This window comes from Cherax quadricarinatus, unplaced genomic scaffold, assembly GCF_038502225.1.
Source record: "Cherax quadricarinatus isolate ZL_2023a unplaced genomic scaffold, ASM3850222v1 Contig385, whole genome shotgun sequence".
Lineage (NCBI taxonomy): Eukaryota > Metazoa > Arthropoda > Malacostraca > Decapoda > Parastacidae > Cherax > Cherax quadricarinatus.
In genome coordinates, this window is record NW_027195411.1 from 73,641 (window position 1) to 195,624 (window position 121,984).

The following is a 121,984-nucleotide window of genomic DNA, read 5'->3' on the forward strand; positions in this document are numbered from 1 at the left end:
ATTTACTGTTTCCAACCTTAGTATTGCAACCTGCTTGTTTCCCACACACACCCATACCTCTATCTTCCATCAGTTTAAAATCATAGGCATTTCACCAATGGCCTTCTCAATCGAGTCTGCAAGTGCTACCACCCCTGCCCCAGAGAGATGTACCCCATCCCTTGCATACATATCATGTTTGCCATAAAAGTTGTTCCAGTTGTCAATGAATGGGATTGCAAGTTCCTTGCAGTATCTGTCTAGCCAGCAATTTACACCAATTGCCCTAGACAACCATTCATTTCCTACTTCCCTTCTAGGCAAGATGCTACATATGATTGGGATCCCTCCCTTAGACTTAATGAAATCTATAGCTGACCTGTACTTATCTAGCAGCTCTTCTCTCCTACCCTTCCCAATATCATTTCCACCAGCACTGAGACAGATAATGGGCTTGTTCCCATTACCTGACATGATATTATCCAGCCTGTTGACAATGTCCCCAACACCAGCTCCAGGGAAGCACACTCTATCTCTCATCTTCTTATTCCTATTACAAAAAGCACGGTCAATATATCTTACCTGAGAGTCACCAACCACAAGAATGCGCTTACCTCCATTAGCAGGGGCAGTAGTACCCTCACCTTCACTGGCCACTGAAGTACATTCATCCTGAAGAACAGAGAAGCGATTTCCTACCTTCAGATCTTCACTCTTAACTTTCCTTACTCTGATACGCCTCCCATTACTGTGAACCACTCGCCACTTGTAGCAGGTGCTGGGCTGCACCTCACTGCTGGTAGCCGTTGCTACCTCCCCCACTACAGCCTCCTCACAGTGAGAGACAGACTGCACCTCACTGCTAGAAGCCTCATTCCCCACAACTCCAGCCACCTCACACTCTCTCCCAGACCTATTGAGGTGGACCTTCAGCCTCCTAATCTCCTCCTGGAGAAGCAAGACCTCCTCCTTCAACTCTCCAACCTCAATTTTTAAAACACTGGTCAGTATAAAGAATCGCATTTAGATCATATGAAGTTAGTATGTGATGATAATGATGTTCCAACCCAGACTAATGTGACAGACTCTGACAATCCTCCTGATCCTGTACTCTCTTCCTCTGATACTCAGTCAGACGATCAACCTGAATGTCGTTATTCCATACGTACACGACAGGTATTGAGAAATCCTCAAGTATCATTTGTAACTTCCAATTCAGAATTGCCTCAAATACAGCATGAGTCAGCCAATGCTACAGAGTTTGATCCTCCCAGAGATGACACCCATTCTGCATATGTCAATCTTACCCTAGCAGAGTTGGGGTTAAATGTAAATAACCTGTATAGATGAATAATTATAGTATCAACTTATCAGTATTCAAGAATTTTTTTTTGTGTTCACTTTCTCTCCTAATTCTGAGAGTTAACAGTCAAGATTTGAGTGCACCGAATCTGCCTTTCTGTTAAACACTTCTTTCTTTGTATATATTCCTTCCTCAGAATCCGTAGATCACATGAATACAGATCGATCGATCAAATTTTTTTTTATCACTTCTATTGTGTAATCTCAACTTTGATCTCGATGACATTTGATGAGTTTCATTCGATGAGTTGTGCTATATTATACCTTGTATTGCATTACAGTTTCAGTTACGTAAGCTTCCATTCCAATGTTCTACTTATGTATGTTATAATGTTCAATTGTTGTGTACTTTGACATTGTATAGAATCAGCCCAAGCCGTATACCTGCCATCTCTAGTTTGTATTAGTTGTATGTCGGGATGACATACGTTAGCGTCGCCAAGCTCTCAGTAGTAGTAACCAGTTACCAGTAACCAGTGTGCCAGTAGATGACTCACTACCAACCGTCTCTGCGTGAATCACTGTCTGTATTCATATTGTGCTGACCACAGAAGTATTTCAAAACACCCCCTCACATATGGGTACTGGGGTTAGTTAGTCTGACGAGAGTGAGCAAGGAGGCAGGCTGGCTGTTTGGGCGCTTCACACATTATCCGTAATATACGTACTACCAGCCTACGTGAGTATTACCTTACCCTATCCACGTGTTCGAACCCCCACATGATACCCATACACTACATCATCCCACCTCACTCCCATACACTACATCATCCCACCTCACTCCCATACACTACATCATCCCACCTCACTCCCATACACTACATCATCCCACCTCACTCCCATACACTACATCATCCCACCTCACTCCCATACACTACATCATCCCACCTCACTCCCATACACTACATCATCCCACCTCACTCCCATACACTACATCATCCCACCTCACTCCCATACACTACATCATCCCACCTCACTCCCACACACTACATCATCCCACCTCACTTCCATACACTACATCATCCCACCTCACTCCCATACACTACATCATCCAACCTCACTCCCATACACTACATCATCTCACCTCACTCCCATACACTACACCATCCCACCTCACTCCCATACACTACATCATCGTACCTCACTCCCATACACTACATCATCCCACCTCACTCCCATACACTACATCATCCCACCTCACTTTCATACACTACATCATCCCACCTCACTCCCATACACTACATCATCACACCTCACTTCCATACACTACATCATCACACCTCACTCCCATACACTACATCATCCCATCTCACTTCCATACACTACATCATCCTATCTCACTCCCATACACTACATCATCCCACCTCACTCCCATACACTACATCATCCCACCTCACTTCCATACACTACATCATCCCACCTCACTCCCATACACTACATCATCCCACCTCACTTCCATACACTACATCATCCCACCTCACTCCCATACACTACATCATCCCACCTCACTCCCATACACTACATCATCCGACCTCACTCCCATACACTACATCATCCCACCTCACTCCCATACACTACATCATCCCACCTCACTCCCATACACTACATCATTCCACCTCACTCCCATACACTACATCATCCCACCTCACTCCCATACACTACATCATCCCACCTCACTCCCATACACTACATCATCCCACCTCACTCCCATACACTACATCATCCCACCTCACTCCCATACACTACATCATCCCACCTCACTCCCACACACTACATCATCCCACCTCACTTCCATACACTACATCATCCCACCTCACTCCCATACATTACATCATCCCACCTCACTCCCATACACTACATCATCCCACCTCACTCCCATACACTACATCATCCCACCTCACTCCCATACACTACATCATCCCACCTCACTCCCATACACTACATCATCCCACCTCACTCCCATACACTACATCATCCCACCTCACTCCCACACACTACATCATCCCACCTCACTCCCATACACTACATCATCCCACCTCACTTCCATACACTACATCATCCCACCTCACTCCCATACACTACATCATCCCACCTCACTTCCATACACTTCATCATCCCACCTCACTCCCATACACTACATCATCCCACCTCACTCCCATATACTACATCATCCCACCTCACTCCCATACATTACATCATCCCACCTCACTCCCATACACTACATCATCCCACCTCACTCCCATACACTACATCATCCCACCTCACTCCCATACACTACATCATCCCACCTCACTCCCATACACTACATCATCACACCTCACTCCCATACACTACATCATCCCACCTCACTCCCATACACTACATCATCCCACCTCACTCCCATACACTACATCATCCCACCTCACTCCCATACACTACATCATCCCACCTTACTCCCATACACTACATCATCCCACCTCACTCCCATACACTACATCATCCCACCTCACTCCCATACACTACATCATCCCACCTCACTCCCATACACTACATCATCCCACCTCACTCCCATACACTACATCATCCCACCTCACTCCCATACACTACATTATCCCACCTCACTCCCATACACTACATCATCCCAACTCACTCCCATACACTACATCATCCCACCTCACTCCCATACACTACATCATCCCACCTAACTCCCATACTCTACATCATCCCACCTCACTCCCATACACTACATCATCCCACCTCACTCCCACCCCTGGAGAACCAAAACACCTCGGATCAAGAGACATGACCCAAACAGTGGAGGGCATCACCGCCATCCACACATTCACTAAAACATTAGGTCCAACAGTCCCTATACCAACATAAAACAGAGGCGAGGCATTCCAGCCAACACCTAAAAAAAGTAGCATGCCTTACCTAGGCATGGCACTTGATGTGACTACCCCCCAAAACACACACACACACTAGGGAATCCTGATGCCTCCAGCTCCAGCTAACCCTGCCCTTCTCCCTTGGGTAGTCTATGCTTCCATCTACTTGTCTACCGCAAATCACTGCATAATAAGAATAGATAAGTGATCTATACATGACATGATCTATACATGATCTATACATTATGTGAAGAAAACATAAAGAATTATGGTCACTATACACAGTTATAGGGTGAACTGATGATGATATATACACCTCAAAATGTTGCACTGGCAACACTAAAGCAAGAGCCTCCTTTTCTATGGTGGTATAACTTCTTTGGTGCCTGTTACTTTTTGCCGAGAAGCAGCGGAGTGGCATTACTTGCTCTGCTCTACCCTGCAACAAGACTTCCCTAACCCCTGTATCATTTTGCAAAACCCGGGGTGGGTAACTCAGGATTATACATAAAAGATTTTGAGGGTTAATGGCATACAAAAGGTTCATGTACAGAGATATTAAAGTTACAAAAATGGGTGTGTCCTTGGCACACATGGTCATGGGAATCAGATGATCCCCCCACGGTTCATTCACACAATTCGCATGTAGTTCATAAAGAGGAGACTAAACCTTATTTCTTAAATGTACCTGGCGGCAGTCAGTGCACGTTTTCAAGGTATCACCTAGTGTGAGACCAGTAAAAGACAATGTCCACCGACTCTCGCTGGATACAAACACAGTCCCTAGAAATAAACACTTTCCTTCCTTCAAGGAACCTATTTCACCCCAGCTTACATCATGCCAGGCCTGCTGACATTGCACAAATTTCAAAACCTCTACCTCATGGGGGTTAACATGGCCCCATTTTTCAGCATTCCAAAACTCTTTCACTAAGGTGCACCATGGCTGAGCCAACACTACAACCAGTTTTTCAGAAGATTCAAGTCTTCCACAATCTCTTACAATTTTCCTGATTACATTATCTTTCTCAGGGACCCTATCCACCATCATTTCGAATCCACCACACAGTTCCATCATAGCCTTCCCAGGACCCAGCTCCAATGCCAATCCCATCTCTCCAGCTTCCAGAATATGTAGCACCACCTCATGGTCCCATGTCATCCTGGGCGGACTGGCAGGCTAGTGCACTGTGCCATCGACCTCATCTTAGCCAAGCAGTTTCTGAAACTGAGAAAAAACATTGTGGGGGAAACATCACCATCCTCACGTAGCCCATGACTTAATTATTCCAGTGTGCTTCCCCACACGGTAATGAAAAGGAGGAGAATTCCCTCCTCCCAGTCCTTCTGGTATTGGGTAAAACAAACACGCATTGCCCTGAGAGGCTGGGAAAACCACTGTGCTTTTCTTTGACTCCTAGGATGATAAGCAATGGTAAATTTAACCTCAAGTAGGCCTCTCAAAACTACATGACATTTCATAAAATATGACTTCTGGGTGATTTGTGCAAAGCTTAAGAGACAAAAATGTTTCACCAGAAATCTCAAAACCACACACACAAAATTATTCAGAAAGAGTACAGACTCTGGTAACCTGTTAGAAGAAGTTATTAATAAACACTGGTTAGTCAGCCCTCCCTTCTTAACACTTAAATGTTGTTCCTTCGGAATCTGTAAAAAATATTGACAATGACACTTTAATAGTTCTGCTCTGGCCACTTTGACACAGGTCCCATTGAAAAGAGTCTTGCTCATTTGATCAACTCTGCAAAATAAACATTTGGTAAATTTAGGAACCACATCCTCTGCAATAGCTGATAAGTGAATAGAGTTCCGGAGGTCACAACCTTCCTGGGCCTCACTCAGCTGCTGCAGAGTCAGGGGATCTTTTCCCACATCAGCACCAAGACCACTTCTCCAACCGAGTTCTGGTTGAGCCGGTTCATCACTGCTCAGAGTCTCCTGCAGGTCAGACTCAATGAACAGGCTCCCCAGGCCCAAACCATCACCACAGTGTGCAGAAGGGTCATAGGGAGGCACAGCTCCTGCCCTGTTCCCCTGTTTAGTCCTAGAACCCACTGAAAAATTTTCAGGCACCGTCGCTCCAATTAGGCCATTACCGCCTTGTAAAGCAGGGTCCTGCAAAACCAAACATTCCTCACTTTTGAGGAGTCCCACAACGTTGTTGCCTAGTAGAAGGTCAACTCTTGCGAAAGGTACATCTTCTGCAATACCTACAGGTAGGTACCCAGACTGGTACACAGACTCTACCCATAACCTGTGCAATGGAGTCCTGAGAGGGACTCCAGTTATCCATTTAAAAAAAATGTCCAATCCAGTGTAGGTGTCATCTGACACTGGCAATACACCCCTGCGAAGCAAGGTGTATGTGCTACAAGTGTCCCTAAAAGACATAACACCAGTGACCCTACCTTCATTTTGGTGTAAGGCCACAGTAGATTTACTTGAATAGACCTTCATCCGAGGGTGTAAGACAGCTGGTCTTCTTTGGATACCTTGGGGCAAGACTGCAGTGCAAGCAACATCATGTGTAACCGGTGTATTTACTGGAGAAGCATCTGCTGCAGACTGGTCCCTAAGCATCTTTCGACAATATGGCTGCAGGTGGCCCTGTTTATTGCAAAATGTACAGTGATAAGGTTTAAAAGCCCCATGCACACTTGAAATAGGCTGGGGCCCATGATCTTGGGGAACTGGACTCTTTCTACCTGTCCCCATTAGTCCTGGACCTGTGACAACTAACTTAAAACCTTCTCGGGTAGGTACTGGAAAATTAGGCTTATTAAAACTCTGGTGGTTATTAGGCTGATAAATTGGTTGGTGGAGAAAACTTACCATTATTAGTATGTGGACCTGGAGGGAGACCTGGAGAGAGTTTCGGGGGTCAACGCCCCCGCGGCCCGGTCTGTGACCAGGCCTCCTGGTGGATCAGCGCCTGATCAACCAGGCTGTTGCTGCTGGCTGCACGCAAACCAACGTACGAGCCACAGCCCGGCTGATTAGGAACTGACTTTAGGTGCTTGTCCAGTGCCAGCTTGAAGACTGCCAGGGGTCTGTTGGTAATCCCCCTTATGTGTGCTGGGAGGCAGTTGAACAGTCTCGGGCCCCTGACACTTATTGTATGGTCTCTTAACGTGCTAGTGACACCCCTGCTTTTCATTGGGGGGATGGTGCATCGTCTGCCAAGTCTTTTGCTTTCGTAGTGAGTGATTTTCGTGTGCAAGTTCGGTACTAGTCCCTCTAGGATTTTCCAGGTGTAGATAATCATGTATCTCTCCCTCCTGCGTTCCAGGGAATACAGGTTTAGAAACCTCAAGCGCTCCCAGTAATTGAGGTGTTTTATCTCCGTTATGCGCGCCGTGAAAGTTCTCTGTACATTTTCTAGGTCGGCAATTTCACCTGCCTTGAAAGGTGCTGTTAGAGTGCAGCAATATTCCAGCCTAGATAGAACAAGTGACCTGAAGAGTGTCATCATGGGCTTGGCCTCCCTAGTTTTGAAGGTTCTCATTATCCATCCTGTCATGTGTCATGTGGGAGGAGGTAATTACTACCAAATTTTTGGTTAGCTAAAAATCTGTCACTCAGCTCTAAAGCATTATTAAAATCATCAAGATCCTTCTACTCAAGATATGCCTTAAGGTCAGGAGGAACATTTCCCAAAAGATCCTCTAACAAAATTAAGGTAATTACACCTTCATAATTGTCTACCACCCCCTTTGAGCGACACCACCTATTTAGAAGTGACATCTTCTCCTTACCATATTCCATCAAAGACTGCCCTGACTGAAACTTTAGTCCTCTAAATTTCTGCCGGTACCTTTCCCGCAACATTTGATAAGCCAGTAAAACTACCTCTTTCAGTTTATGATAATCAGAAAAGGCCGATCCTTCTAAGGAACTAATGGCCTGTAACACTTTACCAACTAATTGGGTTCTCACTAATTTCGCCCATTCCTTTTCCGGCTAAACTTGGGATTTGGCCGTACTTTCTAATAACAGAAAAAACTGGTCTGGGTCTTTCTCTAGGAATCTGGGCACAAATTTTATGGCTTTATCCAAATGAAAAACATCTACCCTTGTGTCTGTGTCTGGGTGAGAAGCAAGCTGCCTCTCTTTAGCTCTTTCTTGAGCCCTAAGCTCCTCTAAGGCTCTCTGTTCCTGGATCTTTGTGTGCTCAATCATTAACCGTTCCTTTTCTTCTGCAACTAGGGCTAATTTCATTGTAAAATTTCTACTTCCTTATCCAGGTCGCTAACATGGGAATTTGATTCAATGTCACCTTCCAAATACATGTCATCCTCAGAATTTTCACTAGTGTCAGCCATTTTGGGAAACAATAGCACCAAATCTTGCTATTAGCTACAGAACTTACTGATATAAAATAATAAAGCACATAGCAAAGTACATACACTGAAATAGTATATTCACAAGGAGTGATTGTCATGTGACTCACCAAAATTAAACAGGATTGCACAAAAGAAAATCCTGGCAGAAAAAATGGAGCTACTGCACCTGCAAAGGAAAATTATTCCCAGAAATTTAGGTAAACATAACCCCCTAAAAATCAGCAAGATTGTACCTGCAAGGGTAAATTATGCACAAACTATCAGGTAATAATAACACCCTAAAACCAGCAATATTGCACAAAAGGTAAATTATTCACATGGTATTAATCAATAATAACACCCTAAAAACCAGCAATATTGCAAACAAAGGTAAGTTATGCACAGGGTGTTAATCAATAATAACACCCTAAAAACCAGCAATATTGCAGACAAAGGTAAGTTATGCACAGGGTGTTAATCAATAATAACACCCTAAAAACCAGCAATATTGCAAACAAAGGTAAGTTATGCACAGGGTGTTAATCAATAATAACACCCTAAAAACCAGCAATATTGCAAACAAAGGTAAGTTATGCACAGGGTGTTAATCAATAATAACACCCTAAAAACCAGCAATATTGCAAACAAAGGTAAGTTATGCACAGGGTGTTAATCAATAATAACACCCTAAAAACCAGCAATATTGCAAACAAAGGTAAGTTATGCACAGGGTGTTAATCAATAATAACACCCTAAAAACCAGCAATATTGCAAACAAAGGTAAGTTATGCACAGGGTGTTAATCAATAATAACACCCTAAAAACCAGCAATATTGCAAACAAAGGTAAGTTATGCACAGGGTATTAATCAATAATAACACCCTAAAAACCAGCAATATTGCAAACAAAGGTAAGTTATGCACAGGGTGTTAATCAATAATAACACCCTAAAAACCAGCAATATTGTAAACAAAGGTAAGTTATGCACAGGGTGTTAATCAATAATAACACCCTAAAAACCAGCAATATTGCAAACAAAGGTAAGTTATGCACAGGGTATTAATCAATAATAACACTATAAAAAAAGAAACATTGCACACAAAGGTAAATTATTATTTTAGTGTGATTGCTGTAGTGAATGCTTCCTCTGACCATCCCAGTAAAGAATGGTTACTGATTTTCCTGGCTGCAAACTTGAATTACCACATAAAATTTAATAATTCTCCCATATACAGGCCCCGATGTTACGCAGAAAGTTTGGATACCTGGGGGCTAGAGCCTTGTCTAAGGGCAAAGGTAAAAGATACACACATCTCAAGCATAAACAGGCCACCCAGGGCTATCCCAGTCAAAACAGAAAGCGCTAAACCAGTATGTGTTACTTCAAATGGTTGGTTAACAGAGGGTTAGGCAAAAATCCCAGTTAGGAAAATATATCTATTTATTCAACATAACATTATATACACACTCTAGACACACCTTAAACCTAAACGCCCAAATGAGGGTAGACAAGAAACAGCTGGCTGGAGGTCCAGCGACCATAACCACTAGGCCTAGTCAGCACCAGGCCATCACTACTCCATTACAAACCCCAATTGTTATTTCCTCACTCATCCCACAGCACCCTGACCATGTCAGAGCCTAGATGAACATACAGGTAAGCCATAGAAGAGCTTATGGCTTGAGTTGGTTAAACAAAAGGGGTACACAACTACAAACTTAGATTAAACACACAGCATCTCCGACGCCAGCCTCCACACCATGCTGACTCCGCATGACTGCCCTCAGCCACGCTTACCCAGCGTACCCAAACATAGTTGGAAAATAAATCCCTAGCAGGATTTCTTTATAATTATAGTTTAACCTACTTTGCAGTACCCCCAAAAGCACATTATGAATTATAAAATTATTCTTTACAATTTAAACATTCTTACTATTATGCCACACTTCTCCACTATATGTACATTACAATATCATGCAGAACCATGCATAACACATGATCAGTTATCTCACTACTGCATGACCAGTTATGTCACTACTGCATGACCAGTTATGTCACTACTGCATGATCAGTTATGTCACTACTGCATGACCAGTTATGTCACTACTGCATGACCAGTTATGTCACTACTGCATGATCAGTTATGTCACTACTGCATGACCAGTTATGTCACTACTGCATGACCAGTTATGTCACTACTGCATGACCAGTTATGTCACTACTGCATGATCAGTTATGTCACTACTGCATGACCAGTTATGTCACTACTGCATGACCAGTTATGTCACTACTGCATGACCAGTTATGTCACTACTGCATGACCAGTTATGTCACTACTGCATGATCAGTTATGTCACTACTGCATGACCAGTTATGTCACTACTGCATGACCAGTTATGTCACTACTGCATGACCAGTTATGTCACTACTGCATGATCAGTTATGTCACTACTGCATGATCAGTTATCTCACTACTGCATGACCAGTTATGTCACTACTGCATGATCAGTTATGTCACTACTGCATGATCAGTTATCTCACTACTGCATGACCAGTTATGTCACTACTGCATGATCAGTTATGTCACTACTGCATGATCAGTTATGTCACTACTGCATGATCAGTTATGTCACTACTGCATGATCAGTTATGTCACTACTGCATGATCAGTTATGTCACTACTGCATGATCAGTTATGTCACTACTGCATGATCAGTTATGTCACTACTGCATGATCAGTTATGTCACTACGGCATGACCAGTTATGTCACTACTGCATGACCACTTATGTCATTACTGCATGACCAGTTATGTCACTACTGCATGACCAGTTATGTCACTACTGCAAGACCAGTTATGTCACTACTGCATGACCAGTTATGTCACTACAGCTTGACCAGTTATGTCACTACTGCATGACCAGTTATGTCACTACAGCTTGACCAGTTATGTCACTACTGCATGACCAGTTATGTCACTACAGCTTGACCAGTTATGTCACTACTGCATGACCAGTTATGTCACTACTGCATGACCAGTTATGTCACTACTGCATGACCAGTTATGTCATTACTGCATGACCAGTTACGTCACTACTGCATGACCAGTTATGTCATTACTGCATGACCAGTTATGTCACTACTGCATGACCAGTTATGTCACTACTGCATAACCAGTTATGTCACTACTGCATGACCAGTTGTCACTACTGCATGACCAGTTATGTCACTACGGCATGACCAGTTATGTCACTACTGCATGACCATTTATGTCATTACTGCATGAACAGTTACGTCACTACTGCATAACCAGTTATGTCACTACTGCATAACCAGTTATGTCACTACTGCATGACCAGTTATGTCACTACTGCATGACCAGTTATGTCACTACTGCATGACCAGTTACGTCACTACTGCATGACCACTTATGTCATTACTGCATGAACAGTTACGTCACTACTGCATAACCAGTTATGTCACTACTGCATAACCAGTTATGTCACTACTGCATGACCACTTATGTCATTACTGCATGAACAGTTACGTCACTACTGCATAACCAGTTATGTCACTACTGCATGACCAGTTATGTCACTACTGCATGAACAGTTATGTCACTACTGCATAACCAGTTATGTCACTACTGCATGACCAGTTATGTCACTACTGCATGATCAGTTGTCACTACTGCATGACCAGTTATGTCACTACTGCATGACCAGTTATGTCACTACTGCATGACCAGTTATGTCACTACTGCATGACCAGTTATGTCACTACTGCATGATCAGTTATGTCACTACTGCATAACCAGTTATGTCACTACTGCATAACCAGTTATGTCAATACTGCATGACCAGTTATGTCACTACTGCATGATCAGTTGTCACTACTGCATGACCAGTTATGTCACTACTGCATAACCAGTTATGTCACTACTGCATAACCAGTTATGTCACTACTGCATAACCAGTTATGTCACTACTGCATGACCAGTTATGTCACTACTGCATGACCAGTTATGTCACTACTGCATGATCAGTTATGTCACTACTGCATAACCAGTTATGTCACTACTGCATAACCAGTTATGTCAATACTGCATGACCAGTTATGTCACTACTGCATGATCAGTTGTCACTACTGCATGACCAGTTATGTCACTACTGCATAACCAGTTATGTCACTACTGCATAACCAGTTATGTCACTACTGCATGACCAGTTATGTCACTACTGCATGACCAGTTATGTCACTACTGCATGACCAGTTATGTCAATACTGCATGACCAGTTATGTCACTACTGCATAACCAGTTATGTCACTACTGCATAACCAGTTATGTCACTACTGCATAACCAGTTATGTCACTACTGCATAACCAGTTATGTCACTACTGCATGACCAGTTATGTCACTACTGCATGACCAGTTATGTCACTACTGCATAACCAGTTATGTCACTACTGCATGACCAGTTATGTCACTACTGCATGACCAGTTATGTCACTACTGCATAACCAGTTATGTCACTACTGCATAACCAGTTATGTCACTACTGCATAACCAGTTATGTCACTACTGCATAACCAGTTATGTCAATACTGCATGACCAGTTATGTCACTACTGCATGATCAGTTATGTCACTACTGCATAACCAGTTATGTCACTACTGCATAACCAGTTATGTCAATACTGCATGACCAGTTATGTCACTACTGCATAACCAGTTATGTCACTACTGCATGATCAGTTATGTCACTATATATATATATATATATATATATATATATATATATATATATATATATATATATATATATATGTATATATATATATATATATATATATATATTATACAGTATTGGTCTCTCATGCCCCAAATGTTAGTAGGAAAAGAAAAAAATTGGGAAACAAAAGAAAAAACTACAAAAACTGCTAAATAATGTAATGCGCGTATGTGGAATTCGTCGATGTTGCCGCCACCACGTCATTTTGGACAAACTTCTTGGCACTGTATCTCGGTAAGTACTGATCATAATTTTTTTTTTTTGGTCTTATTACCTTCACAAAAATATGCTCTTTAATTCTGTAAGAAAAAATATTTTTTTTTTTTCGAAATTTCTTGGACACTGGAGCACCACTTCAGATTTTGGCCTTGGACCCTGAAGGGGTTAAGAGATGTGAAAGATAGTAGCCAAGTGAGAGTTAAGGTTGAAGTACTGCGTGCTGCAGTAAGACACTGTGAACTTTGCACGCTACACAGAACACCAGCTGCTCACTAACCCAAGTAAGTATCTGAGCTTAATTTGCACCAGCTTGATGACTATATTAACCAGTATGGGGAGCATTGGTTACCAGATTGTTTAATCAAAGTTAACTTGCCTATTGAATCAAGGCAATCTTCTTGTTGATCCAAAGTAACCAGCTTGGTAAATCAAGATTGATTAGCTTGTTGAATCAAAGTGAACTGTCATGTTAACCAAAGTTAATCTGCTTTTTGGTCCAAGGTGATCAGCTCTGTTTGTCAAGGTTAACCAGCCTGTTAACCCAGTAAATCATAGTAGTTAGTCAAGAATAATCAGCCTGTTGAACCATGGTAACCAGCAGAGGCGTCGCTAAAGTTGGAGTAACCCAGGGCGGAATCTCTAATGTCACCCGTTGCAGCATCCAGTTATGTCACTACTGTATGACAAGTTATGTCACTACTTCATGACCAGTTATGTCACTACTGTATGACCAGTTATGTCACTACTGTATGACCAGTTATGTCACTACTTCATGACCAGTTATGTCACTACTGTATGACCAGTTATGTCACTACTGTATGACAAGTTATGTCACTACTTCATGACCAGTTATGTCACTACTGTATGACCAGTTATGTCACTACTGTATGACAAGTTATGTCACTACTTCATGACCAGTTATGTCACTACTGTATGACCAGTTATGTCACTACTGTATGACAAGTTATGTCACTACTGCATGACCAGTTATGTCACTACTGTATGACCAGTTATGTCACTACTGTATGACAAGTTATGTCACTACTGCATGACCAGTTATGTCACTACTGTATGACCAGTTATGTCACTACTGTATGACAAGTTATGTCACTACTGCATGACCAGTTATGTCACTACTGTATGACCAGTTATGTCACTACTGTATGACAAGTTATGTCACTACTGCATGACCAGTTATGTCACTACTGTATGACCAGTTATGTCACTACTGTATGACAAGTTATGTCACTACTGCATGACCAGTTATGTCACTACTGTATGACCAGTTATGTCACTACTGTATGACAAGTTATGTCACTACTGCATGACCAGTTATGTCACTACTGTATGACCAGTCATGTCACTACTGTATGACCAGTTATGTCACTACTGCATGACCAGTTATGTCACTACTGTATGACCAGTCATGTCACTACTGTATGACCAGTTATGTCACTACTGTATGACAAGTTATGTCACTACTGCATGACCAGTTATGTCACTACTGTATGACCAGTCATGTCACTACTGTATGACCTGTTATGTCACTACTGCATGAAAAGTTATGTCACTACTGCATGACCAGTTATGTCACTACTGCATGACCAGTTATGTCACAACTGTATGACCAGTTATGTCACTACTGCATGACCAGTTATGTCACTACTGTATGACCAGTTATGTCACTACTGTATGACAAGTTATGTCACTACTGCATGACCAGTTATGTCACTACTGTATGACCAGTTATGTCACTACTGTATGACAAGTTATGTCACTACTGCATGACCAGTTATGTCACTACTGTATGACCAGTCATGTCACTACTGTATGACCAGTTATGTCACTACTGCATGACCAGTTATGTCACTACTGTATGACCAGTCATGTCACTACTGTATGACCAGTTATGTCACTACTGTATGACAAGTTATGTCACTACTGCATGACCAGTTATGTCACTACTGTATGACCAGTCATGTCACTACTGTATGACCTGTTATGTCACTACTGCATGAAAAGTTATGTCACTACTGCATGACCAGTTATGTCACTACTGCATGACCAGTTATGTCACTACAGCATGACCAGTTATGTCACTACTGCATGACCAGTTATGCCACTACTGCATGACCAGTTACGTCACAACTGCATGACCAGTTATGTCACTACTGCATGACCAGTTACGCCACTACTCCATGATCAGTTATGTCATTACAGCATGACCAGTTATGTGACAACTGTATGACCAATTATGTCACTACAGCATGACCGGTTATGTCACTACTGCATGACCAGTTATGTCACTACTGCATGATGTTACGCGGAAAGGTGGGATATCTGGGGGCTAGAGCCTTGTCTAAAGGCAAAGGTTAAAGTTACACACATCTGAAGCATAAACAGGCCACCCAGGGCTATCCCAGTCAAAACAGAAAGCGCTAAACCAGTAAGTGTTACTTCAATGGGTTGGGTAACAGAGGGTTAGGCAAAAATCCCCGTTAGGAAAATATATCTATTTATTCAACATAACATTATATACACACTCTAGACACACCTTATCCTAAACGCCCAAATGAGGGTACACAAGAAACAGCTGGCTGGAGGTCCAGCCACTATAACCACTAGGCCTAGTTAGCGCCAGGCCGTCACTACTCCACTACAAACACCATTTCTTATTTCCTCTCTCATCCCAGAGAACGCTGACCATGTCAGAGCCTAGGTGAACATACAGGTAAGCCATAGAAGAGCCTATGGCTTGAGTTTGTTAAACAAAAGGAGTACATAACTACAAACTTAGCTTAAACACACAGCATCTCCGACGCCAGCCTCCACACCATGCTGACTCCGCATGACTGCCCCCAACCATGCTTACCCAGCGTACCCAAACACAGTTGGAAAATAAATCTCTAACAGGATTTCTTTATAATTATAGTTTAACCTACTTTGCAGTACAACCAAAAGCACATTTTGAATTATAAAATTATTCTTTACAATTACAACTTTCATACTATTATGGCACACTTCTCCACTATATGTATATTACAATGTCATGCAGAACCCTGCATAACACCCCCACCCCCAGACCATAGGTCTCACTCTGCTAGTGGGGTCCCTATGGACAGCGCTAGGCAAAAGGAAAGAGAAAGAAAATAAACCCCACATTAAGGTCTAAGGCAACGGACAAAATGTTAACTGGGAAATAACCACCATGCAATCACGGTCTTTTGGTACTACAAATATGCAATATTAACAAACTGAGGTACTAGATTGCAGACATGTGAAACTCGCAGAACATGAAAGTGATCAAGTTCTATGTCAAACGAGCCCACAGTCACACTCTTAGACAACTGTGTTAGGAAAAGGCACCATCACAACACAGCGCTGGCCAGGCACTGGCGTTGATGCATTTTACCTAAATTACATCAAGCAAACTTATAAACGAGCAAGTTAACTTTGTACAAAGGTGCCCCTGAGAAATACCGTTTTATGAAGTAACACCAAAGTTCAGTATGTTGCAAGGCAGACCAAACTGTATGTGCCACCAAAAAAAACTTTTAAACAGTAAGTACATTTTCGAGAAGTTCAAAGAAAAGGAAAACAAATTTCTCATGTTAAATTCTACTTAGAAAGCAACATCACATTATCTCTCCCATCTCACAGCAATGTTTAGTAAACGAAACTGGTTCCCCATGACACACCTCCGCGAGAATCAGGAGAGCACAGGAGGGGGGAAAAAATATCAGGCCCCAAAAACAACAGGTGGATAGTCACATAAATCTTGTTGGTGGGACTGTGGCCGTAAAACCCTGGAGTCATCACTGAAGACCCCCAAAAGGTGGACCTCCCATGCCGACACTTACATGTCATTCCAAGGACCCTGGAGTCACCCCAACGGTGATCCAAAAACGAAAAATTGAAAAGAGACATGACCCAAACCATGGAGGGCATCACCGCCAGCCCCACATTCACTAAAACGTTAGGTCCAACAGTCCCTATACCAACATAAAACCGGGGCGAGGTATTCCAGCAAACACATAAAAAAAATGTAGCATACCTTACCTAGGCATGGCACTTGATGTGACTACCCCCCAAAACATACACACACTGGGGAATCCTGATACCTCCAGCTCCAGCTCAACCTGCCCTTCTCCTTTGGGTAGTCCAGGGTTCCATCTACTCGTCTACTGCAAATCACTGCAAAATGAGAATAGATAAGTGATCTATACACTACATCGTGCACTTTAAACATGAGATAAGGCATCAGCAACCACATTCTCTACTCCCTTCACATAATGAATCATATGATTAAGAGGTTGGAGAAGCAAGGCTCACCTCATAAGTCTCTGATTGTGGTTCCTCATTAAGTGAAGGAAACGTAAAGGATTATGATCACTATACACAGTTATAGGGTGAGCTGATGATATATACACCTCAAAATGTTGCACTGGCAACACTAAAGCAAGAGCCTCCTTTTCTATGGTAGTATAACTTCTTTGGTGCCTGTTACTTTTTGCCAAGAAGCAGCTGAGTGGCATTACTTGCCCTGCTCTACCCTGCAACAAGACTTCCCCAACCCCTGTATCATTTGGCAAAACATGGGGTGGGTAACTCAGGATTATACATAAAAGATCTTGAGGGTTTAATGGCATACAAAAGGTTCATGTACAGAGATATTAAAGTTACAAATATGGGTGTGTCCTTGCCACACATGGTCATGGGAATCAGATGATCCCCCCACGGTTCATTCACACACTTTGCATGGAGTTCATAAAGAGGAGACAGAACCTAATTTCTTAAATGTACCTGGCGGCAGTCAGTGCACGTTTTCAAGGTATCACCTAGTGTGAGACCAGTAAAAGACAATGTCCACCGACTCTCGCTGGATACAAACACAGTCTCTAGAAATAAACACTTCACTTCCTTCAAGGAACCTATTTCACCCCAGGTTACATCATGCCAAACCTGCTGACATTGCACAAATTTCAAAACCTTTGCCTCATGGGGGTTAACATGGCCCCATTTTTCAGCATCCCAAAACTCTTTCACTAAGGTGCACCAAGGCTGAGCCAACACTACAACCAGTCTTTCAGAAGATCCAAGTCTTCCACAATCTCTTACAATTTTTCTGCTTACATTATCTTTCTCAGAGACCTTATCCACCATCATTTTGAAGCCCCCACACAGTTCCATCGTAGCCTTCCCAGGACCCAGCTCCAATGCCAATCCCATCTCTCCAGCTTCCAGAATGTGTAGCACCACCTCATGGTTCCATGCCATCCTGGGCGGACTGGCAGACTGGTGCACTAGTGCTATCGACCTCATCTTAGCCAAGCATTTTCTGAAACTGAGAAAAAACACCGCTGGGGAAACATCACCATCCGCACGTAGCCCATGACTTAATGATTCCAGAGTGCTTCCCCACACGGTAATGAAAAGGAGGGGAATTCCCTCATCCCAGTCCTTCAGGTACTGGGTAAAACAAGCATGCATTGCCCAGAGAGACTGGGAAAACCATGGTGCTTTTCTTTAACTCCAAGGATGATATACATTGGTAAATTTAACCACAAGTAGGCCTCTATAAACTACATAACATTTCATAAAATATGGCGTCTGGGTGATTTGTGCAAACCCTAAGAGACAAAAATGTTTCACCAGAAATCTCAAAACCACACACACAAAATTATTCAGAAAGGGTATAGACTCTGGCATCCTGTTAGGATAGGAATTTATTATAAACACCAATTATTTAGCTCTTCCCTCTTAACACTGAAATGCCGTTCCTTCAGAATCTGTAAAACATACTGACAAAGACACTTTAATAGTTCTGCTGCGGCCACGTAAGCACAGGTCCTCGTAAAAAGAGTCTTGCTCATTTGATCAACTCTGCAAAATAAACACTTGGTGAATTTGGGAACAACATCCTCCGCAACAGCTGATAAATGAATAGCATTCAGGTCACAATCTTCCTGGGCCTCACTCAGCTGCTGCAGAGTCAGGGGATTCTTTCTCACATCAGCACCAAGACCACATCTCCAACCGAGTTCTGGTTGAGCTGGTTCAGCACTGCTCTGAGTCTCCTGCAGGTCAGATTCAATGAACAGGCTCCCCAGGCCCAAACCATCACCACAGTGTGCAGAAGGGTCACAGGGAGGCACAGCTCCTGCCCTGTTCCCCTGTTTAGTCCTAGAACCCACTGAAAATTTTTCAGGCACCGTCACTCCAATTAGATCATTACCACCTTGTAAAGCAGGGTCCTGCAAAACCAAACATTCCTCACTTTTGAGGAGTCCCACAACGTTGTTGCCTAGTAGAAGGTCAACTCTTGCAAAAGGTGCATCTTCTGCAATACCTATAGGTAGGTACCCAGACTGGTACGTAGGCTCTACCCATAACCTGTGCACTGGAGTCTTGACAGGGGCTCCAGCTATCCCTTTAAGAAAAATGTCCAATCCGGTGTAGGTCTCATCCGACACTGGCAATATACCCCTGCGAAGCAAGGTGTATGTGCTACAAGTGTCCCTCAAAGACATAACACCCGTGATCCTACCTTCATTTTGGTGTAAGGCCACAGTAGACTTACTTGAATAGACCTTCATCCGAGGGTCTAAGACAGCTGGTCTTCTTTGGATACCTTGGGGCAAGACTGCAGTGCAAGCAACATCATATGTAACCGGTGTACTTACTGGAGAAGCATCTGCTGCAGCCTGGTCCCTAAGCATCTTTCGACAATATGGCTGCCGGTGGCCCTGTTTATTGCAATATGTACAGTGATAAGGTTTAAAAGCCCCCTGCACACTTGACATATGCTGGGGCCCATGATCTTGTGGAACTGGACTCTTTCTACCTGTCCCCGGTAGTCCTGGACCTGTAACAACTCACTTAAAACCTTCTCGGGTAGATACTGGAAAATTAGGCTTATTAAAACTCTGGTGGTTATTAGGCTGATAAATGGGTGGCTTAAACTTCTGAAATTTTTTATTTCTATTTGTGGGTGGAGAAAAGTTTATTAGTATGTGGGGTGTGGTAATTACTACCAAAATTTTTGGTTAGCTAAAAATCTCTCACCCAGCTCTAAAGCATTATTAAAATAAATCAAGATCCTTCTTAAGATATGCCTAAAGGTAAGGAGGAACATTTCTCAAAAGATCCTGTAACAAAATTTAGGTAATTACACCTTCATAATTGCCTACCACCCCCTTTGAGCGACACCACCTATTTAGAAGTGACATCTTCTCCTTACCATATTCCACCAAAGACTGCCCTGACTGAAACTTTAATCCTATGAACTTCTGCCGGTACCTTTCCGGCAACATTTGATAAGCCAGTAAAACTACCTCTTTTAGTTTATGATAATCAGAAAAGGCAGATCCTTCTAAGGAACTAATGGCCTGTAACACTTTACCAACTAATTGGGTTCTTGCTAATGTCGCCCATTCCTTTTCCGGCCAAACTTGGGATTTGGCCGTACTTTCAAATAACAGAAAAAACTGGTCTGGGTCTTTCTCTAGGAATTTGGGCACAAATTTTATGGCTTTATCCAAATGAAAAACATCTACCCTTGTGTCTGTGTCTGGGTGAGAAGCAAGCTGCCTCTCTTTAGCTCTTTCTTGAGCCCTGAGCTCCTCTAAGGCTCTCTGTTCCTGGATCTTTGTGTGCTCAATTCTTAACCGTTCCTTTTCTTCTGCAACTAGGGCTAATTTCTTTTCTAAAATTACTACTTCCTTATCCAGGTTCTTATCATGGGAATTTGATTCAATGTCACCTTCCAAATACATGTCATCCTCAGAATTTTCACTAGTGTCAGCCATTTTGGGAAACAATAGCACCAAATCTTGCTATTAGCTACAGAACTTACTGATATAAAATAATAAAGCACATAGCAAAGTACATACACTGAAATAGTATATTCACAAGGAGTGATTGTCATGTGACTCACCAAAATTAAACAGGATTGCACAAAAGAAAATCCTGGCAGAAAAAATGGAGCTACTGCACCTGCAAAGGAAAATTATTCCCAGAAATTTAGGTAAACATAACCCCCTAAAAATCAGCAAGATTGTACCTGCAAGGGTAAATTATGCACAAACTATCAGGTAATAATAACACCCTAAAACCAGCAATATTGCACAAAAGGTAAATTATTATTTTAGTGTGATTGCTGTAGTGAATGCTTCCACTGACCAAACCAGTAAAGAATGGTTACTGATTTTCCAGGTTGCAAACTTGAATTACAACATAAAATTTGATAATTCTCCCATATACAGGTCCACATGTTATGCAGAAAGTTGGGATACCTGGGGTCTAGAGCCTTGTCTAAGGGCAAAGGTAAAAGTTACACACATCTCAAGCATAAACAGGCCACCCAGGGCTATCCCAGTCAAAACAGAAAGCGCTAAACCAGTATGTGTTACTTCAATGGGTTGGTTAACAGAGGGTTAGGCAAAAATCCCCGTTAGGAAAATAAATCTATTTATTCAACATAACATTATATAAACACTCTAGACACACCTTAATCCTAAACGCCCAAATGAGGGTAGACAAGAAATAGGCGGCTGGAGGTACAGCCACCGTAACCACTAGGCCTAGTCAGCGCCAGGCCGTCACTACTCCACTACAAACCCAATTTCTTATTTCCTCACTCTTCCCAGAGCACCCTGACCATGTCAGAGCCTAGATGAACATACAGGTAAGCCATAGAAGAGCTTATGGCTTGAGTTGGTTAAACAAAAGGAGTACACAACTACAAACTTAGATTAAACACACAGCATCTCCGATGCCAGCCTCCACACCATGCTGACTCCACGTGACTGCCCTCAGCCACGCTTACCCAGCGTACCCAAATATAGTTGGAAAATAAATCACTAACACGATTTCTTTATAATTATAGTTTAACCTACTTTACAGTACCCCCAAAAGCACGTTATGAATTATAAAATTATTCTATACAATTATAACATTCTTACTATTATGCACACTTCTCCACTATATGTACATTGCAATGTCATGCAGAACCATGCATAACACATGACAAGTTATGTCACTACTGCATGAATAGTTGTCATTACTGCATGACCAGTTATGTCACTACTGCATGACAAGTTATGTCACTACTGCATGACCACTTATGTCACTACTGCATGACAAGTTATGTCACTACTGCATGACCACTTATGTCACTACTGCATGACCAGTTATGTCACTACTGCATGACAAGTTATGTCACTACTGCATGACCACTTATGTCACTACTGCATGACCAGTTATGTCACTACTGCATGTCCAGTTATGTCACTACTGCATGACCAGCTATCTTAGTACTGCATGACCAGTTATGTCACTATTGCATGAATAGTTATGTCACTACAGCATTACCAGTTACATTACTACTGCATGACAAGTTATGTCACTACTGCATGACCAGTTACGTCACTACTGCATGACCAGTTATGTCACTACTGCATGACCAGTTATGTCACTACTGCATGACCAGTTATGTCACTACAGCTTGACCAGTTATGTCACTACTGCATGACCAGTTATGTAACTACTGCATGACCAGTTATGTCACTACTGCATGACCAGTTATGTCACTACAGCTTGACCAGTTATGTCACTACTGCATGACCAGTTATGTCACTACTGCATGACCAGTTATGTCACTACTGCATGACCAGTTATGTCACTACTGCATGACCAGTTATGTCATTACTGCATGACCAGCTATGTCACTACTGCATTATCAGTTATGTCACTACTGCCTGTCCAGTTACGTCACTACTGCATGACCAGTTATGTCACTCCAGCATGACCAGTTATGTGATTACTGCATTACCAGTTATGTAACTACTGCATGACCAGTTACGTCGCTATTGCATGACCAGTTATATCACTACTGCATGACCAGTTATGTCAATACAGCGTGACCAGTTAAGTCACTACTGCATGACAAGTTATGTCGCTACTGCATGACCAGTTATGTCACTACTGCATGAACACTTATGTCACTACTGCATGACCAGTTATGTCACTACTGCATGATCAGTTATGTCATAACAGCATGACCAGTTATGTCACTACAGCATGACCAGTTATGTCACTTATGCATAAACAATTATTTCATTATTGAATTACCAGTTATGTCACTACTGCATGACCAGTTATGTCACTACTGCATGAATAGTTATGTCACTACTGCATGAATAGTTATGTCACTACAGCATTACCAGGTACATTACTACTGCATGACAAGTTATGTCATTACTGCATGACCAGTTACGTCACTACTGCGTGACAAGTTATGTCAATACTGCATGATCAGTTATGTCACTACTGCATGACCAGTTATGTCACTACTGCATAACCAGTTATGTCACTACTGCATGACCAGTTATGTCACTACTGCATGACCAGTTATGTCACTACAGCATGACCAGTTATGTCACTACTGCATGACCAGTTATGTAACTACTGCATGACCAGTTCCGTCGCTACTGCATGACCAGTTATGTCACTACTGCATGACGAGTTATGTCACTAGAGCGTGACCAGTGATGTCACTACTGCTTGACCAGTTATGTCACTACTGCATCACCAGTTATGTCGCTACTGCATGACCACTTATGTTACTACTGCATGACCAGTTATGTCACTTCTGCATGTCCAGTTATGTCACTATTGCGTGACAAGTTATGTCACTACAGCATCACCAGTTATGTCACTACAGCGTGACCAGTTATGTCGCTACTGCATGGCCAGTTATGTCACTACTGCATGACCAGTTATGTCACTACTGCATTACCAGTTATGTCAACACTGCTTCACCAATTATGTCACTACTGCATGTCCAGTTATGTCACTACTGCATGACCAGTTATGTCACTACTGCATGACCAGTTATGTCACTACTGCATGACCAGTTATGTCACTACTGGATTACCAGTTATGTCAACACTGCTTCACCAATTATGTCACTACTGCATGTCCAGTTATGTCACTACTGCATGACCAGTTATGTCACTACTGCATGACCAGTTATGTAACTACTGCATGACCAGTTACGTCGCTACGGCATGACCAGTTATATCACTACCGCATGACCAGTTATGTCACTACAGCGTGACCAGTTATGTCACTACTTCATGACAGTTATGTCACTACTGCATGACCAGTTATGTCACTACTGCATGATCAGTTATTTCATTACAGCACGACCAGTTATGAAACTACAGCATGGCCAGTTATGTCAATACTGCATAACAAGTTATGTCATTACTGAATTACCAGTTATGTCACTACTGCATGACCGGTTATGTCCCTACTGCATCACCAGTTATATCACTACTGCATGACAAGTTATGTCACTACTGCATCACCAGTTATATCACTACTGCATGACAAGTTATGTCACTACTGCATGACCGGTTATGTCCCTACTGCATCACCAGTTATATCACTACTGCATGACAAGTTATGTTACTACTGCATGACCAGCTATGTCACTACAGCATGATCAGTTATGTCACTACTGCATGACCAATTATGTCGCAGATGCATGACCAGTTATGTCACTACTGCATGACCAGTTATGTCACTACTGCAAGAGAAGTTATGTCACTACTGCATGACAAGTTATGTCAATACTGCATGACCAGTTATATCACTACTGCATGAGAAGTTACGCCACTACTGCATGACCAGTTACGTCACTACTGCATGACCAGTTATGTCACTACTGCATAACCCCTTATGTCACTACTGCATGACCAGTTACGTCATTGCTGCATCACCAGATACGTCACTACTGTATGACCAGTTATGTCACTACGGCATGACCAGTTATGTCACTACAACATGAGCAGTTATGTCACTACTGCATGACCAGTTATATCACTACTCCATGAGCAGTTACGTCACTACTGCATGATCAGTTATGTCACTACAACATGAGCAGTTATGTCACTACTGCATGACCAGTTATATCACTACTGCATGAGCAGTTACGTCACTACTGCATGATCAGTTATGTCACTACTGCATAACCAGTTCCGTCGCTACTGCATGACCAGTTATGTCGCTACTGCATGACCAGTTATGTCACTACTGCATGATCAGTTATGTCACTACTGCATGACCAGTTCCGTCGCTACTGCATGACCAGTTATGTCACTACTGCATGACCACTTATGTCACTACTGCATAACTAGTTATGTCACTACTGCATGAACAGTTATGTCACTACTGCATGACAAATTATGTCACTACTGCATCACCAGTTATGTCACTACTGCATGACCAGTTATGTCACTACTGCATAACTAGTTATGTCACTACTGCATGACCACTTATGTCACTACTGCATAACTAGTTATGTCACTACTGCATGAACAGTTATGTCACTACTGCATGAACAGTTATGTCACTACTGCATGACCAATTATGTCACTAGAGCATGGCCAGTTATGTCACTACTGCATGACCAGTTACGCCGCTACTGCATCACTAGTTATAGCACAACTGCATGACCAGTTATGTCACTACTGCATGACCAGTTATGTCACTACTGCATGACCAGTTATGTCACTACTTCATGACCAGTTATATCACTATTGCGTGACCAGATACGTCACTACTGCATGACCAGTTATGTCACTACTGTATGAGAAGTTATGTCACTACTGCATGACAAGTTATGTCAATACTACATGACCAGTTATGACACTACTGCATGACAAGTTACGTCACTACTGCATGACAAGTTATGTCAATACTGCATAACCAGTTATGTCACTACTGCATGAGCAGTTACGTCACAACTGCATCACCAGTTATATCACTACTGCATTACCAGTTATATCACTACTGCATAAACAGTTACGTCACTACTGCATGACCAGTTATGTCACTACTGCATGACCAGTTATGTCACTACTGCATGACCAGTTATATCACAACTGCATGACCAGTCATGTCACTACTGCATCACCAGTTATGTCACTAGACCATGGTCAGTTACATCACTACTGCATAACCAGTTATGTCACTACTGCATGACCAGTTATGTCACTTCTACATGACCAGTTATGTCACTACTGCATTACCAGTTATATCACTACTCCATGACCAGTTATGTCACTACTGCATGACCAGTTATGTCGCTACTGCATGACCAGTTATGTCACTACTGCATGACCAGTTATGTCACTACTGCATGACCAGTTATGTCGCTACTGCATGGTCAGTTATGTCACTCCTGCATATCCAGTTATGTCACTACAGCATGATCAGTTATGTCACTGCTGCATGACCAGTTATGTCACTTCTGCATGACCAGTTATGTCACTACTGCATGACCAGTTACGTCACTACTGCATGACCAGTTATGTCACTACTGCATGACCAGTTATGTCACTACTGCATGACCAGTTACATCACTACTGCATAACCAGTTATGTCACTACTGCATGACCAGTTATGTCACTTCTGCATGACCAGTTATGTCACTACTGCATGACCAGTTACGTCACTACTGCATGACCAGTTATGTCACTACTGCATGACCAGTTATGTCACTACTGTATGACCAGTAATGTCACTACTGCATGACCAGCTATGTCACTACTGCATGACCAGTTATGTCGCTACTGCATGGTCAGTTATGTCACTCCTGCATATCCAGTTATGTCACTACAGCATGATCAGTTATGTCATTACAGCATGACCAGTTATGTCACTATTTCATAACCAGTTATATCACTTCTGCATGACCAGTTATGTCACTACTGCATGACCAGTTATGTCAATACTGTATGACCAGTAACGTCAATACTGAATGACCAGTTATGTGACTACTGCATGACCGGTTACGTTACTACTGCATGACCAGTTATGTCAATACTGCATGACCAGTTATGTCACTACTGCATGACCAGTTATGTCAATACTGTATGACCAGTAACGTCAATACTGAATGACCAGTTATGTGACTACTGCATGACCGGTTACGTTACTACTGCATGACCAGTTATGTCAATACTGCATGACCAGTTATGTCACTACTGCATGACCAGTTATGTCACTTCTGCATGACCAGTTATGTCACTACTGCATGACCAGTTATGTGACTGCTGCATGACCAGTCATGTCACTACTGCTTGAGCAGTTATGTCACTACTGCATGACCAGTTATGTCACTATTGTATGACCAGTTATGTCACTACTGCATGACCAGTTATGTCACTAATGCATGACCAGTTATGTTACTACTGCAATACTTGTTATGTCACTACTGCATAACTAGTTATGTCACTACCGCATGATCAGTTATGTCAATACTGCATGACCAGTTACGTCACTACTGCATGACCTGTTATGTCACTAGTGCATGACCAGATATGTCACTACTGCATGACAAGTTATGTCTGTACTACATGACCAGTTATGTCACTACATCAAGACCAGTTATGTCACTACTGCATGATCACTTGTGTCACTACTGCATGGCTAGTTACGACACTGCTGCATGACCAGTTATGTCACTACTGCATGACCAGTTATGTCACTACAGCATGGCCAGTTATGTCATTACTGCATGACCAGTTATGTCACTACTGCATGACCAGTTATGTCACTACTACATGACCAGTTATGTCACTACTGCATGACCAGTTATGTCACTACAGAATGACCAGTTATGTCACTACTGCTTGACCAGTTATGTCACTACTGCTTGACCAGTTACGTCAGTACTGCATGACCAGTTATGTCACTACTGCATGACCAATTATGTCAATACTGCATGATCAGTTATGTCACTACTGCATGACCAGTTATGTCATCACAGCATGGCCAGTTATATCACTTCTGCATGACCAGTTATGTCACTACAGCATTAGCAGTTACGTCACTACTGCATGACCAGTTATGTCACTACTGCATTAGCAGTTATGTCACTACTGCATTACCAGTTACGTCACTACTGCATGACCAGTTATGTCACTACTGCATGACCAGTTATGTCACTAATGCATGACCAGTTATGTCACTACTGCATGACCAGTTATGTCACTACTGCATGACCAGTTATGTCACTACTGCATGACCAGTTATGACACTACATCATGACCAGTTATGACACTACATCATGACCAGTTATGTCACTACTGCGTGACCAGTTATGTCACTACTGTATGACCAGTTATGTTACTACTGCATGACCAGTTATGTCATTTCTGTATGGCCAGTTATGTCACTACTGTATGACCAGTTATATCACTACTGCATGACCAGTTATATCACTAATGCGTGATCAGTTATGTCATTACAGCATGACCAGCTATGTCACTACTGCATTACCAGTTATGTCACTACTGCATGACCAGTTATGTCACTACTGCATGACCAGTTATGTCACTACTGTATGACCAGGTATGTCTCTAGTGCATGACCAGTTACGTCACAACTGCATGGCCAGTTATGTCATTACAGCATGACCAGTTATGACACTACTGCATTACCAGTTATGTCACTACTGTATGATTAGTTATGTCACTACAACATAAATAGTTATGTCACTACTGCATGACCAGTTATGTGACAGCTGCATGACCAGTCATGTCACTACTGCATGAGCAGTTATGTCACTACTGCATGACCTGTTATGTCTCTACTGTATGACCAGTTATGTCACTACTGCATGACCAGTTATGTCACTAATGCATGACCAGTTATGTTACTACTGCAAGACCAGTTATGTCACTACTGCATGACCAGTTACGTCAATACTGCATGACCATTTACGTCACTAATGCATGACCAGTTATGTCACTACTGCATGACCTGTTATGTCACTACTGCATGACCAGTTATGTCAATACTGCATGACCATTTACGTCACTACTGCATGACCAGTTATGTCTGTACTACCTGACCAGTTATGTCACTACATCAAGACCAGTTATGTCACTACTGCATGATCAGTTATGTCACTACTACATGACCAGTTATGTCACTAATGCATGACCAGTTATGTTACTACTGCAAGACCAGTTATGTCACTACTGCATGACCAGTTGCGTCACTACTGCATGACCTGTTATGTCACTACTGCATGACCAGTTATGTCAATACTGCATGACCATTTACGTCACTACTGCATGACCAGTTATATCACTAATGCATGACCAGTTATGTCACTACATCAAGAACAGTTATGTCACTACTGCATGATCAGTTATGTCACTACTACATGACCAGTTATGTCACTACTGCATGACCAGTTATATCACTACTGCATGACCAGTTATGTCACTACTGCACGACCAGTTATGTCACTACTACATGACCAGTTATGTCACTACTGTATGACCAGTTATGTCACACTTGCATGACCAGTTATGTCACTACTGCATATGCAGTTATGTCACTACTGCATAACCAGTTATGTCACTTCTGCATGACCAGTTTTGTCACTAGTGCATGACCCGTTATGTCACTACTGAATGACCAGTTATGTCACTACTGCATGACCAGTTATATCACTACTGCATGACCAGTTATGTCACTACTGCATGACCAGTTATGTCACTTCTGCATGACCAGTTATGTCACTACTGCATGACCCGTTATGTCACTACTGAATGACCAGTTATGTCACTACTGCATGACCAGTTATATCACTACTGCATGACCAGTTACATCACTACTGCATGACCAGTTATGTCACTTCTGCATGACCAGTTATGTCACTACTGCATGACCCGTTATGTCGCTACTGAATGACCAGTCATATCACTACTGCATGACCAGTTATGTCACTACTGCATGACCAGTTACGTCACTACCGCATAACCAGTTATGTCACTACTATATAACCAGTTATGTCACTACTGCATGACCAGTTATATCATTACTGCATGACCAGTTATGTCACTACTGCATGACCAGTTATATCACTACTGCATGACCAGTTATGTCACTACTGCATGATCAGTTATGTCATTACAGCATGAGGAGCTATGTCACTACTGCATGACCAGTTATGTCACTACTGCATAACCAGTTATGTCACTACTGCATGACCAGTTATGTCACTACTGCATGATCAGTTATGTCAATTCAGCATAATCAGTTATGTCACTTCCGCATGATCAGTTATGTCACTACTGCATGACCAGTTATATCACGACTACATGATCAGTTATGTCATTAGAGCATGACCAGTTATGTCACTACTTCATAACAAGTTATGTCACTACTGCATGGCCAGTTACATCACTACTGCATGACAAATTATGTCACCACAGCAAGACTAGTTATGTCACTACTGCATGAACAGTTATGTCACAACTGCATGACTAGTTATGTCACTACTGCATGACCAGTTATGTCACTGCTGCATGACCAGTTATGTCACTACTGCATGAAGAGTTATGTCACTATTGCATGACCAGTTATATCACTACTGCATGACCAGTTATGTCACTACTTCATGACCAGTTATGTCACTACTGCATGACCAGTTATGTCACTACTGTATGACCAGTTATGTCACTACTGAATGACCAGTTATGTGACTATTGCACGACCAGTTATGTTACAATTGCACGACCAGTTATGTCAATACTGTATGACCAGTTATGTCAAAACTGCTTGAGAAGTTAGGTCACTAATGCATGACCAGTTATGTCACTACGGCATGAACAGTTATGTCACTACTGCATGACCAGTTATGTCACTACTGTATGACAAGTTATGTCACTACTTCATGACCAGTTATGTCACTACGGAATGACCAGTTATGTCACAACTGCATTACCAGTTATGTCACTACTGCATAACCAGTTATGTCACTACTGCATGGCCAGTTACGTCACTACTGCGCGACCAGTTATGTCACTACTGTATGACCAGTTATGTCACTACTGCATGACCAGTTATGTCATAACTGCATGACCAGTTATGTCACTACTGCATGACCAGTTATGTCATTACTGCATGACCAGTTATATCACTACTGCATGACCAGTTATGTCAATGATGAATAACCAGTTATATCACTACTGCATGACCAGTTATGTCTCTACTGCATGACCAGTTATATCACTACTACATGACCAGTTATGTCACTACTGCATGACCAGTTATGTCACTACTGCATGACCAGTTATGTCACTACTGCATGACCAGTTATGTCACTACTGCATAACCAGTTATGTCACTACTTAATGACCAGTTATGTCACTACTGCACGAACAGTTATGTCACTACTGCATGACCAGTTATGTCACTACTGCATGACCAGTTATGTTACTACTCCATGACCAGTTATGTCAGTACAGCATGACCTGTTATGTCTCTACTGCATGACCAATTATGTCACTACTGAATGACCAGTTATGTCACTACTGAATGACCAGTTATGTCACTACTGCATGACCAATTATGTCACTACTGAAAAACCAGTTATATCATTACTGCATGGCCAGTTACGTCACTACTGCATAAACAGTTATGTCACTACTGTATAACCAGTTATGTCACTACTGCATGACCAGTTATGTCACTACTGCATGACCAGTTATGTCACTACTGCATGACCAGTTATATCACTACTGCATGACCAGTTATGTCACTACTGCATGGCCAGTTATGTCACTACTGCATGATCAGTTATGTCATTACAGCCTGACCAGCTGTGTCACTACTGCATGACCAGTTATGTCACTTCTGCATGACGAGTTATGTCACTACTGCATGACCCGTTATGTCACTACTGAATGACCAGTTACATCACTACTGCGTGACCAGTTATGTCACTATTGCATGACTAGTTATATCATTACTGCATGACCAGTTATGTCACTACTGCATGACCAGTTATGTCACTACTGCATGATCAGTTATGTCATTACAGCATGAGGAGCTATGTCACTACTGCATGACCAGTTATGTCACTACTGCATAACCAGTTATGTCACTGCTGCATGACCAGTTATGTCACTACTGCATGATCAGTTATGTCAATTCAGCATAATCAGTTATGTCACTTCCGCATGATCAGTTATGTCACTACTGCATGACCAGTTATATCACGACTACATGATCAGTTATGTCATTAGAGCATGACCAGTTATGTCACTACTTCATAACAAGTTATGTCACTACTGCAGGGCCAGTTACATCACTACTGCATGACAAATTATGTCACCACAGCAAGACTAGTTATGTCACTACTGCATGAACAGTTATGTCACAACTGCATGACTAGTTATGTCACTACTGCATGACCAGTTATGTCACTGCTGCATGACCAGTTATGTCACTACAGCGTGACCAGTTTTGTCACTTCTGCATGACCAGTTATGTCACTACTGCATGAAGAGTTATGTCACTATTGCATGACCAGTTATATCACTACTGCATGACCAGTTATGTCACTACTTCATGACCAGTTATGTCACTACTGCATGACCAGTTATGTCACTACTGTATGACCAGTTATGTCACTACTGAATGACCAGTTATGTGACTATTGCACGACCAGTTATGTTACAACTGAACGACCAGTTATGTCAATACTGCATGACCAGTTACGTCACTACTGCATGACCAGTTATATCACTACTGCATGACCAGTTATGTCACTACTGCATGGCCAGTTATGTCACTACTGCATGATCAGTTATGTCATTACAGCATGACCAGCTGTGTCACTACTGCATGACCAGTTATGTCACTTCTGCATGACGAGTTATGTCACTACTGCATGACCCGTTATGTCACTACTGAATGACCAGTTACATCACTACTGCGTGACCAGTTATGTCACTATTGCATGACTAGTTATATCAGTACTGCATGATCAGTTATGTCATTACAGCATGACCAGTTATGTCACTGCTTCATGACCAGTTATGTCACTACTGCATGACCAGTTATTTCACTACTGTATGAAAAGTTATGTCACTACTGAATGACCAGTTATGTGACTACTGCATGAACAGTTATGGTACTGCTGCATGACCAGTTATGTCAATTCTGTATGACCAGTTATGTCAATACTGCATGAGCAGTTATGTCACTAATGCATGACCAGTTATGTCACTACTGCATGACCAGTTATGTCACTACTGCATGACCAGTTATGACACTACTGCATGACCAGTTATGTCACTACTGCATGACCAGTTATGACACTACTGCATGACCAGTTATGTCACTACTGCATGACCAGTTATGTCACTACTGAATGACCAGTTATGTCACTACTGCATGACCAATTATGTCACTACTGCATGACCACTTATGTCACTACCGCATGGCCAGTTACGTCACTACTGCATAACCAGTTATGTCACTACTGTATAACGAGTTATGTCACTACTGCATGACCAGTTTTGTCACTACTGCATGACCAGTTATGTCACTACTGCATGACCAGTTATATCACTACTGCATGACCAGTTACGTCACTACTGCATGGCCAGTTACATCACTACTGCATGTTCAGTTATGTCATTACAGCATGGCCAGTTATGTCACTACTGCATGACCAGTTATGTCACTACTGCATAATCAGTTATGTCACTACTGCATGACCAGTTATGTCACTACTGCATGACCAGTTATGTCACTACTGCGTGACCAGTTATGTCACTACTGCATGATCAGTTATGTCAATTCAGCATAATCAGTTATGTCACTTCCGCATGACCAGTTATATCACTACTGCATAACCAGTTATGTCACTACTGCATGACCGGTTATGTCACTACTGCATGATCAGTTATGTCAATTCAGCATAATCAATTATGTCACTTCCGCATGACCAGTTATGTCACTACTGCATAACCAGTTATGTCACTACTGCATGACCAGTTATGTCACTACTGCATGATCAGTTATGTCAATTCAGCATAATCAGTTATGTCACTTCCGCATGACCAGTTATGTCACTACTGCATAACCAGTTATGTCACTACTACATGACCAGTTATGTCACTACTGCATGACCAGTTATGTCACTACTACATGACCAGCTATGTCACTACTACATGACCAGTTATGTCACTACAGCATGACCAGTTATGTCACTACTGCATGATCAGTTATGTCACTACTGCATGACCAGATTTGTCACTACTGCATGACCAGTTATGTCACTACTGCATGACCAGTTATGTCACTACTGCATGACCAGTTATGTCACTACTGCATGACCAGTTATGTCACTACTGCATGACCAGTTATGTCACTACTGCATGACCAGTTATGTCACTACTGCATGACCAGTTATGTCACTACTGCATGACCAGTTATGTCACTACTGCATGTGCAGTTATGTCACTACTGCATGACCAGTTATGTCAGTAGTGCATGACCAGTTATGTAACTACTGCATGACTAGATGTGTCAATATTGTATGACAAGTTATGTCACTATTGCAGGACCAGTTATGTCACTAGTGCATGACCAGTTATATCACTACTGTATGACCAGTTACATCACTACTGCATGACCAGTTACATCACTACTGCATGACCAGTTATGTCACTTCTGCATGACCAGTTATGTCACTACTGCGTGACCCGTTATATCGCTACTGAATGACCAGTCATATCACTACTGCATGAACAGTTACATCACTACTGCATGACCAGTTATGTCACTTCTGCATGAACAGTTATGTCTCTACTGCATAACCAGTTATATCACTACTGCATGACAAGTTACATCACTACTGAATGAACAGTTATGTCACTTCTGCATGACCAGTTATGTCACTACTGCATGATCAGTTATGTCATTACAGCATGACCAGTTATGTCACTGCTTCATGACCAGTTATGTTACTAGTGCATGACCAGATACGTCACTAGTGTATGACCAGTTATGTCACTACTGCATGACCAGTTACGTCACTACTGCAATTCCAGTTATGTCACTACTGTATTACCAGTTATGTCACTACTGCATGACCAGTTATGTCACTACAGTATGACCAGCTATATCACTTCTACATGAATAGTTATGTCACAACTGCATGATCAGTTTTGTCACTACTACATGACCAGTTACGTCACTACTGTATGACCAGTTATGTCACTACTGCATGATCAGTTATGTCACTACTGCATGAGCAGTTATGTCACTACTGCATGAGCAGTTATATCACTATTGCATGACCAGTTATGTCAGTACTGAATGACCAGTTATGTTACTACTGCATGAGCAGTTATGTTACTACTGCATGACCAGTTATGTCACTACAGCACGTCCAGCTATGTCACTTCTGCATGACCAGTAATGTCACTACAGCATCACTAGTTATGTCACTACTGCATGACCAGTTATGTCACTTCTGCATGACCAGTTATGTCACTACTGTATAACAATTTATGACACAACTGCATGACCAGTTATGTCACTACTGAATGACCAGTTATGTCACTACTGCATGACCAGTTATGTCACTACTGCATGACCAGTTATGTCACTACTGTATGACCAGTTATGTTACTATTGCATGACCAGTTATGTCATGTCTGTATGGCCAGTTATGTCACTACTGTACGACCAGTTATATCACTACTGCATGACCAGTTATGTCACTAGTGCATGACCAGTTATGTCAATACTGCATGACCAGTTATGTCATTACTCCATGACCAGTTATATCAATGATGAATAACCAGTTATATCACTACTGCATGGCCAGTTATGTCTCTACTGCATGACCAGTTATATCACTACTACATGACCAGTTATGTCACTACTGCATGACCAGTTATGTCACTACTGCATGACCAGTTATGTCAATACTGCATGACCAGTTATGTCACTACTGCATGACCAGCTATGTCACTACTGCATAACCAGTTATGTCACTACTTAATGACCAGTTATGTCACTACTGCACGAGCAGTTATGTCACTACTGCATGACCAGTTATGTCACTACTGCATGACCAGTTATGTTACTACTCCATGACCATTTATGTCAGTACAGCATGACCTGTTATGTCTCTACTGCATGAACAATTATGTCACTACTGCATGACCATTTATGTCACTACTGAAAAACCAGTTATGTCATTACTGCATGGCCAGTTACGTCACTACTGCATAAACAGTTATGTCACTACTGTATAACCAGTTATGTCACTACTCCAAAACCAGTTATGTCATTACTGCATGGCCAGTTACGTCACTACTGCATAAACAGTTATGTCACTAATGTATAACCAGTTATGTCACTACTGCATGACCAGTTATGTCACTTCTGCATGACCAGTTATATCACTACTGCATGATCAGTTATGTCACTACTGCATGGTCAGTTATGTCACTACTGCATGATCAGTTATGTCATTACAGCATGACCAGCTGTGTCACTACTGCATGACCAGTTATGTCACTTCTTCATGACGAGTTATGTCACTACTGCATGACCCGTTATGTCACTACTGAATGACCAGTTACATCACTACTGCATGACCAGTTATGTCACTATTGCATGACCAGTTATATCAGTACTGCATGATCAGTTATGTCATTACAGCATGACCAGTTATGTCACTGCTTCATGACCAGTTATGTCACTACTGCATGACCAGTTATTTCACTACTGTATGAAAAGTTATGTCACTACTGAATGACCAGTTATGTGACTACTGCATGAACAGTTATGTTACTGCTGCATGACCAGTTATGTCACTACTGCATGACCAGTTATTTCACTACTGTATGAAAAGTTATGTCACTACTGAATGACCAGTTATGTGACTACTGCATGACCACTTATGTCAATTCTGTATGACCAGTTATGTCAATACTGCATGAGCAGTTATGTCACTAATGCATGACCAGTTATGTCACTACTGCATGACCAGTTATGTCACTACTGCATGACCAGTTATGACACTACTGCATGACCAGTTATGTCACTACTGCATGACCAGTTATGTCACTACTGCATGACCAGTTATGTCACTACTGAATGACCAGTTATGTCACTACTGCATGGCCAGTTACGTCACTACTGCATAACCAGTTATGTCACTACTGTATAACGAGTTATGTCACTACTGCATGACCAGTTTTGTCATTACTGCATGACCAGTTATGTCACTACTGCATGACCAGTTATATCACTACTGCATTACCAGTTATGTCACTACTGCATGGCCAGTTACATAACTACTGCATGTTCAGTTACGTCATTACAGCATGGCCAGTTATGTCACTACTGCATGACCAGTTATGTCACTACTGCATAACCAGTTATGTCACTACTGCATGACCAGTTATGACACTACTGCATGACCAGTTATGTCACTACTGCATGACTAGTTTTGTCACTACTGCATGACCAGTTATGTCACTACTGCATGATCAGTTATGTCAATTCAGCATAATCAGTTATGTCACTTCCGCATGACCAGTTATGTCACTACTGCATAAGCAGTTATGTCACTACTGCATGACCGGTAATGTCACTACTGCATGATCAGTTATGTCAATTCAGCATAATCAGTTATGTCACTTCCGCATGACCAGTTATGTCACTACTGCATAAACAGTTATGTCACTACTGCATGACCAGTTATGTCACTACTGCATGATCAGTTATGTCAATTCAGCATAATCAGTTATGTCACTTCCGCATGACCAGTTATGTCACTACTGCATAACCAGTTATGTCACTACTACATAACCAGTTATGTCACTACTGCATGACCAGTTATGTCACTACTACATAACCAGTTATGTCACTACTGCATGACCAGTTATGTCACTACTACATGACCAGTTATGTCACTACTGCATAACCAGTTATGTCACTACTACATAACCAGTTATGACACTACTGCATGACCAGTTATGTCACTACTGCATGACCAGTTATGTCACTACAGCATGACCAGTTATGTCACTACTACATAACCAGTTATGTCACTACTACATATCCAGTTATGTCACTACTGCATGACCAGTTATGTCACTACAGCATGACCAGTTATGTCACTACAGCATGACCAGTTATGTCACTACTGCATGACCAGTTATGTCACTACTGCATGACCAGATTTGTCACTTCTGCATGACCAGTTATGTCACTACTGCATGACCAGTTATGTCACTACTGCATAACCTGTTATGTCACTACTGCATGACCAGTTATGTCACTACTGCATGACCAGTTATGTCACTAGTGCATGACCAGTTATGTCACTACTGCATGACCAGTTATGTCACTACTGCATGACCAGTTATGTCACTACTGCATGTATAGTTATGTCACTTCTGCATGACCAGTTATGTCAGTAGTGCATGACCAGTTATGTAACTACTGCATGACTAGATGTGTCAATATTGTATGACAAGTTATGTCACTATTGCATGACCAGTTATGTCACTAGTGCATGACCAGTTATATCACTACTGCATGACCAGTTACATCACTGCTGCATGACCAGTTACATCACTACTGCATGACCAGTTATGTCACTTCTGCATGACCTGTTATGTCACTACTGCATGACCCGTTATGTCACTACTGAATGACCAGTTATGTCACTACTGCATGACCAGTTATATCACTACTGCATGACCAGTTACGTCACTACTGCATGACCAGTTATGTCACTTCTGCATGACCAGTTATGTCACTTCTGCATGACCCGTTATGTCGCTACTGAATGACCAGTCATATCACTACTGCATGACCAGTTACATTACTACTGCATGAACAGTTATGTCTCTACTGCATAACCAGTTATATCACTACTGCATGACCAGTTACATCACTACTGAATGACCAGTTATGTCACTTCTGCATGACCAGTTATGTCACTACTGCATGATCAGTTATGTCATTACAGCATGACCAGTTATGTCACTGCTTCATGACCAGATATGTTACTACTGCATGACCTGATACGTCACTAGTGTATGACCAGTTATGTCACTACTGCATGACCAGTTATGTCACTACAGCATGACCAGCTATATCACTTCTACATGACTAGTTATGTCACAACTGCATGATCAGTTATGTCACTACTACATGACCAGTTACGTCACTACTGTATGACCAGTTATGTTACTACTGCATGATCAGTTATGTCACTACTGCATGAGCAGTTATGTCACTACTGCATGAGCAGTTATATCACTATTGCATGACCAGTTATGTCAGTACTGAGTGACCAGTTATGTTACTACTGCATGAGCAGTTATGTTACTACTGCATGACCAGTTATGTCACTACAGCACGTCCAGCTATGTCACTTCTGCATGACCAGTAATGTCACTACAGCATCACTAGTTATGTCACTACTGCATGACCAGTTATGTCACTTCTGCATGACAAGTTATGTCACTACTGTATAACAATTTATGACACAACTGCATGACCAGTTATGTCACTACTGAATGACCAGTTATGTCACTACTGCATGACCAGTTATGTCACTACTGCATGACCAGTTATGTCACTACTGTATGACCAGTTATGTTACTATTGCATGACCAGTTATGTCATGTCTGTATGGCCAGTTATGTCACTACTGTATGACCAGTTATATCACTACTGCATGACCAGTTATGTCACTACTGCATGACCAGTTATGTCAATACTGCATGACCAGTTATGTCATTACTCCATGACCAGTTATGTCAATACTGCATGACCATTTATGTCATTACTCCATGACCAGTTATGTCACTACTGCATGACCAGTTATGTCACTACTGCATGACCAGTTATGTCACTACTGCATGACCAGTTATGTCACTACTGCATGACCAGTTATGTCAATACTGCATGACCAGTTATGTCATTACTCCATGACCAGTTACGTAACAACTGCATGACCAGTTATGTCACTACTGCATGACCAGTTATGTCACTACTGTATGACCAGGTATGTCACTAGTGCATGACCAGTTACGTCACAACTGCATGGCCAGTTATGTCATTACAGTATGACCAGTTATGACACTACTGCATTACCAGTTATGTCACTTCAGCATGACCAGTTATGTCACTGCTGCATGACTAGTTATGTCACTACAACATAACTAGTTATGTCACTACTGCATGATCAGTTATGTGACAGCTGCATGACCAGTCATGTCACTACTGTATAACCAGTTATGTCACTACTGTATAACCAGTTATGTCACTTCTGCATGACCCGTTATGTCACTAATGCATGACCAGTTATGTTACTACTGCAAGACCAGTTATGTCACTACTGCATAACTAGTTATGTCACTACTGCATGATCAGTTATGTCAATACTGCATGACCAGTTACGTCACTACTGCATGACCAGTTATGTCTGTACTACATGACCAGTTATGTCACTATATCAAGACCAGTTATGTCACTACTGCATGATCAGTTGTGTCACTACTGCATGACCAGTTACGACACTGCTGCATGACCAATTATTTCACTACTCTATGGCTAAATATGTCACTACTGCATGGCCAGTTATGTCACTACTGCATGACCAGTTATGTCAGTACTGCATGACCAGTTATGTAACTACTGCATGACTAGATGTGTCAATATTGTATGACAAGTTATGTCACTATTGCATGACCAGTTATGTCACTAGTGCATGACCAGTTATGTTACTACTGCATGAACAGTTATGTCACTACTGCATTACCAGTAATGTCACTACAACATGACCAGTTATGTCAATACTGCATGACCAGTTACATCACTTACCTTAAGACCTGGAGAGAGTTCCGGGGGTCAACGCCCCCGCGGCCCGGTCTGTGACCAGGTCTCCTGGTGGATCAGAGCCTGATCAACCAGGCTGTTGCTGCTGGCTGCACGCAAACCAACGTACGAGCCACAGCCCGGCTGATCCGGAACTGTCTTTAGGTGCTTGTCCAGTGCCAGCTTGAAGACTGCCAGGGGTCTGTTGGTAATCCCCCTTATGTGTGCTGGGAGGCAGTTGAACAGTCTCGGGCCCCTGACACTTATTGTATGGTCCCTTAAGGTGCTAGTGACACCCCTGCTTTTCATATGGGGGATGGAGCATCGTCTGCCAAGTCTTTTGCTTTCGTAGTGAGTGATTTTCGTGTGCAAGTTCGGTACTAATCCCTCTAGGATTTTCCAGGTGTATATAATCATGTATCTCTCCCTCATGCGTTCCAGGGAATACAGGTCTAGGAACCTCAAGCGCTCCCAATAATTGAGGTGTTTTATCTCCGTTATGCGCGCCGTGAAGGTTCTCTGTACATTTTCTAGGTCGGCAATTTCACCTGCGTTGAAAGGTGCTGTTAGTGTGCAGCAATACTCCAGCCTAGATAGAACAAGTGACCTGAAGAGTGTCATCATGGGCTTGGCCTCCCTAGTTTTGAAGGTTCTCATTATCCATCCTGTCATTTTTCTAGCAGATGCGATTGATACAATGTTATGGTCCTTGAAAGTGAGATCCTCCGACATGATCACTGGTGTTTCGCTCTATTTTGTGGCCAGAATGACCAGTTATGTCACTTCTGCATGACCCGTTGTGTCACTACTGCATGACCCGTTATGTCGCTACTGAATGACCAGTCATATCACTACTGCATGACCAGTTATGTCTCTACTGCATAACCAGTTATATCACTACTGCATGACCAGCTACATCACTACTGAATGACCAGTTATGTCACTACTGCATGACCCGTTATGTCACTACTGAGTGACCAGTTATGTCACTACTGCATGACCAGTTATGTCACTACTGCATGACCAGTTATGTCACTACTGCATGACCAGTTATTTCACTACTCTATGAAAAGTTATGTCACTACTGAATGACCAGTTATGTTACTGCTGCATGACCACTTATGTCAATTCTGTATGACCAGTTATATCAATACTGCATGACCAGTTATGTCACTAATGAATGACCAGTTATGTCACTACTGCATGACCAGTTATCTCACTACTGCATGACCAGTTATGTCACTACTGCATGACCAGTTATGTCACTACTGAATGACCAGTTATGTCACTACTGCATGACCAGTTACGTCACTACTGCATGACCACTTATGTCAATTCTGTATGACCAGTTATGTCACTACTGCATGACCAGTTATGTTACTACATCATGACCAGTTATGTCACTACTGCATGAGCAGTTATGTCACTACTGAATGACCAGTTATGTCACTACTGAATGACCAGTTATGTCACTACTGCATGACCAGTTATGTCACTACTGCATGACCAGTTATGTCACTACTGCATGAGCAGTTATGTCATTACAGCATGACAAGTTATGTCACTACTGCATGACCAGTTATGTCACTAATGAATGACCAGTTATGTCACTACTGCATGACCAGTTATGTCACTACTGCATGACCAGTTATGTTACTACATCATGACCAGTTATATCACTACTGCATGACCAGTTATGTTACTACATCATGACCAGTTATATCACTACTGCATGAGCAGTTATGTCATTACAGCATGACAAGTTATGTCACTACTGCATGACCAGTTATGTCACTACAGCAAGACTAGTTATGACACTACTGCATGCCCAGTTATGTCACTACTGCATGACCAGTTATATCACTACTGATTGATCAGTTATGTCATTTGAGCATGACCAGTTATGTCACTACTGCATGACAAGTTATGTCACTACTGCATGACCAGTTATATCACTACTGCATGACCAGTTATGTCACTACTGAATGACCAGCTATGTCACTACTGCATGACCAGTTATGTCACTATTGCATGACCAGTTATGTCACTACTGAATGACCAGTTATGTTACTACTGCATGACAAGTTATGTCACTATTGCATGACCAGTTATGTCACTACTGAATGACCAGTTATGTTACTACTGCATGAGCAGTTATGTTACTACTGCATGACCAGTTATGTCACTACAGCACGTCCAGCTATGTCACTACTGCATGACCAGTTACGTCACTACTGCATGACGAGTTATGTCACTACTGCATGACCAGCTATGTCACTACTGCATGACCAGCTATGTCACTACTGCATGACCAGTTGGGTCACTACTGTATGACCAGTTAGGTCACTACTGCATGACCAGTTACGTCACTACTTCATGACCAGTTATATCACTACTGCATGGCCAGTTATGTCACTACTGCATGACCAGTTAGGTCACTACTGTATGACCAGTTAGGTCACAACTGTATGACCAGTTACGTCACTACTGCATGACCAGTTACGTCACTACTGCATGACCAGTTATGTCACTACTGCATAACCAGTTATGTCACTACAGCATGGCCAGTTATGTCACTACTGCATGACCAGTTATGTCACTACTGCATGACCAGTTATGTCACTACTGCATGACCAGTTATGTCACTACTGCATGACCAGTTATGTCACTACTGCATGACCAGTTATGTCACTACTGCATGACCAGTTATGTCACTACTGCATGACCAGTTATGTCACTACTGCATGAACAGTTATGTCACTACTACATGACCAGTTACTTCACTACTGAATGAACAGTTGTCACTACTGCATGACCAGTTATGTCACTACTACATGACCAGTTATGTCACTACTGCATGACCAGTTATGTCACTACTGCATGACCAGTTACGTCACTACTGCATGAACAGTTATGTCACTACTACATGACCAGTTACGTCACTACTACATGACCAGTTATGTCACTACTGCATGACCAGTTATGTCACTACTGCATGACCAGTTATGTCACTACTGCATGACCAGTTATGTCACTACTGCATGACCAGTTATGTCACTACTGCATGACCAGTTATGTCACTACTGCATGACCAGTTATGTCACTACTGCATGACCAGTTACGTCACTACTGCATGAACAGTTATGTCACTACTGCATGACCAGTTATGTCACTACTGCATGACCAGTTATGTCACTACTGCATGACCAGTTATGTCACTACTGCATGACCAGTTATGTCACTACTGCATGACCAGTTATGTCACTACTGCATGAACAGTTACGTCACTACTGCATGACCAGTTATGTCACTAGTGCATGACCAGTTATGTTACTACTGCATGAACAGTTATGTCACTACTGCATTACCAGTAATGTCACTACAACATGACCAGTTATGTCAATACTGCATGACCAGTTACATCACTTACCTTAAGACCTGGAGAGAGTTCCGGGGGTCAACGCCCCCGCGGCCCGGTCTGTGACCAGGTCTCCTGGTGGATCAGAGCCTGATCAACCAGGCTGTTGCTGCTGGCTGCACGCAAACCAACGTACGAGCCACAGCCCGGCTGATCCGGAACTGTCTTTAGGTGCTTGTCCAGTGCCAGCTTGAAGACTGCCAGGGGTCTGTTGGTAATCCCCCTTATGTGTGCTGGGAGGCAGTTGAACAGTCTCGGGCCCCTGACACTTATTGTATGGTCCCTTAAGGTGCTAGTGACACCCCTGCTTTTCATATGGGGGATGGAGCATCGTCTGCCAAGTCTTTTGCTTTCGTAGTGAGTGATTTTCGTGTGCAAGTTCGGTACTAATCCCTCTAGGATTTTCCAGGTGTATATAATCATGTATCTCTCCCTCATGCGTTCCAGGGAATACATGTCTAGGAACCTCAAGCGCTCCCAATAATTGAGGTGTTTTATCTCCGTTATGCGCGCCGTGAAGGTTCTCTGTACATTTTCTAGGTCGGCAATTTCACCTGCGTTGAAAGGTGCTGTTAGTGTGCAGCAATACTCCAGCCTAGATAGAACAAGTGACCTGAAGAGTGTCATCATGGGCTTGGCCTCCCTAGTTTTGAAGGTTCTCATTATCCATCCTGTCATTTTTCTAGCAGATGCGATTGATACAATGTTATGGTCCTTGAAGGTGAGATCCTCCGACATGATCACTGGTGTTTCGCTCTATTTTGTGGCCAGAATGACCAGTTATGTCACTTCTGCATGACCCGTTGTGTCACTACTGCATGACCCGTTATGTCGCTACTGAATGACCAGTCATATCACTACTGCATGACCAGTTATGTCTCTACTGCATAACCAGTTATATCACTACTGCATGACCAGCTACATCACTACTGAATGACCAGTTATGTCACTACTGCATGACCCGTTATGTCACTACTGAGTGACCAGTTATGTCACTACTGCATGACCAGTTATGTCACTACTGCATGACCAGTTATGTCACTACTGCATGACCAGTTATTTCACTACTCTATGAAAAGTTATGTCACTACTGAATGACCAGTTATGTTACTGCTGCATGACCACTTATGTCAATTCTGTATGACCAGTTATATCAATACTGCATGACCAGTTATGTCACTAATGAATGACCAGTTATGTCACTACTGCATGACCAGTTATCTCACTACTGCATGACCAGTTATGTCACTACTGCATGACCAGTTATGTCATTACTGAATGACCAGTTATGTCACTACTGCATGACCAGTTACGTCACTACTGCATGACCACTTATGTCAATTCTGTATGACCAGTTATGTCACTACTGCATGACCAGTTATGTTACTACATCATGACCAGTTATGTCACTACTGCATGAGCAGTTATGTCACTACTGAATGACCAGTTATGTCACTACTGAATGACCAGTTATGTCACTACTGCATGACCAGTTATGTCACTACTGCATGACCAGTTATGTCACTACTGCATGAGCAGTTATGTCATTACAGCATGACAAGTTATGTCACTACTGCATGACCAGTTATGTCACTAATGAATGACCAGTTATGTCACTACTGCATGACCAGTTATGTCACTACTGCAAGACCAGTTATGTTACTACATCATGACCAGTTATATCACTACTGCATGACCAGTTATGTTACTACATCATGACCAGTTATATCACTACTGCATGAGCAGTTATGTCATTACAGCATGACAAGTTATGTCACTACTGCATGACCAGTTATGTCACTACAGCAAGACTAGTTATGACACTACTGCATGCCCAGTTATGTCACTACTGCATGACCAGTTATATCACTACTGATTGATCAGTTATGTCATTTGAGCATGACCAGTTATGTCACTACTGCATGACAAGTTATGTCACTACTGCATGACCAGTTATATCACTACTGCATGACCAGTTATGTCACTACTGAATGACCAGCTATGTCACTACTGCATGACCAGTTATGTCACTATTGCATGACCAGTTATGTCACTACTGAATGACCAGTTATGTTACTACTGCATGACAAGTTATGTCACTATTGCATGACCAGTTATGTCACTACTGAATGACCAGTTATGTTACTACTGCATGAGCAGTTATGTTACTACTGCATGACCAGTTATGTCACTACAGCACGTCCAGCTATGTCACTACTGCATGACCAGTTACGTCACTACTGCATGACCAGTTATGTCACTACTGCATGACCAGCTATGTCACTACTGCATGACCAGCTATGTCACTACTGCATGACCAGTTAGGTCACTACTGTATGACCAGTTAGGTCACTACTGCATGACCAGTTACGTCACTACTTCATGACCAGTTATATCACTACTGCATGGCCAGTTATGTCACTACTGCATGACCAGTTAGGTCACTACTGTATGACCAGTTAGGTCACAACTGTATGACCAGTTAGGTCACTACTGCATGACCAGTTACGTCACTACTGCATGACCAGTTATGTCACTACTGCATAACCAGTTATGTCACTACAGCATGACCAGTTATGTCACTACTGCATGACCAGTTATGTCACTACTGCATGACCAGTTATGTCACTACTGCATGACCAGTTATGTCACTACTGCATGACCAGTTATGTCACTACTGCATGACCAGTTATGTCACTACTGCATGACCAGTTATGTCACTACTGCATGACCAGTTATGTCACTACTGCATGAACAGTTATGTCACTACTACATGACCAGTTACTTCACTACTGAATGAACAGTTGTCACTACTGCATGACCAGTTATGTCACTACTACATGACCAGTTATGTCACTACTGCATGACCAGTTATGTCACTACTGCATGACCAGTTACGTCACTACTGCATGAACAGTTATGTCACTACTACATGACCAGTTACGTCACTACTACATGACCAGTTATGTCACTACTGCATGACCAGTTATGTCACTACTGCATGACCAGTTATGTCACTACTGCATGACCAGTTATGTCACTACTGCATGACCAGTTATGTCACTACTGCATGACCAGTTATGTCACTACTGCATGACCAGTTATGTCACTACTGCATGACCAGTTACGTCACTACTGCATGAACAGTTATGTCACTACTGCATGACCAGTTATGTCACTACTGCATGACCAGTTATGTCACTACTGCATGACCAGTTATGTCACTACTGCATGACCAGTTATGTCACTACTGCATGACCAGTTATGTCACTACTGCATGAACAGTTACGTCACTACTGCATGACCAGTTATGTCACTACTACATGACCAGTTACGTCACTACTGCATGAACAGTTATGTCACTACTGCATGAACAGTTATGACACTACTACATGACCAGTTATGTCACTACCGCATGACCAGTTATGACACTACTACATGACCAGTTATGTCACTACTGCATGACCAGTTATGTCACTACTGCATAACCAGTTATGTCACTACTGCATGAACAGTTATGTCACTACTGCATGACCAGTTACGTCACTACTGCATGAACAGTTATGTCACTACTGCATGAACAGTTACGTCACTACTGCATGAACAGTTATGTCACTACTGCATGAACAGTTATGTCACTACTACATGACCAGTTATGTCACTACTGCATGACCAGTTATGACACTACTACATGAACAGTTATGTCACTACTGCATGACCAGTTACGTCACTACTGCATGAACAGTTATGTCACTACTGCATGAACAGTTATGACACTACTACATGACCAGTTATGTCACTACTGCATGACCAGTTATGTCACTACTGCATGACCAGTTACGTCACTACTGCATGAACAGTTATGTCACTACTGCATGACCAGTTACGTCACTACTGCATGAACAGTTATGTCACTACTGCATGACCAGTTACGTCACTACTGCATGAACAGTTATGTCACTACTACATGACCAGTTACGTCACTACTGCATGAACAGTTATGTCACTACTACATGACCAGTTACGTCACTACTGCATGAGCAGTTATGTCACTACTGCATGACCAGCTATGTCACTACTGCATGACCAGTTATGTCACTACTGCATGACCAGTTATGTCACTACTGCATGAGCAGTTATGTCACTACTGCATGACCAGCTATGTCACTACTGCATGACCAATTATGTCACTACTACATGACCAGTTATGTCACTACTGCATGAGCAGTTATGTCACTACTGCATGACCAGCTATGTCACTACTGCATGACCAGTTATGTCACTACTGCATGAGCAGTTATGTCACTACTGCATGACCAGCTATGTCACTACTGCATGACCAGTTATGTCACTACTACATGACCAGTTATGTCACTACTGCATGAGCAGTTATGTCACTACTGCATGACCAGCTATGTAACTACTGCATGACCAGTTATGTCACTACTGCATGAGCAGTTATGTCACTACTGCATGACCAGCTATGTCACTACTGCATGACCAGTTATGTCACTACTGCATGACCAGCTATGTCACTACTGCATGACCAGTTATGTCACTACTGCATGAGCAGTTATGTCACTACTGCATGACCAGTTATGTCACTACTGCATGACCAGTTATGTCACTACTGCATGACCAGTTATGTCACTACTGCATGACCAGTTATGTCACTACTGCATGAGCAGTTATGTCACTACTGCATGACCAGCTATGTCACTACTGCATGACCAGTTATGTCACTACTGCATGACCAGCTATATCACTACTGCATGACCAGTTATGTCACTACTGCATGACCAGCTATGTCACTACTGCATGACCAGTTACGTCACTACTGCATGAACAGTTATGTCACTACTGCATGAACAGTTATGTCACTACTACATGACCAGTTACGTCACTACTGCATGAACAGTTATGTCACTACTGCATGACCAGTTATGTCACTACTGCATGAGCGGTTATGTCACTACTGCATGACCAGCTATGTCACTACTGCATGAGCAGTTATGTCACTACTGCATGACCAGCTATGTCACTACTGCATGACCAGTTATGTCACTACTGCATGACCAGTTATGTCACTACTGCATGAGCAGTTATGTCACTACTGCATGACCAGCTATGTCACTACTGCATGACCAGTTATGTCACTACTGCATGAGCAGTTATGTCACTACTGCATGACCAGCTATGTCACTACTGCATGACCAGTTATGTCACTACTGCATGACCAGCTATGTCACTACTGCATGACCAGTTATGTCACTACTGCATGACCAGTTATGTCACTACTGCATGAGCAGTTATGTCACTACTGCATGACCAGCTATGTCACTACTGCATGAGCAGTTATGTCACTACTGCATGACCAGCTATGTCACTACTGCATGACCAGTTATGTCACTTCTGCATGACCAGCTATGTCACTACTGCATGACCAGTTACGTCACTACTGCATGAACAGTTATGTCACTACTGCATGACCAGTTATGTCACTACTGCATGAGCAGTTATGTCACTACTGCATGACCAGCTATGTCACTACTGCATGACCAGTTACGTCACTACTACATGACCAGTAACTAATGTTTAACAATGAGAACGTTAAGGTCGATAAACTGAACAGGAAAATACTTCTCAACTTTATTAATGATTAAAATAAAAAATCTTAATAATACTGAGCAAACAAACTCAATTCCACTTTGAGTACAAACAACAGATATTACATTTATTCGTCTTAAACAATGAAAAAAAATGAAAAATAAAGAAAAACTTTGCAATCCGGATGCAAAAGACTCGGCAGACGATGCAACATTCCCGCAATGATAAGCAGGAGTGTCATGTTAAAAGAAAATACAATAAGTGTCAGGGGCCCAAGACTGTTCAACTGCCTCCCAGCATACATAAGGGGGATTACCAATAGACCCCTGGCTGTCTTCAAGCTGGCACTGGAGAAGCACCTAAAGTCGGTACCTGACCAGGCGGGCTGTGACTCGTATGTTGGATTGTGTGCAGCCTGCAGTAACGGCCTAGTTGATCAGGCCCTGATCCACCATGAGGCCAGGTAGCAGACAGGGCCGAGGGGGCGTTTACCCCCGGAACTCTCTCCAGGTAAACTCCAGGTAAACTCCAGGTATCAGAGAAACACTAGTTCCGATTTGACCTACAGTACAGGTAACATCTCAGTGAGTCTGATCTTACATTTGACCTTGAGTACAGGTAACATCTCAGTGAATTTGATCTTACATTTCCTTGCTTTCAATCCTGCAAAATCATCTGTCACATCATCAAAATCAATGATTTTTCCTATATAGGCCTATTTGTAGTCTGCAATCATATAATAGGGGCTATAGAAACGAAGGATTTCTCTCACGTTACTGCAGCACTGTGTATTAGTGTCCCCTTCTTTAGAGGCTCTGTGCTCTCACCCCATAAATGGTGTCATCCGGGGCAGCTCGCCCTCTCCGCCCCCCCCCTCTTACGACGCCACTGGTAACCAGCCTGGTTAGACAAGGTAGGCACCATGTTCAACGAGGGTAACAAGTCTGGCAGGGGCGTATCGACGGAATATAGCGCCTATAGCAACCACTGAAAGTGCTTCCCAGTCCAAACATCTGACACCCATATTTCATGTAACTACCGTAAAATCAGCTCAAAAATACAAGTCATGATTGTTAGTGTCTCAGTTAACAAATTACGGCACTTAATGAAAATTACAAATGCACTTTTCTTGCTTTCACTGATGCAAATTGGTCTGTGATGTGTTCAAATTGTAAACACACAGAGCCGAGCAAGATCACAGACTCTGCCTTGACTCACAGAGACTCTCGCATACCACAGTATTTGAGAACCTCTGTACTGAACAATTAATTCGAGAAGCTCTTCAGGTCTTTATATTTTCATGTTGTCCCAACTTAGCAATATTCTGCAATCGAAAATTTCTTCACATAGCTGTTCTGCATCATAGCTGTAAAATTCACTCAAATTTTCAAACTTCTTTAGATCGTTACTGTCGGCGTCATAACAAAGTCCTTCGACATGGAGATGGAACCCAAACTTGGCGTCAGTGTCGTGAGAACGAGCTAAACTTTCATCCATTTCTCTTCCTCCATGGCTGTTAACCAGCGTCTCTCGAGTTCTCATCAGTCAGTCGTTCCTTCTTTCGTCTCTGACGTCTTTCAACTTCAATATTTTCTTCTCGGCAGAGACCGAGCCCTTCTTCTAGTGGCTCACTAACCAACACATCTCTTTCATTATCAAAATGATCTCGGAGGACTTTCAAAGCCAGGGTACTATAGTGTAAATTTGTATTAGGATCCTGCAGCCTCTTTTGAATATGGTCAATGCAGGGTTTACCTGGATTTTGCCTGGAGAGGGTTTCGGGGGTCAACGCCCCCGCGGCTCGGTCTGATACCAGGCCTCATGGTGGATCAGGGCCTCATCAGCCGCACGCAAGCTGACGTACGAACCACAGCCCGGTTGGTCAGGCACTGACTATAGGTGCCTGTCCAGTGCCTTCTTGAAGACAGCCTATTGGTAATCCCCCTTATGTATGCTGGGAGGCAACTGAACAGTCTTGGGCCCCTGAAACTTATTGTGTTGTCTCTCAGTGTACCCGTTGCACCCCTGCTTTTCATCGGGGGAATGTTGCATCTCCTGCCGAGTCTTTTGCTTTCATATGGAGTGATTTTCGTGTTCAGATTTGGTACCAATCCCTGCAGGACCTTCCAAGTGTATATTATCATGTATCTCTCTCGTCAGCGTTGCAGGGAATACAGATCAAGGACCTTCAACCGTTCCCAGTAGTGCGATAAAGCACATAGGTGCTTTATCGCACTTATGTGTGCCGTGAAAGTTCTTTGTACACTCTCCAGGTCTGCAATGTCGCCAGCCTTGAAGGGGGTCGTTAGTGTACAGCAGTATTCCAGCCTAGAGAGCACAAGCAATTTGAAGAGAATCATCATGGGCTTAATTAACGTCCCTAGTTTTGAAGGTTCTCATTATCCATCCTATAATTTTCTAGCGGATGAGGTAGATACATTGCTGTGGTCTTTGAAGGCGAGATTCTCTGACATTATCACTCCCAGGTCCTTCACATTACTTTTCCAGTCTATTGTCTTCAAGCTTTCCATATCTGAGAAGTTGAAATTTCTCCTCGTTGAACTTCATATTGTTTTGATTTGCCCATTCGAAGATTTGGTTGATGTCCGCTTGGAGTCTCGCAGTGTCTTCGATGAAGGTCACTGCCATGGTGATCCAAGTGTCATCCACAAAGGAAGACACGGAGCTATGACTTACATCTCTGTCTATATCAGAAATGAGGATGACGAATAGAATGGGCGCAAGTACTGTGCCTTGTGGAATAGAGCTTTTAACCATGGCTGTCTGGGACTTTACTCTGTTTACTGTTACTCTTTGTGTTCTATTTGTCAGAAAGTTGTAGATCCATCTACCAACTTTTTTCTTTATTCCTTTATCCCGCAGGGTAACCTGCCTGGTGAAAAAGAGATAGCAAGGGAAGTAAATTGGTTAAAAATACGTAACCAGTTTGCTTAACCAAAGAAACCAGCCTTATAAACAGGAAAACTAGCTAGGTGAACAGGAAACCACATTGATAAACAGGAAAACCAGTCTGGTGAAACAGGAAAAGCAACCTGGTAAACAAGAAACCAACTTGGTGAAGCAAGAAAACAGGCCTGGTAAACAGGAAACAAGCCTAGTTAACAGGGAAACCTGCCTGGTGAAATAGAAAAGCTTGCCTGGTGAAACAGGAAAATCTTCCTGGTGAAACAGAAAAGCCTGCCTGGTGAAACAGGAAAATCTTCCTGGTGAAACAGGAAAACCTGCCTGGTGAAACAGGAAAAGTCACGTGAAGCACTACAACAAGACTACATAGTCACGTCACTACAACAAGACTACACCTTCTGATGAAACAGTCACGTCACTACAACAAGACTCACATAGTCACGTCACGTACAACAAGACTACATCAACAGTCACGTCACTACAACAAGACTACATAGTCACGTCACTACAACAAGACTACATTGTCACGTCACTACAACAAGACTACACCTCACAGTCACGTCACTACAACAAGACTACATAGTCACGTCACTTCAACAAGACTACAGTCACGTCACTTCAACAAGACTACATAGTCACGTCACTACAACAAGACTACATAGTCACGTCACTACAACAAGACTACATAGTCACGTCACTACAACAAGACTACATAGTCACGTCACTACACCAAGTCACGTCACTACAACAAGACTACATTGTCACGTCACTACAACAAGACTACATAGTCACGTCACTACAACAACACTACATAGTCACGTCACTACAACAAGACTACATAGTCACGTCACTACAACAAGACTACACCTCACAGTCACGTCACTACAACAAGACTACATAGTCACGTCACTACAACAAGACTACATAGTCACGTCACTACAACAACACTACATAGTCACGTCACTACAACAAGACTACATAGTCACGTCACTACAACAAGACTACACCTCACAGTCACTACAACAAGACTCACGTCACTACAACAAGACTACATAGTCACGTCACTACAACAAGACTACATAGTCACGTCACTACAACAAGACTACATAGTCACGTCACTACAACAAGACTACATAGTCACGTCACTACAACAACACTACATAGTCACGTCACTAAAATAAGACTACATAGTCACGTCACTACAACAAGACTACATAGTCACGTCACTACAACAACACTACATAGTCACGTCACTACAACAAGACTACATAGTCACGTCACTACAACAAGACTACATAGTCACGTCACTACAACAACACTACATAGTCACGTCACTAGTCACGTCAGTACAACAAGACTACATAGTCACGTCACTACAACAAGACTACACCTCACAGTCACGTCACTACAACAAGACTACATAGTCACGTCACTACAACAAGACTACATAGTCACGTCACTACAACAAGACTACATAGTCACGTCACTACAACAACACTACATAGTCACGTCACTACAACAACACTACATAGTCACGTCACTACAACAAGACTACATAGTCACGTCACTACAACAACACTACATAGTCACGTCACTACAACAAGACTACATAGTCACGTCACTACAACAAGACTACATAGTCACGTCACTACAACAACACTACATAGTCACGTCACTACAACAAGACTACATAGTCACGTCACTACAACAAGACTACATAGTCACGTCACTACAACAAGACTACATAGTCACGTCACTACAACAAGACTACATAGTCACGTCACTACAACAAGACTACATAGTCACGTCACTACAACAAGTCACTACAAGACTACATAGTCACGTCACTACAACAAGACTACACTACACGTCACTACAACAACACTACATAGTCACGTCACTACAACAAGACTACATAGTCACGTCACTACAACAAGACTACATAGTTACGTCACTACAACAAGACTACATAGTCACGTCACTACAACAAGACTACAACAACACTACATAGTCACGTCACTACAACAAGACTACATAGTCACGTCACTACAACAAGACTACACCTCACAGTCACGTCACTACAACAAGACTACATAGTCACGTCACTACAACAAGACTACATAGTCACAGTCACGTCATTACAACAAGACTACATAGTCACGTCACTACAACAAGACTACACCTCACAGTCACGTCACTACAACAAGACTACATAGTCACGTCACTACAACAAGACTACACCTCACAGTCACGTCACTACAACAAGACTACATAGTCACGTCACTACAACAAGACTACACCTCACAGTCACGTCACTACAACAAGACTACATAGTCACGTCACTACAACAAGACTACACCTCACAGTCTCGTCACTACAACAAGACTACATAGTCACGTCACTACAACAAGACTACATAGTCACGTCACTACAACAAGACTACACCTCACTACAACAAGTCACGTCACTACAACAAGACTACATAGTCACGTCACTACAACAAGACTACATAGTCACGTCACTACAACAAGACTACATAGTCACGTCACTACAACAAGACTACTAGTCACGTCACTACAACAAGACTATAGTCACGTCACTACAACAAGACTACATAGTCACGTCACTACAACAAGACTACATAGTCACGTCACTACAACAAGACTACATAGTCACGTCACTACAACAAGACTACATAGTCACGTCACTACAACAAGACTACATAGTCACGTCACTACAACAAGACTACATAGTCACGTCACTACAACAAGACTACATAGTCACGTCACTACAACAAGACTACATAGTCACGTCACTACAACAAGACTACATAGTCACGTCACTACAACAAGACTACACCTCACAGTCACGTCACTACAACAAGACTACATAGTCACGTCACTACAACAAGACTACATAGTCACGTCACTACAACAAGACTACATAGTCACGTCACTACAACAAGACTACATAGTCACGTCACTACAACAAGACTACACCTAGTCACGTCACTACAACAAGACTACATAGTCGTCACTACAACAAGACTACTACATAGTCACGTCACTACAACAAGACTACATAGTCACGTCACTACAACAAGACTACATAGTCACGTCACTACAACAAGACTACACCTAGTCACGTCACTACAACAAGACTACATAGTCACGTCACTACAACAAGACTACATAGTCACGTCACTACAACAAGACTACATAGTCACGTCACTACAACAAGACTACACGTCACTACAACAAGACTACATAGTCACGTCACTACAACAAGACTACATAGTCACGTCACTACAACAAGACTACACGTCACTACAACAAGACTACATAGTCACGTCACTACAACAAGACTACATAGTCACGTCACTACAACAAGACTACACCTCAGTCACGTCACTACAACAAGACTACATAGTCACGTCACTACAACAAGACTACATAGTCACGTCACTACAACAAGACTACATAGTCACGTCACTACAACAAGACTACATAGTCACGTCACTGCAACAAGACTACATAGTCACGTCACTAAAACAAGACTACATAGTCACGTCACTACAACAAGACTACATAGTCACGTCACTACAACAAGACTACATAGTCACGTCACTACAACAAGACTACATAGTCACGTCACTACAACAAGACTACATAGTCACGTCACTACAACAAGACTACATAGTCACGTCACTACAACAAGACTACATAGTCACGTCACTACAACAAGACTACATAGTCACGTCACTACAACAAGACTACATAGTCACGTCACTACAACAAGACTACTTAGTCACGTCACTACAACAAGACTACATAGTCACGTCACTACAACAAGACTACATAGTCACGTCACTACAACAAGGCTACATAGTCACGTCACTTCAACAAGACTACATAGTCACGTCACTACAACAAGACTACATAGTCACGTCACTACAACAAGACTACATAGTCACGTCACTACAACAAGACTACATAGTCACGTCACTACAACAAGACTACATAGTCACGTCACTACAACAAGACTACATAGTCACGTCACTACAACAAGACTACATAGTCACGTCACTACAACAAGACTACATAGTCACGTCACTACAACAAGACTACATAGTCACGTCACTACAACAAGACTACATAGTCACGTCACTACAAAAAGACTACACCTCACAGTCACGTCACTACAACAAGACTACATAGTCACGTCACTACAACAAGACTACATAGTCACGTCACTACAACAAGACTACATAGTCACGTCACTACAACAAGACTACACCTCACAGTCACGTCACTACAACAAGACTACATAGTCACGTCACTACAACAAGACTACATAGTCACGTCACTACAACAAGACTACATAGTCACGTCACTACAACAAGACTACATAGTCACGTCACTACAACAAGACTACACCTCACAGTCACTTCACTACAACAAGACTACATAGTCACGTCACTACAACAAGACTACATAGTCACGTCACTACAACAAGACTACATAGTCACGTCACTACAACAAGACTACATAGTCACGTCACTACAACAAGACTACATAGTCACGTCACTACAAAAAGACTACACCTCACAGTCACGTCACTACAACAAGACTACATAGTCACGTCACTACAACAAGACTACACATAGTCACGTCACTACAACAAGACTACACCTCACAGTCACGTCACTACAACAAGACTACATAGTCACGTCACTACAACAAGACTACATAGTCACGTCACTACAACAAGACTACATAGTCACGTCACTACAACAAGACTACATAGTCACGTCACTACAACAAGACTACATAGTCACGTCACTACAACAAGACTACATAGTCACGTCACTACAACAAGACTACACCTCACAGTCACGTCACTACAACAAGACTACATAGCCACGTCACTACAACAAGACTACACCTCACAGTCTCGTCACTACAACAAGACTACATAGTCACGTCACTACAACAAGACTACATAGTCACGTCACTACAACAAGACTACACCTCACAGTCTCGTCACTACAACAAGACTACATAGTCACGTCACTACAACAAGACTACATAGTCACATCACTACAACAAGACTACATAGTCACGTCACTACAACAAGACTACATAGTCACGTCACTACAACAAGACTACATAGTCACGTCACTACAACAAGACTACATAGTCACGTCACTAAAACAAGTAGTCACGTCACTACAACAAGACTACATAGTCACGTCACTACAACAAGACTACACCTCACAGTCACGTCACTACAACAAGACTACATAGTCACGTCACTACAACAAGACTACATAGTCACGTCACTACAACAAGACTACATAGTCACGTCACTACAACAGTCAGTCACTACAACCTCACAGTCACGTCACTACAACAAGACTACATAGTCACGTCACTACAACAAGACTACATAGTCACGTCACTACAACAAGACTACACCTCACAGTCACGTCACTACAACAAGACTACATAGTCACGTCACTACAACAAGACTACATAGTCACGTCACTACAACAAGACTACATAGTCACGTCACTACAACAAGACTACATAGTCACGTCACTACAACAAGACTACATAGTCACGTCACTACAACAAGACTACATAGTCACGTCACTACAACAAGACTACATAGTCACGTCACTACAACAAGACTACATAGTCACGTCACTACAACAAGACTACATAGTCACGTCACTACAACAAGACTACATAGTCACGTCACTACAACAAGACTACATAGTCACGTCACTACAACAAGACTACATAGTCACGTCACTACAACAAGACTACACCTAGTCACGTCACTACAACAAGACTACATAGTCACGTCACTACAACAAGACGTCACTACAAGACTACATAGTCACGTCACTACAACAAGACTACATAGTCACGTCACTACAACAAGACTACATAGTCACGTCACTACAACAAGACTATACCTCACAGTCACGTCACTACAACAAGACTACATAGTCACGTCACTACAACAAGACTACATAGTCACGTCACTACAACAAGACTACATAGTCACGTCACTACAACAAGACTACATAGTCACGTCACTACAACAAGACTACATAGTCACGTCACTACAACAAGACTACATAGTCACGTCACTACAACAAGACTACATAGTCACGTCACTACAACAAGACTACATAGTCACGTCACTACAACAAGACTACATAGTCACGTCACTACAACAAGACTACATAGTCACGTCACTACAACAAAACTACATAGTCACGTCACTACAACAAGACTACATAGTCACGTCACTACAAGACTACATAGTCACGTCACTACAACAAGACTACATAGTCACGTCACTACAACAAGACTACATAGTCACGTCACTACAACAAGACTACATAGTCACGTCACTACAACAAGACTACAGCTACAAGTCACTACAAAAAGACTACATAGTCACGTCACTACAACAAGACTACATAGTCACGTCACTACAACAAGACTACACCTCACAGTCACGTCACTACAACAAGACTACATAGTCACGTCACTACAACAAGACTACATAGTCACGTCACTACAACAAGACTACATAGTCACGTCACTACAACAAGACTACATAGTCACGTCACTACAACAAGACTACATAGTCACGTCACTACAACAAGGCTACATAGTCACGTCACTTCAACAAGACTACATAGTCACGTCACTACAACAAGACTACATAGTCACGTCACTACAACAAGACTACATAGTCACGTCACTCACTACACCACAACACTACATAGTCACGACACCACAACAACACTACATAGTCACGTCACTAAAACAAGACTACATAGTCACGTCACTACAACAAGACTACATAGTCACGTCACTACAACAAGACTACATAGTCACGTCACTACAACAAGACTACATAGTCACGTCACTACAACAAGACTACATAGTCAAGTCACTACAACAAGACTACATAGTCACGTCACTACAACAAGACTACACACTAGTCACGTCACTACAACAAGACTACATAGTCACGTCACTACAACAAGACTACATAGTCACGTCACTACAACAAGACTACATAGTCACGTCACTACAACAAGACTACATAGTCACGTCACTACAACAAGACTACATAGTCACGTCACTACAACAAGACTAGTCACGTCACTACAACAAGACATAGTCACGTCACTACAACAAGACTACATAGTCACGTCACTACAACAAGACTACATAGTCACGTCACTACAACAAGACTACATAGTCACGTCACTACAACAAGACTACATAGTCACGTCACTACAACAAGACTACATAGTCACGTCACTACAACAAGACTACATAGTCACGTCACTACAACAAGACTACATAGTCACGTCACTACAACAAGACTACATAGTCACGTCACTACAACAAGACTACACCTCACAGTCACGTCACTACAACAAGACTACATAGTCACGTCACTACAACAAGACTACATAGTCACGTCACTACAACAAGACTACATAGTCACGTCACTACAACAAGACTACATAGTCACGTCACTACAACAAGACTACATAGTCACGTCACTACAGCAAGACTACATAGTCACGTCACTACAACAAGACTACATACACGTCACTACAACACGTCACAGTCACGTCACTACAACAAGACTACATAGTCACGTCACTACAACAAGACTACATAGTCACGTCACTAAAACAAGACTACATAGTCACGTCACTACAACAAGACTACATAGTCACGTCACTACAACAAGACTACATAGTCACGTCACTACAACAAGACTACAGAGAAACTTCACTACAACGAGACTACACCTAGTCATGTCACTACAACAAGACTACATAGTCACGTCACTACAACAAGACTACATAGTCACGTCACTACAACAAGACTACATAGTCACGTCACTACAACAAGACTACATAGTCACGTCACTACAACAAGACTACACCTCACAGTCACGTCACTACAACAAGACTACATAGTCACGTCACTACAACAAGACTACACGTCACTACAACAAGACTACATAGTCACGTCACTACAACAAGACTACATAGTCACGTCACTTCAACAAGACTACATAGTCACGTCACTACAACAAGACTACATAGTCACGTCACTACAACAAGACTACATAGTCACGTCACTACAACAAGACTACATAGTCACGTCACTACAACAAGACTACATAGTCACGTCACTACAACAAGCCTACATAGTCACGTCACTACAACAAGACTACACGTCACTAGTCACGTCACTACAACAAGACTACATAGTCACGTCACTACAACAAGACTACATAGTCACGTCACTACAACAAGACTACACGTCACTACAACAAGTCACGTCACTACAACAAGACTACATAGTCACGTCACTACAACAAGACTACATAGTCACGTCACTACAACAAGACTACATAGTCACGTCACTACAACAAGACTACATAGTCACGTCACTACAACAAGACTACATAGTCACGTCACTACAACAAGACTACATAGTCACGTCACTACAACAAGACTACATAGTCACGTCACTACAACAAGACTACATAGTCACGTCACTACAACAAGACTACATAGTCACGTCACTACAACAAGACTACATAGTCACGTCACTACAACAAGACTACATAGTCACGTCACTACAACAAGACTACATAGTCACGTCACTACAACAAGACTACACCTCACAGTCACGTCACTACAACAAGACTACATAGTCACGTCACTACAACAAGACTACATAGTCACGTCACTACAACAAGACTACATAGTCACGTCACTACAACAAGACTACATAGTCACGTCACTACATCAACACTACATAGTCACGTCACTACAACAAGACCACATAGTCACGTCACTACAACAAGACTACATAGTCACGTCACTAAAACAAGACTACATAGTCACGTCACTACAACAAGACTACATAGTCACGTCACTACAACAAGACTACATAGTCACGTCACTGCAACAAGACTACATAGTCACGTCACTACAACAAGACTACATAGTCACGTCACTACAACAAGACTACATAGTCACGTCACTACAACAAGACTACATAGTCACGTCACTACAACAAGACTACACCTCACAGTCACGTCACTACAACAAGTCACGTCACTGCAACAAGACTACATAGTCACGACACTACAACAAGACTACATAGTCACGTCACTACAACAAGACTACATAGTCACGTCACTACAACAAGACTACATAGTCACGTCACTACAACAAGACTACATAGTCACGTCACTACAACAAGACTACATAGTCACGTCACTACAACAAGACTACATAGTCACGTCACTACAACAAGACTACATAGTCACGTCACTACAACAAGACTACATAGTCACGTCACTAGAACAAGACTACACAACAAGACTCACAGTCACGTCACTACAACAAGACTACATAGTCACGTCACTACAACAAGACTACATAGTCACGTCACTACAACAAGACTACACGTCACTACAACAAGACTACATAGTCACGTCACTACAACAAGACTACATAGTCACGTCACTACAACAAGACTACATAGTCACGTCACTACAACAAGACTACATAGTCACGTCACTACAACAAGACTACACCTCACAGTCCCGTCACTACAACAAGACTACATAGTCACGTCACTACAACAAGACTACATAGTCTCGTCACTACAACAAGACTACATAGTCACGTCACTACAACAAGACTACATAGTCACGTCACTACAACAAGACTACATAGTCACGTCACTACAACAAGACTACATAGTCACGTCACTACAACAAGACTACATAGTCACGTCACTACAACAAGACTACATAGTCACGTCACTACAACAAGACTACATAGTCACGTCACTACAACAAGACTACATAGTCACGTCACTACAACAAGACTACATAGTCACGTCACTACAACAAGACTACATAGTCACGTCACTACAACAAGACTACACCTCACAGTCACGTCACTACAACAAGACTACATAGTCACGTCACTACAACAAGACTACATAGTCACGTCACTACAACAAGACTACATAGTCACGTCACTACAACAAGACTACATAGTCACGTCACTACAACAAGACTACACCTCACAGTCACGTCACTACAACAAGACTACATAGTCACGTCACTACAACAAGACTACATAGTCACGTCACTACAACAAGACTACATAGTCACGTCACTACAACAATACAACACCACATAGTCACGTCACTACAACAAGACTACATAGTCACGTCACTACAACAAGACTACTAGTCACGTCACTACAACAAGACTACATAGTCACGTCACTACAACAAGACTACATAGTCACGTCACTACAACAAGACTACATAGTCACGTCACTACAACAAGACTACATAGTCACGTCACGTACAACAGACTACATAGTCACGTCACTACAACAAGACTACATAGTCACGTCACTACAACAAGACTACATAGTCACGTCACTACAACAAGACTACATAGTCACGTCACTACAACAAGACTACATAGTCACGTCACTACAACAAGACTACATAGTCACGTCACTACAACAAGACTACACCTCACAGTCACGTCACTACAACAAGACTACATAGTCACGTCACTACAACAAGACTACATAGTCACGTCACTACAACAAGACTACACGTCACTACAACAAGACTACATAGTCACGTCACTACAACAAGACTACACCTCACAGTCACGTCACTACAACAAGACTACATAGTCACGTCACTACAACAAGACTACATAGTCACGTCACTACAACAAGACTACACCTCACAGTCACGTCACTACAACAAGACTACATAGTCACGTCACTACAACAAGACTACACCTAGTCACGTCAACACAACAAGACTACATAGTCACGTCACTACAACAAGACTACATAGTCACGTCACTACAACAAGACTACATAGTCACGTCACTACAACAAGACTACATAGTCACGTCACTACAACAAGACTACACCTCACAGTCCCGTCACTACAACAAGACTACATAGTCACGTCACTACAACAAGACTACATAGTCACGTCACTACAACAAGACTACATAGTCACGTCACTACAACAAGACTACATAGTCACGTCACTACAACAAGACTACATAGTCACAGTCACGTCACTACAACAAGACTACATAGTCACGTCACTACAACAAGACTACATAGTCACGTCACTGTAACAAGACTACATAGTCACGTCACTAAAACAAGACTACATAGTCACGTCACTACAACAAGACTACACCTCACAGTCACGTCACTACATAGTCACGTCACTACTACAAGACTACATAGTCACGTCACTACAACAAGACTACATAGTCACGTCACTACAACAAGACTACATAGTCACGTCACTACAACAAGACTACATAGTCACGTCACTGCAACAAGACTACATAGTCACGTCACTACAACAAGACGTCACTACAACATAGTCACGTCACTACAACAAGACTACATAGTCACGTCACTACAACAAGACTACATTGTCACGTTACTACAACAAGACTACATAGTCACGTCACTACAACAAGACAACATAGTCACGTCACTACAACAAGACTACATAGTCACGTCACTTAAACAAGACTACTAGTCACATAGTCACTACAACAAGACTACATAGTCACGTCACTACAACAAGACTACATAGTCACGTCACTACAACAAGACTACATAGTCACGTCACTACAACAAGACTACATAGTCACGTCACTACAACAAGACTACATAGTCACAGTCACGTCACTACAACAAGACTACATAGTCACGTCACTACAACAAGACTACATAGTCACGTCACTACAACAAGACTACATAGTCACGTCACTACAACAAGACTACATAGTCACGTCACTACAACAAGACTACACCTCACAGTCACGTCACTACAACAAGACTACATAGTCACGTCACTACAACAAGACTACATAGTCACGTCACTACAACAAGACTACATAGTCACGTCACTACAACAAGACTACATAGTCACGTCACTACAACAAGACTACATAGTCACGTCACTACAACAAGACTACATAGTCACGTCAAGACTACATAGTCACGTCACTAAAACAAGACTACAGAGTCACGTCACTACAACAAGACTACATAGTCACGTCACTACAACAAGACTACATTGTCACTACACGTCACTACAACAAGTCACGTCACTACAAGACTACATAGTCACGTCACTACAACAAGACTACATAGTCACGTCACTACAACAAGACTACATAGTCACGTCACTACAACAAGACTACATAGTCACGTCACTACAACAAGACTACTAGTCACGTCACTACAACAAGACTACACGTCACTACAACAAGACTACATAGTCACGTCACTACAACAAGACTACATAGTCACGTCACTACAACAAGACTACAGTCACGTCACTAGTCACGTCACTACAACAAGACTACATAGTCACGTCACTACAACAAGACTACATAGTCACGTCACTACAACAAGACTACACCTCACAGTCACGTCACTACAACAAGACTACATAGTCACGTCACTACAACAAGACTACATAGTCACGTCACTACAACAAGACTACATAGTCACGTCACTACAACAACACTACATAGTCACGTCACTAAAATAAGACTACATAGTCACGTCACTACAACAAGACTACATAGTCACGTCACTACAACAACACTACATAGTCACGTCACTCGAAGAAGACTACACTACACGACACTACAACAACACTACATAGTCACGTCACTACAACAAGACTACATAGTCACGTCACTACAACAAGACTACATAGTCACGTCACTACAACAACACTACATAGTCACGTCACTACAACAAGACTACATAGTCACGTCACTACAACAAGACTACATAGTCACGTCACTACAACAAGACTACATAGTCACGTCACTACAACAAGACTACATAGTCACGTCACTACAACAAGACTACATAGTCACGTCACTACAACAAGACTACATAGTCACGTCACTACAACAAGACTACATAGTCACGTCAGTCAACAAGACTACACACGTACAACAAGACTACATAGTCACGTCACTACAACAAGACTACATAGTCACGTCACTACAACAAGACTACATAGTCACGTCACTACAACAAGACTACATAGTCACGTCACTACAACAAGACTACTAGTCACGTCACTACAACAAGACTACTCACGTCACACAAGACTACCTAGTCACGTCACTACAACAAGACTACATAGTCACGTCACTACAACAAGACTACATAGTCACGTCACTACAACAAGACTACATAGTCACGTCACTACAACAAGACTACATAGTCACGTCACTACAACAAGACTACATAGTCACGTCACTACAACAAGACTACATAGTCACGTCACTACAACAAGACTACATAGTCACGTCACTACAACAAGACTACATAGTCACGTCACTACAACAAGACTACATAGTCACGTCACTACAACAAGACATAGTCACACTACAACAAGACTACATAGTCACGTCACTACAACAAGACTACATAGTCACGTCACTACAACAAGACTACATAGTCACGTCACTACAACAAGACTACATAGTCACGTCACTACAACAAGACTACATAGTCACGTCACTACAACAAGACTACATAGTCACGTCACTACAACAAGACTACACGTCACTAGTCACGTCACTACAACAAGACTACATAGTCACGTCACTACAACAAGACAACAAGTCACGTCACTACAACAAGACTACACGTCACTAGTCACGTCACTACAACAAGACTAGTCACATAGTCCCGTCACTACAACAAGACTACATAGTCACGTCACTACAACAAGACTACATAGTCACGTCACTACAACAAGACTACATAGTCACGTCACTACAACAAGACTACGTAGTCACGTCACTACAACAAGACTACATAGTCACGTCACTACAACAAGACTACATAGTCACGTCACTACAACAAGACTACATAGTCACGTCACTACAACAAGACTACATAGTCACGTCACTACAACAAGACTACGTAGTCACGTCACTACAACAAGACTACATAGTCACGTCACTACAACAAGACTACATAGTCACGTCACTACAACAAGACTACATAGTCACGTCACTACAACAAGACTACATAGTCACGTCACTACAACAAGACTACATAGTCACGTCACTACAACAAGACTACATAGTCACGTCACTACAACAAGACTACATAGTCACGTCACTACAACAAGACTACAGTCAGTCACTACAACAAGACTACATAGTCACGTCACTACAACAAGACTACACGTCACTAGTCACGTCACTACAACAAGACTACATAGTCACGTCACTACAACAAGACTAAATAGTCACGTCACTACAACAAGACTAAATAGTCACGTCACTACAACAAGACTACATAGTCACGTCACTACAACAAGACAACAGTCACGTCACTACAACAAGACTACATAGTCACGTCACTACAACAAGACTACATAGTCACGTCACTACACACAACGACTACACAAGACTACATAGTCACGTCACTACAACAAGACTACATAGTCACGTCACTACAACAAGACTACATAGTCACGTCACTACAACAAGACTACACGTCACTAGTCACGTCACTACAACAAGACTACACAAGACTAGTCACGTCACTACAACAAGACTACATAGTCACGTCACTACAACAAGACTACAAAGTCACGTCACTACAACAAGACTACATAGTCACGTCACTACAACAAGACTACATACACGTCACTAGTCACGTCACTACAACAAGACTACATATTCACGTCACTACAACAAGACTACATAGTCACGTCACTACAACAAGACTACAAAGTCACGTCACTACAACAAGACTACATAGTCACGTCACTACAACAAGACTACATAGTCACGTCACTACAACAAGACTACATAGTCACGTCACTACAACAAGACTACACTAGTCACGTCACTACAACAAGACTACATAGTCACGTCACTGCAACAAGACTACATAGTCACGTCACTACAACAAGACTACATATTCACGTCACTACAACAAGACTACATAGTCACGTCACTACAACAAGACTACATAGTCACGTCACTACAACAAGACTACATAGTCACGTCACTACAACAAGACTACATAGTCACGTCACTACAACAAGACTACATAGTCACGTCACTACAACAAGACTACATAGTCACGTCACTACAACAAGACTACATAGTCACGTCACTACAACAAGACTACACGTCACTACAACAAGTCAGTCACGTCACTACAACAAGACTACATAGTCACGTCACTACAACAAGACTACATAGTCACGTCACTACAACAAGACTACATAGTCACGTCACTACAACAAGACTACATAGTCACGTCACTACAACAAGACTACATAGTCACGTCACTACAACAAGACTACATAGTCACGTCACTACAACAAGACTACATAGTCACGTCACTACAACAAGACTACATAGTCACGTCACTACAACAAGACTAGTCACGTCACTACAACAAGACTACATAGTCACGTCACTACAACAAGACTACATAGTCACGTCACTACAACAAGACTACATAGTCACGTCACTACAACAAGACTACATAGTCACGTCACTACAACAAGACTACATAGTCACGTCACTACAACAAGACTACATAGTCACGTCACTACAACAAGACTACATAGTCACGTCACTACAACAAGACTACATAGTCACGTCACTACAACAAGACTACATAGTCACGTCACTACAACAAGACTACATAGTCACGTCACTACAACAAGACTACATAGTCACGTCACTACAACAAGACTACATAGTCACGTCACTACAACAAGACTACACTAGTCACACATAGTCACGTCACTACAACAAGACTACATAGTCACGTCACTACAACAAGACTACATAGTCACGTCACTACAACAAGACTACATAGTCACGTCACTACAACAAGACTACATAGTCACGTCACTACAACAAGACTACACCTCACAGTCACGTCACTACAACAAGACTACATAGTCACGTCACTACAACAAGACTACATAGTCACGTCACTACAACAAGACTACATAGTCACGTCACTACAACAAGACTACATAGTCACGTCACTACAACAAGACTACACGTCACTACAACAAGACTACAGAGTCACGTCACTACAACAAGACGACATAGTCACGTCACTACAACAAGACTACATAGTCACGTCACTACAACAAGACTACATAGTCACGTCACTACAACAAGACTACATAGTCACGTCACTACAACAAGACTACATAGTCACGTCACTACAACAAGACTACATAGTCACGTCACTACAACAAGACTACATAGTCACGTCACTAGTCACGTCACTACAACAAGACTACATAGTCACGTCACTACAACACGACTACATAGTCACGTCACTACAACAAGACTACATAGTCACGTCACTACAACAAGACTACATAGTCACGTCACTACAACAAGACTACATAGTCACGTCACTACAACAAGACTACATAGTCACGTCACTACAACAAGACTACATAGTCACGTCACTACAACAAGACTACTAGTCACGTCACTAGTCACGTCACTACAACAAGACTACATAGTCACGTCACTACAACAAGACTACATAGTCACGTCACTACAACAAGACTACATAGTCACGTCACTACAACAAGACTACATAGTCACGTCACTACAACAAGACTACATAGTCACGTCACTACAACAAGACTACATAGTCACGTCACTACAACAAGACTACATAGTCACGTCACTACAACAAGACTACATAGTCACGTCACTACAACAAGACTACATAGTCACGTAACTACAACAAGACTACAGATCACGTCACTACAACAAGACTACATAGTCACGTCACTACAACAAGACTACACGTCACAACAACAATAATACATAGTCACGTCACTACAACAAGACTACATAGTCACGTCACTACAACAAGACTACATAGTCACGTCACTACAACAAGACTACATAGTCACGTCACTACAACAAGACTACATAGTCACGTCACTACAACAAGACTACATAGTCACGTCACTACAACAAGACTACATAGTCCCGTCACTACAACAAGACTACATAGTCACGTCACTACAACAAGACTACATAGTCACGTCACTACAACAAGACTACATAGTCACGTCACTACAACAAGACTACATAGTCACGTCACTACAACAAGACTACATAGTCACGTCACTACAACAAGACTACATAGTCACGTCACTACAACAAAACTACATAGTCACGTCACTACAACAAGACTACATAGTCACGTCACTACAAGACTACATAGTCACGTCACTACAACAAGACTACACCTCACAGTCACGTCACTACAACAAGACTACATAGTCACGTCACTACAACAAGACTACATAGTCACGTCACTACAACAAGACTACATAGTCACGTCACTACAACAAGACTACATAGTCACGTCACTACAACAAGACTACATAGTCACGTCACTACAACAAGACTACATAGTCACGTCACTACAACAAGACTACACGTCACTACAACAAGTCACGTCACTACAACAAGACTACATAGTCACGTCACTACAACAAGACTACATAGTCACGTCACTACAACAAGACTACATAGTCACGTCACTACAACAACACTACATAGTCACGTCACTACAACAAGACTACATAGTCACGTCACTACAACAACACTACATAGTCACGTCACTACAACAAGACTACATAGTCACGTCACTAAAACAAGACTACACCTCACAGTCAGGTCACTACAACAAGACTACATAGTCACGTCACTACAACAAGACTACATAGTCACGTCATTACATCAACACTACATAGTCACGTCACTACAACAAGACTACATAGTCACGTCACTACAACAAGACTACACCTCACAGTCACGTCACTACAACAAGACTACATAGTCACGTCACTACAACAAGACTACATAGTCACGTCACTACAACAAGACTACAGAGTCACGTACAACAAGACTACATAGTCACGTCACTACAACAAGACTACATAGTCACTACACACTCACACTAGTCACGTCACTACAACAAGACTACATAGTCACGTCACTACAACAAGACTACATAGTCACGTCACTACAACAAGACTACACCTAGTCACGTCACTACAACAAGACTACATAGTCACGTCACTAAAACAAGACTACATAGTCACGTCACTACAACAAGACTACATAGTCACGTCACTACAACAAGACTACACCTAGTCACGTCACTACAACAAGACTAGTCACGTCACTACAACAAGACTACATAGTCACGTCACTACAACAAGACTACATAGTCACGTCACTACAACAAGACTACACAAGACTAGTCACGTCACTACAACAACACTACATAGTCACGTCACTACAACAACACTACATAGTCACGTCACTACAACAAGACTACATAGTCACGTCACTACAACAACACTACATAGTCACGTCATTACAACAAGACTACATAGTCACGTCACTACAACAAGACTACATAGTCACGTCACTACAACAAACATAGTCACGTCACTACAACAAGACTACATAGTCACGTCACTACAACAAGACTACACCTCACAGTCACGTCACTACAACAAGACTACATAGTCACGTCACTACAACAAGACTACATAGTCACGTCACTACAACAAGACTACATAGTCACGTCACTACAACAAGGCTACATAGTCACGTCACTTCAACAAGACTACACGTCACTAGTCCCGTCACTACAACAAGACTACATAGTCACGTCACTACAACAAGACTACATAGTCACGTCACTACAACAAGACTACATAGTCACGTCACTACAACAAGACTACATAGTCACGTCACTACAACAAGACTACATAGTCACGTCACTACAACAAGACTACATAGTCACGTCACTACAACAAGACTACATAGTCACGTCACTACAACAAGACTACATAGTCTCGTCACTACAACAAGACTACATAGTCACGTCACTACAACAAGACTACATAGTCACGTCACTACAACAAGACTACATAGTCACGTCACTACAACAAGACTACATAGTCACGTCACTACAACAAGACTACATAGTCACGTCACTACAACAAGACTACTAGTCACGTCACTACAACAAGACTACATAGTCACGTCACTAGAACAAGACTACATAGTCACGTCACTACAACAAGACTACATAGTCACGTCACTACAACAAGACTACATAGTCACGTCACTACAACAAGACTACAGTCACGTCACTACAACAAGACTACATAGTCACGTCACTACAACAAGACTACTACATAGTCACGTCACTACAACAAGACTACATAGTCACGTCACTACAACAAGACTACATAGTCACGTCACTACAACAAGACTACATAGTCACGTCACTACAACAAGACTACATTGTCACGTCACTACAACAAGACTACACCTAGTCACGTCACTACAACAAGACTACATAGTCACGTCACTACAACAAGACTACATAGTCACGTCACTACAACAAGACTACATAGTCACGTCACTACAACAAGACTACATAGTCACGTCACTACAACAAGACTACATAGTCACGTCACTACAACAAGACTACATAGTCACGTCACTACAACAAGACTACATAGTCACGTCACTACAACAAGACTACATAGTCACGTCACTACAACAAGACTACATAGTCACGTCACTACAACAAGACTACATAGTCACGTCACTACAACAAGACTACATAGTCACGTCACTACAACAAGACTACATAGTCACGTCACTACAACAAGACTACATAGTCACGTCACTACAACAAGACTACACCTCACAGTCACGTCACTACAACAAGACTACATAGTCACGTCACTACAACAAGACTACATAGTCACGTCACTACAACAAGACTACATAGTCACGTCACTACATAGTCACGTCACTACAACAAGACTACATAGTCACGTCACTACAACAAGACTACATAGTCACGTCACTACAACAAGACTACATAGTCACGTCACTACAACAAGACTACATAGTCACGTCACTACAACAAGACTACATAGTCACGTCACTACAACAAGACTACATAGTCACGTCACTACAACAAGACTACATAGTCACGTCACTACAACAAGACTACATAGTCACGTCACTACAACAAGACTACATAGTCACGTCACTACAACAAGACTACATAGTCACGTCACTACAACAAGACTACATAGTCACGTCACTACAACAAGACTACATAGTCACGTCACTACAACAAGACTACATAGTCACGTCACTACAACAAGACTACATAGTCACGTCACTACAACAAGACTACATAGTCACGTCACTACAACAAGACTACATAGTCACGTCACTACAACAAGACTACATAGTCACGTCACTACAACAAGACTACATAGTCACGTCACTACAACAAGACTACACCTCACAGTCACGTCACTACAACAAGACTACATAGTCACGTCACTACAACAAGACTACATAGTCACGTCACTACAAGAAGACTACACGTCTTAGTCACGTCACTACAACAAGACTACATAGTCACGTCACTACAACAAGACTACATAGTCACGTCACTACAACAAGACTACATAGTCACGTCACTACAACAAGACTACATAGTCACGTCACTACAACAAGACTACATAGTCACGTCACTACAACAAGACTACATAGTCACGTCACTACAACAAGACTACATAGTCACGTCACTACAACAAGACTACATAGTCACGTCACTACAACAAGACTACATAGTCACGTCACTACAACAAGACTACATAGTCACGTCACTACAACAAGACTACAACGACACGTCACTACAACAAGACTACAAAGTCACGTCACTACAACAACACTACACCTCACAGTCACGTCACTACAACACTACAGTCACGTCACTACAACAAGACGACATACTCACGTCACTACAACAAGACTACATAGTCACGTCACTAAAACAAGACTACATAGTCACGTCACTACAACAAGACTACATAGTCACGTCACTACAACAAGACTACATAGTCACGTCACTACAACAAGACTACATAGTCACGTCACTACAACAAGACTACATAGTCACGTCACTACAACAAGACTACATAGTCACGTCACTACAACAAGACTACATAGTCACGTCACTACAACAAGACTACATAGTCACGTCACTACAACAAGACTACATAGTCACGTCACTACAACAAGACTACATAGTCACGTCACTACAACAAGACTACATAGTCACGTCACTACAACAAGACTACATAGTCACGTCACTACAACAAGACTACATAGTCACGTCACTACAACAAGACTACATAGTCACGTCACTACAACAAGACTACATAGTCACGTCACTACAACAAGACTACACCTCACAGTCACGTCACTACAACAAGACTACATAGTCACGTCACTACAACAAGACTACATAGTCACATCACTACAACAAGACTACATAGTCACGTCACTACAACAAGACAGTCACGTCACTACAACAAGTCACGTCACTACAACAAGACTACTAGTCACGTCACTAGTCATAGTCACTCACTACAACAAGACTACATAGTCACGTCACTACAACAAGACTACATAGTCACGTCACTACAACAAGACTACATAGTCACGTCACTACAACAAGACTACATAGTCACGTCACTACAACAAGACTACATAGTCACGTCACTACAACAAGACTACACTAGTCACGTCACTACAACAAGACTACATAGTCACGTCACTACAACAAGACTACATAGTCACGTCACTACAACAAGACTACATAGTCACGTCACTACAACAAGACTACACCTCACAGTCACGTCACTACAACTAGACTACATAGTCACGTCACTACAACAAGACTACATAGTCACGTCACTACAACAAGACTACATAGTAGTCACGTCACTACTACAACAAGACTACATAGTCACGTCACTACAACTAGACTATATAGTCACGTCACCACAACTACACTTCATAGTCACGTCAATACAACAACACTTCATAGTCACGTCACTACAACAAGACTACATAGTCACGTCACTACAACAAGACTACATAGTCACGTCACTACAACAAGACTACATAGTCACGTCACTACAACAAGACTACATAGTCACGTCACTACAACAAGACTACATAGTCACGTCACTACAACAAGACTACATAGTCACGTCACTACAACAAGACTACATAGTCACGTCACTACAACAAGACTACATAGTCACGTCACTACAACAAGACTACATAGTCACGTCACTACAACAAGACTACATAGTCACGTCACTACAACAAGACTACATAGTCACGTCACTACAACAAGACATAGTACACTAGTCACGTCACTACAACAAGACTACATAGTCACGTCACTACAAGTCACGTCACTACAACTACAACAAGACTACATAGTCACGTCACTACAACAAGACTACATAGTCACGTCACTACAACAAGACTACATAGTCACGTCACTACAACAAGACTACATAGTCACGTCACTACAACAAGACTACATAGTCACGTCACGACAACAAGACTACAGAGTCACGTCACTTCAACAAGACTACGTCACTACAACAAGTCACGTCACTACAACAAGACTACATAGTCACGTCACTACAACAAGACTACATAGTCACGTCACTACAACAAGACTACATAGTCACGTCACTACAACAAGACTACACCTCACAGTCACGTCACTACAACAAGACTACATAGTCACGTCACTACAACAAGACTACATAGTCACGTCACTACAACAAGACTACATAGTCACGTCACTACAACAAGACTACATAGTCACGTCACTACAACAAGACTACATAGTCACGTCACTACAACAAGACTACACCTCACTGTCACGTCACTACAACAAGACTACACCTCACTGTCACGTCACTACAACAAGACTACATAGTCACGTCACTACAACAAGGCTACATAGTCATGTCACTTCAACAAGACTACATAGTCACGTCACTAGAACAAGACTACATAGTCACGTCACTACAACAAGACTACATAGTCACGTCACTAAAACAAGACTACATAGTCACGTCACTACAACAAGACTACATAGTCACGTCACTACAACAAGACTACATAGTCACGTCACTCACGTCACTACAACAAGACATAGTCACGTCACTACAACAAGAGACTACATAGTCACGTCACTACAACAAGACTACACCTCACAGTCACGTCACTACAACAGGACTACACCTCACAGTCCCGTCACTACAACAAGACTACACCTCACAGTCACGTCACTACAACAAGACTACATAGTCACGTCACTACAACAAGACTACATAGTCACGTCACTACAACAAGACTACATAGTCACGTCACTACAACAAGACTACATAGTCACGTCACTACAACAAGACTACATAGTCCGTCACTACAACAAGACTACCTCACAGTCACGTCACTACAACAAGACTACATAGTCACGTCACTACAACAAGACTACATAGTCACGTCACTACAACAAGACTACATAGTCACGTCACTACAACAAGACTACATAGTCACGTCACTCAAGACTACTCACAGTCACGTCACTACAACAAGACTACATAGTCACGTCACTACAACAAAACTACATAGTCACGTCACTACAACAAGACTACATAGTCACGTCACTACAAGACTACATAGTCACGTCACTACAACAAGACTACACCTCACAGTCACGTCACTACAACAAGACTACATAGTCACGTCACTACAACAAGACTACATAGTCACGTCACTACAACAAGTCACGTCACTACAACAAGACTACACGTCACTACAACAAGACTACATAGTCACGTCACTACAACAAGACTACATAGTCACGTCACTACAACAAGACTACATAGTCACGTCACTCTACATAGTCAACAAGACTACATAGTCATGTCACTACAACAAGACTACATAGTCACGTCACTACAACAAGACTACATAGTCACGTCACTACAACAAGACTACATAGTCTCGTCACTACAACAAGACTACATAGTCACGTCACTACAACAAGACTACATAGTCACGTCACTACAACAAGACTACATAGTCACGTCACTACAACAAGACTACATACACGTCACTACAACAAGACTACACCTCACAGTCACGTCACTACAACAAGTCACGTCACTACAACAAGACTACACCTAGTCACGTCACTACAACAAGACTACATAGTCACGTCACTACAACAAGACTACATAGTCACGTCACTACAACAAGACTACATAGTCACGTCACGTCACTACAACAAGACTACAGTCACGTCACTACAACAAGACTACATAGTCACGTCACTACAACAAGACTACATAGTCTCGTCACTACAACAAGACTACACCTCACAGTCACGTCACTACAACAAGACTACATAGTCACGTCACTACAACAAGACTACACCTCACAGTCCCGTCACTACAACAAGACTACATAGTCACGTCACTACAACAAGACTACATAGTCACGTCACTACAACAAGACTACATAGTCACGTCACTACAACAAGACTACACCTCACAGTCACGTCACTACAACAAGACTACATAGTCACGTCACTACAACAAGACTACATAGTCACGTCACTACAACAAGACTACACAAGACTAGTCACGTCACTACAACAAGACTACATAGTCACGTCACTACAACAAGACTACACATAGTCACGTCACTACAACACGTCACTACAACAAGACTACATAGTCACGTCACTACAACAACACTACATAGTCACGTCACTACAACAAGACTACATAGTCACGTCACTACAACAAGACTACATAGTCACGTCACTACAACAACACTACATAGTCACGTCACTACAACAAGACTACATAGTCACGTCACTACAACAAGACTACACCTCACAGTCACGTCACTACAACAAGACTACATAGTCACGTCACTACAACAAGACTACATAGTCACGTCACTACAACAAGACTACATAGTCACGTCACTACAACAAGACTACATAGTCACGTCACTACAACAAGACTACACCTCACAGTCACGTCACTACAACAAGACTACATAGTCACGTCACTACAACAAGACTACACCTCACAGTCACGTCACTACAACAAGACTACATAGTCACGTCACTACAACAAGACTACACCTCACAGTCACGTCACTACAACAAGACTACATAGTCACGTCACTACAACAAGACTACATAGTCACGTCACTCAGCAAGACTACCGGTCACGTCTCAACAAGACTACATAAGTCAGTCACTACCAACAAGTACATAGTCACGTCACTACAACAAGACTACATGGATCCGTCACTGCAACAAGACTGCATAGTACGTCACTCAACAAGACTACATAGTCCCGTCACTGCAACAGACTGCATAGTCACGTCACTGCAACAGACTACATAAGATCGTCACTACAACAAGACTACATCAGTCGTCACTACAACAAGACTACATAGTCCGTCACTGCAACAAGACTACATGGTCGTCACGTGCAAGCAAGACTACATAGTAACGTCACTACAACAAGACTACACCTAGTCACGTCCCGCTGGACTACATAGTCACCGTCAACTGCAACTACAGGTCACGTCACTCAAGACCCATAGTCACGTCACTGCAACGACTACATAGGTCCCCGTCCTACAAAACGAGACTGCATGTCACGTCACTGCAACAAGACTACACCTCACGGTCACGTCACTACAGCAAGACTGCATGGTCGTCCCAACAACAAGCTCTTAGTTACGTCTACAACAAGACTGCATAGTCCGTCACTACAACAAGCTACATAGTGCGTCACTTCAACAAGACTTACATAGTCCACGTCACTACAACAAGAACTACATAGTCACGTCACTACAACAAGACTACATAGTCCGTCCGCAACCAAGACTGCCAGTCACGTCACTACAACAAGACTACACCTCAGGTCGTCACTGCAACAGAGACTCCATAGTACGTCACTACAACAAGACTACATAGTCACGTCACTAACAAGACTACACCTCACAGTCCGTCACTACAACAAGACTACATCACAGTCACGTCACTACAACAAGACTACGTAAGTCACGTCACTACAGGCAGACCACCTCCACGGTCACGTCACTACAACAAGACTACACAGTCGTCACTAACAACAAGACTACCTCACAGTCACGTCACTACAACAAGACTACTAGGTTCTCCCGTCCACTACAACAAGACTACACCTCAGTCACGTCACTACAACAAGAATGCGGTGTCGCGCTGCACCTAGTCACGTCACTACAATAGACTAACAGCCACGTCACGTCGGTTACTATCAACAAGACTCATAGTGCGTCATACTAACAAGACTACATAGTCACGTCACAATCAACAAGTTCTGCAGTCACGTCACTACAACCTATAAGTCTCACCTACAATAGACCACATAGTCACGTCACTGCAACAAGACTACATAGTCACGTCGCACAACAAGACTATGATGCGTCACTGCAACAAGACTGCATAGTGCGTCACTGGCAGCCCCACGTGGTGCGTGCTCACGACAATTCACAGTGCGTCCTTTCGCCGAGACACATGGTCACGTCACTTCCAGCAAGACTACATAGTCCGCGTCACTGCAACGGACTGCATAGTCACGTCACTACAACAAGACTGCATAGTCCGTCCGCTACAACAAGACTCTATAGTCACGTCACTACAACAAGACTACATAGTCGTCACTACAACAAGACTGCATAGTCACGTCACTGCAGCAAGACATCGGTCATTATAATAAGACTACACCTCACGGTCACGTCACTGCAACAAAATGCACGGTCCGCGTTACTGCAACAGAGACTGCGGTCACGTTACTGCAGCAAGACTGCATAGTCGTCACTACAGCAAGACTGCCTCACTGTCACGTCTGCTACAGCAAGAATGCATGGTCGTCCACTGCAACAGGACTGCATGGTCGTCACTGCAAATGACTGCATAGTCCGTCACTGCAACAGGACTACCTCACGGTCCGTCGCTGAAAGCGAGACTACCTGCGATTGCGTCCTACAACAAGCTGCATTGTCACGTCACTACAACAAGACTGCACCTCACGGTCCCGTCACTTGCAACGCTGACTGCACATAGTCACGTCACTAAAACAAGACTACACCTCACAGTCACGTCGCTACGGACTATACTCCGTCACTACAACAAGACTACACCTCACAATCACGTCACCGCAGCGAAATTCCGCCTGTGCGTCACTGCAACCAAGACTACATGGTCACGTCACTGCAACAAGACTGCATAGTCACGTCACTACAACGAAGACTACATAGTCACGTCGCTACAACAAGACTACACCTCACAATCCGTCTTTCTGGCGAATTTGCATGGTCCGTGCTACAACAAGACACTGCATAGTCCGTCACTGCAACTGAGACTTCATAGTCCGTCACTACAACAAGACTACACCTCACGATGCGTCCACTGCAGCAAGACCACATAGTCCGTCACTACAACAAGACTACCTCACGGTCATCACTACAACAAGACTGCATAGTCGCGTGACTACAACAAGACTACATGTCGTCACTACAACAAGACTACACCTCAAAGTCCGTCGCACTACAACCAAGACTGCATATTCACGTCGCTACACATGCAGAGACTGCATAGTCGTCACTGCAACAAAGACTACATAGTCACGTCGCTACAACAAGACCACCTCACAGTCGTCACTACCTTAGAGACTACTGGTCACATCATACAACAAGGCTACACCTCACAGTCCGTCACTACAACAAGACTGCATAGTCACGTCACGCACAAAGACTACATAGTCGTCACTACAACAAGACTACATAGTCACGTCCACTACAACAAGACTACACCTCACAGTCGTCACTGCAACAAGACTACATAGTCCGTCTTAACAAGACTACATAGTCGCGTCACCAACAAGACACCACCTCCTGATGCGTGCTGCAGCAAGACTACATGAATACGTCACTGCAACAAGACTACACCTCACAGTCACGTCACTACAGCAGAAGACCATAGTCACGTCACTACAACAAGACTACATAGTCACGTCCGCTACCGTAAGACTATAGTCGTCACTGCAACGGGCCATGGTCGTCACTGCAACAAGACTACATAGTCCGTCACTACAACAGACCTGCCTCACGGTCGCGTCACTACCTTAGGACTGCATAGTCGCGTCGCTGCAACAGACTACATAGTCCGTCACTACAACAGGACTGCATAGTCGCGTCATACAACAGGACTGCATGGTCGCGTCCTTTTGCAACAAGACTGCATGGTCGTCACTACAACCAAGACTTCACATAGTCACGTCACTACAACAAGACTACCTCACAGTCACGTCACTACAGCAAGACTACATAGTCCGTCACTGCAACAAGACTGCATAGTCACGTCACTACTGCAAGACTGCATAGTCACGTCACTGCATCAGACTACATGGTCACGTCATAGCAGACTACATGGTCACGTCCTACAACAAGACTACCTGCGGTCACGTCACTGCAACCAAGACTACGCAGGTCGCGTCACTGCAACCGGGGCTACGCCAGTCCGTCACTGCAACAGACTACGCCTCACGGTCGCGTCACTGCAACAGGGCTACCTGGTCACGTCACTACATGGACTACATAGTCACGTCACTACAACAAGACTACAAAGTCAAATCACTACAGCAAGACTACCTCACAGTCATGTCATACCTTGAGACTGCATAGTCACGTTGCCATCAGACTGCATGGTCGTCACTACAGCCAGAGACTACGCCTCACGGTCAAATCACTACAACGAGACTGCATAGTCACGTCACTGGCAAGACTACATAGTCCGTCACTACAACAAGACTACATAGTCACGTCACTGCAACAAGACTAGCTAGTCACGTCACTACAACAAGACTACGCCGGTCACGTCACTGCAACAAGACTGCACATGGTCGCGTCACTCCGGCAGGCTGCATGGTCACGTCACGGCCAAGCAGAGACTGCATAGTCCGCGTCACTGCAACAGGACTACGCCAGTCCGTCACTACAACAGACTGCATGGTCGTACTATAACAAGACTGCACCTCACAGTCGTCACTACAACGAGCTACATAGTCACGTCACTGCAACAAGACTGCCTCACGGTCACGTCACTTTACAACAAGGACTACATAGTCACGTCATACAACGGAACTACGCCCGTGCGTCGCTACCACCAGACTATGCCTCACGGTCCATCATTACAACAAGACTCACATGGTCGAGTCACTGCAACAAGACTATGCCTCACAGTCCGTCACTTTGCAAGCAAGACTACATGGTCACGTCACTACAAACAAGACTACGCGGTAAATCACTTTACACGGCAAGACTGCACACCTCACGGTCCGTCACTGCAAGCAGAGACTGCGCGAGTCGTCACTGCAACAAGACTACCATGATCGTCACTGCAACAAGACTGCATAGTCGAGTCCGCTACGGCAATTTCACATAGTCACGTCACTACAACACCAAGACTACACCTCACGGTCCCGTCCACTTCCCGGCAGAGACTGCATAGTCGTCACTGCAACAAGACCCTGCCTCACGGTCACGTCACTGCAACAGAGACTGCATGGTCGCGTCACTGCAACAAGACTACATAGTCACGTCACTACAACAAGACTACATAGTCACGTCACTACAACAAGACTACGCCAGTCGTCACCACAAGACACCGCCTCACAGTCACGTCATAGCAAGACCTACGCCAATGCATGTCACTGCAACAAGACTACGCCAGTGCGTCACTACAACAAGACTACCTCACGGTCCGTCACTACAACCAAAGACTGCATAGTCACGTCATACAACAAGACTACGCGAAAGTCATCGTCACTACAACAAGACTACGTAGATCACGTCACTACAACAAGACTACATAGTCACGTCACTACAACAAGACTACATAGTCACGTCACTGCAGACCCTTTTTCACAGTCACGTCACTGCAACAGACTACACTAGTCACGTCCCGCATACAACAGACTACACCTCACAGTCGTCACTACAACCGAGACCATAGTCCACGTCACTGCAACAAGATACATAGTCACGTCACTGCAAGCAAGACTACACCTCATGGTCGTCACTACAACAAGACTACACCTCATAGTCCACCCGTCATACAGCAAGACTGCATAGTCACGTCATACAACAAGGCTACATAGTCATGTCACTTCAGCAAGACTACATAGTCACCGTCACTAGAACAAGACTACCATAGTCACGTCACTACAACAAGACTACATAGTCAACGTCACTAAAACAGACTACATAGTCACCGTCCACTGCAAGACTACATAGTCACGTCACTGCAACAAGACTAACATAAGTCCGTCACTGCAACAAGACTACATGGTCGCATCACTACAACAAGACTTCCACCTCACAGTCAACGTCACTACAACAAAATGCACAGTCACGTCACTGCAACAAGACTGCATAGTCACGTTACTACAAGCAAAGACTACATAGATCCGTCACTACAACAAGACTACACCTCACTGTCGTCACTGCAACAAGACTGCATAGTCGTCACTGCAACAGAGAACTGCATAAGTCCGTCACTGCAATAAGACTACATAGTCACGTCACTGCAACAGAGACTGCACCTCAACGGTCCGTCAACTGCAGCAGGACTGCATAGTCACGTCACTACAATAAGACTACGTTGTCTACGTCACTACAAAACAAGACTACCTCACAGTCACGTCACCTAAGCAAGACCCTACATAGTCACGGTCACTAACAAGACTACATAAGTCGTCACTACAACAAACTATGCCTCACAGTCACGTCACTACAACAAGACTGCATAGTCGTCACGCCACAACAAGACTACATAGTCACGTCACTACAACAAGACTATACCTCCACAGTCCCGTCATTGCAAACAAGACTTACATAGTCAAGGTCACTACAACAAGACTATACCTCACGGTCACGTCACTACAACAGGACTAACATAAGTCACGTCTACAACAAGACTATAGTCCACGTCACTCACAACAAGACTACACCTCACAGGTCCCGTCACTACAACAGGAACTTCATAAGTCGCGTCACTCCAACAAGACTACATGGTCACGTCACTACAACCAAGACTACGCAAGTCAAGGTCAACTTTCTGGCCAGACTACGCGTCACGTCACTACAACAAGACTAACCTCAACGGTCATCACTGCAACAGAGACTACATAGTGCGTCACTACAACAAGACTACACCTCACAGTCACGTCCAACTGCAAGCAGACTACATAGTTCACGTCACAACAACAAGACTGCATAGTCCACGTCGCACTACAACAAGACTACATAGTCACGTCCTACGACAAGGCCACATAGTCACGTCACTAACAAGACTTACACCTCACAGTCACGTCCGCAACAAGACTACATAGTCGTATCACTACAACAAGACTGCATAGTCCGCGTCACTACAACAAGACTACACCTCAACAGTCCCGTCACTACAACAAGACCTACGCCAGTCCACGTCACTACAACAAGACTACATGGTCTCGTACTACAACAGGACTACATAAGTCCGTCACTACAACAAGACTACATAGTCACGTCACTACAACAAGACTACGCTAGTCACGTCACTGCCAACAAGACTACACCTCACGGTCACGTCACTGCAACCAGGACACATGGTCGTCACTACAACAAGACTACACCTCACAGTCACGTCACTACAACAAGACTACATAGTCACGTCACTACAACAAGAATACATAGTCACGTCACTACAACAAGACTACACCTCACAGTCACGTCACTACAACAAGACTACACCTCATAGTCACGTCACTACAACAAGACTACACCTCATAGTCACGTCACTACAACAAGACTACATAGTCACGTCACTACAACAAGACTACACCTCACAGTCACGTCACTACAACAAGACTACATTGTCACGTCACTACAACAAGACTACATAGTCACGTCACTACAACAAGACCACATAGTCACGTCACTACAACAAGACTACATAGTCACGTCACTAAAACAAGACTACATAGTCACGTCACTACAACAAGACTACATAGTCACGTCACTACAACAAGACTACATAGTCACGTCACTACAACAAGACTACATAGTCACGTCACTACAACAAGACTACATAGTCACGTCACTACAAGACTACACCTCACAGTCACGTCACTACAACAAGACTACATAGTCACGTCACTACAACAAGACTACACCTCACAGTCACGTCACTACAACAAGACTACACCTCACAGTCACGTCACTACAACAAGACTACATAGTCACGTCACTACAACAAGACTACATAGTCACGTCACTACAACAAGACTACATAGTCACGTCACTACAAGACTACACCTCACAGTCACGTCACTACAACAAGACTACATAGTCATGTCACTACAACAAGACTACATAGTCACGTCACTACAACAAGACTACATAGTCACGTCCCGTCACTACAACAAGACTACATAGTCACGTCACTACAACAAGACTACATAGTCTCGTCACTACAACAAGACTACATAGTCACGTCACTACAACAAGACTACATAGTCACGTCACTACAACAAGACTACATAGTCACGTCACTACAACAAGACTACACCTAGTCACGTCATTACTACAACAAGACTACATAGTCACGTCACTACAACAAGACTACACCTAGTCACGTCACTACAACAAGACTACATAGTCACGTCACTACAGCAAGACTACATAGTCACGTCACTACAACAAGACTACACCTCACAGTCACGTCACTACAACAAAAATACACAGTCACGTTACTACAACAAGACTACATAGTCACGTTACTACAACAAGACTACATAGTCACGTCACTACAACAAGAATACATAGTCACGTCACTACAACAAGACTACATAGTCACGTCACTACAATAAGACTACATAGTCACGTCACTACAACAAGACTACATTGTCACGTCACTACAACAACACTACATAGTCACGTCACTACAACAAGACTACATTGTCACGTCACTACAACAAGACTACATAGTCACGTCACTACAACAGACTACATAGTCCGTCACTACAACAAGACTACATAGTCACGTCACTAAAACAAGACTACATAGTCACCTGCAACAAGACTACATACGTCACTACAACAAGACTACATAGTCACGTCACTACAACAAGACTACATAGTCACGTCACTCACAGACTACATAGTCACGTCACTACAACAAACTGCATAGACTACAAGACTACCTCACTGTCACGTCACTACAACAAGACTACATAGTCACGTCACTACAACAAGACTACATAGTACATACAAGACTACATAGTCACTACTACAAGACTACATAGTCACGTCACTACAACAAGACTACACCTCACAATCACGTCACTACAACAAGACTACATAGTCACGTCACTACAACAAGACTACATAGTCACGTCACTACAGCAAGACTACATAGTCACGTCACTACAACAAGACTACATAGTCACGTCACTACAACAAGACTACATAGTCACGTCACTTCAACAAGACTACATAGTCACGTCACTACAACAAGACTACATAGTCACGTCACTTCAACAAGACTACATAGTCACGTCACTACAACAAGACTACATAGTCACGTCACTACAACAAGACTACATAGTCACGTCACTACAACAAGACTACATAGTCACGTCACTACAACAAGACTACACTAGTCCCGTCACTACTACAAGACTACATAGTCACGTCACTACAACAAGACTACATAGTCACGTCACTACAACAAGACTACATAGTCACGTCACTACAACAAGACTACACCTCACAGTCACGTCACTACAACAAGACTACATAGTCACGTCACTACAACAAGACTACACCTAGTCACGTCACTACATCAAGACTACATAGTCACGTCACTACAACAAGACTACACATCAAAGTCACGTCACTACTACTAGACTACATAGTCACGTCACTACAACAAGACTACATAGTCACGTCACTACAACAAGACTACATAGTCACGTCACTACAACAAGACTACATAGTCACGTCACTACAACAAGACTACATAGTCACGTCACTACAACAAGACTACATAGTCACGTCACTACAACAAGACTACATAGTCACGTCACTACAACAAGACTACATAGTCACGTCACTACAACAAGACTACATAGTCACGTCACTACAACAAGACTACATAGTCACGTCACTACAACAAGACTACATAGTCACGTCACTACAACAAGACTACATAGTCACGTCACTACAACAAGACTACATAGTCACGTCACTACAACAAGACTACATAGTCACGTCACGTCACTACAACAAGACTACATAGTCACGTCACTACAACAAGACTACATAGTCACGTCACTACAACAAGACTACATAGTCACGTCACAACAACAAGACTACATAGTCACGTCACTACAACAAGACTACATAGTCACGTCACTACAACAAGACTACATAGTCACGTCACTACAACAAGACTACATAGTCACGTCACTACAACAAGACTACACGTCACTACAACAAGACTACATAGTCACGTCACTACAACAAGACTACATAGTCACGTCACTACAACAAGACTACACCTAGTCACGTCACTACAACAAGACTACATAGTCACGTCACTACAACAAGACTACATAGTCACGTCACTACAACAAGACTACACCTAGTCACGTCACTACAACAAGACTACATAGTCACGTCACTACAACAAGACTACATAGTCACGTCACTACAACAAGACTACATAGTCACGTCACTACAACAAGACTACACCTAGTCACGTCACTACAACAAGACTACATAGTCACGTCACTACAACACATAGTCACGTCACTACAACTAGACTACATAGTCACGTCACTACAACAAGACTACATAGTCACGTCACTACAACAAGACTACATAGTCACGTCACTACAACAAGACTACATAGTCACGTCACTACAACAGTCACGTCACTACAACAAGACTACATAGTCACGTCACTACAACAAGACTACACCTCACAGTCACGTCACTACAACTAGACTACATAGTCACGTCACTACAACAAGACTACATAGTCACGTCACTACAACAAGACTACATAGTCACGTCACTACAACAAGACTACATAGTCACGTCACTACAACAAGACTACTACACGTCACTACAACAAGACTACATAGTCACGTCACTACAACAAGACTACATAGTCACGTCACTACAACAAGACTACACCTAGTCACGTCACTACAACAAGACTACATAGTCACGTCACTACAACAAGACTACACCTCAAAGTCACGTCACTACAACAAGACTACATAGTCACGTCACTACAACAAGACTACACCTCACAGTCACGTCACTACAACAAGACTACATAGTCACGTCACTACAACAAGACTACATAGTCACGTCACTACAACAAGACTACATAGTCACGTCACTACAACAAGACTACATAGTCACGTCACTACAACAAGACTACATAGTCACGTCACTACAACAAGACTACATAGTCACGTCACTACAACAAGACTACACCTCACAGTCACGTCACTACAACAAGACTACATAGTCACGTCACTACAACAAGACTACATAGTCACGTCACTACAACAAGACTACATAGTCACGTCACTACAACAAGACTACATAGTCACGTCACTACAACAAGACTACACCTCACTACAACAAGTCACGTCACGACACTACTACTAGACTTCATAGTCACGTCACTACAACAAGACTACATAGTCACGTCACTACAACAAGACTACATAGTCACGTCACTACAACAACACTACATAGTCACGTCACTACAACAAGACTACATAGTCACGTCACTACAACAAGACTACACCTCACAGTCACGTCACTACAACAAGACTACATAGTCACGTCACTACAACAAGACTACATAGTCACAGTCACGTCATTACAACAAGACTACATAGTCACGTCACTACAACAAGACTACATAGTCACGTCACTACAACAAGACTACATAGTCACGTCACTACAACAAGACTACATAGTCACGTCACTACAACAAGACTACATAGTCACGTCACTACAACAAGACTACATAGTCACGTCACTACAACAAGACTACACCTCACAGTCACGTCACTACAACAAGACTACATAGTCACGTCACTACAACAAGACTACATAGTCACGTCACTACAACAAGACTACATAGTCACGTCACTACAACAAGACTACATAGTCACGTCACTACAACAAGACTACATAGTCACGTCACTACAACAAGACTACATAGTCACGTCACTACAACAAGACTACATAGTCACGTCACTACAACAAGACTACACCTCACAGTCACGTCACTACAACAAGACTACATAGTCACGTCACTACAACAAGACTACATAGTCACGTCACTACAACAAGACTACATAGTCACGTCACTCACTACAACAAGACTACAACAAGACTACATAGTCACGTCACTACAACAAGACTACACCTCACAGTCACGTCACTACAACAAGACTACATAGTCACGTCACTACAACAAGACTACATAGTCACGTCACTACAACAAGACTACACCTCACAGTCACGTCACTACAACAAGACTACATAGTCACGTCACTACAACAAGACTACATAGTCACGTCACTACAACAAGACTACATAGTCACGTCACTACAACAAGAACATAGTCACGTCACTACAACAAGACTACATAGTCACGTCACTACAACAAGACTACATAGTCACGTCACTACAACAAAGTACATACACGTCACTACAACAAGACTACGTAGTCACGTCACTACAACAAGACTACATAGTCACGTCACTACAACAAGACTACATAGTCACGTCACTTCAACAAGACTACATAGTCACGTCACTACAACAAGACTACATAGTCACGTCACTACAACAAGACTACATAGTCACGTCACTACAACAAGACTACATAGTCACGTCACTACAACAAGACTACATAGTCAGTCACGTCACTACAACAAGACTACATAGTCACGTCACTACAACAAGACTACATAGTCACGTCACTACAACAAGACTACATAGTCACGTCACTACAACAAGACTACATAGTCACGTCACTACAACAAGACTACAGTCACGTCACTACAACAAGACTACATAGTCACGTCACTACAACAAGACTACATAGTCACGTCACTACAACAAGACTACATAGTCACGTCACTACAACAAGACTACATAGTCACGTCACTACAACTAGACTACATAGTCACGTCACTACAACAAGACTACATAGTCACGTCACTACAACAAGACTACATAGTCACGTCACTACAACAAGACTACATAGTCACGTCACTACAACAAGACTACATAGTCACGTCACTACAAAAAGACTACATAGTCACGTCACTACAACAAGACTACATAGTCACGTCACTACAACAAGTCACTACAACAAGACTATACCTCACAGTCACGTCACTACAACAAGACTACATAGTCACGTCACTACAACAAGACTATACCTCACAGTCCCGTCATTACAACAAGACTACAGTCGTCACTACAACAAGACTATACCTCACAGTCACGTCACTACAACAAGACTACATAGTCACGTCACTACAACAAGACTACATAGTCACGTCACTACAACAAGACTACACCTCACAGTCCCGTCACTACAACAAGACTACATAGTCACGTCACTACAACAAGACTACACCTCACAGTCACGTCACTACAACAAGACTACATAGTCACGTCACTACAACAAGACTACATAGTCACGTCACTACAACAAGACTACATAGTCACGTCACTACAACAAGACTACACCTCACAGTCCCGTCACTACAACAAGACTACATAGTCACGTCACTACAACAAGACTACACCTCACAGTCACGTCACTACAACAAGACTACATAGTCACGTCACTACAACAAGACTACATAGTCACGTCACTACAACAAGACTACATAGTCACGTCACTACAACAAGACTACATAGTCACGTCACTACAACAAGACTACACCTCACAGTCACGTCACTACAACAAGACTACATAGTCACGTCACTACAACAAGACTACATAGTCACGTCACTACAACAAGACTACATAGTCACGTCACTCTACATAGTCACGTCACAACAAGACTACATAGTCACGTCACTACAACAAGACTACATAGTCACGTCACTACAACAAGACTACATAGTCACGTCACTACAACAAGACTACATCGTCACGTCACTACAACAAGACTACATAGTCACGTCACTACAACAAGACTACATAGTCACGTCACTACAACAAGACTACATAGTCACGTCACTACAAAAAGACTACACCTCACAGTCACGTCACTACAACAACACTACACCTCACAGTCACGTCACTATAACAAGACTACATAGTCACGTCACTACAACAGGACTACACCTCACAGTCACGTCACTACAACAAGACTACACCTCACAGTCACGTCACTACAACAAGACTTCACCTCACAGTCACGTCACTACAACAAGACTACATAGTCACGTCACTACAACAAGACTACATAGTCACGTCACTACAACAAGACTACACCTCACAGTCACGACAATACAACAAGACTACATAGTCACGTCACTACAACAAGACTACACCTCACAGTCACGTAACTACAACAAGACTACATAGTCACGTCACTACAACAAGACTACATAGTCACGTCACTACAACAAGACTACATAGTCACGTCACTACAACAAGACTACATAGTCACGTCACTACAACAAGACTACACCTCAGTCACGTCACTACAACAAGACTACATAGTCACTTCACTACAACAAGACTACATAGTAACGTCACTACAACAAGACTACATAGTCACGTCACTACAACAAGACTACATAGTCACGTCACTACAAGACTACATAGTCACGTCACTACAACAAGACTTCACCTCAGTCACGTCACTACAACAAGACTACATAGTCACGTCACTACAACAAGACTACATAGTCCCGTCACTACAACAAGACTACATAGTCACGTCACTACAACAAGACTACATAGTCACGTCACTACAACAAGCCTACATAGTCACGTCACTACAACAAGACTACGTAGTCACGTCACTACAACAAGACTACATAGTCACGTCACTACAACAAGACTACATAGTCACGTCACTACAACAAGACTACATAGTCACGTCACTACAACAAGACTACACCTCACAGTCACGTCACTACAACAAGACTACATAGTCACGTCACTACAACAAGACTACATAGTTACGTCACTACAACAAGACTACATAGTCACGTCACTACAACAAGGCTACATAGTCACGTCACTTCAACAAGACTACATAGTCACGTCACTACAACAAGACTACATAGTCACGTCACTACAACAAGACTACATAGTCACGTCACTACAACAAGACTACATCGTCACGTCACTACAACAAGACTACATAGTCACGTCACTACAACAAGACTACATAGTCACGTCACTACAACAAGACTACATAGTCACGTCACTACAAAAAGACTACACCTCACAGTCACGTCACTACAACAACACTACACCTCACAGTCACGTCACTATAACAAGACTACATAGTCACGTCACTACAACAAGACTACACCTCACAGTCACGTCACTACAACAAGACTACACCTCACAGTCACGTCACTACAACAAGACTACACCTCACAGTCACGTCACTACAACAAGACTACACCTCATACTCACGTCACTACAACAAGACTACACCTTATAGTCACGTCACTACAACAAGAATACGTAGTCACGTCACTACAACAAGACTACACCTCACAGTCACGTCACTACAACAAGACTACATTGTCACGTCACTACAACAAGACTACATAGTCACGTCACTACAACAAGACCACATAGTCACGTCACTACAACAAGACTACATAGTCACGTCACTAAAACAAGACTACATAGTCACGTCACTACAACAAGACTACATAGTCACGTCACTACAACAAGAGTACATAGTCACGTCACTACAACAAGACTACGTAGTCACGTCACTACAACAAGACTACATAGTCACGTCACTACAACAAGACTATATAGTCACGTCACTACAACAAGACTACATAGTCACGTCACTACAACAAGACTGCATAGTCACGTCACTACAGCAAGACTACACCTCACAGTCACGTCACTACAACATGACTACATAGTCACGTCACTACAACAAGACTACATAGTCACGTCACTACAACAAGACTACATAGTCACGTCACTACAACAAGACTACATAGTCACGTCACTACAACAAGGCTACATAGTCACGTCACTTCAACAAGACTACATAGTCACGTCACTAGAACAAGACTACATAGTCACGTCACTACAACAAGACTACATAGTCACGTCACTACAACAAGACTACATAGTCACGTCACTACAACAAGACTACATAGTCACGTCACTACAACAAGACTACATAGTCACGTCACTACAGCAAGACTACATAGTCACGTCACTACACCTCACAGTCACGTCACTACAACAAAAATACAAAGTCACGTCACTACAACAAGACTACATAGTCACGTTACTACAACAAGACTACATAGTCACGTCACTACAACAAGACTACACCTCACTGTCACGTCACTACAACAAGACTACATAGTCACGTCACTACAACAAGACTACATAGTCACGTCACTACAATAAGACTACATAGTCACGTCACTACAACAAGACTACACCTCACAGTCACGTCACTACAACAAGACTACATAGTCACGTCACTACAACAAGACTACATTGTCACGTCACTACAAGAAGACTACACCTCACAGTCACGTCACTACAACAAGACTACATAGTCACGTCACTACAACAAGACTACATAGTCACGTCACTACAACAAGACTATACCTCACAGTCACGTCACTACAACAAGACTACATAGTCACGTCACTACAACAAGACTATACCTCACAGTCCCGTCATTACAACAAGACTACATAGTCAGGTCACTACAACAAGACTATACCTCACAGTCACGTCACTACAACAAGACTACATAGTCACGTCACTACAACAAGACTACATAGTCACGTCACTACAACAAGACTACACCTCACAGTCCCGTCACTACAACAAGACTACATAGTCACGTCACTACAACAAGACTACACCTCACAGTCCCGTCACTACAACAAGACTACATAGTCACGTCACTACAACAAGACTTCATAGTCACGTCACTACAACAAGACTACATAGTCACGTCACTACAACAAGACTACACCTCACAGTCCCGTCACTACAACAAGACTACATAGTCACGTCACTACAACAAGACTACACCTCACAGTCACGTCACTACAACAAGACTACATAGTCACGTCACTACAACAAGACTACATAGTCACGTCACTACAACAAGACTACATAGTCACGTCACTACAACAAGACTACATAGTCACGTCACTACAACAAGACTACACCTCACAGTCACGTCACTACAACAAGACTACATAGTCATGTCACTACAACAAGACTACATAGTCACGTCACTACAACAAGACTACACCTCACAGTCCCGTCACTACAACAAGACTACATAGTCACGTCACTACAACAAGACTACATAGTCACGTCACTACAACAAGACTACATAGTCACGTCACTACAACAAGACTACATAGTCACGTCACTACAACAAGACTACACCTCACAGTCACGTCACTACAACAAGACTACATAGTCACGTCACTACAACAAGACTACACCTCACAGTCACGTCACTACAACAAGACTACATAGTCACGTCACTACAACAAGAATACATAGTCACGTCACTACAACAAGACTACACCTCACAGTCACGTCACTACAACAAGACTACACCTCATAGTCACGTCACTACAACAAGACTACACCTCATAGTCACGTCACTACAACAAGACTACATAGTCACGTCACTACAACAAGACTACACCTCACAGTCACGTCACTACAACAAGACTACATTGTCACGTCACTACAACAAGACTACATAGTCACGTCACTACAACAAGACCACATAGTCACGTCACTACAACAAGACTACATAGTCACGTCACTAAAACAAGACTACATAGTCACGTCACTACAACAAGACTACATAGTCACGTCACTACAACAAGACTACATAGTCACGTCACTACAACAAGACTACATAGTCACGTCACTACAACAAGACTACATAGTCACGTCACTACAACAAGACTACATAGTCACGTCACTACAACAAGACTACATAGTCACGTCACTACAACAAGACTGCATAGTCACGTCACTACAACAAGACTACACCTCACAGTCACGTCACTACAACAAGACTACATAGTCACGTCACTACAACAAGACTACATAGTCACGTCACTGCAACAAGACTACATAGTCACGTCACTACAAGACTACATAGTCACGTCACTACAACAAGACTACACCTCACAGTCACGTCACTACAACAAGACTACATAGTCACGTCACTACAACAAGACTACATAGTCACGTCACTACAACAAGACTACATAGTCCCGTCACTACAACAAGGCTACATAGTCACGTCACTTCAACAAGACTACATAGTCACGTCACTACAACAAGACTACATAGTCACGTCACTACAACAAGACTACATAGTCACGTCACTACAACAAGACTACATAGTCACGTCACTACAACAAGACTACATAGTCACGTCACTACAACAAGACTACATAGTCACGTCACTACAGCAAGACTACATAGTCACGTCACTACAACAAGACTACACCTCACAGTCACGTCACTACAACAAAAATACACAGTCACGTTACTACAACAAGACTACATAGTCACGTTACTACAACAAGACTACATAGTCACGTCACTACAACAAGACTACACCTCACTGTCACGTCACTACAACAAGAATACATAGTCACGTCACTACAACAAGACTACATAGTCACGTCACTACAATAAGACTACATAGTCACGTCACTACAACAAGACTACACCTCACAGTCACGTCACTACAACAAGACTACATAGTCACGTCACTACAACAAGACTACATTGTCACGTCACTACAACAAGACTACACCTCACAGTCCCGTCACTACAACATGACTACATAGTCACGTCACTAAAACAAGACTACACCTCACAGTCACGTCACTACAACAAGACTACATAGTCACGTCACTACAACAAGACTACACCTCACAATCACGTCACTGCAACAAGACTACACCTCACTGTCACGTCACTACAACAAGACTACATAGTCACGTCACTACAACAAGACTACATAGTCACGTCACTACAACAAGACTACATAGTCACGTCACTACAACAAGACTACACCTCACAATCACGTCACTACAACAAGACTACATAGTCACGTCACTACAACAAGACCACATAGTCACGTCACTACAACAAGACTACACCTCACAGTCACGTCACTACAACAAGACTACATAGTCACGTCACTACAACAAGACTACATAGTCACGTCACTACAACAAGACTACACCTCAAAGTCACGTCACTACAACAAGACTACATATTCACGTCACTACAACAAGACTACATAGTCACGTCACTACAACAAGACTACATAGTCACGTCACTACAACAAGACTACACCTCACAGTCACGTCACTACAACAAGACTACATAGTCACGTCACTACAACAAGACTACACCTCACAGTCCCGTCACTACAACAAGACTACATAGTCACGTCACTACAAAAAGACTACATAGTCACGTCACTACAACAAGACTACATAGTCACGTCACTACAACAAGACTACACCTCACAGTCACGTCACTACAACAAGACTACATAGTCACGTCACTACAACAAGACTACATAGTCACGTCACTACAACAAGACTACACCTCACAGTCACGTCACTACAACAAGACTACATAGTCACGTCACTACAACAAGACTACACCTCACAGTCACGTCACTACAACAAGACTACATAGTCACGTCACTACAACAAGACTACATAGTCACGTCACTACAACAAGACTACATAGTCACGTCACTACAACAAGACTACATAGTCACGTCACTACAACAAGACTACACCTCACAGTCACGTCACTACAACAAGACTACATAGTCACGTCACTACAACAAGACTACATAGTCACGTCACTACTACAAGACTACATAGTCACGTCACTACATCAAGACTACATAGTCACGTCACTACAACAAGACTACATAGTCACGTCACTACAACAAGACTACACCTCACAGTCACGTCACTACAACAAGACTACATAGTCACGTCACTACAACAAGACTACATAGTCACGTCACTACAACAAGACTACACCTCACAGTCACGTCACTACAACAAGACTACATAGTCACGTCACTACAACAAGACTACATAGTCACGTCACTACAACAAGACTACATAGTCACGTCACTACAACAAGACTACACCTCACAGTCATGTCACTACAACAAGACTACATAGTCACGTTACTACATCAAGACTACATAGTCACGTCACTACAGCAAGACTACACCTCACAGTCACGTCACTACAACAAGACTACATAGTCACGTCACTACAACAAGACTACATAGTCACGTCACTACAACAAGACTACATAGTCACGTCACTACAACAAGACTAACTAGTCACGTCACTACAACAAGACTACATAGTCACGTCACTACAACAAGACTACATAGTCACGTCACTACAACAAGACTACATAGTCACGTCACAACAACAAGACTACATAGTCACGTCACTACAACAAGACTACATAGTCACGTCACTACAACAAGACTACATAGTCACGTCACTATAACAAGACTACACCTCACAGTCACGTCACTACAACAAGACTACATAGTCACGTCACTACAACAAGACTACACCTCACAGTCACGTCACTACAACAGGACTACATAGTCACGTCACTACAACAAGACTACATAGTCACGTCACTACAACAAGACTACATAGTCTCGTCACTACAACAAAACTACGCCTCACAGTCACGTCACTACAACAAGACTACATAGTCACGTCACTACAACAAGACTACACCTCACAGTCACGTCACTACAACAAGACTACATAGTCACGTCACTACATCAAGACTACACCTCACAGTCACATCACTACAACAAGACTACATAGTCACGTCACTACAACAATACTACATAGTCACGTCACTACAACAAGACTACATAGTCACGTCACTACAACAAGACTACATAGTCACGTCACTACAAGAAGACTACATAGTCACTTCACTACAACAAGACTACATAGTCACGTCACTACAACAAGACTACACCTCACAGTCACGTCACTACAACAAGACTACATAGTCACGTCACTACAACAAGACTACACCTCACAGTCACGTCACTACAACAATACTACATAGTCACGTCACTACAACAAGACTACACCTCACAGTCACGTCACTACAACAAGACTACATAGTCACGTCACTACAACAAGTCTACACCTCACAGTCAATTCACTACAACAAGACTACACCTCACAGTCACATCACTACAACAAGACTACATAGTCACGTCACTACAACAAGACTACATAGTCACGTCACTACAACAAGACTACACCTCACAGTCAAGTCACAACACCCGACTCTGTGAAACAAAACTGATACTCTTCCCAAGCATTAAGATTTTTTACTTGTATAATATATTTTAAATTCTTCCCAAAGTTTATTAATTATTAATGAATGCAATTTATGTAAACCAAAAGCAATATTCATATTATTTTCAAAACTGTTTTTTATGAAACCTGATTCTATTATATCCCTGTCGACCATGGACTTGCTGGATACAACTTTCTCAACTTTTTAAAATCAGTTGGATGGTTAAAATCTCCCACATGAATAAACAGAGTATTAAAATCTTGTCCAGTTCTAATGTTATATTTATGTTGTTTTAATCTTAGTTCGAGACTTTTACCAGTTTGACAGTAATAAATTTTATCAAAATTTTACAAAGAATCTTGTGGACACTTCCATCAGCATTTTTGAGGGAATTTTTTATCAAAAGTTTTTTTTTTACTGTATCAAAATTCTTATTTTATTTGACTGCATCAAGTTTTTTTCAATAAACTAGAAGAACTTGTTAATTACGATTTACCATTGCCAATTCCTACTGTCATTAAACTTTGTATTCTTCATGCAAAAAATGTGTTTAATGACGAGTTCTACACTCAGAAGTTTGGTATGGCAATGGGAAATCCTCTCTCAACTGCTCTTAGTAATTTATACATGGAATTTTTGAAACAAGAAGGAAGGATTTTGTTAAGCAATCTTGTCTCAAAAAATTCCATATACAAATTACTAAAGACAGGTGAGAGAGAATTTCCCATACTAAACTTCTGAGAGTAAAACTTGTCATTAAACACAAACTTTGCATCAGATTAATGACAGTAGGATCTGGCAATGGTAAATCGTAATTAACAAGTTCTTCAGATAAGAAACTTAATAAATAATAAACCATCAACTTTAGTAAACAATGAAGTAACATCAAAACTAACCATGTTAAAATCATTTAAGTCAGTCAATGTGATTAATTTATCTACTAAATCTATGCTGTTTTTAACATTAAAATTAGAAATTTTTACAAGACTTGGATTCAAAATATCTACCAGACATTTAGATAATTTATATAAAACTGAACCAGTGGAGTTTATAATGGGTCTGGCTGGTTTGTGTCTATAATAATACACTTTTTAAATTTATCTTTGCCTGTCAAGACCATTTTTATAATTTTATTAAAATTACTATTAAAAGAATTTCAAGATTCTTTTAAGTTTAGAATATAATAATAATTAAAATAATAATAATAATAATAATAATAATAATAATAATAATAATAATAATAATTATAATAATAATAATAATAATAATAATAATAATAATAATAATAATAATAATAATAATAATAATAATAATAATAATAATAATAATAATAATAATTATAATAATAATAATAATAATAATAATAATAATAATAATAATAATAATAATAATAATAATAGCAATAATAACAATAATAGCAATAATAATAATAATCATAAACATCATCATCATAAAAATAATAAAATAATAATAATAATAATGATAATAATAATAATAATAATAATAATATCTTTATTTACTACAATACATGTACGCACTATAAAAGTACATGTACAAGGTATACAAGTACATGTCAATTTACATAACCATATAAAAATTTACAGACCGTATGTAAATTTACTGCTCCAGGATCCTCTTGTATTAGCAGTATTAACAACATTGTACACATGACTCTCCTCACATTAGTAGTATTAACAACATTGTACACATGACTCTCCTCACATTAGTAGTATTCTAACATTACCTTATTCAAATATTTTATTTTATTTTTTAAATCATGCTTTATTATTTTTTGGTGTAACAAAGTTGAGTTATTTGTTCAGTATCGGTGTTCTGTTAATATGATGATGTTCAATATCGGTTTTCCGTTAACATGAGGAGTGAAACATTACAATGTTAGTGAGGAGTGAAACATTACATACAGTGTAAGTGAGGAGTGAAACATTACATTCAGTGTTAGTGAGGAGTGAAACATTACATACAGTGTTAGTGAAGAGTGAAACGCTACATACAGTGTAAGTGAGGAGTGAAACATTACATACAGTGTAAGTGAGGAGCGAAACATTACATTCAGTGTTAGTGAGGAGTGAAACATTACATACAGTGTTAGTGAGGAGTGAAACATTACATACAGTGTAAGTGAGGAGCGAAACATTACATACAGTGTTAGTGAAGAGTGAAACGTTACATACAGTGTTAGTGAGGAGTGAAACATTACATACAGTGTAAGTGAGGAGCGAAACATTACATACAGTGTTAGTGAGGAGTGAAACATAACATACAGTGTTAGGGAGGAGTGAAACATTACATACAGTGTTAGTGAAGAGTGAAACGTTACATACAGTGTTAGTGAGGAGTGAAACATTACATACAGTGTTAGTGAGGAGTGAAACATTACATATAATGTAAGTGAGGAGTGAAACATTACATACAGTGTAAGTGAGGAGCGAAACATTACATACAGTGTTAGTGAGGAGTGAAACATTACATACAGTGTTAGTGAGGAGTGAAACATTACATATAATGTAAGTGAGGAGTGAAACATTACATACAGCGTAAGTGAGGAGTGAAACATTACGTACAGTGTTAGTGAGGAGTGAAACGTTACATACAGTGTTAGTGAGGAGTGAAACATTACATACAGTGTAAGTGAGGAGTGAAACATTACGTACAGTGTTAGTGAGGAGTGAAACATTACATACAGTGTAAGTGATGAGTGAAACATTACAGTGTAAGTGAGGAGTGAAACATTACATACTGTGTAAGTGAGGAGTGAAACATTACATACTGTGTAAGTGAGGAGTGAAACATTACAGTGTAAGTGAGGAGTGAAACATTACATACAGTGTAAGTGAGTAGTGAAACATTACATGCAATGTAAGTGAGGAGTGAAACATTACATACAGTGTTAGTGAGGAGTGAAACATAACATACAGTGTTAGGGAGGAGTGAAACATTACATACAGTGTTAGTGAAGAGTGAAACGTTACATACAGTGTTAGTGAGGAGTGAAACATTACATACAGTGTTAGTGAGGAGTGAAACATTACATATAATGTAAGTGAGGAGTGAAACATTACATACAGTGTAAGTGAGGAGCGAAACATTACATACAGTGTTAGTGAGGAGTGAAACATTACATACAGTGTTAGTGAGGAGTGAAACATTACATACAGTGTTAGTGAGGAGTGAAACGTTACATACAGTGTAAGTGATGAGTGAAACATTACAGTGTAAGTGAGGAGTGAAACATTACATACTGTGTAAGTGAGGAGTGAAACATTACATACTGTGTAAGTGAGGAGTGAAACATTACATGCAATGTAAGTGAGGAGTGAAACATTACATACAGTGTAAGTGAGGAGTGAAACATTACAGTGTAAGTGAGGAGTGAAACATTTCATACAGTGTAAGTGAGGAGTGAAACATTACATGCAATGTAAGTGAGGAGTGAAACATTACATACAGTGTAAGTGAGGAGTGAAACATTACAGTGTAAGTGAGGAGTGAAACATTACATACAGTGTAAGTGAGGAGTGAAACATTTCATACAGTGTGAGTGAGGAGTGAAACATTTCAGTGTAAGTGAGGAGTGAAACATTACATACAGTGTAAGTGAGTAGTGAAACATTACAGTGTAAGTGAGGAGTGAAACATTACATACAGTGTAAGTGAGGAGTGAAACATTACATACAGTGTAAGTGAGGAGTGAAACATTACATACAGTGTAAGTGAGGAGTGAAACATTACATACAGTGTAAGTGAGGAGTGAAACATTACATACAGTGTAAGTGAGGAGTGAAACATTACATACAGTGTAAGTGAGGAGTGAAACATTGCATACAGTGTAAGTGAGGAGTGAAACATTACATACAGTGTAAGTGAGGAGTGAAACATTACATACAGTGTAAGTGAGGAGTGAAACATTACATACAGTGTAAGTGAGGAGTGAAACATTACATACAGTGTTAGTGAGGAGTGAAACATTACATTCACAGTGTAAGAGAGCAGTGAAACATTACATACAGTGTAAGTGAGGAGTGAAACATTACATACAGTGTAAGTGAGGAGTGAAACATTACATACAGTGTAAGTGAGGAGTGAAACATTACATACAGTGTAAGTGAGGAGTGAAACATTACATACAGTGTAAGTGAGGAGTGAAACATTACATACAGTGTAAGTGAGGAGTGAAACATTACATACAGTGTAAGTGAGGAGTGAAACATTACATTCACAGTGTAAGAGAGGAGTGAAACATTACATACTGTGTAAGTGAGGAGTGAAACATTAAATAAAGTGTAAGTGAAAAGTGAAACATTACTTAAACAGTGTTAATGAGGAGAGAAACAACTCAGTGTTAATAATCATTTATGTGACACTCAGGTTGAGTCAGACACAAAGATGAGTGAGGTCCGGGAGCTGGAGTATGTGATGCTGACGATGGAAGACCTTGATGATGTTAATCACTTTCTGGTCAACCATTTTTATCCTCGAGATAACGTGGTAAGGCGACTTGTTTGATATAAACTGATAATAATAATATGATTGCTTTGTGTTTACTGTTAATGTTTTTTCTGAGATAAAAACTAAGAGCGAGCTACGTATATTTGATGTTTACTTCTATGACTCACTACACTTGTAGTTATTATGTTCTCTCAGAGATAAACATCTACCAGCGAGCAATATTTAATGTTTACTTCCATGATGTACTATACCTGTTGCCGTTATCATGGGATCGAATAATTTTCAATGAAAATCAACAAATAATCGAAGACAGAAAAGGACAGAGAGAAAAAGGTCAAGTTATGCATTTCATAATAAAAATAGCTTTTGATTTTACCATACTAGGAAAGAGAATAAAGACAATGAAGAAGGTAAACTATATGCAGAGACACTAACAGACAACTACAGTGCCCAGGAACAGCTGAACAGGAAAAAAGACAACAGGTGGTATTGAATCAATAATGTGGAAATTTATTTGGTCCCTAAAGTTCCACAGGACAGATCCAGCATGGCCGTACGGGACAGCTGAGCTGGATGGCCCTTATACCCCACCCTAACAATCAGCATTCTCTCTGTTCGGCGATGGATTCTTGGTAGGCATGTATTTAATTTATAGATTTATTCTTCAGGGAAGGAGTAGGTAGTTTTACTGTTAGTATATTAATATTAGTTTACTAAGGTATCTGTAGATAATAATAATGTAGACCTAAGGCCTTAACATAGGTAGCAATAGGCCGATAATGTAGGCAAACACTAGGTTAAGTTAACTAGGGAGAACTGGCAGCCCTAGCTTGAATGAGGAGGCGCAGGTCTAAAAGACAATAGCGTCCCTCTTAAGACAGAGACCACCTGGACAATACGTGCCGTGATCAGCAGACGGCGCCCCCACGTGTCTTCACATCTGAGACCTGGGGAAATCTGGTAGAGGCACCTCGATGTACCGTAGATGACCTCCTCCGTCAGGCCCATACAGTAAGACAAGACCACTATTTCTCGTAGAATTCTGGCCAGTGTCTGGAGAGTTTGTGAGTTGAGTTTACTGTGGGCCCGGTTGCAACAGGTTGAGCATGCCCAGTAAGTACCAGTGTCTCAGAGCAGTCTGGAAGCTAGTGTCTGAGTCTGCATAGTTATAATAGGGGATACATACCCTCTTGGATATAGGAATTTCTGAGGTGCAGGCAGGACACTAATTACGATTGAATATTGCAGGAATTAAGGCTCCCAGTTGCACGTGGTTTCTGAGGGGAAGTCCAAAGGGGCTAAGGCTAGCTTAGGGAAGTGAAGATCAGGATATATGCTGCAACACCAAGTAAGTTAGTCCTTTATACGTGCATGCAGGCGAGGTTTTCTTGTAACATCAATCATTTGTGAAAATCTGTCCTATAAGCCACTTGTGAGGCTGAGGTACCCACCTCAGAGCTCGGTGTCAACAGAGTTTGCCAGGGTAGGCGACTCACTTGGAGGCAGTCCACACAAATTTTCACAAAAGTGGTCCTTCTAAAACCATGATGTGGAATAGCTAGGTTAAGCTATCATAGCTAGGCCACAGTTAGGAACCAGTTTAACAGAGTTAGGTTAAGCTATCATAGCTAGGCCACAGTTAGGAACCAGTTTAACAAAGTTAGGTTAAGTTAGCACACCTAGGCCCCAGAGTTACACAGGCTAGGCCAAGCTGACTATACACAGAAGTTGTTATTTGCAGTAATTTACAGGCAGGCCAGGTAGGCTAGAGAAGCTTGTGAATTTAATTATTTACAGTGATTACAAGTAATCCAGAGTAGGAGACTTGTGTGTTAGTATAGGACAGATTTACAGTTATTATTTGCAAGGTAGCCACAGTATAGGCTAGGCTTGTGCAATTTTTACAAAGGGAGTTATAGTAGCTAGGACAGATTTAACCTAGTTATTATTTACAGGGAGTTATAAAGCCAGGTTTAAGCTCTAGCACACTAGCTAGGTTAGGATTTGCCTTATCCAACCATCCACGCTAGACAGAGTAAGCGGGGCACAGTTAGGCCAAGCTGTTTACATATATTATTCATTTACTGTTTCACAAGTTGAATTGTTGAATTTATTTGTGTTAACCAAGTGATTTAATTTGTATACTGCACTTTTATTGTGTGATTTTCATTTTCTTTGATTCATGTTAATGTGGGATTTGTGAATTATACCTGAGACTAGGTTAAGTCCTGTAATTATTTGCTGGCATTGTACAGTTAAGTGCTAGGTTAAGCTTTCACATCGATACACATTTCAATTGGGATTTGAAAGCTAACAGTGTACATTTTTGATTCAGAGTAGAGTCAATATAATAAAGGGAGTTGTCAAGCTTGTTGAGAAGCCTTGAGACTCGTTCATTCTCACCTAATACCGTTCGTGCTGTGAGGTGGGCTAATTGAAGTACAAATTAGTACCGTGATCTTAACTAAACCGCAACTATGGTAGGTGAAGATGCAGTACCAGCTGTCCCAGCTCTAAGTCAATTAAAGCGGTCTATGGGAGCCTATAAGGGGCGCCTGAGCAAAGCATGTGAGGAGTGTCGTACGGTCAGGCAAGACCAAGACGTAGACTGGGAGGAACTAGAGAGTTGCCTGAAACCTTTGGAGCAAAGACTAGAGGCCTTTGAGAGATCATTTATCCTTTATGAGACAGAGGCCTATACTACAGGTGAGTCTGAATATACAGTCGAAGTAGCACGGACGGACTATGACGAACGAAGGGCAGAGTGTAAAGCAGAGATGAGACTCTGCAGGCAGTTAATAAAGACTTTGAAGGCCGGTACAGCAGGGGCAGCAAATGTTTCAAGGAACACGAACAACAGCACGCCTGTTAATGTGTTGCCCAGATTGCCCCAGTTGAATTTACCAACGTTTGACGGAACCTTAACAGAGTACATTGCTTTCTGGGATCAGTTTAAAGCCCAGATAGATGACAGAGATGATTTGTCAGATGCCGTCAAGTTACAATATTTACGTTCACAGCTCAAGGACTTGGACTTGGTCCGGCATTACCAAACCACCGACACCAATTACCAACATGCCAAAGACCAATTAAAGGACACGTTTGGCAACACTGAGGAGATAAAGGTAGCTATACTTTATCGGTTGTTGGATCTAGAGGCTTGTCGCCATGACTGTCAGAGCCTAGAGAAGTTCCGAATCGAAGTTATGAGTTTGACGAATAGTCTTAAAGATTTACATGATTGGGGTAAGTCAGAATGGTTCATCAGTCAGGTGATTCAGAGGAAACTGGCTGGCACTACAGTGCATGAGTTGCACTTAAAATATCGGACGAACCGGTTCACAATACAACAGATCGTTGAGGGGTTGGGAGATCTCGTGTCTCACCTGAGCATAGGTCGGGGGGAGAAATTGCCGACCAAGGTGGAATCGATCAACCCCTCCAGATACTCGAGAGATAAAGCTAAACCACCTCCTACTAGGGTTGGCTCATATTATGCCCAGGACAAGTCCTCCACCCCCAGAGCCAAGGGAGAAGTCATTCAAGCGGCCAGTAAGAGACGGTGCGTGTTTTGTGAAGAAGAACATGCTAGTTCAGGGTGTTCAAGCTTCACCACCTATAACCAAAGGGTTCAACGACTAAGGGAGTTGAGACTTTGTTTCAAGTGTTGTGGAGAACATTTTGCCAGGGACTGTAATGCCCAACTCAGGGAGTGTCGGGGCTGCTGGAAGGGTAAGCACCACAGTGCACTGTGTCCTAATGACGCCAGATTAGCACAAGTTAAGGAGAGCAAACCGCGAGAAAGGGCGGAGAGCAAGAACAAGTCTGAAGTAGTGATGAGTGTGGCGAGTACGGCACCGAGAATTTGTTCTGGTGAGCAGTTTCAAGGTTCGGTGGCCTTGCCCACCATAATGGCGGTGGTTGCGAACGGGAAGAATTCTGAAATGACCCGTTTGTTCTTCGACAGTGGGGCACAGAGATCCTTCATAGTGGAGAGTCTAGCAACTAGATTGAAGCTGGAGACAGTTGGTAAAGTTGACATGAAGGTGGAAGGGTTTGGTGGGGAAGTCCCACGCAGGTCTTATCCAGTAGTCAATGTGACGGTCAGGTTAGCCGGGCATCGACGGGAAATTTCAGCCTTGATAATAAAGAGGCTGCCCAATATCATTACCACTAAGGGACTGGCTGCAGCAGTCAAACGTTTGAGGGAGTTGGGTGTGAAGCTAGCAGAACCAGACATTGCTACAGACAACGTTAGTAATGTAGGAATCTTGGTAGGAGGGGATTACATAGACGAGTTCGTGTCTACGAGAAGGGTTATCAAGGAGGGGGTTGGCCTGTACAGGACTCCAGCGGGGTACATCGTAGGAGGCAGAGTACCAGCTCACTTCCCTGCGACCCCGGGAAAGGAGGGTTCTGGTATTACAGCGACTGAGGCTGTACTGGTGATGCGGATTGGTGTGCACGAAGGTCTGTCAGAGACGCAAGTTGGCATATCCGACAGTGAGCCGGTCCATAAACTATGGGACCTGGATGTAGTAGGGATTAAAGGTGACCAGCCGCCCCCCGAACACGAAGAGACGTATCGAGATTACTTGAACCATGTGCAGTTCAGGGACGGACAGTATTGGGTGCGACTCCCATGGAAACCGGGACACCCAACGCTGCCCACTAATTTCAAGAAGGCACGGGGTCAGTTGAATTCATTGGTGAACAGCCTGACCAAGAAGGGTCTGGTGGGGAAATATGATGATATTATTAAGGAACAGCTGGCCCTTGGGTTCATTGAGAAAGTGCCCAATGCCAGCCCTGGGGAAAACACCCATTATCTTCCACACATGGCAGTCACCAAGGAGTCGGTAACCACTCCCATCAGAGTAGTCTTCAACTGCAGCTCGCAGGCGAGTCCCCGAGAGCCATCGTTGAACGACTGTCTGCTCACAGGGCCCTCCCTGACGCAGAAATTAGCAGATGTGTTGTTGAGATTCAGGACAGAACAGTACGCCTATGAGGCAGACATTAGCAAAGCCTTCCTGCGTATTGGGTTGCAGCCACAAGACAGGGACTACACAAGGTTCTTGTGGTTGGCTAACAGGGAGGTGCCCAAGCAAGGGTATGATACCTACAGATTCAGGGCAGTGTTGTTTGGTGCCACTAGTTCACCATTCTTATTACAGGCTACCATAGACTACCACCTTGTGAACTGTAACAGCCCGCTTAAAGAATTACTGAAGACCCTATTTTATGTAGACAACATGCAAGGTACCACCTCAGATGAAAGGCTGTTGATGGACATTTACCGAGAGTCTAATCAGGAGATGCTCTCGGCTAACATGCCATTGAGAGAATGGGTGACAAACAATCCAACGTTGCGGGGCACGGTGGAACATGACTATGCTGGCTACTCAGTACCTGAGGTAACATCGGTGTTGGGACTGGAGTGGGAAATCGAGGAAGACAGACTTAGGCTAAAGAGGAAACCTGATGGGGAAGGGAAGCTGACCAGGAGGTCTTTGCTGAGCAAAGTACAGACTGCCTTCGATCCTTTGGGTTTGTTGACACCCATCACCATTCGAGGGAGGATGCTAGTGCAACAGACCTGGGAGCTGAACCTAGGTTGGGACGACCCACTGCCAGAAACAGTCTGCCAGGAGTGGGATCTGGTTAGCAAAGACCTAGCGGAATTGCATGAGTTCACATTCCCCAGGTCCATCGGGTGCACCGGGCGGGATTATGACTTGCACGTCTTCTGTGATGCCTCCTCCAGGGCCTATGGGGCAGTAGCGTATTTGGTGGCCAGGGACCAAGTCAATCTGGTCACCAGTCGTGCGCGGGTGACACCCCTGAAGGATTGCTCGATCCCAAAGCTAGAGCTCACGGCGATGTTGCTGGGAGCAAGACTGGGTAAGTACGTAGAGGAGGTGTTGAGTAATCTGAGGGTGACACACACCTATGTATGGACAGACTCGGAGGTGGCCTTACAGTGGGTCCAGAACGACAGGTCTAAGCTCCCCTATGTCAGGAATCGGGTAAAGGAGATACGGGAACTGCAGTCAACGTCAACAATTCTGTATGTGCCTACAGATCAAAACCCAGCCGACCTGATAAGCCGAGGGGTGACACACAAAAAGCTGAGTAAAAGAGAGATTTGGTTCAAAGGCCCAGACTGGTTACCGGCAAGGGATTGCTGGCCGGAGCAGAAATTCGTGGAGACAACCAGCCGCATAGTACACTTTGCGGGGGAACCCGACACTGAATTATTTGACCCCAGATGCTACTCCTCGTGGAGGAAACTTATAGGAGTCACGGAAATGGTATTTCAATTTGTGAGGAAGCTGCATGACAAGGTAAGCCAAGGTCGACAGTTGTCTCTCGTGGGTCCCAGAGAATATTGGATAAGGCAGTACCAAAAGGAGAGGTTTCCAGGAGTGCTGGAAGTACTTGCGACCAGGCAGCAGGTTATGGCGTCAGGACGCGTGACCAACGATGACGACTCAGGGAACAGCAAATTGGTTCACTCATTGGGATTGTTCCTAGATCATGCGGGGCTAATAAGATCCAGACTGGAGTGTACCTACTATGTAGTCCCTTTCTCCTGTCTCGTCTATGCTTCCCATTTTCTCGAATTTCCATCGTTTTTTACGAGCAGTGCAACCCCTCCTCCCCCTCTGCCCCTTCTATCTTTCCTCATGATCTGATATCCTGGTGGGAAGATTGCATCTGTTATTGTCTCAGTGAGTTTCGTTTCTGTAAATGCTATGATGTCTGTGGACTTCTCATTGATTCTTTCTTGCCACTCCTCATATTTATTCGTTAATCCATCAACATTTGTGTACCAAACCTTCAACTTCTATTCTAAAACTGAAACTGTGGTCCTGGGGGAATATTGGGGTTGGAAGAGCAGGAGCCCTGGTGGGGGCCTATTGGGGGTTGCTATAGGGGAAGAGTTCTTATAGGAGGTTGCTGTAGGGGTAGGGTTCGTGATGTAGGGGTGGGGACACAGGGATCTGTGTGTGATTGTTGGTTTTGATTGTTCAGTTGATTTGGGGGTGCCGTGGTTGGAGTCCTTCTGTGGGTGTTTCTGGGGGGTGTGCTTGCCCTTCCACCTCTGCCTGGGTTATTCTGCTCTTTTTTGTCATTTCCTCCCATTCCTCCTTTCGTTTTCGCACTCTCTCTTTCAGTATCATCCTTTCCTTCTGTGTTTTGTCTCAATCGAGGAACACACTCTGGAACTCCAGTCTGTCTCTCAGCCGTGCTTTCTCCTGCAGGATCATGGTTTGAGTTGATTCTGCCTTGAAAATGACTTTGAGAGGCCGTTTCCTTCTCTTTGTGAGCCACCCAATTCTCCGAAAATTTATCACCTGCGTCATGTTTTCCTCGCCTATCACCTTCATGATACCTTCAATCGCTTTTTTCTCCTCCTGTTTTCTTTCATCATAGGTTTTCCCGTCGGGTTCCTGGAGCCCATAGACAAAAGCTGATGTCTCCCTTTCTTCCTCCACTGTGTCTCCCATTGCGTCCTCTGAGGTGTTTTAGCTCCTTCCCTTGGAGTGTTCCTTCCTTCAATCCTTTCTCTAGCTGTGGCCCCTATGCTCATTGGTTTGTCTTTCCTGCTCACCTGTTCCTGGCCCCCAGAAGTATCTGGTAGAGTCCCTGCATATGTCGTAGTTCCTTCAATGTCTTCTGACCTCTTATACGGTTCTTGTGTGCTCCCTGTCTTTGTGTGTGCGTGTGTGTGTGTGTGTGTGTGTGTGTGTGTGTGTGTGTGTGTGTGTGTGTGTGTGTGTGTGTGTGTGTGTGTGTGTGTGTGTACTCATCAAATTGTACTCACCTAATTGTGGCTGCAGGGATCGAGACTCAGCTCCTGGCCCCACCTCTTCATTGATCGCTACTAGGTCCTCTCTCTGCTTCCTGAGCTTTGTCATACCTCATCTTAAAGCTATGTATGGTTCCTGCCTCCACTACATCACTTGCTAGGCTATTCCACTTCCTGACGACTCTGTGACTGAAGAAGTACTTCCTAACTCATCAGGGTCTTCAGCTCCCAATTGTGACCCCTTGTTTCTGTGTCCCCTCTCTGGAGCATCCTGTCTCTATCCACCTTGTCTATTTCATGCAGTATTTTGTATGTCGTCATCATGTCTCCCCTGACCCTCCTGTCCTCTAGTGTCGTCAGACCGATTTCCCTTAACTTTTCATCATAGCTCTGGAACTAGCCTTGTTGCAAACCCTTGCACTTTCTCTAATTTCTCGACGTGTTTGACCAAGTGTGGGTTCCAAATTGGTGCTGCGTACTCCAGTATGGGCCTGATGTACACAGTGTATAAAGTCTTGAACGATTCCTTACAGAGGTACTGGAACGCTATTCTCAGGTTTGCCAAGCGCCTACATGCTGCAGCAGTTATCTGGTTAATATGTGCTTCTGGCAATGTACTCGGTATTATACTCACTCCAAGGTCTTTTTCCTTGAGTGAGGTGTGCAGCCTTTGGCCTCCTAGCCTATACTCTGTCCGTGATCTTCTTTGCCCTCCTTCAATCTTCATGACTCAGCATTTGGTGGGGTTAAATTCTAGGAGCCAGTTTCTGGACCACGCATCTAGCCTGTCCAAGTCTCTTTGTAGACCTGTTTGGTCTGCGTCTGATTTAATTCTTCTCATTAACTTCACATCATCTGCAAACAGGGACACTTCTTCCATCATGTCGTTCACATATACCAAGAATAGCACTGGTCCCAGGACTGACCCCTGTGGGACCCCGCTTATCACCGGCGCCCACTGTGATACCTCATCACGGACCATGACTCACTGTTGCCTCCCTGTTAGGTATTCTCTGATGCATTGCAGTGTCCTTCCTGTTACACGTGCCTGTTCCTCTAGCTTCTGTACTAATCTCTTGTGAAGAATTGTGTCGAAGGCCTTGCAGTCCAAGAAAATGCAATCAACCCACCCCTTTCTCTCATTTCTTACTTCAGTTACCTTGTCATAAAACTCTAGTAGGTTTGTGCCACAGGATTTGCCTTCCATTAATCTGCGCTGGCTTTCGTTTATAATCGTGTTCCACTCCAGGTACTCCACCACTCTCCTCCTGCTAATCTTTTCCAAGACTTTGCATGCTATACACATCAGTGACACTGGTCTATAATTTAGTGATTCATTTCTTAAAGATGGGGACTACATTTGCCTTCTTCCATACTTCAGGTAGTTGCCCAGTTTCAAGGGAAGTGTTAAAGATTTTGGTTAGTGGCACACGTAGTGTCCCTGCTCCCTCTCTAAGGACCCATGGAGAGATGTTGTCTGATCCTACTGCCTTTGAGGTATCAAGGTCACTTAGGAGCTTCTCCACCTCCTCCTCAGTTGTGTGTAATTCATCCAACGCTTCTTGGTATATCCCTTGTTGATGTATCCAACTGTTTTGTCTTCCTAGTGTCCCTTCAGCCTCATGTTGAGCTCCTCACATACTTCTTGGTAGTTTCTTGTGAGCCTGATTACCTGGTCCTTGACTGTTGTCTTCCTACTGATGTGGCTGTAGACTAATTTTGGGTCAGACTTGACTTTCGATGCTATGTCATTTTCATACTGCCACTGCGCCTCCCTTCTTACCTGTGCATACTCGTTTCTGGCTCGTCGACTAATCTCTTTATTTTCTTGAGTCCTTCGCCCTCTGTACTTTTTCCATTCTCTACAGCACTTAGTTTTTGCCTCCTTACACCTTTGGGTAAACCAATGGCTCATTCTATCATTCCCATTATTAATGTTACCCTTGGAAACAAACCTTTCCTCAGTCTCCTTTCATTTTGTTGTTACAAAGTCCATCATTTCGTTTACTGATTTCCCTACCAACTCCTGTTCCCACTGAACCTCCTGCAGGAAGGTCCTCATTCCTGTGTAGTCCCCCCTTTTATAGTTTAGCTGTTCCCTTTCTACTCCTGTTACCCTCTCCACTTTTAGCTCTACGATGTATTCAAAGCTCATAACCACGTGGTCACTAGCTCCAAGGGGTCTTTCATATGTGGTGTGCCCAATGTCTGAGCTACTCAGAGTAAACACAAGGTCCAGTCTTGCTGGTTCATCCTCCTCTCTCTCTCTGATAGTATCCCTAACACGTTGGTGCATGGGATTTGCCAGCACCACATCCATCATCTTGGCTCTCCATGTTTCGGGACCCCCATGTGGCTCCAAGTTTCCCCAATCAATCTCTCTGTGATTGAAGTTGCCTATGACCAGTAACTTCGCTCTACTCGAGTGAGCCCTTCTTGCCACCTCAGCTAGTGTGTCCACCATTGCTCTCTTGCACTCATCATATTCCTCTCTTGGCCTCCTGCAGTTCTGTGGTGGGTTATACATCACTGCAATGACTACCTTGTGTTCCCCTGACTGAACTGTACCTACTATGTAATCCTTTTCTCCAATCTCGTCCATACCTTCCATTTCTTGATAACCCCACTGTTTTTTTTATTAATATTGCAACCCCTCCTTCCCCTCTGCTCCTTCTATCCTTCCACAGGATCTGATATACAGGCTGGAAGATTGAATCTGTTATTATCCCAGTGAGTTTTGTTTCTGTAACCACTACGATGTCTGGGGACATCTCCTTCATTCTTTCATGCCACTCCTCACATTTATTCGTTATTCCATCCGAATTCGTGTACCAAACTTTCAACTTCTTTTCAATAACTGTGGTCCAGGGAGAGAGGTGGGTTAGGGCATTGCTGTGGGGGTGGGGTCTGTGGTTTGGGGTGTGGGGGCAGAGGGCATAGGGGGGTTTCAGTGGGGGTGGGGGTGGTGGTGAGGGGGAGGGGGGAGAGGACTTATGGGGGTTACAGTGGGGGTAGGGGTTGTGGTGAGGTGGATGGGGATAGAGGGTACAGTGTGTGGTTTGCTGTGGGTTATTGTCAGGATTTTTGGTGAGGGGGATGGGGTGAGAGTGTACATTGTGTGTGTTACTGTGGGTTTCTGTTGGGGTGAGGTTTGAGCTGAGGGGGATGTGTGGGTTACTGAGGATTACTGTGGGGGTGGGGTTTATGAAGAGGGGGAAGTGTGGGTTACTGTGGGTTTCTGTGGGGGTGGGGTTTGCACTAAGTGGGATGGGGGCAGAGGGTACATTGAGTGGGTTTTGGGTTAGGTCATTTGATTACTTTGGGATTGCCATGGTTGTGTTCCTTCTGTGGGTGGTACTGGAGGAGGTTGTGTTTGTTCTTCCACCTGAGCCTGATTTCTTCTGCTCTCCACCTTCCTTGCCTCCCATTCCTCCTTGCGACATTGCACTCTCTCTTTCAGTGTCATCCTTTCTCCTTGTGTTCTGTCTTGGTTGAGGTACACATTCCGGAACTCCTGATTGTCCCTTAGATGCGCTTTCTCCTGCAGGATTTGGTTTTGAGCTGACTCTGCCTTGAAAATCACTTTGACTGGACACGTTTTTCCCCCTCACAAACCACCCAATTCTCCGAAAATTTGTCAGCTGAGTCATGTCGTCCTCTTCTATTGCTTTCATAATGCTTTCAATTGTTTTCTTTCTCCTCCTGTTTCCTTGCCTTGTAAGTTTCCCCATCTACTTCTTGGAGCCCATAGACAAAAACGGCCCTCTCCCTCTCATCGTCCCACTGTGCTTCCCTGAGCATCCTCTGATTTGAATTAGTTCCAGCCATTGATGCGTTGCTTCTTAATGTCTCTTCCCTATCCGGTGCCCCTGTGTGTATCTGTTCCTGGACATGGCAGTTGTCTGTTAGAGCCTCTGTGTATAGTCTAGATCCTTCATTGACTGTAGTCCCCTCATTAGTTCCTGCTATTCTCCCTGCCTTTTCCCAGGCCCCCCTTTGGTCCAATAGAGTCATCGCATATGGTATATATCCTTTGTCCCCTACTGTCCCCTCATCGGTGACTGATGTAGTAGCTCTTGGTGTCATGGCTGTACTGTCCTTTGGTTCTTTAGGTTGTTTTAGACTCTTTAGTTCTTCTACTAAGCTCTGTATCATAGCTTCAGCAGGTGTGATTTGTAATTCCCATTTCCTGCTCTCCTCAGGTATTTTTTCTTCCATTTTCTTGCTGAGTTCTTCCAGCCTCCTCCCTCACTCCTCTTTTTGCATGAGCTCTGCCTCCCAGTCCTCTCTCCCAGGTCCACCACTCGCTTCATCCACAATTCCTCTGGTTCTCCGTCCTGGTTTTCGGTGTCTCATGTTTCTTTTCCTTGGAATGAACAGCTTATGCCAAGAGTGCTGTGGAGGGGGGGGGGGGTGTTTGTTCTGGGGTGGGAGGGGGTGTTTGTTCTGGGGAGAAGGGAGGAGGAGACAGGGAGGGGGAAAATGATAGTGAGCTGGAGGGGGGGACAGCAGCAGAGGGAGATGTGGGAAGATTAAGGGGAACAGGGGGGAAGAGCAATGGGGGGTGGAGGGGAGTAGGAGTAGGGAGAGTGAGAAGGAAGATGAAGAGGGAGAGAAAGTGGGATAAAGAAAGATAGAGACTGTGATTGAGTGTGAGTGAGTTAGAGAGAGAGGGGGGAAGGGAGAGAGAGAGAGAGAGGGGGGACGGGAGTGCTAGAGTGTGTGGAGAGTGTGGTGAGTTGGGGAGGATCAGCCTTTAGTGTGCTTGCAGGCCTTGGAGGTGAGGGGTGAGGGAGGAGAAGGAAGAGGAGGTGAGGGGGGGGAGATGGAGGAGGTATAGGAGGAGGATGATAGAGAGAGACAGAGAGTGTGTTTGAGTGTGAGTGAGCTAGAGGGATAGAGAAAGAGGAGGAGGACAGAGAAATAGAGATAGAGAGTGTGATTGAATGTGAGTGAATTAGAGAGAGAGAAAGGTGAAAGGAGTGTTAGAGAGCTAGAGGGTTAGAGAAAGAGGAGGAGGAGGATAGAGAGAGACAGAGAGTGTGGTTGAGTGTGAGTTAGAGAGAGAGAGAGAGAGAGAGAGAGACAGAGAGAGAGAGAGAGAGAGAGAGAGAGAGAGAGAGAGAGAGAGAGAGAGAGAGAGAGAGAGAGAGAGAGAGAGAGAGAGAGAGAGAGAGAGAGAAAGAGAGAGAGAGAGAGAGAGAGAGAGAGAGAGAGAGAGAGAGAGAGAGAGAGAGAGAGACGGGAAGGGAGAGTGAGAAGGAGGATGAAGAGGGAGAGAAAGTGGGATAAGGAAAGAGAGATAGTGTGAGTGAGTTAGAGAGAGAGAGAGAGAGAGAGAGAGAGAGAGGGAAGGGAGTGTTAGAGTGTGTGGAGCATGTGAGCTGGGGGAGGGTCAGCCTTTAGTGTGCTTGCAGGCCTAGGAGGCGTGGGGTGAGGGAGGAAGAGAAGGAGAGGAGGTGAGATGGAGGACGTATAGGAGGAGGAGCAGGAGGAGGAAGGGATAGTGGAAGAGGAGAGAGAGAGAGAGAGAAAGTGGAAAGGAGAGAGGGGGAGGGAAAGAGGGAGGGAGGGAGGGAGGGAAAGAGGTAGGGGAGGTACAAGGAGAGTGTGACTGTGGGTATGTGTGGGTATGTGTGAATGTTACAAAAAAACGCGATTCTAAAAGCTTAGAGATCTCCAGTGAATATTAGAAAGGACTGCCCTTCTAGCATCGAGCCTGTTACTGGGTTTCCGTAACAATTAGTAGTATCCTTGTCCAATTATCCATTAGAATTCAGTATGATTTAATAGTGCTTCAGGATTACAGTTGGTAAGCTACTAACTAGGGAAATTAAAATTTAATAAATTTATGAAGTTGTCTAGGCATATATCAAATTAAATTAAATTAATCACAGTAATCAAAATAATATTAATCACTTCTCTCGTGTACAGTAGTATTGTGCTGAAAGCACATATCACATTTATAATTCTTAAGTTCCGTCTGGTACATTAACATTTAATAAGATATTACAGATATGTACAAGTAAGTTTGTGTGTATGTGTGTAAGTGCTCTAAGTAGTTCGCTATGTCTCATGACTCGACTAGACTTAAACAAGTGACTGACAAAGTCCCCAAATAAATTAACTTCTTGACCAACTGGCTATCAGAACAGTCTGCTTGAACAATTAAAAAGAACGCTAAGCCAAATAGCAATATAACAAGCAACTGCGACACAATCAGGATCAAGGAGATAATATAACGACACTAAGTAGGGGCCATCAGCAGATCCTCCACAAAAGTCATAAAACTCCCATACTACTGAATCTAAGTTCAGCATAAGAAAATCCCTGACTGTGATAGTACACAGATACCAGTACAAGTTAGGTCAGAAGCTACAGCTCAGGACCTGAGTTGCTCAGAGTGTCTTTGCGGCACACAGCCTCAGTACAACGTCGAAAATCACTAAGTCTATACAATATTATGTGAACAGAGTCCCACAGAACCTACAAGAAAGCTAGAGACGATCTTCCAACAAGGGCCTATAAGAGAGATTTAGGCACTTTGTCTGGAATACATCCAACCACCAAGAGAGTCTAGACCAGACTGAATACTTCAGGCGAGGTGAGGACACCCCCCTTTTCGATCATGTGATAGCTCTGTGGACAGCTGCAGCTCAGCAACAGAAGCCGGCAAAATAACGAGCAAAGAGCGATAATTACAATAGTTAGACAATCAAGACTTGAACTATGAGCACATAATATATGTGTTACATCCTACCTAACAACATAACTAAGTCAAATAATAATATAAAGCAATATATTTACGATTTAGCTATTATCGCAAATATAAGCAATATAAAATTATATGAAAAGGTAATAATTATATACATATACATGTATATTCATAATATACATTGTAACCCATTCAGGGGTTGCAACAGTGAATATGTGAGACATGTCTGTTAGGGTAAGGTGTGTGTGCGTGTGTGCTTTACTATCCTGCCACCCGAGTCAAGCAAGGGGAGAGGGAGGAGGAGAGCGAGGGATAATCTCGCTGCCAGGCTTTTGGGCCTATCCTAGACTCTCCACGTGCATGCTGCTATGTACAGAGACAGCCTGTACCCAGAGTACCGTGCCTATGCCTTTGCATCTACTCGTGTGTACCTGGATCTATACTTAGTGAGTAAACACCTGTGCACTTACTCGTGTATACCTGGAGCTATGAGTAAACACCTGTGCAACTAACTACACGTGTATACCTGGATCTATACTTACTGAGTAAACACCTGTGCACTTACTCGTGTATACCTGTAGCTATACTTATTTACTAAACACCTGTGCAACTACACATGTATACCTGGAGCTATACTTACTGAGTAAACCCCTGTGCACCTACTCGTATATACCTGGAGCTGTACTTACTGAGTAAACACCTGTGCACCTACTCGTATATACCTGGAGCTGTACTTACTGAGAAAAAACACCTGTGCAACTACACTTGTATACCTGGAGCTATACTTACTGAGTAAATCCCTGTGCACCTACACGTGTATACCTGGAGTTATACTTACTGAATAAACAATGTTAGTGTTAGTTGTCCAACCTTACTGCCTGCACGTACACTACAGTGCCTCTGGTCCAACCTTACTGCCTGCACGTGCACTACAGTGCCTCTGGTCCAACCTTACTGCCTGCACGTGCACTACAGTGCCTCTGGTCCAACCTTACTGCCTGCACGTGCACTACAGTGCCTCTGGTCCCACCTTACTGCCTGCACGTGCACTACAGTGCCTCTGGTCCCACCTTACTGCCTGCACGTGCACTACAGTGCCTCTGGTCCCACCTTACTGCCTGCACGTGCACTACAGTGTCTCTGGTCCAACCTTACTGCCTGCACGTGCACTACAGTGCCTCTGGTCCAACCTTACTGCCTGCACGTGCACTACAGTGCCTCTGGTCCAACCTTACTGCCTGCACGTGCACTACAGTGCCTCTGGTCCAACCTTACTGCCTGCACGTGCACTACAGTGCCTCTGGTCCCCACCTTTATTCCCCTTCCCCACTTCTACTTCTCTGTTTAGTACTTAGTGCCCTAAGTATGATATTCAGCTCTCCAGAGCAGGGTTTATGACCCTCAGCTATCAGTAATATACAGGACCAATACTCCAGCAACCACAGAAAGGCTATACGATACGTCTGGCAGGCCTGCACTGCTCCGGTCATGTACTCACCTAATTGTGGTCGCAGGGGTCGATACTCAGCTCCTGGCTCCTGTGTGTGTGTGTGTGTGTGTGTGCGTGTGTGTGTGTATGTGCTTGTGTGTGTGTATGTGTGTGTGTGTGTGTGTGTGTGTGTGTGTGCGTGTGTGTGTGTGCATGTGTGTGAGCGTGTGTGTGTGTGTGTACTCACCTATTTGTACTCACCTATTTGTGGTTGCAGGGGTCGAGTACTAGCTCCTGGCCCCGCCTCTTCACCGGTTGCTACTAGGCCCTCTCTCTCCCCGCTCCATGAGCTTTATCAAACCTCGTCTTAAAACTGTGTATGGTTCCTGCCTCCACTACGTCATTTTCTAGGCTATTCCACTGCCTTACAACTCTATGACTGAAGAAATACTTCCTACTATCTCTCTGACTCATTTGTGTCTTCAACTTCCAATTGTGGCCTCTTGTTTCTGTGTCCCCTCCCTGGAACATCCTGTCTTTGTCCACCTTGTCTATTCCACGCAATATTTTATACGTCGTTATCATGTCTCCCCTGACCCTCCTGTCCTCCAGTGTCGTCAGGCCGATTTCCCTTAATCTTTCTTCATAGGACATTCCCCTTAGCTCTGGAACTAACCTTGTCGCAAACCTTTGTACTTTCTCTAGTTTCTTGACGTGCTTTATCAAGTGCGGGTTCCAAACAGGTGCTGCATACTCCAGTATGGGCCTGACATACACGGTGTACAGTGTCTTGAATGATTCCTTACTAAGGTATCGGAATGCTGTTCTCAGGTTTGCCAGGCGCCCATATGCTGCAGCAGTTATCTGATTGATGTGTGCTTCCGGAGACATGCTCGGTGTTATACTCACCCCAAGATCTTTCTCCTTGAGTAAGGTTTGCAGTCTTTGGCCACCTAGCCTATACTCTGTCTGTGGTCTTCTGTGCCCTTCCCCTATCTTCATGACTTTGCATTTGGCAGGATTAAATTCGAGAAGCCATTTGCTGGACCAGGTGTCCAGTCTGTCCAGGTCTCTTTGAAGTCCTGCCTGGTCCTCATCAGATTTAATTCTCCTCATTAACTTCACATCATCTGCAAACAGGGACACTTCTGAGTCTAACCCTTCCGTCATGTCGTTCACATATACCAAAAATAGCATTGGTCCTAGGACCGACCCCTGTGGGACCCCCGCTCGTCACAGGTGCCCACTGTGATACATCATTACGTACCATGACTCGTTGTTGCCTCCCTGTCAGGTATTCTCTGATCCATTGCAGTGCCCTTCCTGTTATATGCGCCTGATGCTCTAGCTTCTGCACTAATCTCTTGTGAGGAACTGTGTCAAAGGCCTTCTTGCAGTCCAAGAAGATGCAATCAACCCACCCCTCTCTCTCTTGTCTTACTTCTGTTATTTTATCATAAAACTCCAGAAGGTTTGTGACACAGGATTTGCCTTCCGTGAATCCGTGCTGGTTGGCATTTATACTCCTGTTCCGTTCCAGGTGCTCCACCACTCTCCTCCTGATAATCTTCTCCATAATTTTGCATACTATACACGTCAATGACACAGGTCTATAGTTTAGACCTGTGTGTGTGTGTGTGTGTGTGTGTGTGTGTGTGTGTGTGTGTGTGTGTGTGTGTGTGTGTGTGTGTGCGTGTGCGTGTGTGTGTACTCACCTATTTGTACTCACCTATTTGTGGTTGCAGGGGTCGAGTCATAGCTCCTGGCCCCACCTCTTCGCTGATTGCTACTAGGTCCTCTCTCTCCCTGCCCCATGAGCTCTATCATACCTCGCCTTAAAACTATGTATGGTTCCTGCCTCCACCACATCACTTTCTAGGCTATTCCATGGCCTGACTACTCTATGACTGAAGAAATACTTCCTAACATCCCTTTGATTCATCTGAGTCTTCAACTTCCAATTGTGACCTCTTGTGTCTGTGTCCCATCTCTGGAACATCCCGTCTTTGTCCACCTCGTCTATTCCGTGCAGTATTTTATATGTCGTTATCATGTCTCCCCTGACCCTCCTGTCCTCCAGTGTCGTCAGGCCGATTTCCCTCAACCTTTCTTCATAGGACAATCCCCGTAGCTCTGGGACTAGTCTTGTTGCAAACCTTTGCACTTTCTCTAATTTCTTGACGTGCTTGACTAGGTTTGGATTCCAAACTGGTGCTGCATACTCCAGTATGGGCCTGACGTAGATGGTATACAGAGTCTTAAACGAATCCTTACTGAGGCATCGGAACGCTATCTGTAGGTTTGCCAGGCGCCCGTATGCTGCAGCAGTTATCTGATTGATGTGCGCCTCAGGAGATATGCTCGGTGTTATACTCACCCCCAGATCTTTTTCCTTGAGT

At 42.8% G+C, this 121,984-nt stretch overlaps 1 protein-coding gene across 1 annotated transcript; it reads left to right on the plus strand.

The window, feature by feature from the left end:
• Positions 1–13,503: 13,503 nt before the first annotated feature.
• LOC138851346 (uncharacterized) lies at positions 13,504–109,042 on the plus strand (the record flags this gene model as incomplete). The annotated part of the gene is made up of 3 exons (XM_070080390.1): positions 13,504–13,847; positions 103,545–103,664; positions 106,646–109,042. Coding segments are annotated over exons 2-3 (2,499 nt in total), but the record flags the coding sequence as incomplete, so codon positions are not given.
• Between the last annotated feature and the right edge of the window lie 12,942 nt (positions 109,043–121,984).